Source organism: Salmo salar, chromosome 11, assembly GCF_965601325.2.
Source record: "Salmo salar chromosome 11, fSalSal1, whole genome shotgun sequence".
Lineage (NCBI taxonomy): Eukaryota > Metazoa > Chordata > Actinopteri > Salmoniformes > Salmonidae > Salmo > Salmo salar.
The window spans coordinates 103029627-103163012 of record NC_138301.1 but is presented as its reverse complement, the minus strand read 5'-3'; the positions used below and the strand labels follow the sequence as shown (position 1 = coordinate 103163012).

The window sequence follows — 133386 nt, the reverse complement described above, 5'->3', positions numbered from 1 at the left end:
AATCAGAGATACAATGTCTATTAGCCCGGAGCTGAGAAGAGCTCAGGGTTTAGAGGCCAACAAAGGAGGATGAAACTACAATTTCTGTATTTATGTTGAACACAGAGGAAATGGCTCTAACCCAGAATAATAAATTGGGTTATTTGGACTTAATACTGAATTGCCTTTTGGTCCCCTGTCATACAGAATATAAAAATCTGTCCTCAGTATCCCTGGCAGTAGGCAGCATTGTGAAGCTACAGATCCAGTGGGAATGGAGTGACATGTAGGTCAAAGGACGGCAGGTTAATGAAAGATGTAATGAGACACACTGCCTTCCTCCCTGTTCCAAATTTGGAGTGCTCCCTCTGCACAGTCAGAAATCTCAGACACTGAGGATACATGATCTCATTTGAGCTGTGTTAGTAAATGAGAGTGTAAGTGCAAGTGGGAGGTTGACTTTGTGGATGTGTGTACTGTAGGCCTATAGATGCAAAGAGAAGAAGCTCACTCAGGTGTGGCTAAGTCTTCATCTCTTAGCATTGGGGTCAACATGTGGTCAGCTGACATTATTGGAGTGAGAGTGGGGACAGATGTAAACTCCTAGTTTGCCACAGTGGGAGACCAGGGCAGAACAGTAGGGGCTCTAGAACACACAGCTACATAGACTACTAGATGTGTTGTGCTCTGTTGAATTACTGTTTAGGAATGCAGCTAGCGGTGCAGGAGGGTGGATCTCTGAGGCAGACCAGTACAGATGAACCAGATCAGTGGGAAGGGGAAATAAAGGATGGTCACCAATCTAAGCTAGCCTGATGTGGATAGGGGGCAGTATTTTCACGGCCGGATGAAAAAACGTACCCGATTTAAATTGGTTACTACTCTTGCCCAGAAACGACAATATGCATATTATTAGTAGATTTGGATGGAAAACACTCTGAAGTTTGTAAAACTGTTTGAATGGTGTCTGTGAGTATAACAGAACTCATATGGCAGGCAAAAACCTGAGAAAAAGTCAACCAGGAAGTGGAGGATCTGAGAATTGTAGTTCTTCTTTCTAGTCCCTTTCGAAACTACAGTATCTGTGGGGTTACGTTGCACTTTCTAAGCTTCCATTGGCTGTCTAAAGCCTTCAGAAAGTGGTTTGAGCCTTCTCCTGTCACTGGGCAGAGTATAGGAGCTCAGTTACTGAGTGGTCTGCCTGGCAACAAAGGGATTGGATATGCGCAGTCCCGCGAGCACGCTGTTTTTTCTTTTTCTCCTTGAATGAATACGCTATTGTCCAGTTGGAATATTATCGCAATTTTATGTTACAAATACCATAAAGATTGATTTTAAACAGCGTTTGACATGCTTCTAAGTACGGTAATGGAACATTTTGACTTTTTGTGTCTCGAATTGCGCTCGCCGTTAGCCTTTGGATAGTGACCTGAACGCACGAACAAAACAGAGGTATTTGGACATAACTATGGATTTTTTCGAACAAAAACAACATTTCTTGTGGAAGTAGCAGTCCTGGGAGTGCATTCTGACGAAGATCAGCAAAGGTAAGAGCATATTTCTAATACTAATTCTGAGTTTAGGTTGCCCCGAACTTGGCGGGTGTCTGTATAGCTTTCTGTGATGGCGAGCTATGTACTCAGAATATTGAAAAATGTGCTTTCTCCGTAAAGCTATTTTAAAATCTGACACAGCGGTTGCATAAAGGAATTCTGTATCTATAATTCTTAAAATAATTGTTATGTATTTTGTCAACGTTTATGATGAGTATTTTTGTAAATTCACCGGAAGTTTTGGTGGGAATACATTTTCTGAACATCACGCGCCAATGTAAAATGCTGTTTTTGGATATAAATATGAACTTGATCGAACAAAACAGACATGTATTGTGTAACATGATGTCCTAGGAGTGTCATCGGATGAAGATTGTCAAAGGTTAGTGCTTCATTTAGCTGTGTTTTGGGTTTTATTGACACATGTCCTTGCTTGGAAAATGGCTGTGTGGTTATTTTGGTCTATGTAGTCTCCTAACATAATCTAATGTTTTGTTTTCGCTGTAAAGACTTTTTGAAATCAGACAATGTGGTTGGATTAAGGAGAAGTGTATCTTTAAAATGGTGTAAAATAGTCGTATATTTGAGAAATTGAAATGATTGGATTTTTGAGGTTTTGTATTTCGCGCCACGCTGTTCCATTGGATATTGGCTAGGCGTTCCGCACGTCTGTCTTCAACAGGCTAGATTCCCTCAATCTCACACAAATGACCAAGGAACCTACCAGGAACAACCCTAAATCCATTGGCACCCTCATAGATATCATCCTGACCAACTTGCCCTCTAAATACACCTCGCTGTCTTCAGCCAGGATCTCAGCGATCACTGCCTCATTGCCTGCGTGCGTAATGGGTCCACGGTCAAACAACCACACCTCATCACTGTCAAACGCTCCCTAAAACACTTCAGCGAGCAAGCCTTTCTAATCGACCTGGCCCGGGTTTCCTGGAAGGATATTGACCTCATCCCATCAGTAGAGGATGCCTGGTTGCTCTTCAAAAGTGCTTTCCTCACAATCTTAAATAAGCATGCCCCATTAAAAAAATGTAGAACTAAGAACAGATATAGCCCTTGGTTCATCACAGACTTGACTGCCCTTGACCAGCACAAAAACATCCTGTGGCGTTCTGCATTAGCATCGAATAGCCCCCGCGACATGCAACTTTTCAGGGAAGTCAGGAACCAATATACTCAGTCAATTAGGAAAGCTAAGGCTAGCTTTTTCAAACAGAAATTTGTTTCCTGTAGCACTAATTCCCAAAAGTTTTGGAACACTGTAAAGTCCATGGAGAATAAGAGCACCTCCTTCCAGCTGCCGACTGCACTGAGGATAGGAAACACTGTCACCACCGATAAATCTACGATAATCAATAATTTCAATAAGCATTTTTCTACAGCTGGCCATGCTTTCCACCTGGCAACCCCTACCCTGGTCAACAGCCCTGCAACCCCCACAGCAACTTGCCCAAGTCCCCCCCGCTTCTCATTCACCCAAATCTAGACAGCTGACGTTTTGAAAGAGCTGCAAAATCTGGATCTCTACAAATCAGCTGGGCAAGACAATCTGGACCATCTCTAAAATTATCCGCCAAAATTGTTGCAACCCCTTTTACTAGCCTATTCAACCTCTCTTTCGTATCGTCTGAGATCCCCAAAGATTGGAAAGCTGCCGCGGTCATCCCCCTCTTCAAAGGGGGAGACACTCTAGAACCAAAATGTTATTGACCTATATCCATCCTGCCCTGCCTTTTCTAAAATCTTCGAAAGCCAAGTTAACAAACAGGTCAACAAACATTTCGAATCCCACCATATCTTCTCCACTATGCAATCTGGTTTCCGAACTGGTCATGGGTGCACCTCAGCCATGCTCAAGGTCCTAAATGATATCATAACCGCCATCGATAAAAGACAGTACTGTGCAGCCGTCTTCATCGACCTGGCCAAGGCTTTCGACTCTGTCAATCATCTCATTCTTAACGGCAGACTCAATAGCCTTGGCTTCTCAAATGACTGCCTCGCCTGGTTCACCAACTACTTCTAAGACAGAGTTCAGTGTGTCAAATCAGAGGGTCTGTTGTACGGACCTCTGGCAGTCTCTATGGGGGTGCCACAGGGTTAAATTCTCGGGCCGACTCTTTTCTCTGTATATATCAATGATGTTGCTCTTGCTGCTGGTGATTCTCTGATCCACCTCTACGCAGACAACACCATTCTGTATACATCTGGCCCTTCATTGGACACTGTGCTAACAAACCTCCAAATGAGCTTCAACGCCATACAACACTCCTTCCGCGGCCTCCAACTGCTTTTAAATGCAAGTAAAACTAAGTGCATGCTCTTCAATATGTGGACAACTACAAATATCTAGGTGTGTGGTTAGACTGTAAACTCTCCTTCCAGACTCACATCAAGCATCTCCAATCCAAAATTAAGTCTAGAATCAGCTTCCTATTTTGCAACAAAGCCTCCTTCACTCATGCTGCCAAACATACCCTCATAAAAGTGACTATCCTACTCATCCTTGACTTCGGCGATGTCGTTTACAAAATAGCCTCCAACACTCTACTCAGCAAACTGGATGTAGTCTATCACAGTGCCATCCGTTTTGTCACCAAAGCCCCATATACTACCCACCACTGCGACCTGTATGCTCTCATTGGCTGGTCCTCACTATACATTCTTCGCCAAACCCACTGGCTCCAGGTCATCTATAAGTCTTTGCTAGGTAAAGCCCCGCCTTATCTCAGCTCACTGGTCACCATAGCAACACCCACCCCTGTAGGTATATTTCACTGGTCATCCCCTTTGGCCTCCTTTCCTTCCAGTTCTCTGCTGCCAATGACTGGAACAAATTGCAAAAATCACTGAAGCTGGAGTCTTATATTGCCCTCTCTAACTTTAAGCATCAGCTGTCAGAGCAGCTTACCGATCACTGTACCTGTACACAGCCAATCTGTAAATAGCACACCCAACTACCTCAATCCCATATTATTACTTACCCTCTTGCTCTTTTGCACCCCAGTGTCTCTACTTTTACATCATCATCTGCAACTCTATCACTCTAGTGTTAATGCTAAATTGTAATTTATTTCGCCTCTATGGCCTATTTATTGCCTACCTCCCTACTTTTCTACATTTGCACACACTGTACATAGATTTTTCTATTGTGTTATTGACTGTACGTTTGTTTATGTGTAACTCTGTATTGTTGTTTTTGTCACACTGCTTTGCTTTGTCTTGGCCAGGTCACAGTTGTAAATGAGAACTTGTTCTCAACTGGCCTACTTGGTTAAATAAAGGTGAAATAAAATAAAAATAAAATCGATGATCAGGAGTCATATGATGGTAAATATGTATGTAGCTAGCATGATGTTACCTTGTCATTACTTCATCATCCAAAGTAATCCCTGATCTTGTCATGAAAGGGATGGAAAGTGGCAGAAGAAAACGGTAGCCTCCTCTCACTGTGACTGGACACAAAGGAGGAAAGTTATAAATAATGCTCTAAGTTTGTGCTTCAACAGACTTGCAATCGCTGCTGGATAGCCTTAAAGTTCAGAGCTGTGGGGAGAACACAGAGAGGGAAGGTTGGTGCTGTAGAACCTTCCCTCATTGGCTAGCTCATAAATTCACAACATAGTCATCAATATTAATATTTACATATGCTCTATACACACACTGAAAACAAAGTATCTAGATTCAAGACTATAAATGGACCATGGCACTGTAGCTTAGCACAATAAATAGACCATGGCACAGTAGTTAAGCATAGCAAAACAAGACGTTTGAAAAACAAGCTGTGCATGTACAGTATGTGAATGCGTTTTGAAGTCCCTTCATCAGCAGCACCTTACATTTCTCTGTTCCTTGTTCGTCCTCCACACAGCCCCTGCCTCTTCTCTCCGTCTCCTCCTCCCTTCCTCCCTTCCTCCCTTCCTCCCACCTTCCACCAGCCTTCCTCACACCTGGAGGCCTGAGTTTAATTGGAGAGGGTGAGCAAAGAAACTCTGACTCTCTCCTGTCTGCTGAATAGATTCATTAAAAAATAAAATAAAACACTCCAGGCTGCACATATCCATGAAACTGACAAGAAATTAACAAGGTTGCAAACACGGTGGGTGGCAGTGGATAGTAGGTAAGAGGGAGAACAGATAATTCTGAAAACCTGCATGGAAAGTACAGTGTTTTCCCCCATTTTAATGGCTATGCAAGTTGCCACCCAGGGTTTCTGCAGGTTACCTGCAGACCCTGCGATGAGGCACTCACAGACAGACTGTAGTGAGAACAGAAACTACAGTAAAGCTTCACTCTGGTATTTTTCCACCAGTTTAATCAGATCTGGGTTCTGGACCCTTTCTGATATGAATCAGCGCTGCTTTTCTCCTGTTCATGCAGCTGGGGCTTTGCTCTAGCTTTAAGTTCTTCTAGACCCCAAACACACTGTTCAAACATGGATGGACTATGATCATGACAACCGTCAGAGGATGGAAGCCAGCAATGGGTTGTTTTTGGTTTGATTGGTGGATTATTCATTCCCTTGATGTTTCTTGCGATCATTCTTGCCTCTCACAAACAGGAATACAAGTCTGTTTTCATTGTCTTAAGTGCAGGAGTCATACTGTAGATAAAATACTGTTAGCATCTACTGTACTGTTTCCAGTGGTGTAAAGTACTTAAGTAAAAATACTTTAAACTACTACTTAAGTACTACTACTAAATTTGTTTTTGGGTTATCTGAACCTTACTTCACTATTTATATTTTTGACAACTTTTACTTCACTACATTCCTAAAGAAAATACTTTACTTTTTACTCCATACATTTTTCCTGACCACCAAAAGTACTCGTTACATTTTGAATGCTTAGCAGAACAGGAAAATTGTCGAATTCAAGCATTTACAAGGGAACACGTGGTCATCGCTACTGCCTCTGGCCTGGCAGACTCACTAAATACAAATGCATCGTTTGTAAATAATGTCTGAGTGGCTATCCATACATTTTTAAAACAAGAAAATGGTGCCTTCTGCTTTGCTTAATAAAAATAATTTTAAATTAGTTATACTTTTACTTTTGATACTAAAGTATATTTTAGCAATAACATTTACTTTGATACTTAAGTATATTTACAGCAAAATATACTGCTCAAAAAATAAAGGGAACACTTAAACAACACATCCTAGATCTGAATTAAATAAATAATCTTGTTAAATAATTTTTTCTTTACATAGTTGAATGTGCTGACAACAAAATCACACAAAAATAATCAATGGAAATCCAATTTATCAACCCATGGAGGTCTGGATTTGGAGTCACACTCAAAATGAAAGTGGAAAACCACACTACAGGCTGATCCAACTTTGATGTAATGTCCTTAAAACAAGTCAAAATGAGGCTCAGTAGTGTGTGTGGCCTCCACGTGCCTGTATGACCTCCCTACAACGCCTGGGCATGCTCCTGATGAGGTGGCGGATGGTCTCCTGAGGGATCTCCTCCCAGACCTGGACTAAAGCATCCGCCAACTCCTGGACAGTCTGTGGTGCAACGTGGCATTGGTGGATGGAGCGAGACATGATGTCCCAGATGTGCTCAATTGGATTCAGGTCTGGGGAACGGGCGGGCCAGTCCATAGCATCAATGCCTTCCTCTTGCAGGAACTGCTGACACACTCCAGCCACATGAGGTCTAGCATTGTCTTGCATTAGGAGGAACCCAGGGCCAACCGCACCAGCATATGGTCTCACAAGGGGTCTGAGGATCTCATCTCGGTACCTAATGGCAGTCAGGCTACCTCTGGCGAGCACATGGAGGGCTGTGCGGCCCCCCAAAGAAATGCCACCCCACACACATGCACATTTGTGGCCTGCTGGAGGTCATTTTGCAGGGCTCTGGCAGTGCTCCTCCTGCTCCTCCTTGCACAAAGGCGGAGGTAGCGGTCCTGCTGCTGGGTTGTTGCCCTCCTACGGCCTCCTCCACGTCTCCTGATGTACTGGCCTGTCTCCTGGTAGCGCCTCCATGCTCTGGACACTACGCTGACAGACACAGCAAACCTTCTTGCCACAGCTCGCATTAATGTGCCATTCTGGATGAGCTGCACTACCTGAGCCACTTGTGTGGGTTGTAGACTCCGTCTCATGCTACCACTAGAGTGAAAGCACCGCCAGCATTCAAAAGTGACCAAAACATCAGCCAGGAATCATAGGAACTGAGAAGTGGTCTGTGGTCCCCACCTGCAGAACCACTCCTGTATTGGGGGTGTCTTGCTAATTGCCTATAATTTCCACCTGTTGTCTATTCCATTTGCACAACAACATGTGAAATTTATTGTCAATCAGTGTTGCTTCCTAAGTGGACAGTTTGATTTCACAGAAGTGTGATTGACTTGGAGTTACATTGTGTTGTTTAAGTGTTCCCTTTATTTTTTTGAGCAGTGTACTTTTAGGCTTTTACTAAAGTAGGATTTTACTGGCTGACTTTCACTTTTACTTGAGTAACTTTCTATTAAGGTATCTATACTTTTACTCAAGTATGAGATTTGGGTTCTTTTTCCACCACTGACTGTTTCTGCATTCTCTCTCCTCAGATCCTTTCTCCTCTGCCATGTCTCCCTCATCTCATAATTATGCTCAGATAGTGGTGGAAAAAGTACCCAATTGTCATACTTGAGCAAAAGTTAAATATACCTTAATAGAAAACGGCTCAAGTAAAAGTGAAAGTCACCCAGAAATACTCCTTGAGTAAAAGTCTAAAGATATTTTGTTTTAAATATTCTTAAGTATCAAATGTAAAAGTAAATGCTATATATACTTTCAAATGTAAACCAGACAGCACATTCTTTATTTTTTTAATTTACAGATAGCCAGGGGCACACTCCAACAAGCAGGCATAATTTACAAACACAACATTTGTGTTTAGTGAGTCCACCAGATCAGAGGCAGTAGTGATGACCACGCATCCGCTTAGTAAGTGCATGAATTGGACCAGTTTCCTGTCCTGCTAAGCATTTGAAATGTAACAAGTACTTTTGGGTGTTTATGAAAAATGTATGGTAGTTAAAGGTAAAGATTTTCTTTAGGAATGTAGTGGAGTAAAAGTAAAAATTGTCTAAAATATAAATAGTAAAGTACAGATACCCCAAAACACGACTTAAGTATTACTTCAAAGTATTTTACTTAGTTACTTTACACCACTGCTAATAGATTAGGCATATATGAACTACACATTGACACATCCAGCCCAAAGGAGAGGTTTAAAAATTATATTTTTAGTCGCCAAAGTACCGGAGAATGTCTTTAAAGATAGTCCCTTTGTAACTCTTCCCCAAAACATAAGACTAATGCATCACACCTCAGTGGTTCAGTTTATGTCCAAGTGAAACAGCCCACTAAGTCTAGCATTACAGTGAAATCTTGACGTGTCCTAAGCACATCTACAGTATAACCCTCTATGATAACTCTCTATTCTCATCTGTTCCTTGTTCCACCACCTCTGCATCCTCTCATACATATCTCCAGTGTAATATCGTGTCCATCTTTACCCTTCCTAGTAAACCTTTCTGGACTGCTCTATTCCTTCTCCTATCGCTCACATTTCAAATTCTTCCTTGCTTCTAAAAACCTTGAAAAATATAACCTCAAGAGATCTCCTGGTAAAATAAAGGTAAAAATTATTGAATCTTTCCTTTCCCTTCACCTGCCATCCATTACCTTCACTCTTTTCATCATTCCTGTTCTCCTTTCAAGTAGCCCAGGGTTGCTAAAATGAACTTATTAAGGCAGGGATGCTTTAGTGGGTTTTTGTTTTCCATTTAGTAGGGTGTCAAAAACACATATTTTGACCAATGTAAGATAATATGTTAATTGTGTAGATAGTTCTCTAAGAAAACCAATGCCTCTATCATAATCCGTTCCAAAGTTATTGGAGGTTTCACCCTTGTAGAATGGCCAGAATTAGGGTAACTAAATCCATGGAGGCCAGAGAAAAAGTGGTCAACCTGACAGGCTCACTTTCCTGTTAACCTCGCCATCTTTCTTCTCGAATCTGCAGGACATATCGATTCTGAGACATTTTTATTATACGCTTTCATATTATTTCGAAATTCCTGTTCTTTTCTGAAGATCTCTCACAAAAACATGGTAATAACAAGCTTTTTATTTTCAAAGCATATTACAATTAAATCAGTTCGTGTCATGCAAAATGTAGCTTTTTACGACATGCGGAAACAACTTTGAAGACGATGGCCAGAAAATGTAAAATCCTCAAAAGTTGTTACGAGAAATCTGCTCCACTATGTCAACAGAGCTCAGTGCTTATTATCGGATGTATTAGGTTACGAAATCTGACTTTTGGGATATAATATTAATTATATGTTACAGAAAGATCTGAATGATTCAGAGTGGGTGGACACATTACATTTAGTGAAGAAATTTGGGAGCAGTCTTTTTGAATTTGTATTATTATTATTTAATCCACAATCCCCCGACCTCAACCAAATTGAGATGGTTTGGGATGAGTCGGACCGCAGAGTGAAGGAAAAGCAGCCAACAAGTGCTCAGCATATGTGGGAACTCCTTCAAGACTTTTGGAAAAGCATTCCAGGTGAAGCTGGTTGAGAAATTGCCGAGAGTGTGCAAAGCTGTCATCAAGGCAAAGGGTGGTGTCACGTCCTGACCCTAGTAAGATGTCATTTTCTATAGTAGAGTAGGTCAGGGCATGACAGGGGGTGTTTTGGGTTGTTCTATGTTTTCTATTTCTATGTTTAAGTTCTAGTTTTTCTATTTCTATGTTGGGATTGTTTGGGTTGATCTCTAATTGGAGGCAGCTGATCCTCGTTGCCTCTGATTAGAGATCATATTTAAGTAGGATTTTTTCTTCCTGGGTTTTGTGGGTAGTTGTTTTCTGTTTAGTGTATGTCACCTGACGGAACTGTTTTCGGTCATTTTGTTAAAGTATATTCATTAAAAGTAAATATGAGCACTATACACACTGCGCCTTGGTCCCCTTTCTACGACCCACGTTACAGGTGGCTATTTGACGAATCTCAAATATAAAATATATTTAGATTTGTTTAACACTTTCTTGGTTACTACATGATTCCATATGTGTTATTTCATAGTTTTGTCTTCACTATTATTCTACAATGTAGAAAATAGTAAAAATAAAGACAAACCCTTGAATGAGTCGGTGTTCTAAAACTTTTGACCGGTAGTGTATTTTTAAATGTCTGCTTTTTAAATGGAGCTGAATCTTTATGGAGCAACTGTGCTTTTTACCTCTGCCTTTCCCCTGTGTTCCCCAAAGGAATCACCATAATGGAGTATTGCAGCTTTGGCAGAACACTCATTCACACAAGCACGCCAACACCCACATACACCCACTTCCAAAAACACACACCCACATCCACACACATGCACACGCACAAACACTTACTCCCAATGCATAAACAAAATTACGTAAACACAAATTCAACACACGCATGTACCAACAGATATACATAATCTATACATGAAAAGAGGCAAAAATGTACGGTTTCTTAACATTTCCATCTATATAACCAAATGAGGACAGACACCAGGCAAAGAAACTGCAATCTGTGGAGGCCATCCACTTAACCAACTGGATCAAGAACCGTAACAACTTCTTAGTTTGACAATAGCAAGGTAAGGGCTTTGCACTACATAATGTGCTGTATAGATTATATCCTTTGTGCTATGTATATTAGACTTGGGGTCCTGTGTTTTCAGCTGTTTCCACTGGATGAGAGAAGAATATTCCTCTGTTATCTAGAAGGTAGTCTAGGGACCTACAGCAGACTGTGATGCTGATGGACTGCGTAGCGCGCTTGAAATGTATAATGCCCTGATCATACGGTTCATTCGTAAAGTATTCAGACCCCTTAATTTTTTCCACATTTTGTTACAATACAGCCTCATTCTAAAATGTATTAAATAATTTTTTCCCTCATCAATTTCAACATAATACCCTATAATGACAAAGGAAAAACTGGTTTTTAGAAATTATTGCAAAGTATGACATTTACATAAGTATTCAGACCCTTTACTCAGCACTTTGTTGAAGCACCTTGGGCAGCGATTATAGCCTTGAGTCTTCTTGGGTATGACACAACAAGCTTGGTACGCCTGTATTTGGGGAGTTTCTCCCATTCTTCTCTGAAGATCATCTCAAGCTCTACTCAGGCGTCACTGCACAGCTATTTTCGGGTCTCTACAGAGATGTTCGATCGGGTTCAAGTCCAGGCTTTGGCTCTGCAACTCAGGGACATTCAGAGACTTGTCCCGAAGCCACTCCTGCGTTGTCTTGGCTGTGTGCTTATGATCGTTTTCCTGTTGAAAGGTGAACCTTCGCCCCAGCCTGAGGTCCTGAATGCTCTGGAGCATGTTTTCAAGGATCTCTCTATACTTTGCTCCATTCACCTTTCCCTTGATCCTGACTAGTCTCCCATTCTCTGCCGCTGAAAAACATCCCCACAGCATGATGCCGCCACTACCATGCTTCACCGTAGGGATGGTGCCAGGTTTCCGCCAAACGTGACACTTGGGATTTCAGGCCAAAGAGTTCAATCTTGGTTTCATCAGACCAGAGAATCTTGTTTCTCATGGTCTGAGAGTCCTTTAGGTGCATTTTGGCATTCTCCAAGCAAACTGTCATCTGCCTTTTACTGAGGAGTGGCTTCCGCCTGGCCACTCTACCATGACGCCCTGATTGGTGGAGTGCTGCAGAGATGGTTTTCCTTCTGGAAGTTTCTCCCATCTCCACAGAGGAACTCTGGATCTCTGTCAGAGTGACCATCGGGTTGTTGGTCACCTCCCTGATCAAGGCCATTCTCCCCCGGTTGCTCAGTCAGCTCTAGGAAGAGTATTGGTGATTCCAAACGTCTTCCATTTAAGAACGATGGAGGACACTGTGTTCTTGGAGACCTTCAATGCTGCAGAATTGTTTTGGTACCCTTCCCCAGATCTGTGCCTCGAGACAATCCTGTCTCAGTGGGAAATTATATAGACAGGTGTGTGCCTTTGCAAATCATGCCCAATCAGTTGAATTTACCACAGGTGTCACGTCCTGACCATAGTAAGATGTTATTTGCTATGGCAGAGTTGGTCAGGGCGTGACAGGGGGTGTTTTGTGTTTTTCTATGTTTTCTATATATATATGTTTAATTCTAGTTTTCTATCTCTATGTTTTTTTGGGGGGGATGATCTCCAATTAGAGGCAGCTGGTCCTCGTTGTCTCTAATTGGAGATCATAGTTAGGAAGGGTTTTTTTCCACCTGTGTTTGTTGGTAGTTGTATTCTGTTTAGTCTATGTACCTGACAGAACTGTGCGCTTTCGTTTTCTGTTTGTTATTTTGTCTTTAGTGTTTTTGAGTTATAATAAATTTCATCATGAGCACTCAACACGCTGCGCTTTGGTCCCCTCTCTACGACAGCCGTTACAACAGGTGGACTCAATTTAGAGTCTCATAGCAAAGGGTCTGAATACTTATGTAAATAAGGTATTTCTGTTTATTTTTAATACATTTGCAAAAATCTCAAAAAACCTGTTTTCGCTTTCTCATTATTGGGTATTGTGTGTAGATGGATGAGGATTTGTATTTATTTAACATCTATTGGGTAGGGGGCAGTATTTTCAAGTCTGGATGAAAAGCGTGCCCAAAGTAAACTGCCTGTTACTCAGGCCCAGAACCTAGGATATGCATATAATTGGTCGATTTTGATAGAAAACACTCTACAGTATGTCTGTGAGTATAACAGAACTGATATGGCAGGCAAAACCCCGAGGACAAAGCATCCCAAAAAAAAAAATTCAGCCTACCACTGTTTTCAATAACTGTCACTTTTATTATAAGGCGAAATCCTCCCAGATTGCAGTTCCTAGGACTTCCACTAGATGTCAACAGTCTTTAGAAAGAGTTTCAGGCTGGGTTTTGGAAAAATGAGCAAGAAATTGTAGTTTTTCTAGGTAGCTCCCATTTTGGCTGTACTGTTTCCAAGCGCGTGGAAGAGAACGCGTTCTTTGGTATTTTTCTCCGGTAAAGACAATAACGATTCTCCGTCTTAACCTGTTATGGCTAGGGGGCAGTATTTTCACGGCTGGATAAAAAACGTACCCGATTTAATCTGGTTACTACTCCTGCCCAGTAACTAGAATATGCATATAATTATTGGCTTTGGATAGAAAACACTCCAAAGTTTCTAAAACTGTTTGAATGGTGTCTGTGAGTATAACAGAACTCAAATGGCAGGTCAAAACCTGAGAGATTCCTTTACAGGAAGTGGCCTGTCTGACCATTTCTTGAACTTCTTTGCCATCTCTATCTTTTACAAAGGATCTCTGCTCTAAACGTGACACTTCCTACGTCTTCCATGGGCGCTCAGAGCCCAGAAAAAACCTGAATGTCGTCATCCCAGCCCCAGGCTGAAACACATTATCGCCTTTCTCAAGTGGCCGATCAAGGGACTGTGGGCTTAGGCGCGTGCCCTGGCCTTTGTGATTTTTCCTTTGTTTGCCGAAAAGGAGATTCCCGGTCGGAATATTATCGCTTTTTTACGAGATAAATTGCATAAAAATTGATTTTAAACAGCGGTTGACATGCTTCGAAGTACGGTAATGGAATATTTAGAATTTTTTTGTCACGAATTGCGCCATGCGCGCGACCCTGATTTACCATTTCGGATAGTGTCTGAGACGCACGAACAAAACGCCGCTATTCGGATATAACGATGGATTATTTTGGACCAAACCAACATTTGTTATTGAAGTAGCAGTCCTGGGAGTGCATTCTGACGAAGACAACAAAAGGTAATCAAACTTTTATAATAGTAAATCTGATTTTGGTGAAGGCTAAACTTGCCGGGTGTCTAAATGGCTAACCCGTTATGGCTGGGCTATGTACTTAGAATATTGCAAAATGTGCTTTCACCAAAAAGCTATTTTAAAATCGGACATATCGAGTGCATAGAGGAGTTCTGTATCTATAATTCTTAAAATAATTGTTATGCTTTTTGTGAACGTTTATCGTGAGTAATTTAGTAAATTGTTAGCGGATTCCCAGGAAGTTTGCGGGGGGTATGCTAGTTCTGAACGTCACATTTTTTTTATATAAATATGAACTTGATTGAACAAAACATGCATGTATTGTATAACATAATGTCCTAGGGTTGTCATCTGATGAAGATCATCAAAGGTTAGTGCTGCATTTAGCTTTCTTCTGGGTTTTTGTGACATTATATGCTAGCTTGAAAAATGGGTGTCTGATTATTTCTGGCTTGGTACTCTGCTGACATAATCTAATGTTTTGCTTTCGCTGTAAAGCCTTTTTGAAATCGGACAGTGTGGTTAGATAAAGGAGAGTCTTGTCTTTAAAATGCTGTGAAATAGTCATATGTTTGAAAAATTGAAGTTTTTGTATTTTTGAGGAATTTGTAATTCGCGCCACGCCTATCATTGGATATTGGAGCAGGTGTTCCGCTAGCGGAACGTCTAGATGTAAGAGGTTAAATTTGATTGTTTATTTACGTGTTAGGGTACCTAAGGTTTGATTATAAACGTTGTTTGACTTGTTTGGAAAAGTTTATTAGTAATGTTTGAGATTCATTTTGTGTGCATTTTGATGGAGGGAAACTGGGTGAATTATTGATTGAAGCGCGCCAGCTAAACTGAGTTTTTATGGATATAAAGAAGGACATTATCGAACAAAAGGACCATTTGTGATGTATCTGGGACCTTTTGGAGTGCCAACAGAAGAAGATCATCAAAGGTAATGCATTTATTATATCGCTATTTCTGACTTTTGTGGCGCACCTGCCTGGTTGAAATATGTTTTTCATGCTTTTGTATGCAGGGCGCTGTCCTCAGATAATCGCATGATGTGCTTTCACCGTAAAGCCTTTTTGAAATCTGACACAGCGGCTGGATTAACAAGAAGTTAAGCTTTATTTTGATGTATTACACTTGTGATTTTATGAAAGTTAAATATTTATAATTCTGTAGTTTGAATTTCGCGCTCTGCAATTTCACCGGATGTTGGCCAGGTGGGACGCTACCGTCCCACCATAAGAAGTTAATACATTTTAGAATAAGGCTGTAACGTAACAAAATGTGGGAAAAGTCAAGGGGTCTGAATACTTTCCGAATGCACTGTCTATCACACTACTCTCTGGAAGATATATTCTCTCCACATCAAGGTAAACAAAAAAAGCACATCAAATACAACTGACACAATTCTCCGTTGCATACTATGCTGTAATGACGAGCACCCCAAAAATCTTAGTGGGTACAAAGTACGTGAGGATGGCTGAGGGGTGGTCCTGAGGGGGGCCTCCCTGACCTGAAACAGTGTTTTCCTGCAATCTAGAGCCTTAATCATACTTAATTCAATGTAAAAAATATGTATGTACTTTTCTGCATATGTAATCATCCCTCTTGAGCTGTCTGTATCCTGCTGACTGGTGGTTCTTATTTATAGAAACTAAATATGCTTCAACGCATCTTTGCTAAAATCTGGGTAAAAGATTGGGTAAAAGTTTATCAACCTTGCCAGCAGGCATACCAGCTAAGATAATTGTTAGACTAGCTAGCTACTCTAACTTGATTGATAGCCTGAAATGGCTTCATGGTAGCTAGTTATGAGGTTGGGAAATTAGGTATCTTTCTGGGCTAGCAAAACCAACTTCTGTCACACACTGATCTGTTTCACCTGTCTTTGTGTTTGTCTCCACCCCCCCATCAGGTGTGTCAAATCTTCCCCCATTATCCCCTGTGTATTTATACCTGCGTTTTCTGTTTGTCTGTTGCCAGTTCGTCTTGTCCCATCAAGTCCTACCAGTGTGTTCCCGTGTTTCCTGTGCTCTAGTTTTTGTTTTTCTTAGTCTTCCCAGTTCTGACCTTTCTGCCTGTCCTGATCCCGCCTGCCGTCCTGTACCTGCCTGACTCTCATTTGGATTATGACTATTTGCCTGCCTTGACTTCCCTTTTTGCCTGCCACTTGTACTATAATAAACTCTGAGACTCGTACTATCCGCCTCTTGTGTCTGCATCTCGGTCTTAGCCTTAGCCGTTATAACATGATATGATTGCTAGGTGGCTAGTAGTATTACAGAGAAACAACAACAAATTACAAGAAATATATCTATATATATTTTTTATCCTTTCACACGTACCATCACACGGGTGTGATCGTTCTACAGTTGTCCCTGAAGTGTACGATCACACCCGTGTGATTAGAACGCTTATTTAGAATGCCAGTTTCGAATGACGCAACAATCACCATTTGAGCTGGCCACACTTTTTTTCAGAAACTATTTACACAAACACAGTCCTTACAAAGTTATGTCCAGAATGTGAGCAGTTTATTTTTGGATGCAATGTTCAGATATTCACAGAAGTATCTATAGCATAACACAATCATCCTAACCGGGAAAATGTAGGCTACATTTGTCCTAGCGATAACTGAGGAAAGATTGACACAACACAAGCGGTCATATTTTCTTACTCTCGGCTGACATAAACTACAATATCAATTAGCTAATAGCAATTACTATGTATAATTAATCACATCACAGGTGAGCTCACGATTGAGCTCACCACAGCCACTGCTAGCTAGCCAACTTTACCAACTAGCAGCACTGTAGAAACTAAATACATTACAACGGAACGATTTGATTAGTGTAACGTTAGCTAGCTACATAGTTGTCTTTGTGTCAAAGATAAAGGTAAACGCAGCCACTGCTAGCTAGCCAACTCTACCAGCTAGCGGTACTGTATCATTTTAGTCAATAAGATTTTTGCAACGTAAGCTTTCGAGTTGTGTAGTCCACTTGTGTAGCTAGCAGGACTGACTTTGTGTTAGCTAGCCAACGTTTAATTACTTCTGCGTTATGAAAGGAACTAGACACGGACACGAATGATCCATTGGTAGTTTGTTGTAACCAAGTATTGGTGCTAACCATGTGTTATTGGATGCTAGCATGCTAGTTAGCTACGGCGTCATAGGACACGGTGCACTGGGTGGGTTTCACGGAAGAATACTGTACCAAGTTATCTAGCTGAATAAACTAAGTTTGAGCCTATTCCAGGAAAAATTGAACCACTGTAGTTTACATCAATTATAATTTCTAAGTGGAAGTTGGAAAAGTTATCCTGTTGGGGATAGGGGGCAGTATTGACACGCTGGATAAAAAACGTACCCGATTTAATCTGGTTACTACTCCTGCCCAGTAACTAGAATATGCATATAATTATTGGCTTTGGATAGAAAACACCCTAAAGTTTCTAAAACTGTTTGAATGGTGTCTGTGAGTATAACAGAACTCATATGGCAGGCAAAAACCTGAGAAGATTTCATGCAGGAAGTGGCCTGTCTGACAAGGTGTCGTTCTTCTTGTCTCTGTTTATTGAAGAGTGAGGATCTTAGCTGTCCCGTGACACTTCCTACGGCTGCCATAGGTTCTCAGAAGGCGGCAAAACGCTGAATCGTGGCTTTGCAGGCTCTGGCTGAAAAAAAGTAGCGCGTTTGGGTAGTGGCTGGTTACAGTACTGTGAGACTCAGGCTCGTGCCCGCGTCGACCGAAAGCTGTGTTTTCTTTCCTCTGTTTAGCTAAATGGACATTCCCGGTCGGAATATTATCGCTTTTTTTACGAGAAAAATGGCATAAAAATGGATTTTAAACAGCGGTTGACATGCTTCGAAGTACGGTAATGGAATATTTAGATTTTTTTGTCAGGAATTGCGCCATGCGCGCAACCCTGATTTACCATTTCAGATAGTGTCTGGGACGCACGAACAAAACGCCGCTATTCGGATATAACGATGGATTATTTTGGACCAAACCAGCATTTGTTATTGAAGTAGCAGTCCTGGGAGTGCATTCTGACGAAGACAACAAAAGGTAATCAAACTTTTATAATAGTAAATCTGATATTGGTGAGTGCTAAACTTGCCGGGTGTCTAAATAGCTAGCCCGTGATGGCTGGGCTATGTACTTAGAATATTGCAAAATGTGCTTTCACCAAAAAGCTATTTTAAAATCGGACATATCGAGTGCATAGAGGAGTTCTGTATCTATAATTCTTAAAATAATTGTTATGCTTTTTGTGAACGTTTATCGTGAGTAATTTAGTAAATTGTTAGCGAATTCCCCGGAAGTTTGCGGGGGGTATGCTAGTTCTGAACGTCACATGCTAATGTAAAAAGCTGGTTTTTGATATAAATATGAACTTGATTGAACAAAACATGCATGTATTGTATAACATAATGTCCTAGGGTTGTCATCTGATGAAGATCATCAAAGGTTAGTGCTGCATTTAGCTGTCTTCTGGGTTTTTGTGACATTATATGCTAGCTTGAAAAATGGGTGTCTGATTATTTCTGGCTTGGTACTCTGCTGACATAATCTAATGTTTTGCTTTCGTTGTAAAGCCTTTTTGAAATCGGACAGTGTGGTTAGATTAACGAGAGTCTTGTCTTTAAATAGCTGTAAAATAGTCATATGTTTGAGAAATTGAAGTAATAGCATTTCAAAGGTTTTGAAAATCGCGCCACAGGATTCAACTGGCTGTTGCGTAGGTGGGACGATTTTGTCCCGCCTAGCCCAGAGAGGTTATATTTGATTGTTTCAGTGAATGGTTAATGAGGGAGGCCCTCGGCTCTCTCGCTTCCCCAGTTGTTTAGTTAATTTTCATTCCAATCTCCTTTACATTAGCGTAGCCTCTCCTGTAGCCTGTCAACTATGTGTCTGTCTATCCCTGTTCTCTCCTCTCTGCACAGGCCACACAAACGCTTCACACCGCATGCCACTCTAACCTGGTGGTCCCAGCGAGCACGACCCAAGTGGAGTTCCAGGTCTCCGGCAGCCTCTGGAACTGCCGGTCTGCGACCAACAAGGCAGAGTTCATCTCAGCCTATGCTACCCTCCAGTCCCTCGACTTCTTGGCGCTGACGGAAACATGCATTACCACAGAAAACACTGCTACTCCTACTGCTCTCTCCTCGTCTGACCACGTGTTCTCGCATACCCCGAGAGCATCTGGTCAGCGGGGTGGTGGCACTGGAATCCTCATCTCTCCCAAGTGGACATTCTCTCTTTCTCCCCTGACCCATCTGTCTATCTCCTCCTTTGAATTCCATGCTGTCACAGTCACTAGCCCATTGAAGTTTAACATCCTTATCATTTATCGCCCTCCAGGTTCCCTTGGAGAGTTCATCAATGAGCTTGACGCCTTGATAAGTTCCTTTCCTGAGGATGGCTCACCCCTCACAGTTCTGGGTGACTTTAACCTCCCTACGTCTACCTTTGACTAATTTCTCTCTGCCTCCTTCTTTCCACTCCTCTCCTCTTTTGGCCTCACCCTCTCACCGTCCCCCCCTACTCACAAGGCAGGCAATACGCTTGACCTCATCTTTACTAGATGCTGTTCTTCTACTAATCTCACTGCAACTCCCCTCCAAGTCTCCGACCACTACCTTGTATCCTTTTCCCTCTCGCTCTCCTCCAACACTACTCACTCTGCCCCTACTCAGATGGTATTGCGCCGTCGCAACCTTCGCTCTCTCTCTCCTGCTACTCTCTCCTCTTCCATCCTATCTTCACTTCCCTCTGCTCACCTTCTCCAACCAATCTCCTGATTCTGCCTCCTCAACCCTCCTCTCCTCCCTTTCTGCATCCTTTGACTCTCTATGTCCCCTATCCTCCCGGCCGGCTCGGTCCTCCCCTCCTGCTCCGTGGCTTGACGACTCATTGCGAGCTCACAGAACAGGGCTCTGGGCAGCCGAGCGGAAATGGAGGAAAACTAGCCTCCCTGTGGACCTGGCATCTTTTCACTCCCTCCTCGCCACATTTTCTTCCTCTGTTTCTGCTGGTAAAGCCACTTTCTACCACTCTAAATTCCAAGCATCTGCCTCTAACCCTAGGAAGCTCTTTGCCACCTTCTCCTCCCTCCTGAATCCTCCTCCCCCTCCCCCCTCCTCCGTCTCTGCGGATTACTTTGTCAACCATTTTGAAAAGAAGGTTGACGACATCCGATCCTCGTTTGTTAAGTCAAACGACACTGCTGGTCCTGCTCACATTGCCCTACCCTATGCTTTGACCTCTTTCTCCCCTCTCTCTCCAGATGAAATCTTGCGACTTGTGATGGCCGGCCGCCCATCAACCTGCCCGCATGACCCTATCCCCTCCTCTCTTCTCCAGACCATTTCCGGAGACCTTCTCCCTTACCTCACCTCGCTCATCAAATCATCCTTGACCGCTGGCTATGTCCCTTCCGTCTTCAAGAGAGTGAGGGTTGCACCCCTTCTCAAAAAACCAACACTCGATCCCTCCGATGTCAACAACTACAGACCAGTATCCCTTCTTTCTTTCCTCTCCAAAACTCTTGAGCGTGCCGTCCTTGGCCAGCTCTCTTGCTATCTCTCTCAGAATGACCTTCTTGATCCAAATCAGTCACGTTTCAAGACTGGTCATTCAACTGAGACTGCTCTTCTCTGTGTCACGGAGGCTCTCCGCACTGCTAAAGTTAACTCTCTCTCCTCTGCTCTCATCCTTCTAGACCTATCTGCTGCCTTTGATACTGTGAACCATCAGATCCTCCTCTCCACCCTCTCTGAGTTGGGCATCTCCGGCACGGCTCACTCTTGGATTGCATCCTACCTGACAGGTCGCTCCTACCAGGTGGCGTGGCGAGAATCCGTCTCCGCACCACGTGCTCTCACCACTGGTGTCCCCCAGGGCTCAGTTCTAGGCCCTCTCCTATTCTCGCTATACACCAAATCACTTGGCTCTGTCATATCCTCACATGGTCTCTCCTATCATTGCTACGCAGACGACACACAACTAATCTTCTCCTTTCCCCCTTCTGATAACCAGGTGGCAAATCGCATCTCTGCATGTCTGGCAGACATATCAGTGTGGATGACGGATCACCATCTCAAGCTGAACCTCGGCAAGATGGAGCTGCTCTTCCTCCCGGGGAAGGACTGCCCGTTCCATGATCTCGCCATCACGGTTGACAACTCCATTGTGTCCTCCTCCCAGAGTGCTAAGAGCCTTGGCGTGACCCTGGACAACACCCTGTCGTTCTCCGCTAACATTAAGGCAGTGACCCGATCCTGTAGGTTCACAACATTCGCAGAGTACGACCCTGCCTCACACAGGAAGCGGCGCAGGTCCTAATCCAGGCACTTGTCATCTCCAGTCTGGATTACTGCAACTCGCTGTTGGCGGGGCTCCCTGCCTGCTCCATTAAACCCCTACAACTCATCCAGAACACCGCAGCCCGTCTGGTGTTCAACCTTCCCAAGTTCTCTCACGTCACCCCGCTCCTCCGCACACTCCACTGGCTTCCAGTTGAAGCTAGCATCTGCTACAAGACCATGGTGCTTGCCTACGGAGCTGTGAGGGGAACGGCACCTCCGTACCTTCAGGCTCTGATCAGGCCCTACACCCAAACAAGGGCACTGCGTTCATCCACCTCTGGCCTGCTGGCCCCCCTACCTCTGCGGAAGCACAGTTCCCGCTCAGCCCAGTCAAAACTGTTTGCTGTTCTGGCACCCCAATGGTGGAACAAGCTCCCTCATGACGCCAGGACAGCGGAGTCAATCACCACCTTCCGGAGACAGCTGAAACCCCACCTCTTTAAGGAATACCTGGGATAGGATTAAGTAATCCTTCTAACCCCCCCCCCCCCCCCCACCCTCCCCCCCAAAAAAGATATAGATTTACTATTGTAAAGTGGTTGTTCCACTCGATATCATAGGTGAATGCACCAATTTGTAAGTCGCTCTGGATAAGAGCGTCTGCTAAATGACGTAAATGTAAATGTAATGTAAATGTAAACAGACGATTACATGAAACCCAGAATGCATTGTATGTCAACAAACATGGCTACACAGCTGGAATTAGCTTAGCTCATCATAATCAGTACAACCTTCAAAAAAGTTTTTTACACACATATGTGCCCATTACAATCTATGAAAGAATCGGAATGCGTGATTTGTCACCTGTAATTGAAAACATGTGAATAAAACAGTAAATGTATAAATAATTACCACACAAAACATTTTCTGATAGAGATTTATTAATACAAGTGGCGGGTGACGGCAGTCAACCACGTACCTCTCACTCCCACTCTGAGCCATTCAGTATTGTTGTTTTTGTATGTAGCTAGTGAGCTAAGCTGTAGCATTAGCAATATCTTTTCAAAGGAGACAACTCACAAATGTGGAAATTCTGGAGATTTTCTACAATTCTGACAATGACTCTTTGTATGTAAGTCAGGAATCAGATTCTGACAGTGACAGTCAGGAGCTGCCCCCCAACCTTGAAGCCATTGAGAACCATGAATCTGAGGTTTCCTTGTCCACTGACGAAGTCCCAGGTCCCTTTGAAGATGCTGGTGGTGATGGAGGCAGACCGACAGTGGATGCAGTAGAGGAGTTCTGTGGTAGCTGGAAGGCCGCCAGCCATTTCACCCCTCCTGGCCCTGCTGTTTGCTTTGATGAGTCCCAGTCTGGAGTGCAACGCCCCTTGCCATTTCCATCTGAGGCAGAGTGCTTCAAGTTGTTTCTGACAGAGGAGCTGGTGGGAAACATAGTAGAGGAGACCAATCGCTATGCCTTGGAGCTACAGGAGAAGAGAGAGCCAGGAGTGAGGGGGAAACTCGCTAAATGGGTGACAACCACAATTAGTGAAATGTATACCTTCCTGGTGACAGTCCTTATCATGGGGATAGTAAAGAAGAACTCCCTAGGAGAATACTGGAGCACAGATCCTATGTTTGCAACTCCCTTCTTTGCCACCCTCTTTTCCCAAGACCGCTTCCTAGTTCTGCTTCGATGCCTGCATTTCGTCAACAATGCTACTGCCATCCTAAGTGACCCGTTATACAAAATAAGAAATGTTCTTATCAGCCTGACATCAGCATTTGGTTGGGTCGTTGTGCCATGCAAGTATCTATGCATTGATAAGTCCCTGATGTTACGGAAAGGTACGCTGGCGTTCCGTCAATATATTCCCTCCAATAGGCACAGGTTTGGGGTCAAGTTCTTTGTCATGTGCAACATGAAGACCAGATTTGTCCAGGACATTATAGTTCACACAGGGTCCACCACTGACATCCAACATTATGAGGGGCTCGGGGTGTCTGGGTCCATGGTGATTTACATTTTAGTCATTTAGCAGATGCTCTTATCCAGAGCATTTTTTTTTTTAAATACTGGCCCCCCGTGGGAATTGAACCCACAACCCTGGCATTGCAAGCGCCATGCTCTACCAACTGAGCTACAGTGGGACTCGTGATGACCATGCTGGCTCCATAAAACAATATGACCATGCTGGCTCCTCATCTTGGCAAGGGACACACTTTGTACGTGGACAATTGGTACAGCAGTCCCACACTCTTCCAGCATCTGCTCTCCAACAGCACAGGTGCCTGTGGCAGTCAGGTCGAACAGGAAGGGGATGCCGGCATTCGGATGCAGGAAGATGCAGAGAGGGGAGGTGGAGTTCAAGGAGAACGGTCAACAGCTGGCAGTAAAGTGGCATGACAAACGAGACGTCCATGTCCTCTCCACTGTCCATACAGCAACCATGTCGGCCACAGGGAAGGTGGACCACCTGACGGGAGAGAGAAAAATCAAACCAGACTGTGTGCTTGACTATAACCTCAAAATGGGGGCAGTGGATAAGGCGGACATGATAAACAGCTTTGTGGAATGCACTCGGAAAACGACCAAGTTGTATAAGAAGATATTTTTTCCATCTGTTCGACACTGCTGCTCTCAACGGCAACATAGTTCACCGCCAACTAACAGGTGAGATGATTACTGAACAAGGTATTTTTGTAATTGGATGTACAGTTCACATACAAATCCATTATGCAATTATAGTGACAATATCTCACCCACCTACCCACTGCCTCATCATCCTCTCCCTTTCCTCATCCTTCCCACTCCCTCATAGGTAAAGTAATTACCTACCAAAAGTATAGAGAAATCCTCATGAGAGAGCTGCTGGAGGAGCCCCACACCTCTCGGGGCCCATCCACTGTGGGTCGCCCTGCTGCGGATAATCCCTTACGCCTCACTACATTGCATTTTCCCTGCAAAGTCCCTCAAACTGCTGCTCAAGGTAGTCACACACAGAGGCACTGCGAAGTCTGCCTGTCTGGTACCAGGAGAAGTAAGCAGAGGAAGTTGACAAAATACATGTTTAGCTTGTGATACACCTCTATGTATTTCACCATGCTTTGAGGAGTATCATATGCTCAAGCACTATTGAGCACATCTGCAGCAATAAGTGACTGACTGACCTGACAAGTGACCTGCCATGATACTATGCCTTTAGAGGTGGGGGTGGAAATGCAGTTGTTGTTCAGTCACTGCATGAATATTAAATATGGGTTATGCATATTCCGTTTTTTTTCCTCTAGTAAAATAAGTTGTTGTTGAACCAACCACCAATACTGCAATAAAATAGACGACTATTACATATTGGCCTATCTGTTTTCTTGCTGTGTTTTCATCCAGTAAAACTGTTAAGGAGTCTACACTAGCATACAAAAGCTGGCCTCAACCTTCAGCTCCAAAGATGTCCAGCTCCAGTTCTAGTTATGATATTGGCAAATACTGATTGTGGTTTCTGAAAGTACAGAATAAAGAGGAATTATTAATTAGAATACAATATAAGGATAAAGCAATAAAACAATATTACAAAGAAGTAACATAATAAACACTGCTAAAAAAATAGTATATTGCATTGACAAAATCCCAAATTTGAGTTATAACAGTAAGGGGGCAAGACAGGGCAGAACAGAGCTATGCTGAATAGACCAAATAAACAAACCATGGTCATATTTTTTTATTTATTTAACTAAGTCATTTAATAACAAATTATTATTTACAATGATGGCCTACACCGGCCAAGCTCAGACAACACTGGGCCAAATGTACACCGCCCTATGGGACTCCCAATCACAGCCGGTTGTGATACAGCCTGGATTCGAACAAGGGTGTCTGTAGTGATGCCTCTAGCACTGAGATGCAGTGCCATAGACTGCTGCGCCACTTGGGAGTCATAAGGCCAGGGTAGCTTCAAAATACAACACAAGCTAATACTTCTCTGACGCAATTAGCATTGTTTTACAGAGCTGATAGAAGAATGTAGCTAGCTACATAAGCATTATTGAATATAACACCATAAAGGTTATGAAATGAGTAATGTTACCTCACGTGTCCGTGGTTATAAGGAATATACACAAAACTATTATGCTCCATAATACAGTAAGGTACAATAGAAACGACATACAGAAACTATTACAACGTAATAAGGCACTTACTTTGATAGAAACGCACACATTTCCAAAGTTATTATTAGTAACGAAAACAACAATGACTGCGATGCGGGCAACAGATGGAAAATGTGAACATGTGTGCCGATCCTGTTCTGACGAGAGATGCGCAAATGTCTGCAGACTTGAACTGCACAAACAATTGGGAAGTGCTTGGGGAATTTTGTCCGAGTCAGAAATGTCCCAAAAATGAAATTGTCAGCAAAATTTAAAATGACTATTTTTATGTGAATGAATGAGGAGGCGGAACACACCTCAATTCAAACTGTTCTTAGAAAACAAAAACTTGTTAGAAAATCATTTGAAATTGAAGTTGAAACAGCCTATAAATAAAAACAGGCTTAATTCCTTGGTTTGAGAGCAGCACGGATGAAATGTACTGTTGCGTAACAATCACATTCTGGAATGGAGAGAACGTTCTAACATCACGTGCATAAAAAAACTCACGCTGGGGTGATCGTTAGAGATATTTGGAACTCATGCATGAAAGGGTTAACAGGACAAATCTGAGGGGGCACGTGGCTCTGTGCCCCCTATGGGCGTGATGCCTCTGATGACGCGTCCAATATGACTGCAGGATTGAACTGTTTCTCAGTAAAGACACAGAGGACATTTGTGATGTAATGTGTTAAATTGTCAGTGGAAGCTGAGCCCTTGACCAGAAAGGGGACTTTGCATGAAGAAAAGTTTGCCTCCTAAACAGCAGCGCAATGAGTTTTACCATCATTAATAATGCAAACTTTCACAAATACAGTGAATCTACAGAATGCAGTCATACAGGCTGCAGCAGGAAGCTGCTGGGGACACAGAGGACACACACGCATGCCTGCGGTCACACGCACACACCAAGAGATTCATTCACTCAGGCATACAAATATACATTCACAATACACCCAGAGAGACATACACACACTGGATTGGGACCCATTATGTAAGCTAGCTCTGTATGGAGACACAGAGCTTTTAGACCACATTCTGTTTCTCACTCCACTGAACTGGGGAAGTGCTTAGTCAGTCAATGCAGGAGGCTGCTCTCTCACTCCGTCTAATTCTATCTCCACCTTTAACTGTCTAGAAATGGACAATTATTGCTCAGACAATTTTACCCCCACAATTACCTTTTCTCGTCACTGACAAATACCAACAGTTCATTGAAATATATGAAGTGTTTATATTCTATTTATAAACCCACACAAACACACACACACTTCTTTCATGACCTGAGGTGGTTCACACAACCCTGTCTCCCAGGAGAGGAGCACTTTACCAAGAGAGTCAGGGTAAAAATAGCACTCCATAAATAGCCACCCACATTGTCAGAACCAGTAGCAGCATATCATACAGCATATCACTAATCCAGTCAAACCTCCTCTTTGAAGGTTTGCTTTAAGCAGCTTTTGTAAAGTGTGTAGCTATTATGAAAGGTAGATACAACTGAAATGAGTGTTAATTGGATCAGTTAGAGGAAATTAAATGAATGGTGAGCAAGAAGAAAGAAATATGAAGACATGAATATGTTAGATGGGAGGATGAGTCTTTGCATAAAGGAGTGAGAGAAATAGAAAAGTCTTGAGGGTTGTGTAGAGTAAAACCATAGTTGTATTATTAAACACATTTCAAATGAGAGGAAGCTCATATACATGACTGAGTCGATTTGGCAAACAGCCAACAGCCAACAGCCAACCCTTCCCTCCAGTATCCATCAACTGCACTAACTGCCACTGCCAGCTCAACTGGACGCACGGGGTCTGGGGGGCCCACTGGAGAATTAGGAATTAGAATACTAGAATGGATATGAACCTTATTATGATGGGATAAAGGTCAGACATTTTGGTCTGGGAGTTGGTCAACTATGGTTTGCCAGTGCAGTGATAAGATATTGTGCAAAATAATTAATTTAAAGAATTGATCTGCACTGTACAGTTGAAGTCAGAAGTTTACATACATTTAGGTTGCAGTCATTAAAACTTGTATTTCAACCACTCCACACATTTTTTGTTAACAAACTATAGTTTTGGCAAGTCAGTTAGGACATCTACTTTGTGCATGACACAAATTTTTCCAATAATTGTTTACAGACAGATTATTTCACTTAGAATTCACTGTATCACAATTCCAGTGGGTCAGAAGTTTACATACACTAAGTTGACTGTGCCTTTTAAACAGCTTGAAAAATCCAGAAAATGCTGTCATGGCTGTAGAAGCTTCTGATAGGCTAATTGACATCATTTGAGTCAATTGGAGGTGTACCTGTGGATGTATTTCAAGGCCTACCTTCAAACTCAGTGCCTCTTTGCTTGACATCATGGGAAAATCAAAAGATATCAGCCAAGACCTCCACAAGTCTGGTTCATCCTTGGGAAGAATTTCCAAACTTCTGAAGGTACCACGTTCATCTCTACAAACAATAGTACGCAAGTATAAACACCATGGGACCGCACAGCGGTCATACCGCTCAGGAAGAAGACGGGTTCTGTCTCCTAGAGATGAACATATTTTGGTGCGAAAAGTGCAAATCAATCCCAGAACAACAGTAAAGGACCTTGTGAAGATGCTAGAGGAAACAGGTTCAAAAGTATCTATATCCACAGTAAAAAGAGTTTTATAGCGACATAACCTTAAAGGCCGCTCAGCAAGGAAGAAGCCACTGCTCCAAAACCGCCATAAAAAAAGCCAGACTATGGTTTGCAACTGCACATGGGGACAAAGATCGTATTTTTTTGAGAAATGTCCTCTGCTCTAATGAAACAAAAATAGAACTGTTTTGGCCATAATGACCATCGTTATGTTTGGAGGAAAAAGGGGGAGGCTTGCAAGCTGAAGAACAATCAAATGTATTTATTTATAAAGCCCTTCTTACATCAGCCGATGGCACAAAGTGCTGTACAGAAACCCAGCCTAAAACCCCAAACAGCAAGCGATGCAGGTGTAGAAACACGGTGGCTAGAAAAAACTCCCTAGAAAGGCCAGAACCTAGGAAGAAACCTAGAGAGAAACCAGGCTATGAGGGGTGGCCAGCCCTCTTCTGGCTGTGTCAGGTGGAGATTATAGCAGAACATGGCCAAGATGTTCAAATGTTCATAGATGACCAGCAGGGTCAAATAATAATAATCACAGTGGTTGTCGAGGGTGCAACAGGTCAGCACCTCAGGAGTAAATGTCAGTTGGCTTTTCATAGCCAATCATTCAGAGTATCTCTACCGCTCCTGCTGTCTCTAGAGAGTTGAAAACAGCAGGTCTGGGACAGGTAGCATGTCCGGTGAACAGGTCAGGGTTCCATAGCCACAGGCAGAACAGTTGAAACTGGAGCAGCAGCACGGCCAGGTGGACTGGGGACAGCAAGGAGTCATCAGGCCAGGTAGTCCTGAGGCATGGTCCAAGGGCTCAGGTCCTCCGAGAGAGAGAGAGAAAGAAAGAAAGAATTAGAGAGAGCATACTTAAATTCACACAGGACACCGGATAAGACAGGAGAAATACTCCAGATATAACAGACTGAGCCTAGCCTCCGACACATAAACTACTGCTGCATATATACTGGAGGCTGAGACAGGAGGGGTCAGGAGACACCGTGGCCCCGTCCAACGATACCCCTGGTACCCCCCATCCGAGAACACCATCCCAACCGTGAAGCATGGGAGTGGCAGCATCTTGTTGTGGGGTGCTTTGCTGCAGGAAGGACTGGTGCACTTCACAAAATAGATGGCATCATGAGGTAGGAAAATGATGTGGATATATTGAAGCAACATCTCAAGACATCAGTCAGGAAGTTAAAGCATGGTCGCAAATGGGTCTTCCAAATGGACAATGACCCCAAGCATACTTCCAAAGTTGTGGCAATATGGCCTAAAAACCTGTTTGGGAAAGGCGTGCCGCTAGCGGGACACCTCGACAACATCCGGTGAAATTGCAGAGCGCCAAATTCAAATTACAGTATTATAAATATTTAACTTTCATAAAATCACAAGTGTAATACATCAAAATAAAGCTTGACTTCTTGTTAATGCAGCCGCTGTGTCAGATTTCAAAAAGGCTTTACGGCGAAAGCAAACCATGCGATTATCTGAGGACAGCGCCCAGCACAAAAAAACATACAAACATTTTCCAGTCAAGTAGATTAGTCACAAAAGTCAGAAATAGCAATAAAATGAATCACTTACCTTTGATTATCTTCATATGGTTGCACTCACAGGACTCCATGTTACACAATAAATGTTTGTTTTGTTCGATAAAGTCCCTCTTTATGTCCAAAAACCTCAATTTTGTTGGCGCGTTTTGTTCAGTAATCCATTGGCTCAAAGGCGGTCACAACAGGCAGACGAAAAATCCAAATAGTACCAGTAAAGTTCGTAGAAACATGTCAAACGATGTATATAATCAATCCTCAGGTTGTTTTTTGTGTAAATAATCAATAATATTTCAACCGAACAATAGCGTCGTCAATATAAAGGAAAAACAACGAAAGGCGCGTGCTCACCAAACAGCTCTGGGACTTTCCACTGTCCATTCATTCAAAGTAGTCATTCTCCCTAATTTTTCAGAATAAAAGCCTGAAACAATTTCTAAAGACTGTTCACATCTAGTGGAAGCCACAGGGAACGCAATCTGGGTCATATCCCTTTCAATGGAAAAACACCCATTTCAAAATAATGGCACTTCCTGGATGATTTTCCTCAGGGTTTCACCTGCCATATCAGTTCTGTTATACTCACAGACATTATTTTAACATCAGTACATAGCATCTCAATGTATTATAAAAGCTTTATCCTTATTAATACATTCTATACAACCATTATGATGCAAGTCTCAAGCTGAGGCTATTATATAAACAGTTTTATGGTAATATGGCTATATTGTCTCTTCTGAGTATCACACAATTGTACCAAGCGTACCAGTTCGTAGCTGGATTCTTCACCAATCTTCCATACCTTCTCCAGAACACAAATGTCGCTTGGCTCCCCAATTCTGTGAGTTGGAAGAATTTCCTGTGTCTCTCTATGGGCCATGTGGCCAGAGACTCTCCTGGAATTTTAGAGTTTTTACAACCCTTTCACACAGGGCCTGGGTTGGGGGGAAGGTAGGTTGGGTGGTGGTGCAAAAGGGAGGGGGTCAACTGTCCTCCCTGTACCAAAAGAGGCCAACGTCATGACACTGCAGAGTCATGATTCAACATTCTGGCGCCTTCTGAGAGCCTATGGGAGCCTTAGAAAATGTCACGTTACAGCAGAGATCCTTTGTTTTGGATAGAGATAACAAAGAAGGCCAAGAAATGGTCAGAGAGGGCGCTTCCTGTTTGGAATCTTCTCAGGTTTTGGCCTGCCAAATGAGTTCTGTTATACTCACAGACACCATTCAAACAGTTTTAGAAACTTTAGGGTGTTTTCTATCCAAATCAAACAATTGTATGCATATTCTAGTTACTGGGCAAGAGTAGTAACCAGATTAAATCGGGTACGTTTTTTATCCGGCCGTGCAAATACTGCCCCCTATCCCTAACAGGTTAATGTGATAGAATTGTATTTCTGTAACCAAGTCTAACTCAGTCATAGGCACGCCCCCAGGGACACATACAGGACCAGGCGTCATTTGACAAGCCTGTTCAAGGGTCACTATAAAACACACCCTGATTTACATTTCTTTAGACCAGGCCTCCACTCCATGGCCAATAGTTTAATTTGGGCACGCCTTTCATCCGGACGTCAAAATACTACCCTAGAGAAGTTAATAGAAAATGACTCAAGTAAAAATGAAAGTCACCTAGTAAAATACTACTTGAGTAAAAGGCTAACATATTTGGTTTTAAATATACTTAACTATCAAAAGTAAAAGTATGAATCATTTCAAATTCTTCACATTAAGCAAACCAGACAGCACAGCTTTTTTATTTTTTTATTTACGGATAGCCAGAGGCACACCAACACTTAGACATAATTTACAAAAGAAGCATATGTGTTTAGTGAGTCCACCAGATCAGAGGCAGTAGGCATGACCGGGGATGTTCTCTTTATACAGTAAGTGTGTGAATTGGAAAATGTAACGAGTACTTTTGGGTGTCAGGGAAAATGTATGGAGTAAATAGATGGGGAGACCAGGGATGGCTGTAACACTTCTCACCTTTCCGTCAGTTTCTCAGAGATTGTTTATGGTAGTGTACTCAAAACTTGATACAAACAACCTACATTTGTCCTTTACAAATTGGTGTGGTTATTATGTAAATCAAACTGCAAATGCATGGTGTGGTCATAAATACAAGGAGTGGTCTGGGTTAGTTCTAACAGTGCTTGGGGTGAATTGTAACAGATTGAAAAAGTGCATAAATCATAACAATTATTTATTGAATGCCTATATTGAGATCATTAGAGCAGGTAGAGACGCAGATGTATCGTCTGGACAAAACACAGTAGAGAGTTTGGCATTTAGGTGTCAATTCATTCCGCAATAAGTATTGTCATTAAAAAGACTCAATCATTCACAACTTTACATGCATATTGATGACATACTCAGTTCCATGACATGTGCTGCAGCAGTAGGCCTAACCGCGGAAAAACATCGCTAGAACGACACATTCCTCTCTTGCTCAATAAAGGTGAATTAAACCAAAAAATCTAAAATGTTTTTTTGTACTTATTTTTTTACCTAAAAAAATTGTCTTCTGATGTGAGGTAAACATTGACCTGCACTCAGAAAATTAATTTTAGTTGTTTATCTATGAATAATTGCAATATTGAGAGTAAAAAATAGACAAAAATAGTTAAAACAGAGAAAACAGAATTATGGAAAATACAAGAGAATTGTATGAGGCCTGTCATGTCAAATAGTGCTTATTAACCATTATTTTACCAGGTATATTGACAGACGAGTTGTAGGGTAGAGGATAAGAGAAGAATGTGCCTATATTAAAGCTATAAAGTAGCTATTGCGAATTAAAAAGGTTGGAGACCCCTGATATACTGTATGCATCCACAAAATTACACAAAAAATGTGTTCTTAAAAAAAACACATTCTTTTATATTTAATATCACCGTTCTCCATAATTTCATATTAATGCAGTCTAGACAGATGAGGATTTATTATGGATGGACCCACCTTTCAGGTCTTTTCTCAGTAACTCAATTTCTCTTTTTCCCCCAATCTTGACAGCTCTCTTGTGGGCTACATTTGCCTCATAATCCTTATTGTTGATCTTGATTGTCACTTTGCTGTTGTCTCTCACAGCCTCCTCCAGGTTGTAGTTGGTGAACATGTCAAAAGACACCATTGTCCCACTGTAGTCTTGGTACTGCCACTCCACCAGGCTGCTCACCAGGAAAGCTGCCTGTCTGCGGTACTCTGCCCTCTCCTTGTCCAGGACCATGTCCCTGATGAGGCCGTCTGCTGTAAGCACATCGCGGCTCAGGCCCGCCAGGCGGATCAGGGAGTCAGGGCCCTTCTTCTCCAGGCATATCCTGACCGTCAGCTCCCTCTGCATGGCCTGCAACTTCTCCACATCCCCCTGGCTCAGCTGGCTGATGTACATGTTCTTGATGGTTTTCTCAGTTTGCTCCTTCACTATGAGGTTTTTAACCCAGTCTCGGGCATGGCTCACAGCCTGGGGGCTCTCTGCACACAGCTGGAACACGGTCGGGGCAAACTCCTCTCCCTGCATGACAAAGTTCTCACGGGCAGAGCGCTCATCACTGGGTCCCATAAAGTAGGTTGTCACTGTATCTATGAAGAAAGAGCACACACAACATAAACTCCTTGACAAAATGTCACTTATGATTATAATAACTCTATTGTATTAGTACACATTAAGCTCATATTGTCTTCTACCTCGCACACTTCCATTCTCACTGACCTTTTAACCTGGTTAAAATGCCCTTTTCTTCCACTATCTCTCCCACTCTCCTCTTCATGCTCTTGTGGAACTCAGTCACCATGGCAGTCTGGAATATCAGGATGTTCACACTTCTCACAATCTTTCCCTTTTTCTTCTTCACAAACTCCACCACTGCGTCAATCATAGCGTCCGCAACAGCAGAGGGACTCGCCCCACCCTGGCCTGACAGACAGACAGACAGACAGACAGATGGAGGCAGACAGACAATGACATGGCTATGGAGGCAAACAGAAAGACATAAATGCAGACAGAAGTACAGATAGACAATGACATGATGGAAGCAAATCTGTCCCTGAAAGTGACTAATCAAAAAAAATATGGAAGGGAAGGAGACAAGAAAAATATGGAAGGGAAGGAGACAAGAAAAATATGAAAGGGCAGGAGACAAGAAAAAGATGAAAGGGAAGGAGACAAGAAAAAGATGAAAGGAAGGGAAGGTGACAAGAAAAATACATAAGGGAAGTAGACAAGAATAAGATGAAAGGAAGGGAAGGTGACAAGAAAAATACATAAGGGAAGTAGACAAGAATATGATGGAAGGAAGGGAAGGTGACAAGAAAAATATGGAAGGGAAGAAGACAAGAAAAATATGGAAGGGGAGGAGACAAGGAAAATATGAAAGGAAGGGAAGGAGACAAGAAAAAGATGCAAGGAAGAGAACAAATCAAGTAAAAGAGTGAGGCAAAGTATGTTTGGGGGGGAGCAGAATGATGAAGAAAGAACAAGATTTATTGAAAATTAGGCTAAGAAAAGTAGCAGGTAGTCATTATGAGTAGCAGGTAGTCATTATGAGTAGCAGGAAGTCATTACGAGTAGCAGGTAGTCATTATGAGTAGCAGGTAGTCATTATGAGTAGCAGGTAGTCCCTTTCAGAGCACATGGAAGCAAAGCATATGGCCACTTTACAACCTCACAATAGAAACAAAGAACACAACAGAACAGGCAACAAGTACAAGAAAAACATGCAACTACACAAGACAGTGTAGTCCAATAAAGACCATTACAGCAGAGTACCTGTTCCAAGCGCTGGGAAGGACACTGAGGTGGACTTTTGTTCCTCACACTTCTTGAGAACATTGTACACAGTCTCTTTAATGATCTCAGGGTCATTCTGTCCCACAATGTGCATGATGTATTTGCATGGGAGAGATCCTGCTGATGTCACGATCATACTGCATGGTTGGAAGCTTGGGGATTTGACTGTAGAGGCATAAAAGGAAAGGTTTAGAGGTCAAGAATCTATTCCTAAAATGTAAAATCAATGCACACCAGTGTTGTAGGACCCATGGACTGGAAACTGACTAGACTTTTACCAGACAGTATCAAACAGTACTGAAAAGTCATCTCATTCATATCCAACATGACTACCAGTATCCTTGACCAGTAACATGACTACAGTATATGTTGACTCAAGGACATGGAAACACACCAATCTCTGAGCACTCCAACTCCACCTTCAATCCAGCTCCTTCTAAAATGGATTTGCATACACCTGAAGAAACAAAGACATTAGTACAATATGGCTCTTTATTCTAAGTCAACAATTTTACCATTAAATAAGTTGTGTGTCTGTGGGGTTGTATGGGATTTAGCTTGCTTCCTGATTGTGTAGCTGTAAACACTGTTCATTTGGATTTCTAACATTTCAGCTGTGTACATGTTAAACATCCTTATAAGGTGTTCCTTAGCATTTGTCTTAGTAGCCTCATGAACATGAAACAGTGGTTACTACACCTATGCTATTGTCAGAGGTACAAGTCACCTGATTTGAGGTTAAAGTCCTTATTGGAGGAGTTGACAATGACGTCACTGGACTCCTTGGTGATGTCTCCTGATGACACTTCAAAAGTAATGTGACCAATCTGCATGCTGTACACACCCAGAGAAGGGGATGTCACCTGTCCAAAGAAGCCTGCGCCAAATGAAAATAACATGTTTAGACAAGAGGTTTCTGTGGAAACAGACACGCTCTAGAGGCAGCAGGGTCTCAATGGTAGAATATTTTTGGGGAGACTTTGAAGGCTGTGAATTAAGCTTACCAGATGGCTGCTGTGATTCGCCAACATAGGATTTGGGATGTTGTGATTGGCCAACATAAGATTTGGAATGTTGTGATTGGCCGGAACCTTGTGAACTCTGCCAAGTATACCCTTGTGTCTGACCTTTGAATTCCCTGACAAAGCACTGTAAACAGGAGATATAAAAGTGTGGAGCATTTATCAAACATATCTAAGAGCACAATACACACGGACAAAGGTGAGGTTATGCAACAATATTATCTCTGTGTGATGATAAGCACTGAATCTCCCTTTAAACCATTTTCCATCTTCAAACTTACATCCACAGTTTGGGTGTCACTGGGGTGGACCACGATGGCCACCTCTTTAAGGTGTGTGGAGTTTCTTCTCTGGCTGAAGTCTTTGACCTCCTGCAGAAGAAGCTTGGACACCAGGCCCTTAGGGAATCCCATGTTCCCAGTTCCAATGGCAGGGAAAGACAGGGATGCCAGCCTATGCTTCTCTGTCTTACTCAGGCAAACTCTGATCATCGTTATGAATATCTTAAATCACAAACACATGGACAATTTTAGAAATGTTTTACTAAAACCTTTCGATGCACTCCCACTCTCAATAATCAGTGCTTAATTTGAGCTGGAACCTGTTCCGGCACCTCTCAGATTTGACCTCGTTTGTTCCGGCACCTATTTGGACAGATCCAGTACCTCTCACGACATGATTTTTTAATTGTTTCACTGTTTGCACCGGATACATTCTAATAAAAGTTATCAGCGTTAAATCAAGTTGCCTCCTCGTTATTTCGCCTGCCCAACAGAAAGGCCATCATGTAAAGGTGTGGGGATCCTTTATCCTTTCCTGCCACTCTGATTCCAGACCTGCTCTCTTATTTGTACATAAAGGTTATGGGGAGGGAGGGTGGGGTAAGTAACTGATCTCGACACAGGTCTTGGTAGAGGTGGTCAGCTAGTGAAGAGGTCCCTACGTAATCACATTATGTAGTCTAGGCTAGTCGTCTCCCTACTGAATTTGAATCATGGGAAAGCCAAATAAAAAATGGATAAGAAAAGGCAATCGAGTGAAATTTTTCAAGTCCAAAAATCTAGAGAAAGATGGTGAATTGAACCCAGAACAAACCAGAGAACTGTCAGTGCAGGAGGAGAGGTGCAAACCGATGGCAATGCCTAAGCAAGCAGCGCTGCTAATCCCAACAGTTCAGCATCACCTCCGGCACCTCCACTAGCTAGTAGGCCTACTAGAGAGTCAGACTCAGAGGGAGAGGCAGACGGAGAGCTGGGGGGAGGGGGGCAGTGCATTCACAGACTAAGTGCTCGGAGTAGGTGCAATATGCAGTTCAAGCAAACACATAACCCCTGGCTTGTCACGCATAATTCCAATTTGGGCTGTACAACATGCAAAAAGGTAGAGAGCTTGGGTCTAGAAACGACTGGAGGGATTAAACTAGCAAAAGAGTGGGCGGAATGTATAGTAAGTTAACATCCTATGCCTCAGACGTAAAACAAGGTTTTTAAACATGCCCGAACCAGGGCACATTTGGTGGCAGCAAGCCTTGTAGATGAGGCTAAAGAGGACACCCAAGTTGTTAACACTCAAAATAAAAAAATAGCCAGTCTTCAGAACAGCCTTAGAAGGAGGCTAAAGGTCACAGCCACAGGCCCGCTCATTGCTTTGAGCAAGAAATTGACTCTCAGGAGTTAAATGGACTTGACATGGGGAGAGTCATTGTGGGAGGTTTGGAAAACTAAGGTAGGACATTTCTTTCCCTTTACAAACTTGTTCTGTACTGTGAAAGTAATCTGAATATGTGCTTCATATTATCACAATGGCAGGAGGCCTATATATTCTCATATGTGTGTTCTGCTGTAGCCTACAGAGATTTATTTTATTTGAAGTTATATTCTGATATTGTGATATTTGTTCTACTGCTACATTGATGTCTTGAAAATGATATTAAATTGGGGTCTTGTAAGCCCCACAGCTGAGTTTGTGTGCATATGATGGGTGTTCTGCAGTGTTGTCTAAAAATTTAGCTGTACATCGATGTCTAGAAAATTAGGCTATAAGAAACTCGGACTTGTGTAAGCCCTGCAGCTATACTCAAGTATGTGGGCATACTGCAGTGAAGTTTAAAATGCTTTCAATTAATCAGCACCTTGGAGAGAGCAGCACCTTGGAGAGTGCTGTCCGTTTCACCAACATAGACAGTAGGCCACTTGGCTGTTTACTCTGTCTGCTGTGCTGCTACGTTGTGTTTGAAACTTTTTTTCTCAATGTGTTCCAGCACCTCAGAACCCTCCGGATACCCTCACCCCTCGCACTCACTATGTGTTCCGGGACCTCCCAATTTACAAATTAAACACTGTCAATAACTCATAGTTTACCTTCTCTGCTGAGCCAGCTCCCTGGTCCCAATGGGGGCAGACAGTATGGATCACCCTCTGACATCGCAGGTTGTAACCGTCGGTGACCACAACGTCACCATAGGCTAATCTGTTGGAGCGAGCTTCATCTGTGGCTGCTGATTGGAGCCCAGGACCGGCTGCCTTTAGGATAGCATTGGACACAGCACCTTTGCTCAGGTCCAAATCCTCAGAGATGGTGTTGACGATGCCCTCAGACTAGAGGTGTCAAAACAAATGACCAAACATTCATGAAGCGAGAAGGGAACAGCTATGTATTTCTATTTAAACATAAAATATGACTTCTACAAGACAGCTGTCATTCCAGATAAAGAAGAGTAGAATGAAAGGTAAACAAATTATACATCTTATACTCTGGGTTATCTGATGTACTACTTACAATACATGTATTATACAACAATCATTTACGTGGTGCTCTGATAACTACGGTATGTGTACTTACATATTCCTCCTGGATATTTCCCTTCCTTAGAATGATCTTCAGACCCCCTTGTGTGTAATTGGTCTGTAGGATTTCCCCACTGCCTGCCCCCTCAAACTTCCTCTCTTGGCCATACTCTCTCCTCTGCTCCTTTTGGTTTTCATGATAATTTCTTTGAGTTATGCTTTCTCTAACTCCTCCTCCCCTATCTCCATGTCCTCCTTTACCTCTACCTCCTCCTCTACCTCCACCTCCTCCTCTACCTTCTCCTCCCCCTCTACCTCTACTTCTACCTTCTCCTCCCCCTCTACCTCCTCCTCCCCCTCTACCTTCTCCTCCCCATCTACCTCTACCTTCTGCTCCCCCTCTACCTTCTCCTCCCCCTCTACCTCCACCTCTTCTGCCATGTTCCCATTGCCCATGTCCCCATGGTGAATGTCCCTGATATCCAGGTCCTTGATGTCCGTAACTATGTTGTCCTCTTCCCCGTCGTCCACTTCCCTGTTGTCCACTTCCCCGTTGTGCACCCTGCAGAGGCCTGGTCATTTTTGGGTGCAGGTCATTGAACGTTTTCTGGACAGCGCTGGCCAGGGCTCTCACAGTGTTGTCATTGTTGTCCACCAGGTGAATCTCAGTCAGAGAGGTCTGACCTCTTAGGTTCTCACAGTAGTCACGCACTGCCACAGCAATAGTCTCAGTGCACAGGTCCAGAGGAAAGCCGAATATCCCAGAGCTGACGGCCGGGACGGCAACAGTTGAGCAGTTAACCTTCGCAGCCTCCCTCAGGCTCTCATTCACAGCTTGTTTCAGACGCTGTATGGCTGTTCTCTGGTCAAAGTCTGTGAACCGTGGACCAACCGCATGAACCACATACTTACAGGGCAGATTGCCTGCATCTGTCACAATGGCGTCTCCTGGCTGCAGTCGGCGGTTATTACGGACATGTTGATCACTGAGCTCCTGCAGCCGTGGACCAGCAGCCTTGAGTAGTGCTGAAGCCAGGCCTCCAATATGCTGCAGGTCTTCATTGGCTGCGTTGACTACTGCATCCACTTTGAACTTGCAGATGTCAGCCTTACTGACGGAGACCAGGATTCCATTGGGTGTCCTCACCTCACAGCAGGATGACGGACCAAACCCTTCCTCCTCATCTTCATCCTCGCCCTCTTCTTCCTCGAGCATGTAGTCTTCCTGCAGCAGCACCACACAGCCGTGCTCCTTCATCGCCATTGAAAAAACCATGCTTCCCTTCTCTTGGAAGTACTTCCTTGCTCCAGGCTTCATGATGGTGAGCTCATCAGTGCAGAAGGCTGCTACCATCTTCTGAAATGACCCCTTGGCCTTCTTGACGTAGAGACGGGCTCCAGAAAGGACAATTTTGGGCCTTCTGAGGTCAAAGTGGATATTCACCTCATCACGCTTGGCAAAATGTTTCCAGTCCTTAGATTTGTACTCCTGGATGAATTTAACAACGGCACAGGACTTGAGATGGACAGCCTCTTTGACTCGTGAGTAGTTTTCAACAAAGTCCCGTAGACTGTTGCTGACCTCTCTGACCGGGTCCAGGAAGCCAGACACAATGATTCTGTCTCTGCTCTCTGGGTGATGCTTTATTACCACCGTTCTTTTCTTTAAGGAGTTGTAGGCATCCACCAGCTGGTTGTTCAGATCCTTCCACTCAGGCTTTCTCAGCACCTCCTGGTCCTCCACCTTCAGGCTCTGCAGGGACAGGGCAGTCTTTACCCTCTGCTCTGCATCAGCCAATGCTTTGTCTGAGCTACCAGTCAGAAGTACCTCTCCACCCTCCACGCTGTACTCAGCACTGATGCCCCGGGACGTGAACAGGTCCTGGGACATCTCCATACTGTCCACTGACCGCAGGAAGTCCAGGAGTTGGGTGTCCAGCTTCAGCTGCTTCTTATCCATCTTGAGCTTCCTCTCCAGGATCCAGTTCTGCACCTTGTACACCTCTGCGACAAGCCCTGAGAGAACCAACTTCTTGGTGTCGTCTCTGTAAGAAAAACACATCTCTGGGGCTTCGTCTGCTGCGTGCTTCAGAAGCCCTTTCTGCTGCAGGATGTAGAACATGGCAGGGGACACGTCCATCTCCTCCGAGATGCCGTCCCTCTGCCTCTCTATCTGACTCATGGCCCTCTGCATGAGGTCTTCCACCAGCCCCCTGAGTCGATTCGTGTCTTCGGCCAGACCTGCAACTGTCAGAGACCCTTTAGAGGCATCCATAGCTAGGACAGCATCCTCTTTCACCACCGAGCGGACTTCTTTCTCCACTGCCTTCCATGCTGGGGCACTTACAAAACACTCAAACACAGCATATTTGGCCATTATGTCACAGAAGACGATCAAGGCATTCTGCTTCCATCCATCTACGTGTTTGCTTGTTAGTCCTTTCTGCCTTAGCAGGGTTGGCAAAGGACTGAGTTTTACCTCAGGAGTATCCATGTCTACTTGACAGAAGTGGGCCTTCATCTGGTCAGTGATGCGGGAAAACTGTCTCTTCATGGAGAGGAATTTCCATACAGCAGAATGCACACACTCTATGAAGGGGTCAGGCATCTTCCACATTGGCCTTTCCTTTCCATACAAGGCAGTTCCTAAGGACTCGTAGTATGGATACACGTTGACTGGGACTTTGCCAATTACAAGACGTTTATTTAGAGTGGTTTGCACAACTGAAATGACATAGATAACGAACTGTCTGTTATAGCATGAACTGAGGGCAGAAACTAAATATTTCTGTAGAGGCCAAGAGACTGCTGCAGCAACAGAATAGCAATGCTACATTCAATTATTCTTATAATAGAAAGAAAAAGATTACCAAATAAACAAATTGATTAACATTTATTTAATAAAACCGCTCATTCAAACAGCAGGTTTTACCTTCTGGTGCATGGAAGGTGACAATGGCTGCCTGTTCCTCATGGAATACAGTGATGTCCTTTGCTGGGCCAGCCCAATTCTCAATGTAGAGCTCCAGCATATCTTGAAGTATGTTGGAGGGCAGGTTCTCCACTCTCACACTCTGGCACCTCTCTAGCAACCGGCCAATCATACCCTGCTTCTGGAAACTCTTGTTGCTCTTGCTCTCAGTGAGGAAACGCTCCACATCTAACGACAGACAGCAATCATATCCTTAATATCATGCACAACAGTTTTTGAAAATATAATCCCTTCGTGTGAGGGAGAGATCTGTTTTATAATACTTCAGAAGTTAAATTCATTGTTTATTTTTTGTCGTTTAAAAAATAGATAATTTGAAATAGTGACCAACCTTTGGGATTATTGAAGGTCACAACAGCTCTGTTTGTCTCACTGATGACCTCCAGGGAGAAGTTGTCGACCTCCATGGAGAAGTTGTCTTCCTCCAGGCCAGAGATGGTCTCCACCAGCAACGTCAGCAAGTCTCTCGGCATGCTCTCAGGAACCCTCTCCAGCACCACAGCAGAGCTCTGAGGGAACACCTCAGCTCCACCCTCCTCTCCAGGCCCACTCTCAGAGTTGGGAGCTTCCTGTGCTTCACTTGACACATCTGGGATTAAACACACTAGATATTCATATCCAATAATGTCATTCATATTTTCACATTTCTCTGACTTCATTGGCACATTTCTGCCTACGACAAATTTACAAGGAGATATGGCCTGATAAGGCTGCATTTTGCAACACTGTCTAATGATATGCCAATAGCGATTATTATGAAATGTATTAGGCAAAACATTCAATATAATAATATTAGGTCAAGGGAATGCATCAACAAGTCTGATCTGTTCTGTCTAATCACCACAGAAGCAAGGAAAGGATGTTACCTGACAATTCATTGCTTGTAGCACCAAGCTGGAAAACAAGCAAAACAAACAAAATGTATATGTCAAATAGTTAACCAATGGGAAACATTACAAGTATGCTCTTTAAAATTAGCCATACAAAGAATGTATTATCCATCAGTTTGAAGCCCTGGCTAGCCTGTCGAGCCAAGACAGCACTAATTTAGCCTACAGTTAAACTGTTAAGCCAAAATTCAAATCTTGCAAAATTTGGACAGCTGCATGCTTAGATTTTTGTTTTTGGTCCGAAAAGAGTGTAAAATCACGAGAATTTCATTGAGGGAAAAAAGTATTTGATCCCCTGCTGATTTTGTACGTTTGCCCACTGACAAAGAAATGATCAGTCTATAATTTTAATGCTAGGTTTATTTGAACAGTGAGAGACAGAATAACAACAACAAAATCCAGAAAAACGCATGTCAAAAATGTTATAAAATGATTTGCATTTTAATGAGGGAAATAAGTATTTGACCCCTCTGCAAAACATGACTTAGTACTTGGTGGCAAAACACTTGTTGGCAATCACAGAGGTCAGACGTTTCTTGTAGTTGGCCACCAGGTTTACACACATCTCAGGAGGGATTTTGTCCCACTGCTCTTTGCAGATCTTCTCCAAGTCATTAAGGTTTCGAGGCTGATGTTTGGCAACTCGAACCTTCAGCTCCCTCCACAGATTTTCTATGGGATTAAGGTCTGGAGACTGGCTTGGCCACTCCAGGACCTTAATGTGCTTCTTCTTAAGCCACTACTTTGTTGCCTTGGCCGTGTGTTTTGGGTCATTGTCATGCTGGAATACCCATCCACGACCCATTTTCAATGCCCTGGCTGAGGGAAGGAGGTTCTCCCCCAAGATTTGATGGTACATTGCCCCGTCCATCGCCCCTTTATGCGGTGAAGTTGTCCTGTCTCCTTAGCAGAAAAACACCCTCAAAGCATAATGTTTCCACCTCCATGTTTGACGGTGGGGATGGTGTTCTTGGGGTCATAGGCAGCATTCCTCCTCCTCCAAACACGGCGAGTTGAGTTGATGCCAAAGAGCTCCATTTTGGTCTCATCTGACCACAACACTTTCACCCAGTTGTCCTCTGGATCAGTCAGATGTTCATTGGCAAACTTCAGACGGCATGTATATGTGCTTTCTTGAGCAGGGGGACCTTGCGGGCGCTGCAGGATTTTAGTCCTTTACAGCGTAGTGTGTTACCAATTGTTTTCTTGGTGACTATGGTCCCAGCTGCCTTGAGATCATTGACAAGATCCTCCCATGTAGTTCTGGGCTGATTCCTCATCGTTCTCATGATCATTGCAACTCCACGAAGTGAGATCTTGCATGGAGCCCCAGGCCAAGGGAGATTGACAGATCTTTTGTGTTTCTTCCATTTGCAAATAATCACACCAACTGTTGTCACCTTCTCACCAAGCTGCTTGGCGATGGTCTTGTAGCCCATTCCAGCCTTGTGTAGGTCTACAATCTTGTCCCTGACATCCTTGGAGAGCACTTTGGTCTTGGCCATGGTGGAGAGTTTGGAATCTGATTGATTGATTGCTTCTGTGGACAGGTGTCTTTTATACAGGTAACAAGCTGGGTTTGGGGCACTCCCTTTAAGAGTGTGCTCCTAATCTCAGCTCGTTACCTGTATAAAAGACACCTGGCAGCCAGAAATCTTTCTGATTGAGAGGGGGTCAAATACTTATTTCCCTCATTAAAATGCAAATCAATTTATAATATTTTTGACATGCGTTTTTCTGGATTTTTTTGTTTGTTATTCTGTCTCTCACTGTTCAAATAAACCTACCATTAAAATTATAGACTGATCATTTCTTTGTCAGTGGGCAAACGTACAAAATCAGCAGGGGATTAAATACTTTTTTCTCTCACTGTAGATATACAGTGCCAGTCAAAAGTTTGGACACACCAAACTATTTTCTACATTGTAGAATAATAATGAAGACATCAAAACTATGAAATAACAAAAAGTGTTAAACAACTCAAAATATATTTATTATTTTGAGATATTTTATATATGAGATTCTTCAAAGTAGCCACCCTTTGACTTGATGACAGCTTTGCACACTTGGCAGTCTCTAAACCCGCTTCATGAGGTAGTCACATGGAACGCATTTCAATTAACAGGTGTGCCTTGTTAAAGTTAATTTGTGAAATTTCTTTCCTTCTTAATGCGTTTGAGCCAATCAGTTGTGTGGTGGTGGTACAGAAGATATATAGCCATAATTGGTAAAAGACCAAGTACATATTATGGTAGGAACAGCTCAAATAAGCAAAGAGAAAGGACAGTCCATCCTTATTTTAAGACATGAGGTCAGTCAATCCGGAAAATTTCAAGAACTCTGAAAGTATCTTCAAGTGCAGTCGCAAAATCCATCATGTGCTGTGATGAAACGTGCTCTCATGAGGACCGTCACAGGAAAGGATGACTCAGAGTTACCTCTGCTGCAGAGGATAAGTTACCAGCCTTAGAAATTGCAGCACAAATAAATGATTCACAGAGTTCAAGTAACAGACACATCTCAACATCAACTGTTCAGAGTGGACTTCGTGAATCAGGCCTTCATGGTAGAATTGCTGCAAAGAAACAACTAAAGGACACCAATAAGAAGAAGAGACTTGCTTGGGCCAAGAAACACAAGCAATGGACAAACCAGTGGAAATCTGTCCTTTTGTCTGATGAGTCCAAATTTGAGATTCTTGGTTCCAACCACCATGTCTTTGTGAGACGCAGAGTCGGTGAACGGATGATCTCCGCATATGTGGTTCCCACCGTGAAGCACGGAGGAGGAGATGTGATGGTGCTTTGCTGGTGACACTGTCTGTGATGTATTTAGAATTCAAGGCACACTTAACCAGCATAGCTACCACAGCATTCTGCAGCGATACGCCATCCCATCTAGTTCTCTCTTAGTCCCACTATCATTTGTTTTTCAACAGGACAATGACCCAAAACACACCTCCAGGTTGTGTAAGGGCTATTTGACCAAGATGGAGAGTGGTGGAGTGCTGCATCAGATGGCCTGGCCTCCACAATCACCTGACCTCAACCCAATTGATTTGATTTGATTTTGAGATGGTTTGGGATGAGTTGGACCACAGAGTGAAGGAAAAGCAGCCAACAAGTGTTCAGCATATGTGGGAACTCCAAGACTGTTGGAAAAGCATTCCAGGTGAAGCTGGTTGAGAAAATGGCAAGAGTGTGCTAAGCTGTCATCAAGGCAAAGGGTGGCTACTTTGAAGAATCTAAAATCTAAAATATGTTTTGATTTGTTTTACACTTTTTGGTTACAATGTAGAAAATAGTAAAAATATCGAAAAACCCTTGAATGAGTAGCTGGTCGAAACTTTTGACTGGTACTGTATATAAAAAAAAACACTCACTACCAAGTTCCAAACTGCCTCTTGAAGTAATGTCAGCACAAGAACTGTTGGTCTGGAGATTCATGAAATGGGTTCCCATGGCCAAGCAGCCATGCACAATGCCAAGCATCGGCTGGAGTAGTGTAAAGCTCGCCTCCGTTGGACTCTTGAGCAGCGGAAACGCGTTCTCTGGAGTGATGTATCATGCTTCACCATCTGGCAGTGCAACGGAAAAATCTGGGTTTGGCGGATGCCAGGAGAACGCTATCTGCTCCAATGCATAGTGCCAACTGTAAAGTTTGGTGGAGGAGGAATAACAGTCTGGGGCTGTTTTTCACGGTTCGGGCTATGCCCCTTACTTCCAGTGATGGGAGATCTTAACGCTACAGCATACAATGACATTCTAGACAATTCTGTGCTTCCAACTTTGTGGCAACAGTTTGGGGAAGGCCCTTTCCTGTTTCAGCATGACAATTCCCCAGTGCAAAAGAAAGGTCCATACAGAAATGGTTTGTCGAGATCGGTGTGGAACAACTTGACTGGCCTGCACAGAGCCCTGACCTCAACCCCATCAATTGGAACGCCGACAGCGAGCCAGGATTAATCGCCCAACATCGGTGCCCGACCTCACTAATGATTTTGTGGCTGAACAGATGCAAGTCCCCGCAGCAATGCTCCAACATCTAGTGGAAAGCCTTCAGAGAAGAATAGAGGCTGTTCTAGCAGCTTTGGTCATGTAGTGTATAGATACAGTTGAAGTCAGAAGTCAGAAGTTTACATACACTTAGGTTGGAGTCATTAACCTGTTGGGTCTAGGGGGCAGCATTTGCACGTCTGGATAAAAAAAATGTACCCGATTTAATCTGGTTACTAATCCTACCCAGTAACTAGAATATGCATATACTTATTATATATGGATAGAAAACACTCTAAAGTTTCCAAAACTGTTTGAATGGTGTCTGTGAGTATAACAGAACTCATTTGGCAGGCAAAACCCTGAGACATTTTCTGACAGGAAGTGGATACCTGATGTGTTGTATTGACTTTAAACCTATCCCATTGAAAAACACAGGGGTTTAGGAATATTTTGGCACTTCCTATTGCTTCCACTAGATGTCACCAGCCTTTACAAAGTGTTTTGAGTCTTCTGGAGGGAGATCTGACCGAACAAGAGCCATGGAACGGTGATGTCCCATTAGACACCTGGCGCGCTACTTCATGTTGGGTACCCTCGTTCCAATACGTTATAAAAGACTATGCATTCGTCCACCTTGAATATTATTCATGTTCTGGTTAAAAAAGGCCCTAATGATTTATGCTATACAACGTTTGACATGTTTGAACGAACGGAAATATATTTTTTCCCCTCGTTCATGACGAGAAGTCCGGCTGGCTTACATCATGTGCTAACGAGACGGAGATTTTTGGACATAAATGATGAGCTTTTTTGAACAAAACTACATTCGTTATGGACCTGTGATACCTGGAAGTGACATCTGATGAAGAGAATCAAAGGTAATGGATTATTTACATAGTATTTTCGATTTTAGATCTCCCCAACATGACGTCTAGTCTGTATCGCAACGCGTATTTTTCTGGGCACAGTGCTCAGATTATTGCAAAGTGTGATTTCCCAGTAAGGTTATTTTTAAATCTGGCAAGTTGATTGCGTTCAAAAGATGTAAATCTATAATTCTTTAAATGACAATATAATATTTTACCAATGTTTTCTAATTTTAATTATTTAATTTGTGACGCTGACTTGACTGCCGGTTATTGGAGGGAAACGATTTCCTCAACATCAATGCCATAGTAAAACGCTGTTTTTGGATATAAATATCAACTTGATAGAACTAAAAATGCATGCATTGTCTAACATAATGTCCTAGGAGTGTCATCTGATGGAGATTGTAAAAGGTTAGTGTATCATTTTAGCTGGTTTTATGGTTTTGGTGACCCTGTCTTTGACTTGACAAAACATTACACACAACTCTTGTAAATGTACTGTCCTAACATACTCTAAATTTATGCTTTCGCCGTAAAACCTTTTTGAAATCGTAAAACGTGGTTAGATTAAGGAGATGTTTATCTTTCAAATGGTGTAACATAGTTGTATTTTTGAAAAATTTGAATTTTGACATTTATTTGGATTCAAATTTGCCGCTCTTGAAATGCACCTGCTGTTGATGGAGTGCACCACGGGTGGCACGCTAGCGTCCCACCTAGCCCCAAGAGGTTAAATCTCGTTTTTCAAGCACTCCACAAATTTCGTGTTAACAAACTATAGTTTTGGCAAGTCAGTTAGGACATCTACTTTGTGCATGACACAAGTAATTTTTCCAACAATTGTTTACAGACAGATTATTTCACTTATAATTCCCTGTATCACAATTCCAGTGGGTCAGAAGTTTACATACACTAAGTTGACTGTGCCTTTAAACAGCTTGAAAATTCCAGAAAAGGATGTCATGGCTGTAGAAGCTTCTGATAGGCTAATTGACATAATTTGAGTCAATTGGAGGTATACCTGTGGATGTATTTCAAGGCCTACCTTCAAACTCAATGCCTCTTTGCTTGACATCATGGGAAAATCAAAAGATATCAGCCAAGACCTCAGAAAAAAATTGTAGACCACAAGACTATTTCATCCTTGGGAGCAATTTCCAAACGCCTGAAGGTACCACGTTCATCTGTACAGTACGCAAGTATAAACACCATGGGACAACGCAGCTGTCATACCGCTCAGGAAGGAGACGCGTTCTGTCTCCAAGAGATAAATGTACTTTGGTGCGAAAAGTGCAAATCAGTCCCAGAACAACAACAAAGGACCTTGTGAAGATGCTGGAAGATACAAAAGTATCTTTATCCACAGTAAAACGAGTCCTATATCGACATAACCTGAAAGGCTGCTTAGCAATGAAGAAGCCACTGTTCCAAAACTGCCGTAAAAGAAAGCCAGACTACGGTTTGCAACTACACATGGGGACAAAGATTGTACTTTTTGGAGAAATGTCCTCTTGTCTGATTAAACAAAAATAGAACTGTTTGACCATAATGACCATCGTTATGTTTGGAGGAAAAAGGGGGAGGCTTGCAAGCTGAAGAACACAATCCCACCGTGAAGCACGGGTGTGGCAGCATCATGTTGTGGGGGTGCTTTGCTGAAGGAGGGACTTCCCAAAATAGATGGCATCATGAGGTAGGAAAATTATGTAGCTCTATTGAAGCAACATCTCAAGACATCAGTAAGGAAGTTAATCTCTGGGCTAGGCGGGACGAATTCGTCCCAACCTGTTTAGAGCAGAGATCCTTTGTAAAAGATAGAGATGGCAAAGAAGTTCAAGAAATGGTCAGACAGGCCACTTCCTGTAAAGGAATCTCTCAGGTTTTGACCTGCCATTTGAGTTCTGTTATACTCACAGACACCATTCAAACAGTTTTAGAAACTTTGGAGTGTTTTCTATCCAAAGCCAATAATTATATGCATATTCTAGTTACTGGGCAGGAGTAGTAACCAGATTAAATCGAGTACGTTTTTTATCCAGCCGTGAAAATACTGCCCCCTAGCCATAAGAGGTTAACGAGAGTCTTGTCTTTAAAATGCTGTAAAATAGTCATATGTTTGAAAAATTGAAGTTTTCGGATTTTAGAGGAGTTTGTATTTCGCGCCACGCCCATCATTGGATATTGGAGCAGGTGTTCCGCTAGCGGAACGTCTAGATGTAAGAGGTCATGCACTATGTATAGCTAATAAACAATGTACTACATTTCAATAACATTTCAACAATATTTATTGCACATTTTCAATGTAGACACATTAAACATGAGGTAAAATAAATATATAGCCTAATCATAAATAAAAGTAGTCCAATCACAAATGTTCTCATTTTAAGCAAAACAAGACTGCATCTTCACAAAAATAACAAACGTTCTTGAGCCTGAAAAAAGTGCTTTGATTTTTGAACAAATAAGAAACCACAGATTTAATATTTATCTTTCCTACTCTCTCCCACTTCACTTCTCCATCTCTCTTCTTTAGTGAGAGAAACGGGCTTTTGCTTGCCCTGCCAGTAATTTGAACCTAGGCTAGAATGGATTCAGTGTCATTCTAATGCACTTATTCAGGTGCTCATTGGTGAGTCTAGAACGGTACTTTTTTTTAATGATGTTCATAGTGGAGAAAGAAGACTCAACTCTATGTGGAGCCAAACATGGTCAAGGTGTGTAGTGCTATTTTGGTTAGACCAGGGAACACAGTCTCAGACACAGCCTGCAGCCAGAAAGTGTCATGATCATTTAGTTGAAAGTGCTCTCTTAGTGCAACATTTGCTTGCAGATCAATCAGTTCCATCTGTAGAGATCCAGCATGTGCCCACTTGAAGGTCTGTGTCACCTCCTTTCAAAATCCCCTGACATCTGTGATGAGGAATGGATTCTCAATTAGAAGAAGGAGCTGCTGTCCAAGGCTGAAGCTGTCAAAAAGATTTCTGAAGTTTCCAGTCAGCTTATCTATGAAGTCAGCATGAGGAGAAAAATCTCTCTCACCCAGAATCTGTTCCTGCACTTTTGGGAAGTGTGCACAGTCTCCTTGAAGATCTTCCTTGAACACTTTCAGTTTCCTCTGGAAGGAGCAGACAGATGTCATCAAATCACAAACTGAATTGTTCTTGCCATGTAGTTTCATGTTGAGCTCATTAAGGTGTGATGTCTACCAAAAAAGCAACAACATCCATTTTGCTTGCATCTTACAAAAAAAAGTTAAAACTGTGTTGCCTTCTGACTCTTGAGCTGTACTAGAAAAGCTGTTATTTCCTTTCGAATGGACCAAAAGCGTTCCAACACCCTGTCTTTACTGACCCATCTTACGTTGTTGTGCAGCAGTAGGTTATTTGCATTTGCCTCAACTTCTTTCAGGAATTCTCTCAGCAGGCAATGTTGATGATATGAGGATGCCCTGAGGAAGTTGATGAGTTTCATCATTGTATTCATCACTTCAGCATACTCTTCTGACAGATTGGCGCACAGGACGAATGAATGACGCGGTGGTAAGTTGTGAGATCAAGGTTGTCCTCTTTCAGCCGTGCCACAGCTCCTCTCTCTCTTCCCTTCATGGCAGGGGCCCCGTCTGAGGTGATAGAGACCACTTGTTTTAGATCTATCCCCCTCTTTCTCAGTGTCTCCTTTATGACCGTGTACATGTCCTTTCCTCTTGTATGTGTCTCGAGTGGTGTTACACCTAACATGTCTTCACAGAATTCCTTCTTCTCTGTGTGGTAAAATCTAACATACACCAGAAGCTGGGTGTATCACATCAGTAGATTCATCAACAGCTAATGTTATGCGTGGTGCACTCCGAATAGCTTCATCAAGCTGTGTTAATACTAGAGGTCGACCGATTATGATTTTTCGACGCCGGTACCGATTATTGGAGGACTAAAAAGCCGATACCGATTAATCAGACAATTTTTATTTATTTATTTGTAATAATGCCAATTACAACAATACTGAATAAACACTTATTTTAACTTAATATAATACTTAAATAATGAAACATGTTCAATTTGGTTTAAATAATGCAAAAACAAAGTGTTGGAGAAGAAAGTAAAATTGCAATATGTGCCATGTAAAAAAGCTAACGTTTAAGTTCCTTGCTCAGAACATGAGAACATATGAAAGCTGGTGGTCCCTTTTAACATGAGTCTTCAATATTCTCAGGTAAGAAGTTTTAGGTTGTAGTTATTATAGGAATTATAGGACTATTTCGCTCTATACAATTTGTATTTCATATACCTTTGACTATTGGATGTTCTGATAGGCTTTAGTATTGCCAGTGCAACAGTATAGCTTCCATCCCTCTCCTCGCTCCTACCTGGGCTCAAATCAGGAACACATTGACTACAGCCACCCTCGAAGCAGCGTTACCCATGCAGAGCAAGGGGAACAACTACTCCAAGTCTCAGAGCGAGTGACGTTTGAAACGCTATTAGCGCGTACCCCGCTAACTAGCTAGCCATTTCACATCGGTTACACCAGCCTAATCTTGGGAGATGATAGGCTTGAAGTCATAAACAGCGCAATGCTTGAAGAATTGCGAAGGGCTGCTGGCAAAACGCACGAAAGTGCTGTTTGAATGAATGCTTACGAGCCTGCTGGTGCCAACCATCGCTCAGTCAGACAGCTCTATCAAATATCAAATCATAGACTTAATTATAACATAATAACACACAGAAATACGAGCTTTAGGTCATTAATATGGTTGAATCCAGAAACTATCATCTCGAAAACAAAAAGTTTTTTTTTTCAGTGAAATACGGAACCGTTCCGTATTTTATCTAAGTCTAAATATTCCTGTTACATTGCACAACCTTCAATGTTATGTCATTATTACGTAAAATTCTGGCAAATTAGTTCGCAACGAGCCAGGCGGCCCAAACTGTTGCATATTCCCTAACTCTGCGTGCAATGAACGCAAGAGAACTGACACAATTTCACCTGGTTAATATTGCCTGCTATCTAGAAAAAAGAAACGCACACCTATAAAGGCGAGGTGCTGGCTAGCGTAGTAGAAAACTAGAAATAAGGGAAAGCCGCACACTCTAAGAGCTCAGATGCAAAAAATGTATAACCTAATAACCAACGTTTCGACAGCAAAGCAGATACCCTGATGAAGACAGCTTTGCTGTCGAAACGTTGGTTATTAGGTTATTACATTTTTGCATCTGAGCTCTTAGAGTGTGCGGCTTTCCCTTATTTTCTAATATTGCCTGCTAACCTGGATTTCTTTTAGCAAAATATGCAGGTTTAAAAATATATACCTCTGGGTATTGCTTTTAAGAAAGGCATTGATGTTTATGGTTAGGTACAGTCGTGCAACGATTGTGCTTTTTTCGCAAATGCGCTTTTGTTAAGTCATCCCCGTGTTTGGCGAAGTTGGCTGTCTTTGTTAGGAAGAAATAGTATTCACACAGTTCGCAACGAGCCAGGTGGCCCAAACTGCTGCATATACCCTGACTCTGTTGCAGAGGTGACACATTTTCCCAAGTTAAAAGAAATTCATGTTAGCAAGCAATATTAATTTAACTAAATATGCAGGTTTAAAAATATATACTTGTGTATTGATTATAAGAAATACATCGATGTTTATGGTTAGGTACACGTTGGAGCAACGACAGTCCTTTTTCACGAATGCGCACCGCATCAATTATATGCAACGCAGGACAGGCTAGATAAACTAGTAATATCATCAACCATGTGTAATTAACTAGTGATTATGATTGTTTTTTATAAGATAAGTTTAATGCTAGCTAGCAACTAACCTTCGCTTCTTACTGCATTCGCGTAACAGGCAGGCTCCTCATGGAGTGCAATGTAAAGCAGGTGGTTATAGCATTGGACTAGTTAACCGTAAGGTTGCAAGATTGAATCCCCAAGCTGACAGGGTAAAAATCTGTCGTTCTGCCCCTGAACAAGGCAGTTAACCCACCATTCCTAGGCCGTCATTGAAAATAAGAATGTGTTCTTAACTGAATTGCCTAGTTAAAAAATATTATACTTTGTTTTTTAATCGGCAAATCGGTGGCCAAAAATACCGATTGTTATGAAAACTTGAAATCGGCCCAAATTAATCGGCTATTCCGATTAATCGGTCGACCTCTAGTTAATACCTCCTGTCAGTATTTCACTCTTTCTTGCCGTTGTTGTACGTGACATTGGGATTTGCTTTATCTTTTCACACAGCTCGTCTTTTTGTTTACCATCAAGTAAAGTTTCAGCGACAGCATTCATACACTCCATCACCACTCCCCTGTCAGTAAATGGCTTTTGGTGTTGATCCAAAATCCAAGCTATTTTTAGTGAACATTCGTTTGCACGTTGTTGGGCAGTGAATGCATGGGAGAAGACTCTGGTGGATCTATCCAGAGTGAGCGATGTGAGCCATGACCAGCCTTTCAAAGCACTTCATGGCTACAGACGTGAGTGCTACGGGGCGGTAGTTATTTAGGCAGATTACGTTGGCGTTCTTGGGTCCAGAGACTATGGTAGTCTGCTTGAAACATGTAGGTATTACAGACTCGGTCAAGGAGAGGTCGAAGATTTCAGTGAAGACACTTGCCAGTTGGTCAGCGCATGCTTTGAGTGTACGTCCTGGTAATCCGTCTCACCCTGTGGCCTTGTGAATGTTGTCCTATTTAACATTGGCTATGAAGAGCGTGATCACACAGTCATCCGGAACAGCTAGTGCTCTCATGCATGGTTCAGTGTTGCTTGCCTTGAAGCGAGCATAGAAGGCATTTAGCTCACCTGGTAGGCTTGCGTCACTGGGCAGCTCGCAGCTGGGTTTCCCTTTGTAATCTGAAATAGTTTGCAAGCCCTGCTACATCCGACGAGCATCAGAGCCGGTGTAGTAGGATTCAGTCTTAGTCCTGTATTGACACTTTGCCTGTTTGATGGTTTGTTGGAGGGCATAGCGGGAATTGTTATAAGCGTCCAGATTAGTGTCCCTGTTCTAGCCTTCAGTTCAGTCCGGATGTTGCCTGTAATTCATGGCTTCTGGTTGGGATCTGTACGTATGGTCACTGTGGGGACGACGTCGTCAATGCACTTTTTGATTAAGTCGGTGACTGATGTAGTGTACTCCTCAATGCCATCGGATGAATCCCGGAACATTTTCCAGTCTGTGCTAGCAAAACAATCCTGTAGCTTAGCATCTGCGTCATCTGACCACTTCCGTATTGAGCGAGTCACTGGTACTTCCTGCTTGAGTTTTTGCTTGTAAGTAAGAATCAGGACGATATAAATATGGTCAGATTTGCCAAATGGAGGGCGAGGGAGAGCTTTGTGTGGAGTAAAGTTGGTCTAGAGTTTTTTTTCCTCTGGTTGCACATGTCACATGCTGGTAGAAATCAGGTAAAACAGATTGCATTAACGTCCCCGGCCACTAGGAGCTTCTGGGTGTGCATTTTCCCGGTTGCTCATGGCTCCATACAGCTCATTGAGTGTTGTCCCAGTGCCTGCATCGGTTTGTAGTGGTAAATAGACTACTCCAAAAAATATACTCGCTGGTGATGGCTGTAAAAAACTATATTTGGAAGTCTATGAAATATTTTAGTAGCCTACAGCAAACAGATTAAAGTCTACTCTTTCAGCAGAAGCCATTTGCTTTGCAACCTGTGTTTTACCGTTATTGTATTTGAAACATGGCGAAAGGCCTGTTTAGACTTCATCCTGTTATTTCACTGACAGATTTCCCGCGCGTTCCCGACTGTAGGCTATGCCTTGTTATTGGCCTACACTCCACAGCTGGGCTATTTTTAAATAAATAAACTATTGATCCTCTGTGGCTAACCTTCTCATGGTGTAGTAGGCTATTCTGAATTATTTCATTTATTTCTGAGCAGACAGCAGTAATTATATGACTTTGGCAAATTTATTTCAATTGATCAGGGGTGCTGCAGCTCCTCCAGAACCCTTTGCGATGCTATGATTCCATAAGGAAATAAAAAATGAAGTGCAACACTGGAGGAGATGAGAGTTGCAGGCTCATGTCTATCAGAGCAGAGAGATGGAGAGAGATCATAGAAAGTGTATCTCATTCTAGTTCTGTGATAGATACATGGGCACCTTTCACACAACCACGGTCACGCGTTGGTCTCAAACAATAACACTATGTTTACATGTTTACATGCACAGTAGTAATTCGATATTAAACTGATTATGGCAGTAGGCAGATTGTAATAGTTATGTAAACACCTTACTCTGCTTATCTTAAACGGCGTAGCTTATTTTAAACGGCGTAGCTTATCTTAACCGGCATAAGGTCAAAATCTAAGTAAGCACGTGTCGATTAAAACACCTTTTTTCATTGCAATCTTTTGAATTATTAGGAGATGTAAACACCTTAATCTGCATTCCAGCGGTATATTTGATTAATGGATGTGCTAGCAGCACAGGAGCGAGCCTACTGTAACTCTATAGCGCAAATTAAGTGAGTTCAGAACAACTGAATATATGCGTCTTAAAAGTAGTTTTCACATACAAACTTTATATGTTTGAACTCAGAATCATATATGTTTGCCAAAATTAACATGGTCAATGTGGTAGAACGTTTATTTTGATTGGCGATTTTCTACATTTATCAGAGTGCCATCAAGTCACCTGATTTCAGATGTAAACAGGATAATTAGGGTAATTGTTTTTCTTGCAAAACATGTAAACGTTTTATTCAAACTGTTATATTAATCTGATTATCTATAATAATCGCATTATTGTGTGCATGTAACCGTTGAGCAAACCATAAACTCAGGCCGGCCCAACCCGAAACAACTCTTGCAATGCGAGCGGTGTGGTCAGCATGTGTGTGCAAGCGTTGCAAAATAAATGTACACATACATGTTATTCAATCATTGCACCCACACTGCTTGCACATCAACGAGCGTCTGTGTAGCCAGGCGCTGAACTAAAACTTGGTTCTATTTGTGAAGCTTGACACATGGCAAGTCCTGCCTCTCCCATCTCCTCCTTGGTTTTGAGGAGCATATACCCACATTCCATCTCCTCATTGGCTTTTAGGAGCATATACCCACGTGGGTGATTGAGAGATGAACTGAGGTCCACACTTCAGTCCAGTTGGTAGTGGTAATGCACCTAAAAGTTGGTTGCCTACCGCCATATGAGGTCAGAAAAAGAAGAAGCCTGAAGGAGGAGATATTACTAAAAACAAACTCGGTTTACACTTTTATCTGCGGATGAATTGTCGGACTAGAGGACCTTGTGCATTTCAGGTAAAATAATAACCCAATGTTTATATCCAAGGACAAATGAGCTAGCAACAGGAAGCTTGCTAGCTAAATTGCCATAAATGTTTACTGCTTATCGACATGACCCCAAATTAATATAGTTACCAACAATGACGAGACAGCCTACAGGGAGGTGGTGAAGGCCTTGGGAGAGTGGTGCCAGGAAAATAAACTCTCACTCAACGTCAACAAAACAAAGGAGCTGATTGTGGACTTCAGAAAACAGCAGAGGGAGCATGCCTCTATCTACATTGATGCGTTGTATTGTATAACATAATGTCCTAGGAGTGTCATCTGATGAAGATTGTCAAAGGTTAGTGCATAATTTTAGCTGGTTTTCTGCTTTTGGTGACGCCTGTCTTTGAATTGACAAAACATTACACACAGCTATTTTCAATGTACTCTCCTAACATAACCTAACTTTTGCTTTCGCCGTAAAGCCTCTTTGAAATCGGACAATGTGGTTGGATTTAGGAGATGTTTATCTTTCAAATGGTGAAAAATAGTTGATTGTTTGAGAAATTGAAATTATTAGATTCTTGCAGTTTTGAATTTCCCGCCATGGTATCTTGTCAATAAATCACGTTAGCGGGATCAGAGCGGGAAGGGGTCCTCTAGAGGTTAAGGCCATCAGACTGTTAAATAGCCATTACTAGCCGGCTTCGGTTACGCAACCATGCACCTTGAAGGCTGCTGCCCTATATACAAAAACTTGGAATCACTGGCCACTTTAATGCAACACTAGTCACTTTAATAATGTTTAAATGAATGTTTCGCCCTAAAAGCTCATCAATAAGCTAAGGACCCTGGAACTAAACACCTCCCTCAGCAACTGGATCCTGGACTTCCTGACGGGCCGCCCCCCAGGTGGTAAGGGTAGGTAACGACACATCTGCCACGCTGATCCTCAACACAGGGGCCCTTCAGGGGTGCGTGCTCAGTCCCCTCCTGTACTCCCTGTTCACTCATGACTGCACGGCCAGGCACAACTTCAACACCATTAAATTTGCCGATGACACAACAGTGGTAGGTCTGATCACTGACAACGACGAGACAGCCTATAGGGAGGAGGTCAGAGACCTGGCCATGTGGTACCAGGACAAAAACCTCTCCCTCAACGTGATCAAGACAAAGGAGATGATTATGGACTACAGGAAAAAGAGGACCGAGCACACCCCCATTCTCATTGCTGCAGTGGAGCAGGTTGAGCGCTTCAAGTTCCTTGGTGTCCACATCACCAACAAACTAACATGGTCCAAGCACACCAAGACAGTCGTGAAGAGGGCACGACAAAACCTATTCCCCGTCAGGAGACTGAAAAGATTTGGCATGGGTCCTCAGATCCTCAAAAGGTTCTACAGCTGCACCATCGAGAGCATCCTGACTGGTTGCATCACCGCCTGGTATGGCAACTGCTCGGCCTCCGACCGCAAGGCACTACAGATGGTAGTGCGAACGGCCCAGTACATCACTGGGGCCAAGCTTCCTGCCACCCAGGACCTCTATACCAGGCAGTGTCAGAGGAAGGCCCTAAAAATGGTCAGAATCCAGCCACCCTAGTCATAGACTGTTTTCTCTGCTATCGCACGGCAAGCGGTACTGGAGCGCCAAGTCTAGGTCCAAGAGGCTTCTAAACATCTACCTCCAATAGTTAGTATATTACATTTACGCAAATCATGAATGCTTTTAAAAATATATTTATTACTTTCCAAATAAACTTTATATTTCCATGGAAATACATGGGTAGCCATGAGAAAGACCCCCCCCCCCCCCCAATAGCGATCAAGGATCGCTATGGGGCGCAATCGGGCGATGCAGGCTTGTACACAATCGCTCAACCTTAACACACACACACACACACACACACACACACACACACACACACACACACTGTGTGTGTGGTTACAGTATGCTAACATATGTCAATGGCTTTAGGAACAGCAGTAACATCAGGCAGGGTTTAGGCTACCAACTGCCTAGCCAGTTGTAGCTCAATCTTGGGTGCAATGATCACGTTCCCGTACTGACTGACTGTGTGGAGGCTCATTGATTTAACGTTACATTAGCCAACATGCTACACTGGCAAAGTTATGAATGATATAGCTGTTGGCTATATTAGCCATGACTTATCGTTCTTTGTGCAGCTTCAAATGTCGAACAAAGTTGGAAGTTGTTGCGCCTCAGTCTGTAATTTTCTTCCCGCATGTTTTGCAAGTTGCAATCCGTTTTTGTTGATACAGCGTAGTCTTTATATCCGAAAATAATAGTTTGGGGTATCATCTTTCCAAGGGCTCCATCTGAATTTACTCGCCGACGTTCCTGGGCTTGGGGAGGGTATCAAGTCAGTTTGAGTCAATAGGCTCAAGTCCAAGTTAAGTCACGAGTCATTGGTGTCAAAGTCGAGTTGCAAGTCATCATATTTGTGACTGGAGTCTGTCAGTATATACTGTATTTTATTCTACTGTATTTTAGTCAATGCCACTCCGACATTGCTCAAACTAATATTGATATATTTCTTAATTCCATTCTTTTACTTTTAGATTGACGTGTATTGCTGTGAATCATTTTCAGATACTACTACACTGTTGGAGCATTTCACTACACAGGGAAAATATATTATTTTTTGATTTGCTTTGATTTGGTTCAGAGTTCGTTTTGATATTTCAACCTACGTGTCCTGATCGCGTCTGGTGTGGGTGGACAAAATCAACATGTGCGCGATGGTGGACGAACGGTCTGGTTAGCATGTTACATGCTGACGACACCGCTCGAGTAGCGTGTGCGAGCTTTGCAAAATAAATGTACACATACATGTTATTCAAATGTCGAACAAAGTTGGAAGTTGTTGCGCCTCAGTCTGTAATTTTCTTCCCGCATGTTTTGCAAGTTGCAATCCGTTTTTGTTGATACAGCGTAGTCTTTATATCCGAAAATAATAGTTTGGGGTATCATCTTTCCAAGGGCTCCATCTGGTATCATCTTTTCCAGTGTCTCCTGATCCCTCCTGTCTCAGCCTCCAGTATTTATGCTGCAGTAGTTTATGTGTCGGGGGGCTAGGGTCAGTCTGTTACATCTGGAGTATTTCTCTTGTCTTATCCGGTGTCCTGTGTGAATTTAACCTGTTATGGCTAGGGGGCAGTATTTTCACGGCTGGATAAAAAACATACCCGATTTAATCTGGTTACCACTCCTACCCAGTAACTTGAATATGCATATACTTATTACATATGGATAGAAAACACTCCAAAGTTTCTAAAACTGTTTGAATGGTGTCTGTGAGTATAACAGAACTCATTTGGCAGGCAAAAACCTGACAAGGTTTCAGGCAGGAAGTGGCCTGTCTGACAAGGTGTCATTCTTCTTGTCTCTGTTTATTGAAGAGTGAGGATCTTAGCTGTCCCGTGACACTTCCTACGGCTGCCATAGGGTCTCAGAAGGCGGCAAAAAGCTGAATCGTGGCTTTGCAGGCTCTGGCTGAAAAAAAGTAGCGCGTTTGGGTAGTGGCTGGTTACAGTACTGTGAGACTCAGGCTCGTGCCCGCGTCGACCAAAAGCTTTGTTTACTTTCCTCAGTTTAGCTAAAAGGAGATTCCCGGTCGGAATATTATCGCTTTTTTACGAGAAAAATGGCATAAAAATGGATTTTAAACAGCGGTTGACATGCTTCGAAGTACGGTAATGGAATATTTAGATTTTTTTTGTCACGAATTGCGCCATGCGCACGACCCTGATTTACCATTTCAGATAGTGTCTGGGACGCACGAACAAAACGCCGCTATTCGGATATAACGATGGATTATTTTGGACCAAACCAACATTTGTTATTGAAGTAGCAGTCCTGGGAGTGCATTCTGACGAAGACAACAAAAGGTAATGAAAGTTTTATAATAGTAAAGCTGATATTGGTGAGTGCTAAACTTGCCGGGTGTCTAAATAGCTAGCCCGTGATGCCTGGGCTATGTACTTAGAATATTGCAAAATGTGCTTTCACCAAAAAGCTATTTTAAAATCGGACATATCGAGTGCATAGAGGAGGTCTGTATCTATAATTCTTAAAATAATTGTTATGCTTTTTGTGAACGTTTATCGTGAGTAATTTAGTAAAATGTTAGCGAATTCCCCGGAAGTTTGCGGGGGTATGCTAGTTCTGAACGTCACATGCTAATGTAAAAAGCTGGTTTTTGATATAAATATGAACTTGATTGAACAAAACATGCATGTATTGTATAACATAATGTCCTAGAGTTGTCATCTGATGAAGATCATCAAAGGTTAGTGTTGCATTTAGCTGTCTTCTGGGTTTTTGTGACATTATATGCTAGCTTGAAAAATGGGTGTCTGATTATTTCTGGCTTGGTACTCTGCTGACATAATCTAATGTTTTGCTTTCGTTGTAAAGCCTTTTTGAAATCGGACAGTGTGGTTAGATAAAGGAGAGTCTTATCTTTAAAATGCTGTGAAATAGTCATATGTTTGAAAAATTGACGTTTTTGTATTTTAGAGGAGTTTGTATTTCGCGCCACGCCCATCATTGGATATTGGAGCAGGTGTTCCACTAGCGGAACGTCTAGATGTAAGAGGTTAAATATGCTCTCTCTAATTCTCTCTCTCTTTCTTTCTCTCGGAGGACCTGAGCCCTAGGACCATGCCTCAGGACTACCTGGCATGATGACTCCTTGCTGTCCCCAGTCCACCTGGCCGTGCTGCTGCTCCAGTTTCAACTGTTCTGCCTGCGGCTATGGAACCCTGACCTGTTCACCGGACGTGCTTGTTGCACCCTCGACAACTACTATGATTATTATTATTAGACCAAGCTGGTCATTTATGAACATTTTAACATCTTGACCATGTTCTGTTATAATATCCACCCGGCACAGCCAGAAGAGGACTGGCCACCCCTCATAGCCTGGTTCCTCTCTAGGTTTCTTCCTAGATTTTTGGCCTTTCTAGGGAGTTTTTCCTAGGGAGTTTTTCCTAGCCACCGTGCTTCTTTCACATGCATTGCTTGCTGTTTGGGGTTTTAGGCTGGGTTTCTGTACAGCACTTTGAGATATCAGCTGATGTACGAAGGGCTATATAAATAGATTTGATTTGATTTTGATTTGATGATTTATTCAATCATTGCACCCACACTACTCACAAGCGGCTGTGTAGTCAGGCGCTAAAATATAACTTGGTTCTATTTGTGACTCTTGATGTGCTGGAAGTCCCGCCTCTCCCATCTCCTTATTGATTTTTAGGAGCATATTCCCACGTGGGTGATTGAAAGATGAACTGTGGTCCAGATTCCAGTCCAGTTGGTGGTGGTAATGCACTTTATCCTCTACGGGATCGCTATCCTTAAACCTTTATTTTCAAATGTAGGAACTGGTTCTACAGTTTGACCCCACTAGTGTCTCTGGCTCCTCATCCCCCGCACAGCCATCTAGATGTGGGAAGCTTAGTGTATTTTCTGTAGGGAAGCTAATGATCCATGTATGACATTCCTGGGATGTATGACATTCCTGGGAGTGTGTAAACTTTTTTATTACGATAGCATTTTTGCATGTTCTCTATAGTCATGTACTTGAAAATGAATAAATGTACCAATTCGGCACATTTGGGCAAACTACTGGCAGACTTTATACAAAATGTTTTGAAGTAATGTAATTCTTCACTGGATCAGTCTGAAACTTTGCACACACACTGCTGCCATCTTGTGGACAACATCTATGTTACACCTAAAATTCTATCTGAATGTATGACCTTTCTCTTGCATTTCAAAGATGATGGGGAAAGTATTTTTAAAACGCATGTTTTTTGTTTGTATTATCTTTTACCAGGTCCAATGTGTTATATTCTCCTACATTAAAGTAAAATAACAACCCAATGTTTAAATCCCAGGACAAAAAAGCTAAATTGCCATAAATGTTTAATGCTTTTCGACCTGTCCCCAAATTGACATTGTTGGTTCAGAGTTCGTTTTGATATTTCAACCTGCATGTCCTAATCGTGTCTGGTGTGGGTGGACAAAATCAACATGCGGACGGGCAGTCAGACTGGTCAGCATGTTAGAATATCAGGCCCGGGCTGAAAATCATTTTTTTTACATTATGTTTTTTTATGAAGGGGGAAGGGGGGGCAGATGAATTAACGAAGAGACAACTCAAATTAATATATATGCTCACATCCTTTTTTAATTAAATTTTAATTTGATATTTTTTACTTTTTTTCACATTTTATAACAGTCCATTTATATTTTCCAACGGGGCTATACATTTGGGTGAGGTTTTTTTCTCGCCTAAGTAGCCTCGTTTCACTGCCAAAAATAAAATTAAACCATCTAGTGTTCAGCGAAATAACAACACAATGTCAAATACAGGTAGCCTAGTCAAATAATTAACATTCAATCACATTAACCGTTACTCTCTCACGGGAATTCCACTCACGGTCCGTATGGAGCCAAACGTAGCTGCTGCTCACGTTGGTATCTGTACTGATGGCGCAAAAGCCATGACAGGGAGACATAGTGGAGTGGTAACGCGCATGCAAGCAGTTGCTCCCGACGCCACTTGGGACGCCACTTGGGTACGCTGCAGCATCCACCGAGAAGGGAATGCTTGACAGCTTGAAACGTTTTGGACACTACAGTGAAAATGGTTAACTTTGTTAAAGCAAGGCCCCTGAACTCTCGTCTATTTTCTGCATTACACAATGATATGGGCAACGACCATGTAACGCTTTTACAACATACAGAAGTGCGCTGGTTATCAAGAGGCAAAGTATTGACAAGTTTTTTTTAATTGAGAGACGAGCTTAAAATGTTCTTTACTGACCAGAATTTTCACTTGTCTGACCGCTTGCTTGATGATGAATTTCTCACACGACTGGCCTATCTGGGTGGCTCGACGACTCACTGCGAGCTCACAGAACAGGGCTCCGGGCAGCCGAGCGGAAATGGAGGAAAACTCGCCTCCCTGCGGACCTGGCATCCTTTCACTCCCTCCTCTCTACATTTTCCTCTTCTGTCTCTGCTGCTAAAGCCACTTTCTACCACTCTAAACTCCAAGCATCTGCCTCTAACCCTAGGAAGCTCTTTGCTACCTTCTCCTCCCTCCTGAATCCTCCTCCCCCTCCCCCCCCCCTGCTCCCTCTCTGCGGATGACTTCGTCAACCATTTTGAAAAGAAGGTTGACGACATCCGATCCTCGTTTGCTAAGTCAAACGACACTGCTGGTCCTGCTCACACTGCCCTACCCTGTGCTTTGACCTCTTTCTCCCCTCTCTCTCCAGATGAAATCTCGCGTCTTGTGACGGCCGGCCGCCCAACAACCTGCCCACTTGACCCTATCCCCTCCTCTCTTCTCCAGACCATTTCCGGAGACCTTCTCCCCTACCTCACCTCGCTCATCAACTCATCCTTGACCGCTGGCTACGTCCCTTCCGTCTTCAAGAGAGCGAGAGTTGCACCCCTTCTGAAAAAACCTACACTCGATCCCTCCGATGTCAACAACTACAGACCAGTATCCCTTCTTTCCTTTCTCTCCAAAACTCTTGAACGCGCCGTCCTTGGCCAGCTCTCTTGCTATCTCTCTCAGAATGACCTTCTTGATCCTAATCAGTCAGGTTTCAAGACTGGGCATTCAACTGAGACTGCTCTTCTCTGTGTCACGGAGGCTCTCCGCACTGCTAAAGCTAACTCTCTCTCCTCTGCTCTCATCCTTCTAGACCTATCTGCTGCCTTTGATACCGTGAACCATCAGATCCTCCTCTCCACCCTCTCCGAGCTGGGCATCTCGTTGCGCCGCCCACGCTTGGATTGCGTCCTACCTGACAGGTCGCTCCTACCAGGTGGCGTGGCGAGAATCTGTCTCCGCACCACGTGCTCTCACCACTGGTGTCCCCCAGGGCTCTGTTCTTGGCCCACTCCTATGCTCGCTATACACCAAGTCACTTGGCTCTGTCATATCCTCACATGGTCTCTCATATCATTGCTATGCAGATGACACACAATTAATCTTCTCCTTTCCCCCTTCTGACAACCAGGTGGCGAATCGCATCTCTGCATGTCTGGCAGACATATCAGTGTGGATGACGGATCACCACCTCAAGCTGAACCTCGGCAAGACGGAGCTGCTCTTCCTCCCGGGGAAGGACTGCCCGTTCCATGATCTCGCCATCACGGTTGACAACTCCCTTGTGTCCTCCTCCCAGAGTGCTAAGAGCCTTGGCGTGACCCTGGACAACACCCTGTCGTTCTCCACCAACATCAAGGCGGTGACCCGATCCTGTAGGTTCATGCTCTACAACATTCGCAGAGTACGACCCTGCCTCACACAGGAAGCGGCGCAGGTCCTAATCCAGGCACTTGTCATCTCCCGTCTGGATTATTGCAACTCGCTGTTGGCTGGGCTCCCTGCCTGTGCCATTAAACCCCTACAACTCATCCAGAACGGCGCAGCCCGTCTGGTGTTCAACCTTCCCAAGTTCTCTCACGTCACCCCGCTCCTCCGCTCTCTCCACTGGCTTCCAGTCGAAGCTCGCATCCGCTACAAGACCATGGTGCTTGCCTACGGAGCTGTGAGGGGAACGGCACCTCCGTACCTTCAGGCTCTGATCAGGCCCTACACCCAAACAAGGGCACTCCGTTCATCCACCTCTGGCCTGCTCGCCTCCCTACCTCTGAGGAAGCACAGTTCCCGCTCAGCCCAGTCAAAACTGTTCGCTGCTCTGGCACCCCAATGGTGGAACAAGCTCCCTCACGACGCCAGGACAGCGGTGTCAATCACCACCTTCCGGAGACACCTGAAACCCCACCTCTTCAAGGAATACCTGGGATAGGATAAAGTAATCCTTCTAACCCCCCCCTTAAAAGATTTAGATGCACTATTGTAAAGTGGTTGTTCCACTGGATATTATAAGGTGAATGCACCAATTTGTAAGTCGCTCTGGATAAGAGCGTCTGCTAAATGACTTAAATGTAAATGTAAATGTTTGTTCTCACCTGAATGATCTGAATCTAGGATTACAGGGACTCTCCGCAACTATATTCAATGTGCGGGACAAAATTGAGGCTATGATTAAGAAGTTGGAGCTCTTCTCTGTCTGCATTAACAAGGACAACACACAGGTCTTCTCTGTCTGCATTAACAAGGACAACACACAGGTCCATCATTGTATGACTTTTTGTGTGCAAATGAACTCAAGCTTAATGTCAAATATGATATAGCGAAGCAACTGAGTGAGTTGGGTGAGTAATTACACAGGTACTTTCCTGAAATGGATGACACAAACAACTGAGAGCCTCATCGAAATTGCAATAAGCAGTTCTGTGAAAATTTAATTTAATCAGAAGCCACTGCCAGATTTCTGGATTGGGCTGCTCTCAGAGTATCCTGCCTTGGCAAATCGTGCTGTTATGACACTGATGCCCTTTGCAACCATGTACCTATGTGAGAGTTGATTCTCAGCCCTCACTAGCATGAATATTAAATACAGGCACAGGCTGTGTGGAAAATTCTTTTAGACTGAGACTCTCTCCAATACAACCCAACATTGCAGAGTTATGTGCATCTTTTCAAGCACACCCTTCTCATTAACCTATGGTGAGTTATTCACAATTTTCAATGAACAAATAAGGTTTTAAGATGGTTAAATAAAGAGCAAAATTATTGATTATTTTATTATTATTTGTGCCCTGGTCCTTTAAGAGCTCTTTGTCACTTCCCACGAGCCAGGTGGTGACAAAAACTCACACCTTATTCTTATGTTAAATAAATGTATCATATAGTGTGCGTGCAGTAGGCTTACAAAAAAACAACATTTGAGATTGCGCTGACCCTGGTGCTAGAGGGGATCCTCAGCTGGAGGTTGAATGTTTGAAGGGGTACGGGACTATAAAAGGTTTGGGAACCACTGACATGAACTACTCACCGACGGAGAGCAAGCCTCTTTCAGATTTTCCCCCGATGATGATGACAAGCGCAACTTCACAGTTTCATTGTCTACAGTTATTTCGTGGTTATCCCTCGATAGAACCCTTTCCCTGACTGTGGAGACAAATGCGACATCATGCACACGTCACTTTACTGGAAGTCACTTGTACATATTTACATTTTTATGGTTAACATTATTTCACTATTATGATATCCTACAGTAGGCGTGAAAATGACAACTATACGATACAAATCTTCATCCGTGGTGATCTGCTTACCATCCTCAGATTTGAAATAAACAGTTGCTCTAGTGGAACGTTGATCCTCGTAGAGCACCAAGCAGTCCCCTCCACTCGACTTCTTTTTACTTTGAAAATAAATCTGAAGCTTGTTCTGTATCCCTTTAGAGACAGACTTTGTCCAACTGACGTCTACAGTGATGGGATAAGGATATTCATCCATCGTTTCTCCCCTCTCATGCGAATACTGTTTGGGTATGAAACGCGTCGTCCTATTTCACTGCATCCACTGTTTCACTTTCGTTTCAGGCTCGGTTGAGGAGGAAATCGTGTGTACAATGGACCTACTGATCCTATAACCACGCCTTATATGAGGAAGGTACACATGTTCACCAGCAGATAACACTATGCCTCAGATAATAACTTTGCTAGAATTGTCTGAGAGCTGGAGCAATGAAGGAATCCTCTTTCTGTCTCTCTGCATAAATCATTCTCTTTCCATGGCTCTTCACACAGAAAAACAGATTGACAGTCGCTGGATCCAGGTTTGAGTCCTGGTCGGGGGTAGCCCCCAAATTTGCTACACTAGTTAACTGCTGCGCTGCACTCATTTTCCTGGCAGTAAACCCTCAGTAGTCTATTGAGTCACAGGTGTAGGACTACCCGATGACGTACAGAGGGAAATATGGCACAGTGGAGGGAGGGAAAGCATGGGCTAAGGTTGAGGTGGGGCATTTGCTGCTCAGGACACTGACAGGTACTGTATGCTGACAGACTGCATTCTCCTGGCGTTAACAGTATGTAGTCTATTGAGTCAACGGTGTAGGACTACCCGATGACGCACAGAGGGAAATATGGCACAGTGGATGGAGGGACAGCATGGACAAAGGCTGGGGTGGGGCTGTTGAGAGAGAATATATATATATTTGGGGTTTTAGAATGTACATTTAAATATCTGTCTGTATCTCTCTCTCTACACAAGAGAAATTGGTTAGTTGGGGTGTGTGTGGCTTTGAAAACGTTCACACCCACGTGGGTGTATATGTACAGTGAGGAAAAAAAGTATTTCATCCCCTGCTGATTTTGTACGTTTGCCCACTGATAAAGAAATGATCCGTCTATAATTTTAATGGTATGTTTATTTGAACAGTGAGAGACAGAATAACAATGAAAAACGAAAGTCAAAAATGTTACAAGGCACACCTGTTAATTGAAATGCATTCCAGGTGACTACCTCATGAAGCGGGTTTAGAGAATGCCAAGTGTGCAAAGCTGTCATCAAGTGAAAGGGTGGCTACTTTGAAGAATCTCTTATATAAAATATCTCCAAATAATAAATATATTTTGAGTTGTTTAACACTTTTTGTTATTTCATAGTTTTGATGTCTTCATTATTATTCGACAATGTAGAAAACAGTTTGGTGTGTCCAAACTTTTGACTGGCACTGTATATCTACAGTGAGGGGAAAAAAGTATTTGATCCCCTGCTGATTTTGTACGTTTGCCCACTGACAAAGAAATGATCAGTCTATAATTTTAATGCTAGGTTTATTTGAACAGTGAGAGACAGAATAACAACAAAAAAATCCAGAAAAACGCATGTCAAAAATGTTATAAATTGATTTGCATTTTAATGAGGGAAATAAGTATTTGACCCCCTCTCAATCAGAAAGATTTCTGGCTCCCAGGTTTATTTTATACAGGTAACGAGCTGAGATTAGGAGCACACTCTTAAAGGGAGTGCTCCTAACCGCAGCTTGTTACCTGTAAAAAAGACACCTGTCCACAGAAGCAATCAATCAATCAGATTCCAAACTCCCCACCATGGCCAAGACCAAAGAGCTCTCCAAGGATGTCAGGAACAAGATTGTAGACCTACACAAGGCTGGAATGGGCTACAAGACCATCGCCAAGCAGCTTGGTGAGAAGGTGACAACAGTTGGGTGCGATTATTCGCAAATGGAAGAAACACAAAAGAACTGTCAATCTCCCTCGGCCTGGGGTTCCATACAAGATCTCACCTCGTGGAGTTGCAATGTTTCACGTCCTGACCATAGTAAGATGTTATTTTCAGGGCGTGACAGGGGTTAGAGAGAATAAAGTAGACGGCATCGGTCAAAATCGTGATTTATGACCCTATGTCCGGATGACTCGTACATGCCCAAATAAGGGCATCCAGTCAGGACATCCACGTGGTTAGGGCCATATAGTTGCATCCTGTTCTGTCACGTGTTAGAGTGTGTGTTATTTTATATCTATATTGCATCTTTTCCTTTGAAGTTGTCATGATGATTGATGTGTAGGGACCTCGTTGAACTGGGGGGGTTGTGTTTGAACATTTCAAAGAGGATGGCCCCCACACCCCACCCAGGAATGTCGGGGGGGATTGTGTTGGCTGCAGACGCCTTATAAATAAGACCCAGAACAACACATGCGGCCCCAGAACACTAAACAAGATTTAAAAAATAAAACCCTGAACATTAAACAGAAAAATATGTCTCCTAGGCCAATTCTCGGGGTACTATGCGCCTCTTGTTTCGAGCCCAATGATAAAAGCATCGAGGACCTATTGGGTGAGGCACCGGAATGTTTTAAAGGAGTCTTGGATACGAGTGATGGCCATATGACTTACATATTCCAACCGGAGGATTCAACTGTGAAGATTTTCACAGACAGCGGTCCCAACCCCCTTTACCATGCAAAGCCCGGGAGTTTTTCACCTGCGCTGCGTATGCGAGAATGGCTTAAGATACGGCTAGTACTCTGTAAAATTGAACAGGCCCTGAGTGGTACAACCGTGCCAGGCTATGCATTGGAAGAGCTTGTGGGTGGGCGCAAATATTTGAAAGCCATAAGGATCTCTTCAATGGCTTATAGCCCCGACTCCAAAGTGACAATTTTAGCATGTGAACAATTTGACAGTACAAATGCGACGAAGTCTGTCAGTTCATATGTATTTTCCAAAGCCTGCAAGGATGTGAACTTTTTTATGCCTGTGTTTAGCTTTACATGGATTGATTACCCTATATTCATAACCCTGATGAATAAGCTGGACAGTCTTTTCCAAAATCGTGAACAATTACGTCGCTGGCTGCTTCTGTCCTTAAGACATACCCAGAGTCTACATGCAAGACGTATGATCTATCCATGGAGTGAAAACTTACGGAGCCTTGACGGAGCGAGTGTGGGTTATCCTGCGAGCAAGAGAGCCTGTTATGACGAGGGGGAATTGGAAACTGAGGGGGGGGGGGGGGGGGGGTCAGGGACAACCCTATAACCGGGGCCCTTTATCTGTAAGAAAGGCACAGTAAAAAAATGTTTTGTATTAATTATGAGATGTTTTTAAAAGGTCTGTACTAAAGATTTAGAATTAAATAATGGGTATTAATGCTATATCTCACCCCTTAACGAACGGGAATCTGTCATTTCTCTCTCGCCCCGGTCTGTCGCGGAGAAATGCAATGTCTTATTTTATACAAATAGTCTTTCCTACAACAACATGTCTTTCCTACATTACATGTGCCAGGTAATGGTGGCTGACCTGCGGTACAAACATTGTTTATACATAAAAAACATTATTGCATGTTTCAATATTGCACAGTAAAAATGTTTAAGTAATTATTGCATGTTTAAAAAGGTCTGTACAAAATATTATGAATTAAATAAATGGTGTTAAAGCTGTATCTCACCTTTTTAACGAAGGGGCTGTGCATTTTCGAGCCATCCACAAGCCTGTCCCGGGAGAAAAAAGGATTCCGGAAAGATGTGTGCGTGCGCGGGGGGTGTGTGCGGGAATGTAGGTGTGTGTGTTTCAAAACAAATAGGGGGTGGGGGTGTGTGTCTCTGCATGGGTGGCTTTTGAAACCAGAAAAGGTGTGTGAGCCTGTTTAGGATTGTGTGCGTCTCTTCAATTGAGCTTGGGCATGTATTCTTATATTTTAAACATGTATATATAGTATAAATATATGTTAATATTAGTTTAACGTTTGTAGGGTCTCAATCCTTTACACAGATGCTGAAGGGAATAGATGATTTGGAACAGCCTTCGTTAGAGGGGGTTTCAGTGGAGCAAAACGCATGCAGCCAGTTCCCATCACACCATTGTCGATGTAAGTCCAATAATAAAATCCATAAGAATATTTATACATTAAAAACAAAAAAGTGTGAACCCTATATTAAAAGCTATTTTTTGTGTTTACAGCTGACAGACCACAAAAAAAGGATCCCTGCTGCATTATGTACTCTGAATGCTGACATAGTTGCTATTCTCCCGTTCTGTACGAACGTTTTTTCAAACGCACCGAGAATCGTCACATCAACTCCCCCGGGAACCATCACTCTCCAGACTCCCGAGTCCCGACCCAAACAAGCAATGCACAACATGTGCGCAAGTGCATTGCGCAGAATCACCCCAGCCCGAAAGGTGTTACTGGTCCAGAAACTTACTGCTTCAAGTAACGGCACTACATGGACAAGGTATGAAGCCATTATATATGTTATTAGTTATACATATTTTATTATAATTTATACATTTTTATGATTGAATATGTTAAAACAATGACAAATAATGTTTTTTCAGACTCCAACAAGACATGCCCTGCAGAATCTGGAAGGCCTGGTGAAAAAAGTCTAGAGCCCACGATTTCCGCGATTCGTCAGAACAGCACGCGTCAAAAAAGCCGAGGTAATTTAATTATGTATTGTTAATATATAGTATTATGTCTGAAATGGATTTTACATTTTTTACCTAAGATATTTCTATATTTAATCATCTATTTTGTATATATTATTTTCTTTCAGACTCCTCCCCGGTGTATAACGGCACAGAAGACCATACACACCGAGAGCACGCGGAGGATTTCGTCGCGCCGGACATTCCCAAATAAACAACGAAACCGGATGATTTCACCGTTTTAAATGACATTCCCGAGGTAGACGACTTGCTCCTCTGCGAATTTGCCAACCTTCTTGATTCCTCCAATTCTTATGTAGAAACACCCAAACCTGAAATAGAACAAGCTAGGTTTATTACTGCCTTTTCCAGGGCTCTAAAATCCAGAAATGTCTTGCTACACAAACGAATGGGGGCTTTACTTGGGGGCTTTACGGCAATACAGTCAGGATCTATCCTTCTGGCGTAGAACAATGCCCCGCGTGTAAACTTGGAATCAATCACACGCTTGGTCGAGGGGTTTATAAACGACCGGAATAGTGACTTGGAGATTTTGAGCTCCTACAAAAAAATTGTTAGGGATAAAAAGGGCTTCCATCTAAAGAATGCACCACTTACTAAAAGATTCAGGGTAGTCTATGACAAGAGACTGCTTTTACCTGACGGGACCACATTGCCCTTTGGCTACTGACTTATGCTACAAGCCCCAGTGTGTCTTAAAGCTTAAGATATAATGGCTGCTGTAGAAGGTTTTGACCCCCGGTTGCAACTACCATTTTCGGCCTTAATCGCAGGCCCCTCCAACAGTGGTAAAACTTGTTTTGTAAAAAGTATTTTAGAGAATTCTGGACATGTGCTATCTCAGAAGCCTGACAATATTGTGTGGTGTTATTCTTGTTATCAGCCTTTGTATGATGAACTGTTGAAGAAAATAAAAATCAAGTTTGTTGAAGGAATACCTGAATCCCTGTCTGATGATGAACCTTTACCTCATAAAAACAATCTGCTGGTTTTGCACGATATGCTATTTGCAGGTAGCGAACATCCTGAAATTGCACGAGCTTTTACCCAATATACTCATCATAGAAACCTGTCCGTGCTGTACTTGGTGCAGAATGTGTTTCACCAAGGTAAAAATAACCATACCATTAGTTTGAACGCCAATTACATGGTTTTGTTCAAAAACCCTAGAGACAAACTACAAATTAACACTCTAGCTCAGCAGATGTACCCGGGAAGGAAATCCTACTTTATAGGGAGATCTGAGGACGCTACCAAAGCGCCATTTTCTTATTTAATCGTGGATTTAAAAGCAAATACTCCAGAACACCTGAGGCTCCGAACCGGCCTGTTCCCGTGGGAGTGGCCGACTGCGTACATTCCTAAAAAGTAACCGCTATGTCGCTGCGTTTAAAAAGAAACCTGCCCCTCTTGAGAAGCCTAGTTGGGGCTACAGCTAAAGAACGGAAGGCCATCTTGGGTCACTGTTCTTCAGATCTCATATTATCCGTATGTGAGATTGCTTTGAATCTTCTCAAAGGGCGCATTCCACTCACCCTGACCCAATTAACAAAATGTAAGAGACAAAAGACCGTGATCAAACTCTTTGCAAATAAAACAACCAGTCTTCAAAAAAAAAGACAACCCCCAGACTGTTGTAGGCTTTCTTCTGCCGTTGTTAACTATAGCTGTGCCCTTCATCACCAGCCTTATTGCTGCCAGACGTGGGGGTTGAACACAGAGTGTGATGGTAAATAAAATGTACTTGGTGCCTCAACAAGAGTTGGATAGACTTAAAAAACAAATGCAGGGTCCTGAAAATATCAGACAAACAGTGGAAAATGATTTGGATATGGCCATGAAGGATATTTTGAACCGAAAAGGATTGAACCCCTATGATAAGGTTCATAAATACACAAACCTCGTGCAAAGGTATTTGGCCTTGGTAAAACAAGGTGAGAGAGACCAACCATTTAACGCTTTCCCTACCGGAACCTTTAAAAGATGACGCGCCTAGAGAGAGCCAAGCCCCTGTAATGCCTGTACCTGCGATCTTACCGGCTGAAGATCAAATGCGTGTTGAAGATAATGTTATGCATGACATGTTGACACATGTTCCGGCACGTAACAGGAAAAATGTTAGATACATTATGAACAAGATAAAAGACTCAAAGGGACCGCTACTTGGAATGACCAAGGAGAGTTTATCCTTCAGGGCGCTGTTGTCAAGGGTTCACATATGCTTGACTTGCTTAAAAGTACCACGGCAGCCCACAAGGTTGCTGATGACCGAAGACCTCCAGGGAGGCGTCAGTTTCTTAAAGCCCTGGCAATCCTCTACATTCCCCTCTGACTATAAGCTTCGTCAACAGATTCAAGCTTTAAAACAAAAACCTTCACCGAGCTACAGCACCCCTAAAGATGTCCCAACAACCCCTCCCCCCAATGAAGGGGATGATGATGACTCATTTACCCCCATGAATGCCTCCGGACCTTTTCCTAATCCCGATCTCTCGGGGTGGTTAGACTTTTGAATGACTTTTGAATGACTATGATTAAATTCAATACATTTTATTTGAAAAATTAAGCAATTTAACATTTGTGGCATTCTTGAAACATTTGACGTGAGCATACGCCTTGATTACATGGTCTTAAAGGACACCAATTTGAACACTTTTTTTATTTTCTAACAAAACAAGCTACAACAGTATCATTACTTCTTAAATCATCATTATAAAGAGACATAACATCTTCAAAAGAAACTCCATGGGCTCTTTGGCATAGGTAGAATACAAGTGTTGACCACATGTAGTGGAAAGGTTATCTTGCACTTGTTTGATGCTGTAGTAGATCTTTGATCCATTTTTGGTCATAAATTCTTTAATAGATTTGGGGAAAACCGGGGGGAAAGCCATAGGAATCATAAAAAGTTGAGATTTTTCTTCCTCCTTCATCTTCAAAGGTCACAGCTAGCCAATGTTCACCAGGCATGTGTTTAGGATGGGTATTGACAATAAACATGGCCGGCCGCTCAGGCCATTTCTCAATAGGCAATTCATCACAAGCCCACACTCCACAAAATAGTTTTCCAATCAAGCGGGTCATGAGCCCTTCCAACTTTTGGGTATTCATGTCTTTGCTCAACAGTCCTTAATAATAATCCACTAAGACCTGTCTTCGGGCATTCACTTCCAATATTGAATCAGAGCACGCATAAACAATCATGCTAACTGTACAGGCTAAAGGTGTATGGAAACGCATTTCCAGACTGAGGTTGCCTTGGGACACCACAGACAGATTTCCTGAGGTGTCATCATCAGGGGCTAAATTGAAAGCATACAATGTGTAACCCTGTGCAAAATCATTTCTGTCAATAGGTAAAGAGAGATCTTTTAGATGCCTCCCGGTAGCCAGGAATAGATTGTAAAATTCTCGCACAGATATGTTGTTATTAAATTGTGGTTGGAAAGCCTTAGCAAGGACCTGATGCCCATCCTGACAGAGAGCTATATACTCTGCATTGAAGTGTTGAAAATTAAATGGGTTTTTATGTAAGCTGCCCGTATTAGAGGCGTGATCAACCAAACCTATAACCATGTAGCGGGGTAAAGGGCCTAGAAAAAGGTTTTCTTGACTGCAGATTCTACTGCCCACAGGTATGCTAAAGGATTTCATGGTAATTTTTTGGAGAGGGTAAAGGGCATTTCCTTTCATCAAAGCCTGTGAGTGACCCAGACGAACTGCCGGAGATACAGACACTTTTTTAAATAAAAAGCGTTGCCACCAACACTTTTAAACTAAAGTCACCGTCTTGGGCAGACATCAAACAAAACTCATCCTTGGCCCTGGTTAATTTTAGTCTTAAATCAACCGAATTTAAGAGTAAACGTTCTTGAAAGAAAATGTCAGAGTGTATAGGCCCTAGCAGACGAAACTCTCGAGATTCGACACAGTAGCGAGCGCGTGCCTCCAGTCCTTTGTTTGCACCGGTGGAAGGGTCTATCGATTCCATAGAGACTCCTGCAGTATCCTTGCTAAACAGCCCGGGGGATCCATGATAGCCGAGTAACCCATTACCCACTTGATCAACATAGTATGAGACATAGCGGTTAGGGTCGAGATGGTGGTTCCATAACCATTTTAATTTATTTGTATTATGTTTATATAAAAAATATATACAAAATAAATAATAATAATAATAATATAAAATACTAATAATATATTATATATGTAGAGAGGCTTTGGAAGGCCTAAAGTGGAGTTTTTCAATCGTTTTACCATAAGTAAATTCTATGTTTTCGTTCTGATCTGTTTTAAGCTCAACCAGAATGTTTTCAATATATTTCTTGCTTACAGGTACGTAGTGTGGCTTGTCGTAGGTGACAGTCACTATCCCTCCATCCTTTCCCTCTATATGTAAGGGAACACCCCCCTGAAATGGACAAAATAACATGGCAACATATTGGCACCGCACAAATCATACAGCCTAATACCAATACCACCCAATTTGGTCCACATTCATCGAAATCATATTGCAATTTTCATATTGCAAATGCCAAGTGTAACACCCCAAAATTCCTATAGATGGCGAGCGCGCTCCACCGTGGATTTTCATATTGCAAATGTAACACAAGTCAACACCCAAGGGTCAAATTTTGATAAAATGAAAACATTTTTGAAAACTTATCACCCCCTTAAAAAAGTGCTTTCTGGACCGTTTTTTGAAAAATATTTGGTTGTTTTTGCTTAAGGCATATGTTTTGTGCATTTGGAATATGATTTCATAGGAAGTCAGAAGTTACTTTTTTTCTTTTTTTTGCCAAATGCCATTAGAAATGTCCAAATGAAATGTCCAATTCTTTTTTTGTTAATTATGAAAGTATTGAATGTGCCAAATCACAGCAAATATCCAATAGATGGCGAGCGCTCTCCACAGTGAATTTTCTTATTGCAAATGTAACACAAGTCAAGACCCAAGAGTCAAATTTTGGAAAAAAAATCTAAAACTTATCACCCCCTTAAAAAAGTGCTTTCTGGAGCGTTTTTCGAAATTATTTTGATTTTTTTTGTCAATTACACATGTATAAGAGTTGTATGAACATACTTTTGACATATTTTATTGACATCATTTTGTGGGTTGTTTTTGCTTGTGCATAAGGCATATGTTTTGTGCATTTGGAATATGATTTCATAGTAAGTCTAAAGTGACTTTTTTTCCCCTTTTTTTTGCCAAATGCCATTAGAAATGTCCAAATGAAATGTCCAATAATTTTTTGGTCAATTATACATGTATGAAAGTATTGAATGTGCCAAATCAGGATGTTTGTCCGTTTGCCATGTACGATCATAGGAAGTCGGTTTCCAAACCCAAAAGTCAGTGAACCATGTCCAAATGGCATTTATACTGCCCAAATAATATATAGCCCTATGTTAAGCCATGAATCAACCTAGATGGTCTATTTGTCATGTATGATGAGGGAGAAGTGGGACTCTGTTGTTTTTCAACGATTTTTTGAAAAACGTCCAAAATGACCATTACCATCACGAATTTGACATGCTCAAAAATACTGCAGAAATGCAAAATTGACTGGCCCGATGAACTTGGGATGGCTGGGCAGTGACTCTGGTTCCTCTCCATCGCTCGTCACCCAGCAAGTCAGCATCCATCAGTCAATTAGATGTCATTCTGACACCAAACTGATACCATCTGACACCAAATCCCCTTTTTCCAAATCGTTTAGAAGCCAACTATCACATATATCAGAGCAGGCCCATAATTCACAGTGCCTTCAGTTTAAACCATAAAAAAAACATGATGAAGGAAAAAAGGAAACTGCACACTGCTCTTGATAGTATCACTGATATTAAATAAGCTTACGTGTTGGCCTAAGGGCCTTCGTCAGAGCTTTTTTTCCTTCATCCTGTTTCAACTGTTGCCATGCACCTGCAACAAGATTGCTCAGATGTGCGAGTGCCTTTTGAATTTTGAACCATAAAAAAAACCATAAAAAACATAGTTACGTTCTAGCTGCGGGTCCAGCTCTGAAATGATGTGTAGGCCTATGTGAGGCGACCCTGAATCCCAAGTTTCGGCTCGATAGGTCATCCACTTTTTCAGGGCGTTGCTACGGGGTCCTTGAATGAGCTATCGGACAGAAACATTGGGGTCCGTCTCTATGGGCCGAGGCGGTTTGTATGCACCTAGTCTTGTGTCGTGTCTTTGGGGTACCATTAAACTGAAGACATGTTTATCAATTAACTCCCTGTAATTATTATCACGCGATTAAACTGATTAATCGTTTAATTGTAATTAACTAGGAGATCGGGGCACCAAGGAAAATATTCAGATTACAAAGTTATAATTTTCCTAATATAACTTTCCTACATTATAACATTATATATTATATTCTATTAAAATATAGGCCGATTATCTTCTGGTTTAAATGGTGTATTTTACCTCGCGTCCAGTCTCATTCCAAACGTCGTAAATTGTTGTATCTGCACGAACCCAGCCTTTACTAAGAGTCATCCATACATCAATTGTCTTAAAATCATTTATTTACTAAACTAAGTAATTCACAGAAAGTATACAAACAGTAATTATCATCACAAAGAATTGGTAGAGTAATGTGCCCTAGTGGCTAACAGGCATGGCTGGTGTCTTGTTGAACAATGGGTCATAAAGGGCAGCTGAGAAGACCCTACAGAGTTCATTAATATTAACAATTGATATGCTAATCCTTTGCACATGAACGCTCACTCATTCGAGAACAATTGCAATCAATATATATTTACGCTCAGTGTGTCGTCGGGATCCTTGTTGGAGCGTCGTTCTGTTGGAGAGTTCTCTCTCTCTCTCTCTCTCTCTCTCTCTCGGTTAGAATGGATCTTTCAAAGCGACATTCATTAATGTCGTCATATAATGGATGTTTCGTTGGTCTTCGCGTTCAATGATATCATTTCTAGCTGCAGACTATTAATTAATATCAAAGACTTGTTCTTATTCTGTCGGTATCAATAGTCTAAAAGTTAACGACGTGGTATAGTTCACTTTCAGTAGAGGAATTGGATGGTCAAACCTATTGGCCAACTCGCAATGGAGTGGAGGCCGGGACTGAAGAAAGTAGATCAGGGTATAGTTTTATAGTGAACACGTCACATGACGCCTGGTCCTGTCTGTGTCCCTGGGGGCGTGCCAATGACTGAGTTAAGCTTGGTACAGAAATACAATTTGATCACATTAACATCAGTACATAGCATCTCAATGTATTACAAAAGCTTTATCCTTATTAATACATTCTATACAACCATGTGGATGCAAGTCTCAAGGCTGAGGCTATTATATAAACCATTTTATGGTAATATGGCTATATTGTCTCTTCTGAGTATCACAAAATTGTACCAAGCGGACCAGTTCGTAGCTGGATTCTTCACCAATCTTTCATACCTTCTCCAGAACCTAAATGTCATTCGGTTCCCCAATTCTGTGAGTTGGAAGAATTTCCTGTGTCTCTCTATGGGACATGTGGCAAGAGATTCTCCTCTTAGAGTTTTACAACCCTTTCACACAGGGCCTGGGTGGGGGGAGGTAGGTTGGGGGATGGTGCAAGGGGGAGGGGGTCAACTGTCCTCCCTGTACTCAAAGAGGCCAACGTCATGACATACCCCCCCTGGTGGTTTGGATCTTGTTTATCCTGCAAGTTACAAATCAACATAAAATCATGACCACGTGATGTCCCATTGGTAGATCATCGTTGCAGTCCCCTCTGGTGGTTGAACTTGGTAGGCTCTCTGAAAGCGGAGCAGTCCACCACAAGGATGGGCAGTTGATGTCCGGTTGGTGATCGCCGTTGCGGTCTCCTCTAGTGGTGTACCTTGGTAGGTTCCCTGGAAGCTGCAAAGTACCCCAGGAAGGGCCAGGGATGTCCTGGTTGGTGATCGCCGTTGCGGTCCCCCCCTCTGGTGGTTTACCTGGGTAGTCTCTCTGACAGCGGGCATGCCGCCACAAGGATAGGCTGTGGGTGTCCGGATTTGGGGTCGCCGTTCCGGACCCGTCGTCCAGACTGGAAGATCTGGCAGTAACTTAGGTAGATGTTAACAACGCACACACACTCATGAAATATATATGATTACATTCATTCCCCAATGAGCGGCGTTGTGGCACTAAGTGATGGTTGTATGGGGACTTTATGGCTCTATCACTTCCTAAGTGTCAAAGGAACTGAACCGAAAAGAATGAAAGCATAAACAAAACAAAAAATATACAAAATATAGTTCTCACACAAAAAAAATCATCTAATTGGACTGTATTCTATATACGTCCAATGTTCTGGCAAAATGATTATCATGGCATTGTCTCTAATGCCATATCTAGGGTTTTTCCTACTTGGTGTGTTGCTTAGGCGCTATCCTAAGTTGATAACAATATGATAAGTCTACAGCTGTAATGCACTAGTTTTGGGCAGTCTACAGGGATGACCTATGGACTTCTGGGAAGAAAACTGGTGAGTGCTGTAGAGTCAAAGGCCTAGAAGTAAATGTTCAACTTTACTGAGGCTGGTATATTGCTTGAGCCCTTAAGTGGTCCTAGCATAAATCCTAATTGGATGTTCCGTTGTGCATGTGCGTTTATGCTTACACAATTGCGCATGTCAAGGGAAGAAAACCAAGTATCCAGGCAGATTACAACTTGTTCAGAATGAGTCTGACGTAGTCAGGTAATTTTCAGGTCAATGCCTGGAGGTCAGTCAGAATTGGTGTCAAGGGAGTCTGTAGTAGTTTTTCTACAAGTCACTGTGTCTTCCACTTTTGTAGTGGCGATAGGTATGAAGTCTATTTCATAGCTATGTTATCCACGGAGGAGCTAACCTCACGACGGAAGTACTCTTTAAGTATTGGACCAGTCATACGTGGTGTGATCATGGTTCATGACTTCTAATACTTTTCCTCCTGAATGGAGGGTCCTATTTATTAGTGACATGTGTGTTAACCATTGGAAGAGTGCACTCGAGATTCCCCTCCACGTGTTGCACTCTGAGTGACTCCTATGTCGCTGTTGTCAATGGTAATTTGATTGGTTAGGTCTCTAACCTTCTTACTGATTGTAGCGGGACTGACTGTTGCTAGTATTGGTACTGGTACTCAAGGGGACCAGTTATCCTACCGATTTATTCTGAAATATTATCTACCGGAACACATGATTGGAGCATTTTACTAGTTGTATTGTAGTTGAACCTACACATGGCAAAGAATGATTATTGATGCCATTTGTTTTGGAGGTGGACAAGTCCACTGGACTTCCTTTACGACCAGTGTGGTACACCTCAGTATTATCTTAGATGTGTTCTAAGATAATCCCCGTCTAGGGGGCTGTCTGCTCCTCACTGTTCTCATAGGGGAGTTTACAACTAGATTTGATTTATGCTCTGGTGGCCTCGTACGGTGTTGTCCGTAGTCTTGACCCCCCCCACCGGCCTCGATGAGGCTCATCATGGGTCTGGGCTACTATTCCCCCCCCTTGTGCCTCGGGACCCCCCCACCAGCGGGTGGTGTTGGTGTCCGATGCGCAAATGAAAAGGTCGGACCCTATGTACGAGTTGTCAGCGGCCGCGTTGTTATGAGAATGGCTGTAACCTTTCAACCAAATCTCCTGGTGTTTGTGCTTCAAAACGCTCAGTGGCTGTCGAGGCATGTCAGTCACCACCGCGTCCGCGTGTGGCAACCTCTTCATTACCTGCGAACTGAGACGAGGATATCGGTCTGTGATATCGCAAAGTGTTTCACCAGTGGGAGTCATCGGGTCAGTTGCTGGACTGATGCCATTAGTGTCATTGTAAGGGGTGACAGTCCCCAACAAATTGGAAGGTGTATCATCGGAAACAGAGTATACTCTGCGCATCAATGTTTTTCTTGCTGAGACGGCCGCAGTGCTTGCGGAAGTGTCTACAGGGCAAGAGAAGTTCATCTCAACTATCGTATTGCACGACTGCAAGGAGGAGGGAAGTTGCTTATTCACAGAGACAGCTGGCTCGAAATCATGAAAAGAATGGTCAATCAGGTTGGCTGATGGAATGTGTCGAGATATCGTAATATCTCCTTGGATCGGATTCTGTACCAAGAGGTTTCTAAACGTCTTTTTCCCAAGGGGTGCTTTCGACAGATACCCCTCGTGAATGACTGCGTTGCAGCTAGCGTTAGGGGGAGACAGTGTGGTCAGTGGAGAAGGCACCGTGGCCTGTGACCATACCTGGTTGGTTTTCCAATCCATCAATGGGAGTAACCGATCCATCAAGTCTGCTCCAAGTAGCAGGGGTATAGTTTCGAGGCTGGTAACATACACAGGGTGAACGAGCGATACGTCCTGGAAGTGTAGTTTCAGCATGACTCTCAATGTGAGAGACGAGGTAGTCTGAGTGACCCCTCGAAGTTTAGTGTCGCATCGTTCCACTTTTAACCAACGTTTAGTTGGCTTCAAAGCCCTTTTGAGATCATCAAACAATGTTTGAGAGATGAGTGATATTGTCGCACCCGAATCAATTAGCGCATGACAAGCTAAGCAGTCCTCCAGGACTGTTTCCAGGTATGGCCGTTTAGATTCGTGGTTAGTGGACATATTCCCCACAAAGTGGAGTGGTCGTTCGCAACGACGTGATGTGCCATGTCTGTTCAAGATGGAAGCAGATTGACTTTTCCGATTTTGAGTGGGCTTGGCTTTAACGAAGCGTTTGACCTTTTTCTTCGCAACTTTTGTATCAGAGTCTATAGACAGAGCCCGGGGGCTTGTTTCTTGATCAAGCGGGCCCTGGATAGGGTCTTGAATGAGAGCGGGAGAAATTTGAACTTTAACGTCCTTGCTATGGGTGTTAATTCCTGCGGACCTGGTGTCCGGTAATTCCCCGTCTAGTCCTTGTGACTTATCTTTTACCCTTTTCTCAAATTGTTCTCGCTTAACCTGTTAGGGCTAGGGGGCAGTATTGACACGGCTGGATAAAAAACATACCCGATTTAATCTGGTTACCACTCCTACCCAGTAACTAGAATATGCATATACTTATTACATATGGATAGAAAATACCCTAAAGTTTCTAAAACTGTTTGAATGGTGTCTGTGAGTATAACAGAACTCAAATGGCAGGTCAAAACCTGAGAGATTCCTTTACAGGAAGTGGCCTGTCTGACCATTTCTTGAACTTCTTTTCCATCTCTATCTTTTACTAAGGATCTCTGCTCTAACGTGACACTTCCTACGTCGTCCATAGGCGCTCAGAGCCCGGGAAAAACCTGAATGTCATCATCCCAGCCCCAGGCTGAAACACATTATCGCCTTTCTCAAGTGGCCGATCAAGGGACTCTGGGCTTAGGCGCGTGACCTGACCGCCCCCGTCTTTGTGATTTTTTCCTCTGTTTGCCGAAAAGGAGATTCCCTGTCGGAATATTATCGCTTCTCTACGAGAAAAATGGCATAAAAATGGATTTTAAACAGCGGTTGACATGCTTCGAAGTACGGTAATGGAATATTTAGAATTTTTTTGTCACGAATTGCGCCATGCGCGCGACCCTTCTTTACCATTTCGGATAGTGTCTGGAACGCACGAACAAAACTCCGCTATTCGGATATAACGATGGATTATTTTGGACCAAACCAACATTTGTTATTGAAGTAGCAGTCCTGGGAGTGCATTCTGACGAAGACAACAAAAGGTAATCAAACTTTTATAATAGTAAATATGATTATGGTGAGTGCTAAACTTGCCGGGTGTCTAAATAGCTAGCCCGTGATGCCTGGGCTATGTACTTAGAATATTGCAAAATGTGCTTTCACCAAAAAGCTATTTTAAAATCGGACATATCGAGTGCATAGAGGAGGTCTGTATCTATAATTCTTAATATAATTGTTATGCTTTTTGTGAACGTTTATCGTGAGTAATTTAGTAAAATTTTAGCGAATTCCCCGGAAGTTTGCGGGGGGTATGCAGGTTCTGAACGTCACATGCTAATGTAAAAAGCTGGTTTTTGATATAAATATGAACTTGATTGAACAAAACATGCATGTATTGTATAACATAATGTCCTAGGGTTGTCATCTGATGAAGATCATCAAAGGTTAGTGCTGCATTTAGCTGTCTTCTGGGTTTTTGTGACATTATATGCTAGCTTGAAAAATGGGTGTCTGATTATTTCTGGCTTGGTACTCTGCTGACATAATCTAATGTTTTGCTTTCGTTGTAAAGCCTTTTTGAAATCGGACAGTGTGGTTAGATTAACGAGAGTCTTGTCTTTAAATAGCTGTAAAATAGTCATATGTTTGAGAAATTGAAGTAATAGGATTTTTAAGGTTTTGAAAATCGCGCCACAGGCTTCAAGTGGCTGTTACGTAGGTGGGACAAATTCGTCCCGCCTAGCCCATAGAGGTTAAGTTCTTCCCGTAGTGGGACTTCTGGAGAACATTGGTCTATGTTTTGATCATCCTTCAACCCTTTGTTACCCTTGTGCTCTGACACTTTTTGTGAGTTGGGTGCAGGAACGTAGCGAACGGGTCGATTGTAGCGGTAGTCATGTTGATGGCTACGTACTTTACAGTTATTTCGACCGCGGAGGTTATTGGAACCATGGTTTCGTGGTAGAAACTGTTGTTGTGCGTCATCTCTCGACGCTCCAATACCTGATAATGCACCCTCTAACTGGAGTGAGTGCTCCTGGTCAAACTTCAAAACCGAGTGGTCAGGGCTCTTAGCGTTGTGAACTTTTGATGCCTCAAAAGCTGTGCTTGCAAGCTCTCTGAGTTGTAAGATAGGCAAGCCAACGTGGGCGGCAGGGCCCAAGTAGGTAATGAAGGTGGGATACATGTTCGACAGAAACATTTGTTTGAATGGTAACAGCTCTTCCATTCCTGTTTCAGTGAGTAGGCCAAAGTAAGCTGAACGAAGCCTATGATAGTAAGCTTGTGGGTGTTCGTTCCGAGCTTGTTTGATGGTGTTAGCCAGTGAGCTATCGTGTTTGCGAGTCGCAGAACCACTGAATTCTAATTTCAAAGCTGTGGCAAGTTTAGCGTAGTCATTTAGCACGTGTTGCTGTTGTAAACGAATGAACCTTGTCACGTGTCTATTCGACGTTCGCTTCAACAGGTAAACCCTGTCAGAACCCGTAGCGTTCGGGTAGCCATCCAACGCGTCCTCTATGTCAGCTAGGAACATCTCAGTATTGTTTGGCTGACCTGGAACGGGGTCAAAGGTGGGGAAATTCTTGACGAGTTTGTCAAGGTATTCCGCGCCAAGCGGGCAGAGAGGGTTGGCTTCATCCTGTGGAGAAATTGGGGCCGAAAGGCCAAGAGAAGAAGCCAAGCCTTGTTGTTGTTGACCAAGAGGCGCCATATTACTCAGTGCCGAAGGGCCAAGAGGAGAAGACTGAGGGACACATGAGGGAGGCAAGGTCTGAAACCTATTGTCTTCACTCCTGTGAGTACAGGGCTCCGGTTGCTTGGATGGGTAGTCGCGCTGTAGAGCGTGACCATTCTGGATTTCCTCCAGATGGTACCTAAGGGTGGAATTCTGCTGCATTGCAAAGTCCACTTGAGTGCTTAGAGTACTGATTTTGGACACGTGAGTGTCACACCTGCTCCTTTCGGTCTCAAACTTATCTGTCATGGTTTGCAGATAGAGGTCTTGAGTACGGAGCGAGAGATTCAGTGATGAGATTTCCTCTGCTTGCTTAGAAATCAATATTTCCATCCTCATCACCTGAATTCTCTCATCATTCATTTGATCAGCGACTTCAATAAGTTCTGCTGATTTATCATCCAACTTTGTCACTGTGTTCATTAACTGATCGTCTTTGGTCTGCAGCGCTTTGAGGAGAACCGTGTTATTTTGAGTAACATTCAACAAAACTGCATGCATGTTGTCAAGTTGAGCGCTCCTGTTTGTAGATAACTCTTCAGATTTATCTAGTTTGGCGTGGACATCATCGTATTTAGTTTTGGCTAAATCGAGTTGTTCCTGTAGCATATGATTTTGTTCCTGTAGAAAACTATTTTGTTGAAGAGCTTGTGCTTGTTCATCGTCATACGGATTTGCAATTACATTTAATTGTTCAGTTTTCGAACGCAGTTCCATAGCTAGCAGAATTTTTCCCTTGTCTGCATTGGTCATTGGTTTCCCGGTTCTCTCCACCTGTCCCTTTATGTCTACCGTTACCTGCTCGTGCTTCAGCTGTGCACTGCGGTATTGGACAGATGGCAATCTCGGATGGCAAGACATCAGAGCTAGACTGGAGAGAACCTTTACGAGGCCTGCGCCCGATGGTTGATTTTGGAAAATATTGTTGTCTGCTTTTCCACTAATGGCATAATTAGGGTTGTTATCGCTGCTGAGGTCAGAGATTAATCCATTTACGGGTGGAGGTTCACTAATTAGCGGGCGAGTGGGGACCACCCCCTCTGATAGCTTGCACATTATTAGAACATTTGAAAGGAAAAAATGTTTTTCCTAATTTTCCAAAATTTGGTTTTGGAATGTGGGGAGCTGCAAAGACGATTTTAATCTATTTATAGACGTTAATGAACCATCAGTACTGTACAGTACTGTGGAAGTTGGACGTGAATGAATTTGCAAAAGCAAATTGAATTAATCAATGCCAATGATTAGTCCTACCTGGGTAGGCTATCTGGGTATTAAACTTGAATTACCTGAGAGGTTGCTTCATCCAGGTTAATATGCAAAGTTTAAGTTGTCTAATTTAATTAGAAGAACCTAGAAAGGTATGTTCGACAATTTAACTTATTAAATTGAATGAGATGATAATCCATACAATCTCCATTGATTGGATATCATAAGTGTAAACCGTAGATCAAATGTTGGGACCCTTCACCACTAGGGTACGCTCCTCCCTGGGGCTGAAGCCACATGGGATTCACTCCCGTCAGTAATGGGTTTTACTGAATGTGTTTTGCTAAAGCAGATTTTACTGATTAATCTATTTATGATATATCAAACCTGTATAGGCTATCTGGGAATTAACTTTGAATTACCTGAGAGGTTGCTTCATCAAGGTTAATATGCAAAGTTTAAGTTGTCTCATTTAGTTGGAAGAACCTAGAAAGGTATGTTCGACAATTTAACTAAATAAATTGAATGAGGCAATGATACCCAAGCAATTCAGATTGCGGGATTATCATAACAGTAATGTAGTTTAAATGTTTAGGGTACATTCACCACTATACTTTCCCTTAAGGCCGAAGCCACATGGGATTCACTCCCGTCAGTAATGGGTTTTACTGAATGTGCTTTGCTAAAGCAGATTTTACTGATTCATCTATTTATGATAAATCAAACCCGTATAGGCTATCTGGGAATTAACTTTCAATTAACCTGAGAGCATTGCTTCATCTAAGTTAAGTTTGGAAAAAGTTAATCATGTCTCATTGTAGACGCCCAATCAATTTTGGATATTATTTAATAAAAGATCCACTTGAAAAGGTAAATCTGGCAATTTCACTTGTTAGTTCAATTGAATGAGACGTCATATCCAGTCAATTGCGATTGTCTGGATATCTTACCGTGATCCACGTTTGGATTTCCCCTAGAGATGTACTGGCAATTCTTCACCACCAGGGTATAGAATGCTGGAATTAAACGTAAGTACAAAGGTCGGGACTTCCGTCGCGCTAGCGGAGGAATTTTAAACGTGGTACGGAGAGGGTAAAATGTTCCCTCTGTTAGCTTGCAGTAATGCTAAGCTCTTCCTAACTTTGTTCAGGAGTATCCCTTCCAAGCACCAAAATAGGGTCCTTTCACTATGGAAAGGGTGGGTTTTCTAGTGACATCTCACCTTAACCCCATTCAGCATATTCTGCTAGCGTTTATGCTGACCGGAGCGACACGGTACTTATCCTCTCTGGGCTAGGCGGGACGAATTCGTCCCACCTACGTAACAGCCGTTGAATCCTGTGGCGCGATTTTTAAAACCTTTGAAATGCTATTACTTCAATTTCTGAAACATATGACTATTTTACAGCTATTTAAAGACAAGACTCTCGTTAATCTAACCACACTGTCCGATTTCAAAAAGGCTTTACAACGAAAGCAAAACATTAGATTATGTCAGCAGAGTACCAAGCCAGAAATAATCAGACACCCATTTTTCAAGCTAGCATATAATGTCACAAAAACCCAGAAGACAGCTAAATGCAGCACTAACCTTTGATGATCTTCATCAGATGACAACCCTAGGACATTATGTTATACAATACATGCATGTTTTGTTCAATCAAGTTCATATTTATATCAAAAACCAGCTTTTTACATTAGCATGTGACTAGCATGTGACTAGCATTCCCACCGAACACTGCCGGTGAATTTACTAAATTACTCACGATAAACGTTCACAAAAAGCATAACAATTATTTTAAGAATTATAGATACAGAACTCCTCTATGCACTCGATATGTCCGATTTTAAAATAGCTTTTTGGTGAAAGCACATTTTGCAATATTCTAAGTACATAGCCCAGGCATCACGGGCTAGCTATTTAGACACCCGGCAAGTTTAGCACTCACCAATATCATATTTACTATTATAAAAGTTTGATTACCTTTTGTTGTCTTCATCAGAATGCACTCCCAGGACTGCTACTTCAATAACAAATGTTGGTTTGGTCCAAAATAATCCATCGTTATATCCAAATAGCGGCGTTTTGTTCGTGCGTTCCAGACACTATCCGAAATGGTAAAGAAGGGTCGCGTGCAAGGCGCAATTCGTGACAAAAAAAATCTAAATATTCCATTATCGTACTTCGAAGCATGTCAACCGCTGTTTAAAATCAATTTTTACACCATTTTTCTCGTAGAGAAGCGATAATATTCCGACAGGGAATCTCCTTTTCAGCAAACAGAGGAAAAAATCACAAAGGCGGGGGCGGTCGGGTCACGCGCCTAAGCCCAGAGTCCCTTGATCGGCCACTTGAGAAAGGCGATAATGTGTTTCAGCCTGGGGCTGGGATGACGACATTCTGTTTTTTCCCGGGCTCTGAGCGCCTATGGACGACGTAGGAAGTGTCACGTTAGAGCAGAGATCCTTAGTAAAAGATAGAGATGGAAAAGAAGTTCAAGAAATGGTCAGACAGGCCACTTCCTGTAAAGGAATCTCTCAGGTTTTGACCTGCCATTTGAGTTCTGTTATACTCACAGACACCATTCAAACAGTTTTAGAAACTTTAGGGTGTTTTCTATCCATATGTAATAAGTATATGCATATTCTAGTTACTGGGTAGGAGTGGTAACCAGATTAAATCGGGTATGTTTTTTATCCAGCCGTGTCAATACTGCCCCCTAGCCCTAACAGGTTAACCTCTCTGGGCTAGGCGGGACGAATTCGTCCCACCTACGCAACAGCCAGTGTAATCCAGTGGCGCGATTTTCAAATACCTTAAAAATCCTATTACTTCAATTTCTCAAACATATGACTATTTTACAGCTATATAAAGACAAGACTCTCGTTAATCTAACCACACTGTCCGATTTCAAAAAGGCTTTACAACGAAAGCAAAACATTAGTTTATGTCAGCAGAGTACCCAGCCAGAAATAATCAGACACCCATTTTTCAAGCTAGCATATAATGTCACAAAAACCCAGAAGACAGCTAAATGCAGCACTAACCTTTGATGATCTTCATCAGATGACAACCCTAGGACATTATGTTATACAATACATGCATGTTTTGTTCAATCAAGTTCATATTTATATCAAAAACCAGCTTTTTACATTAGCATGTGACGTTCAGAACTAGCATACCCCCCGCAAACTTCTGGGGAATTTACTAAATTACTCACGATAAACGTTTACAAAAAGCATAACAATTATTTTAAGAATTATAGATACAGAACTCCTCTATGCACTCGATATGTGTCACGTCCTGGCCAGTATAAGGGTTAATTGGTATAGTAGTTTGGTCAGGCAGAGGGTATTTGTTTTATGTGGTTAGGGGTGGTGTTTTTCTAAAAAGGGTATTTGATTTAAGTATTCCGGGGTTTTTGGGCACTGTTTGATTTTCATGTATTCTATGTTGAGTCTAGTGTGTCTGTTTCTATGTTTGGGGTTCATTGGGGTTGGGACTCTCAATTGAAGGCAGGTGTTGTCTATTTGCCTTTGATTGAGAGTCCCATATATGAGGGTGGGTTTGTGTTTGTCTTTTGTGGGAGAATGTTTTTGCACTGCGTTAGGATAGCCTGCAAAACTGTTGCACTGTCATTGTTTATTGTTTTTGTATAGTGTTCACGTGAGCGATTAATTAAATTCAAAGATGAACACGACATCCGCTGCGTATTGGTCTACATTTTCAGACGACGATTTCGCTATATCGTCAGAAGACGAAGAGAGCCGTGACAATATGTCCGATTTTAAAATAGCTTTTCGGTGAAAGCACATTTTGCAATATTCTAAGTAGATAGCTCGGCATCACAGGGCTAGCTATTTAGACACCCAGCAAGTTTAGCACTCACCAAAGTCAGATTTACTATAAGAAAAATGTTATTACCTTTGGTGTTCTTCGTCAGAATGCACTCCCAGGACTTCTACTTCAGTAACAAATGTTGGTTTGGTCCCAAATAATCCATAGTTATATCCAAATAGCGGCATTTTGTTTGTGCGTTCAAGACACTATCCGAAAGGGTAAATAAGGGTTACGCGCACGACGCATTTCGTGACAAAACATTTCAAAATATTCCATTACCGTACTTCGAAGCATGTCAACCGCTGTTTAAAATCAATTTTTATGCCATTTTTCTCGTATAAAAGCGATAATATTCCGACCGGGAATCTGTGTTTAGGTTCAGAGACGAACGAAAATAAAAACATGGGGTCGACTCGTGCACGCGCCTAAGCCCATTGTCCTCTGATAGAGCACTTGCCAAAAGCGCTAATGTGTTTCAGCCTGGGGCTGGAATTACATCATTCAGCTTTTTCCCGCCTTCTAGGAGCCTATGGGAGCCGTAGGAAGTGTCACGTTACAGCAAAGATCCTCAGTCTTCAATAAACACAGTCAAGAAGCTCAAGGAATGGTCAGACAGGCCACTTCCTGTAAGGAATCTTCTCAGGTTTTTGCCTGCCATATGAGTTCTGTTATACTCACAGACACCATTCAAACAGTTTTAGAAACTTTAGGGTGTTTTCTATCCAAAGCCAATAATTATATGCATATTCTAGTTACTGGGCAGGAGTAGTAACCAGATTAAATCGGGTACGTTTTTTTATCCGGCTGTGTAAATACTGCCCCCTACCCCCAACAGGTTAAAATCAATTTTTATGCCATTTTTCTCGTAAAAAAGCGATACTATTCCGACCGGGAATCTGCATTTAGGTAAACAGATGAAAGAAAATAAAGCATGGGGTTGACTCGGGCACGCGCCTAAGCCCATAGTACTCTGATCAGCCACTTTCCAAAAGCGATAATGTGTTTCAGCCAGAGGCTGCCTCGATATCGTTCAGCTTTTTCCCGGGCTCTGAGAGCCTATGGGAGCCGTAGGAAGTGTCACGTTAGAGCAAAGATCCTCAGTCTTCAATAAAAAGAGCCCAGATGAACAACAACTTGTCAGACAGGCCACTTCCCATATAGAATTCTCTCAGGTTTTTGCCTGCCATATGAGTTCTGTTATACTCACAGACACCATTCAAACAGTTTTAGAAACTTTAGGGTGTTTTCTATCCAAAGCCAATAATTATATGCATATTCTAGTTACTGGGCAGGAGTAGTAACCAGATTAAATCGGGTACGTTTTTTATCCGGCCGTGTCAATACTGCCCCCTACCCCCAACAGGTTAATTAACAAAAATAACGAATGTTAGGTAATGCTCTCAGGGAGAGTGAACTTGACCACAGACAGAAATTAAGGTCCTAGATGTCCCAATGTACATGACCATCGGGACATGTATATCAAAAATGGTGCTATAACTTTTACACCTGTCTACAGAGCCTTTAGGGAACTGGATAGATCAACGGGGAAAGATCTATCAATCTCTGAGTAATTAGGAAATAACTAAAAGTGTTACTTTCATCCCGGGGTTGTGCGGAAAAGCTCCCCCTGAATCCCCCCCCCCCCCCCCCCCCTCCTCCATTCGCGTGAACGCGCACGTACTCAATTCTTAATTGCTGCGACTTGCATGCTATTTGAGATTTCTGATCACGTTTCATTATTTTTTTTTAGGACGGTTTAATCGCGGGGAGGCACTAGTAATGTATGCAGCTTTCGTTTTGGCTATTTGCTTCAAGTGTATTAGTCTATAAATAAATATCTTTGCCAAAATTCCTAATCTCTCCCATGTCTTATTCGACTAGTAGCAAGGCTATTTTCTTGCCTGCCGAAATCCCCCCCCCCCCTTCTATTTTGGGCCTGGCACACTTCTGAATCATTTCGCTAGCTCATGTTGACCAGTAGTGTATGCCACAGAAAGTATTTGACTCTAGCCACAAGATTAAGGAAATTAGAAGGGGGGAGGATTTCGGCAAGGCTATTTTCTAGAGTCAAATACTTTCTATAGAACAAACTTCACATCAGGATAGGCAACCGAAGTAAATCATTTATGTGTGTGTTATATTAAACAGAGGGAGTAAAATGTAGGCAAGCAATAAACATTTCAGAACAACTACTAGTCGAATAAGACATGGGAGAGATGACGAATTTTGGCAAAGAGATTTAATTATAGACTAATACACTTGAAACCAATAGCCAAACCGAAAACTGCCGAAACCAAAAACATTACTAGTGCCTCCCCACGATCAAACCGTCATAAAAATAAAATGAAACGCAGCCTAACGTGATCAGAAATCTCAACTAGCAAGCAAGTCGCACTCAATTCTGGCAGGGGGGAGCTTTTCGGCAAAACACCGGTTCACTACACTAAAGATATGGCCGACATGTTCAAACTATAAATTCCATGCCTCAAACGCGATTTTGTGTACTTTTTTCAGGAGGGGTGTTAGGCTACATGCTATCATGTTGTACACAAAATAAATGTGTATTTATTTTATTTCACCTTTATTTAACTAGATAGGCTACTTGAGAACAAGTCCTCATTTACAACTGCGACCATGCCAAGATAAAGCAAAGCAGTTCGACACAAACAACAACGCAGAGTCACACATGGAATAAACAAACATACAGTCAATAATACAGTAGAAAAAGTCTATATACAGTGTGTGCAAATGAGGGAGGTAAGGCAATAAATAGGCCATGGTGGCGAAGTAATTACAATATACCAATTAAACGCTGGAGTGATACATGTGCAGAAGATGAATGTTCAAATAGAGATACTGGGGTGCAAAGGAGCAAGATAAATAAATAAATACAGTATTGGGATGAGGTAGTTTGATGGGCTATTTACAGATGGGCTATGTACAGTGATTTTTGCTGTTCGTTACAGTCATTGGCAGCAGAGAACTGTAAGGAAAGGCGGCCAAAGGAGGAATTGGCTTTGGGGGTGACCGGTGAGATATACCTGCTGGACGGCGTGCTACGGGTGGGTGCTGCTATGGTGACCAGTGAGCTGAGATAAGGCGGGGCTTTACCTAGCAAAGACTTATAGATGACCTGGAGCCAGTGGGTTTGGCGACGAGTATGAAGCGAGGGCCAGCCAACCTGAGCGTACAGGTTGCAGTGGTGGGTGGTATATGGGGCTTTGGTGACAAAACAGATGGCACTGTGATAGACTGCATCCAGTTTGTTGAGTAGAGTGTTGGAGGCTATTTTGTAGATGACATCGCCAAAGTCGAGGATCGGTAGGATGGTAAGTTTTACGAGGGTATGTTTGGCAGCATGAGCGAAGGATGCTTTGTTGCGAAATAGGAAGCCGATTCCAGATTTAATTTTGGATTGGAGATGCTTTATGTGAGTCTGGAAGGAGAGTTTACAGTCTAGCCAGACATGATCAACCAGTGGCGAAAAAACTATTTTAGATGCATGCCAGCAAAGTCACAACACTAAACAATACATTAATTGCACTATAACGGTGACAAACCGTGCCCACAAACTGTTAGGACCTACATAAATCTGTCCCAACAGCAGAGCTTTCTTTTCAGCACCATGAAGTGAATCCTTACCACTGCTACACCTGGTTATCAGCGGAGCCTTGTCTGGCAGCGAAACAGTTCATTCAGCCTCATTTACTGCCTTCAAGAAAAACATAACTGATATGGCTGACTTGCTTGAACAAATGTGGTTTCTACTAACAATTGAGCTGTACAAACTATACCGAGGTAAAGACAGATTCATGGTTGGATATTCAACGGATATTCACCTGTAGTTTTCCTTACGTCCACCAACAGCAGTTAGGAACTGTCAACATAGTGACAAATCCAATTTTTTAAATTTCAATTGCTCTTTAACCATTACTCCTAAAACTTTCAAAACTGGTTCTAGCTAACCTGTTGGCATAGACACACATTGCACACATTCGCACAATTTTAAATTATTTATTGAAAGTTTAGAATTTTTTTGTCAAACGTTCAAATTTCAATAGCTCCTTGGTCATGTGACCTACTGACCTCAAACAAGGTTCAGAAAGTCCACTGACGACCCTTCTATATTGCACACCCTTTAGTTTGTCCAAATTTCATCTCACACGTTTTTACATGAATTGTTTCAACTTTCTAATTTCAATAGCTCTTTGGTCATGTGACCTACTGGACTCAAACAAGGTTCAGAATCTACTCCCTTGACGCGCGGCTCCAGCAGTGCGCCGACACCGGCCTCGGGGACGACCCGGAGGGCAAGGTGCAGGGCAATCCGGACGAAGACGGTGGAACTCCCACAGCATAGAAGGGTCCAAAACATCCTCCACCGGGACCCAGCATCTCTCCTCCGGACCGTACCCCTCCCAGTCCACGAGGTACTGAAGGCCCCACGCCTCGAATCCAGTATGGAGCGAACGGAGTACGCCGGGGTCCCCTCGATGTCCAAAGGGGACGGAGGAACCTCCCTCACCTCAAACTCCGGAAGCGAGCAAGCCACCACCGGCCTGAGGAGAGACACATGGAACGAGGGGTTAATACAGTAATCGGGGGGAAGATGTAACCTGTAACATACCTCGTTCAGTCTCCTCAGGACTTTGAATGGCCCACAAACTGCGGTCCCAGCTTCCGGCAGGGCAGGCGGAGGGGCAGGTTTCGGGTCGAGAGCCAGACCCGGTCCTCCGGTGCGAATACCGGAGCCTCATTGCGGTGACGGTCTGCGCTGGCTCCCCCCTCAGTACCCGAAGTAAGGCTGATCGAGACCCCCAGATGTTCCATGAATGCCCTCCATACCCTCAAAGTGAACTGGGGACCCCGATCAGACAATATCCTCAAGCACCCTGTAGTGCCGGATGATGTGTGTAAACAAGGCCTCCGCAGTCTGTAGGGCCGTAGGGAGACCGGGCAGAGGGAGGAGACGGCAGGACTTGGAAAAACGGTCCACAACGACCAGGATCGTGGTGAGGGAGGAAGATCGTTGAGGAAATCGACGGACAGGTGCGACCAAGGCCGTTGTGGAATGGGTAAGGGGTGTAGCTTACCTCTGGGCAGGTGCCTAGGAGCCTTACACTGGGCGCACACCGAGCAGGAGGAAACATAAACCCTCACGTCCTTAGCCAAGGTGGGCCACCAGTACTTCCCAGTCAGACAGCGCACCGTCTGACCGATGCCTGTATGACCAGAGGAGGGTGACGTGTGGGCCCAATAGATCAGCTGGTCACAGACAGCAGACGGAATGTACAGACACCCAGCGGGACACTGGAGGGGAGCGTGCTCTGCACGTAACGCCCGCTCAATGTCCATGTCTAGCTCCCATACTACCGGTGCCACCAGGCAGGAGGCCGGCAGAATGGGGGTAGGATCCATGGGCTGCTCCTCTGTGTTATACAGCCGGGACAGTGCATCTGCCTTAACATTCTGGGAACCTGGTCTGAAAGAAAGGGTGAAAACAAAACGGGTAAAAAACATGGCCCAACTTGCCTGAAGAGGATTCAGTCTCCTGCCCTGTTGTACTCCAGGTTGCGGTGGTCAGTCCAGATGAGAAAAGGGTGTTGAGCCCCCTCAAGCCAATGTCTCCACGCCTTCAACGCCTTGACCACAGCCAACAGCTCTCGGTCCCCCACATCATAGTTTCGCTCCGCCGGGCTGAGCTTCTTCGAGAAGAAGGCACAGGTGCGTTGCTTCGGTGGCGTTCCCGAGCGCTGAGAGAGCACGGCTCCTATCCCAGCCTCGGACGTGTCCACCTCCACCGTGAACGCCAAAGAGGGATCTGGATGCGTTAGCACGGGAGCCGAGATAAACAGAGCCCGTAGGTGACCAAAAGCCCTGTCCGCCTCAGCCGACCACTGCATACGCACCGGGCCCCCCTTCAGCAGTGAGGTAATGTGAGCCGCTACCTGACCAAAACCCCCGATAAACCTCTGGTAGTAATTGGAAAACCCTAAAAAACGCTGCACCTCCTTTACCGTGGTGGGAGTCAGCCAATTACGCACGGCTGAAATGCGGTCACTCTCCTGAGGTGGAAATGCGGTATCCTAGGAAGGAGACGGACTGCTGGAAGAACAGACATTTCTCAACCTTGGCATACAGGTCATGCTCCAACAGTCGACCAAGTACCTTGCGCACCAAGGACACATGCTCGGAGCGTGCAGCGGAGTATATCAGAATGTCATCGATATACACCACTACACCCTGCCCATGCAGGTCCCGAAAAATCTCATCCACAAAGGCTTGGAAGACTGACGGAGCATTCATCAACCCGTACGGCATGACGAGGTACTCATAATGCCCTGAGGTGGTACTTAATGCTGTCTTCCACTCGTCTCCTTCCCGGATACGGGAAATCGGACAGTGTGGTTAGATAAAGGAGAGTCTTGCCTTTAAAATGGTGTAAAATAGTCATATGTTTGAAAAATGGAAGTTTTTGGATTTTTGAGGAGTTTGTAATTCGCACCACGCCCTATCATTGGATATTGGAGCGGTGTTCCGCTAGCGGAACATCTAGATGTAAGAGGTCAATCTAACCACATTGTCCAATTTCAAAAAGGCTTTACAGCGAAAGCAAAACATTAGATTATGTCAGGAGAGTACCCAGCCAGACATAATCACACAGCCATTTTCAAAGCAAGCATATATGTCACAAAAAAACAAAAACACAGCTAAATGCAGCACTAACCTTTTGATGATCTTCATCAGATGACACTCCTAGGACATTATGTTATACAATACATGCATGTTTTGTTCAATCAAGTTCATATCTATATAAAAAAACTGCTTTTTATATTAGCATGTGATGTTCAGAACTAGCATACCCACTAGCATACCCACCAAAAACTTCCGGTGAATTTACTAAATTACTCATGATAAACGTTCACAAAATACATAACAATTATTTAAAGAATTATAGATACAGAACTCCTTTATGCAATCGCGGTGTCAGATTTTAAAATAGCTTTTCGGCAAAAGCACATTTTGCAATATTCTGAGTACATAGCTCGGCCATCACGGCTAGCTAAACAGACACACGCCAACGTCGAGGCTCAGTAAACTCAGAATTACTAGTAGAAAAATTGGATTACCTTTGCTGTTCTTCGTCAGAATGCACTCCCAGGACTTCTACTTCAACAACAAATGTTTTTTTGGTTCAAAATAATCCATAGTTATATTCAAATAGCTCCGTTTTGTTTGTGCGTTCAGGTCCCTATCCGAAGGGTGACGTGCCGGCGCATTTCGTGACAAAAAAAATCCAAATATTCCATTACCGTACTTACAAGCATGTCAAACGCTTTTAAAATCAATTTTTATGCAATTTTTTTCGTAAAATAGCGATAATATTCCAACCGGGCGACATTGTATTCATTCAAAGGCTGAAAGAAAATATTGAGAATTCTCATGAACGCGCATCTCTAGTGTCACTGTTCCCAGCCTGACCACTCACAAAATCTCCTGCTGTTCTTTGCCCAGAGATAGCAGACACCCCAATCCACTTTCTGGCACCTTCAGACAGCCAATGGAAGCCTTAGAAATTGTCACGTTACAGCAGAGATACTGTATTTTTGATAGAGAGGCAACAGAAGGACAAGAAATTGTCAGACAGGCCACTTCCTGTATGGAATCTTCTCAGGTTTTGGCCTGCCATATGAGTTCTGTTATACTCACAGACACCATTCAAACAGTTTTAGAAACTTTAGAGTGTTTTCTATCCAAATCTACGAATTATATGCATATTCTAGTTTCTGGGCAGGAGCAGTAACCAGATTAAATCGGGTACGTTTTTTATCCGGCCGTGAAAATACTGCCCACTATCCTAGACAGGTTAAGGGCTCGATAGTCAATACACAGGCGCAGACCTCACTCCTTCATCTTCACAAAAACAGGGTATACATGTGACTCCTGGGAAGTGCGGCGTCTACCTGGAGGTTCATCGCACAATCCCCCCGATGATGGGGTGGTAATTGAGTCGCCTTCTTCTTGGAGAAGACGAGAGACAAATCTGAATATTCGGGTGGAATGCGCACGGTGGAGACCTGGTCTGGACTTTCCACCGTAGTAGCACCAACTGAAACCCCTAAACACCTCCCCGAGCACTCTCGCGACCACCCCGTGAGAGCCCCCCCCGTTGCCATGAAACAATGGGGCCATGACAGGCTACTCAGGGAAGGCCTAGCACCACGGGAAACGCAGGAGAGTCAATGAGGAGGAGACTGATTCTCTCCTTGTGACCCCCCTGCGTCACCAACCCAGGAGAGCGGTGGCCTCCCTAATTAACTCTGACCCTATTGGTCGACTGTCTAAGGCGTGAACTGGGAAAGGCTTAGCCACTGGAACAATGAGGATCCCTAAACTATGGGCAAATGATCTGTCTATGAAATTCCCAGCCGCGCCTGAATCGACGAGCGCCTTATGCTGGGAATGTGGGGAAAACTCAGTAAAGTTGACTTGCAAAAACAGGTGGGCAACAGAGGGCCCCGGATGAGAATGGTGCAGGCTCACCTGGGGTGACGCCAGACTGCCCTGCCTGCTGCCTCGACCCCCAGAGGAACCAACCCGACACCGACCGGCAGTGTGCCCTCTGCGGCCACAGATGGTGCACGTGGAGGCCCCTCCTCCAGCCTCCCTGAGCGCAGTACCTCCCAGCTCCATAGGCACCAGAGCGGTGGTGCTGGGAGATGGAACCAACAGAGCTGCGTCTGAACGTCCGCGGGTGGCCAGCAGGTTATCCAGCCGTATGGACAGGTCCACCAGCTGATCAAACATGAGGGTGGTGTCCCTGCAGGCCAACTCCCGACGGACATCCTCATGCAGGCTGCAGCGATAGTGGTCAATCAGGGCCCTGTATTTCCATTCCGCTCCGGCGGCCAGGGTCCGTAGGTCCAAGGCAAACTCCTGGGCGCTCCTCATCCCCTGCCTCAGGTGGAAAAGATGTTCACCCGCTGCTCTACCCTCGGGCGGGTGGTCGAAGACTGCCCGGAAGCGGCGGGTGAACTCCTCAAAGTGGTCCAGCGCCGCATCTCCTTCTACCCACACGGCGTTGGCCCACTCCAGGGCTTTCCCCGAGAGGCACGAGATGAGGGCGGACACCCTCTCACGTCCCGAAGGAGCTGGGTAGACGGTCGCCAGATACAGCTCCAGCTGCAGCAGGAACCCCTGGCAGCGTGCCGCCATCCCATCAAACTCCCCGGGAAGGGCGAGATGAATCCCACTGGGACTGGGTGCAGCAGGGGCGAGTAGTGGAGACCCCTGTTGTGCTGGGGAGGGCGCTGGAGGGACTCCCTATCTCTCCCAGCGGTCCATTGTCTGGACGACGCGGCCCATGACGGCGCCGAGATGGTGGAGCATCGTCGTGTGCTCCCGGACGCGCTCCTCGACCCCTACAACAGGGGTACCTGCTCCTGGTGTGGAATTCTGTCACGATGTGCGCAACTAGTTAAAGGTAAGTCAGGTGCAGGAGAGCAGAGATGGGTGATAACAGGCACACTTTATTCATGCCAAAGGAAAACAGCGATCACGCCCGAAGTACACAAACGGTACAATAAACAGAACACACGGGTCAAACACATACCCGGCGCAAGCCAGCCTGATGCGAACCACACGTAACAAACAAACAATTCCACACACAGACATGAGGGGAACAGAGGGTAATATACATTTAGTCAGATGAGGGAATGTGAACCAGGTGTGTGGAAAACCAAGACAAAACAAATGGAAAATGAAAGGTGGAGCAGCGATGGCTAGAAGACCGGTGACGTCGACCGCCGAACGCCACCCGAACAAGGAGAGGGACCGACTTCGGCGCAAGTCGTGACAGCACCTCGGACTCAGTGACCGACTGCAGGGAGAAACTTTGTAGTGGGTGTCATGATGTTGGCCTGATGGGGAGGTTTATGACCCCCATAAACCTTTCCCCTTTTTCCTTTCTCTACTCTACCGATGTGACTATTGAAAATTCCATTGTTAACATGGAGAGTCTGGTAACATCAAAAGGTGGGAAACTGAACCATATTTCGGTAATCCAACCAGTTGAAAATATGCGTTGGTACTTAATGAATATGATGTCAGATCAGTTGGCGTCTGAGACATTATTACTGATGATAGGACGACATAAACTGTATCTTGGAAAGTTTACACATTCTAGTTATCAGATTCACATGGAATTGTTGTGCAATTTAAATGTTTAAATATGAAACTATTTGTGAAAAGATGAAATGTAATTTTAGCACCTAAATGAGAGAATTGGTTTTCATGAGTGAACTATGCTCAACTCAGTGGCCCCGCCCATGTGAACAGACACTGGTTGTAAACTATGAAACACGGCCCTCTCTCCCAACCCTATATAAGCCCCTTTACGTGGGGACTTGAGGTCCCCACGTTGAAAGGATTACAGAGAAATGATTTTATGGAATAGCATGTCATATCACTTAATCCGGCATGGCCAAAGATATGATACGGGGCAGGGTAAAAATAGGGAGGAGCATCGGGGCTAGTCGCATTAGAAGGGGTGGGAGATGAGGAAATGTTGGACGGGCAAGGAGGCATGGCTGAGTCAAATAGGAATCCTGACTTAATGAAGTGGTGATAAAAAGCTCAGTCATGTGCTTCTTGTCGGTAACAACCACATCATCAACTTTAAGGGACATGTGCAGCTGTGAGGAGGAGGGTCTTTAACCGTTTTCCAGAACTTCTAGGGGTTAGACCCACAGAGAGAGAACCGCTCCTTAAAGTTACTAACTTTGGCCTTCCGGAGAGCCTGAGTGCACTTATTTCTCATTGGCATGAATGAGAGCCAGTCAGCCTGAGTATGCGTGTGCCGAGCATTTTGCCAAATGGAATTATTGAGGTGGAGTAACTCTGCCAGATCACGGTCGAACCAGGGGCTGAACCTGTTTTTAATTCTAATTTTCTTTATGGGGCCGTGTTTGTTGACAATATCACTGAAGATATCAAACAAGAAGGTCCAAGCTTCTTCGACAGAGGGGATAAAGCTGATTCTATACCAATTTACAGAGGCCAGGTCATGAAGGAAGGCTTGCTCAGGAAAGTTTTTTAGCAAGCGTCTATGACAAATCAGGACAGGACGTTTCACTGATCAGTCATTACCAACACAGGCTGTAAAACAGTGATCACTAAGGTCATTACAGAAAACACCAGATTGGTACCTATCAGGATTATTTGTGAGGATAACATAGAAGAGAGTAGCCTTTTCTGGGTGTTTGGAGAAATATTTAGGGAGTCCCATTGCTTTAGGACTTGGTCAGGTGGTTAAAGCATGTGCCAGGTTAGGTCAGCTAGCAGGACAAATTCAGACTTAGTGTAAGGGGCCAAGAGAGAGATTATGGCAGGTAGAGTACAGGCCGGTGCTGATGGAGGATGATAACACCTCGCAAGAGAAGGCGAACAGCTATTAGAAAGTTTAATGCTTATAACCAGCTAATCAAATTGTATGGGGATAGACTTGGAAGAGACAACCAAGCACTGAAGGTGATCCTTGGTAAAGATTGCCACTCCCCCACCTTTGGAAGATCTGTCTTGCCGAGAAAGGTTATAGCCAGAAAGGTTAACATCAGTATTCAAAACACTCTTTCTTAACCACGTTTCAGTAATGACCAACACATCTGGATTGGAGCTGTGAACCCACACTTTCAATTTATCCATTTTAGGTAATAAGCTTCTAGTGTTAACGTGAAGAAAACCCAGGCTTTTACGAGAGCAGAAATCAGTGAAGCAGATATCAGAGTCAGAATTGGGGCTAGCAACAGTAGATGGGCCAGTGTGTACATGCACATTTCCAGATATCGTCAACAGTAATACAGTCAAGGCACGGCAGAGGACAGGGAGAGCTCTGCAGGGTTGATTTATGACATTTGAATGTGCATTAGATGGCAACAGGATCATATTATACAGCAATTTCATCAGGTAACATGAATACAAAGCCAGCAAGAGGTGGTTAGAATAGGATGGGGGGCCAAAAATCTGTGTAACCAATAGAGAGTCAGAGTCCCGAGTATGGGAACAAACATAGTCTGTCCCACGGTTGGGTAAAAGAGAAAGTTCATAGTCAACAAAGGAGGAGTAATGAGGAGTAATGAGGCAGGAGTAATGAGGCAAATAGTAAAATAGCAAAATGCACAAGAAAAAAAAATAACGACTTGGGGCTAGCCATTGTAAGTTCAGAGTCACTCGCCCCAACAGTGCTTGTGTGCTGGAGGCGAGCGAAAGATCAGTAGAGAGGGGGGATTGTGGTGGGGTACATGTACCAGACAGGGGAGACAAGCCAGGACAGACGGTGAACAGATCGCCAGGTGGAATCCAAGCAGCAGTGCAGCAGGAGTAGGGGGTGTCACACCCACTTGGGAGAAGCTTTATTTCTGGAGGCAGATTTCTTTTAGAAAATGCCAGTGGATGGCCCTGAACAGCAGGAGGGTGCTTCAAGGCCTCTGGATTTGGGAGAGGTAGCCTGTGAGACTCCTGCCAAGTGTTGGGCTCAAAGGCTTCGACACTTTTCACTTCACACCTCAGTGCTAATTGAAGTTGTATCTGGTCTGTCCAAAATTAGGTTGTAGGTTTGGAGTGAATGTTATGTTGTAGATGTTGTGTTATGTTGTGTCCCTGCCAAAAAATCCAACTTTATCAACTCTAAATCTATCTTTTTTTCTAAACATGCAGAAAAATGCAGGAGCTCATCTGCTCATGACCTCTCTCTCTCTGACCATCATTGTGCTAATGGAAAAATTTCATATTCATAAATGTAAATTCACTAATAAAAAAAACACTCTTCCGTGTTTTCTATAAGGAATTTGAGCAGTACATTAAGACCATTCTACATTATTCTAATAAGAAAGCTGTTAAAACAATCAATGTGTGCATATTTTAAGGTCTTTGTGTAATCTGTAATTTGTTGTACCCCCTGTTATCATTGTCTGTTTGTATACTTCCTGTATGTATACTGTTTTTTCCTGCAATAAAAAAAAGACAAAAAAAATGCTACAAAAATGGGAATAAAAGGAAAGAGGAAGGAGTTCCCTACTAGGAAACCCGAGTTGAATGTCTCATGCGTTTCAACCTGTCCCCAAGTTAATATAGGTGGTTCAGAGTTCGTTTTGATATTTCAACCTGCGTGTCCTGATTGCTTCTGATGTGGATGGACAAAATCAATAGCGCACAAGGACGCACGTGCGTGCCTGGTCTAGTCAGCATGTGAGCAGCAGCTACTTAGTGTGCGTAAAATAACACGTGGACAGAACGTGATCCGGATCCTAGCATTGAGAAAGAGGTTTCCGGAGGGGCGGGGTGAAAACTCTGTATTTGCAGCCACGGCATTGAAACAAAGACAGCAGTATAACGTACTGATCTATCCTTACATTAAAGACAGACATTGATGGCATATCGTCATTTCCAAACTCTTCGGCTCAAACATTAACAACAGTAATGAGAGCAGCATTAATAGTCCCAACCGATTACAGTACATCTCGCTCTCTCTCCCTCCCCTCTCACCATCACTTGAACAATTCTGAAAAGTTCTGAGACAGCCAGAAAGAGTGAGAGTACCATCTGGTGTGCATAGAGAGTACTTCTACTATGTCATGTAATAAGTGATACTATCCAGCAGATGGAATTCCCTAGACATGGTTGTATTTGGGGTTCCTTACAGGAGTAGAATGAGTTAAGGCAGGGCAGAAGTGTCACGGTTGTCGTAGGAAGGAGCGGACCAAAGTGCAGCGTGATTATCATTACACATTTTTATTGAACTGTGAAACTATGCAATACATATAAATAAACTGAATAACAAAACGGGACGCAGAGGTGAAACATACACTAACTCAAAGACAATCTCCCACAAACCAGGTGGGAAAAACACCTACTTAAGTATGATCTCCAATTAGAGACAACGAGGACCAGCTGCCTCTAATTGGAGATCATCCCAAACAAAGCCCAACATAGAAATACAAAACTAGAACATAACAACATAGAAAAACTAAATTAGAAAACCCCCCTGTCACACCCTGACCTACTCTACCATAGAAAATAACAGCTTTCTATGGTCAGGACGTGACAAGAAGGGCGACGAAGGGGTTAATTTGGTCGCGGGACGGGGGTTTGGGGGTAGAGAATGGGTAAGGGTCTCTTCGCTCTGGTGAGTGCACATGCACATGTTTGCCTCAGTCTGCACGCACAGAAGGGGAATCTCAATTATTTAGATAGGTAGAGAAAACGAGGGGTGTTGTTATAATGGGAATAAAGGAGGATGAAAACGAAAACCAGTCAACGGAGGAAAAAAATCAAGCTGTTCATGAAACGTAATCTCAAGATGATGGACAAACAGGTGGATCTTCTTTTCTTTCTTTTTTTAAGGTCTCACCATTTCGGTGGCCCTGTCCGATCATAGCTATGCGAACTCATTACAAAATGAAAGTTGCCTTGTTACAACAGGGTAGGGAACTGAAGAACACCTCGTTCTCTATTAATCAACAATTTCCCCATGAAATAGTGGAGGGACGACGTGCCCTGTACCCCACTTTCAAAAGGCTCCGAACAGAGAAGCAGAATGTTCGTCTAGTGGTCGAGAAATTGTATGTAAACAACCCAATGTTCATGGGGTTGAAGATAACAACGTGGCTGTGAGTGATAGCAACCTCCTGCTGAAGTAGTCCACGATACAACTTTTCACTGCATTACACAGTACAACTACGGATTCATTTGTATTTTACCACTTTTTTTAGCATGATGGACTCCTTTTATTGTATTTTTCTCTCTTTTTTTTATTCCTGCAGTATGGAACCGTGGACTATGTGGACTTAAAATAAGGTTGGTAATGCAAAATGGGTATGATGAACTTATCCTTTTTTATTTAGCCAATATGGAAATTTGTGCTATATGGACTTAAATTCAGGTTTAGATGTAGGGGAAAGCAAAGATGGGTAAGGCTGACATTTTTTATTATATATTTATTTATTTTGAAGATTGCACAGTAGTACATTAGAAATACCAAGGTTGTTTTTTTTGTTTGATATGTTATGGCCTTATTGTAGAAGTTGGGTATATTATGACTTTATTAAGCAATAAGGCCCGAGGTGGTGTCAGCCAATCAGCATTCAGGGCTCGAACCAACCAATTTATAAAAGCGGCGGAGGAGATGGCTGCCGTTTTACGGTCTCCTAACCAATTGTGTGTGTTTTTTCGCATTATTTGTAACTTATTTTGTACATAATGTTTCTGCCACCATCTCTTATGACCGAAAAGAGCTTCTAGATATCAGGACTGCGATTACTCAACTCGTACTGGACAAAGATTTCTTTCTTCAATGAGTCGGATGCAAAGGATTTACTTCAGACACCCAACAAGGCCCAAATCCATGTGATTCGCATGAGAAAGAAACAGCGATATCAGGGACGTTTGTTTTATCATTGGATAACAAAAATGATCACGAATATCATACCAACGGGACATTAAACTGCATTATCTTATGTTTCACAGAGTAGTGGCTGGACGACAACATACAACTGGGGGGGGTTTATGCTGCATCTGCAATATAGAACAGTCGCCTCAGGTAAGACAAGGGGTGGCGGTCTGTGTATATTTGTAAACAACAGCTGGTGTACAAAATATAATAGTAAGTAAGTCTCAAGGTTTTTCTCGCCTGAGGTAGAGTTCAGTATCTCATGATAAGCTGTAGACCACACAATTTACCAAAGAGAGTTGTCGTCTATATTTTTCGTAGCTGTCTATTTACCACCGCAAACTGATGCTGGCACTAAGTCTGCACTCAATGAGCTGTATAAGGCCATAAGCAAACAGGGAAACGCTCATCCAGAGGCAGTGCTCCTAGTGTCCGGGGACTTTAAGACATTGTGAAGCCATTTCGCCATTTTTTTTAAAGCAAAACGTTCGATAGTTAAACAATCTACTTAAAGTATAGGCCAATAGGTTTATATGCCCCAATACTGTTTTTAGAATCTTAGCCGGCCTACTCATATAAGGCGTGGTTATAGGATCAGTAGGTCCATTGTACACACGATTTCCTCCTCAACCGAGCCTGAAACGAAAGTGAAACAGTGGATGCAGTGAAATAGGACGACGCGTTTCATACCCAAACAGTATTCGCATGAGAGGGGAGAAACGATGGATGAATATCCTTATCCCATCACTGTAGACGTCAGTTGGACAAAGTCTGTCTCTAAAGGGATACAGAACAAACTTCAGATTTATTTTCAAAGTAAAAAGAAGTCGAGTGGAGGGGACTGCTTGGTGCTCTACGAGGATCAACGTTCCACTAGAGCAACTGTTTATTTCAAATCTGAGGATGGTAAGCAGATCACCACGGATGAAGATTTGTATCGTATAGTTGTCATTTTCATATCATAATAGTGAAATAATGTTAACCATAAAAATGTAAATATGGACAAGTGACTTCCAGTAAAGTGACGTGTACATGATGTCGCATTTGTCTCCACAGTCAGGGAAAGGGTTCTATCGAGGGATAACCACGAAATAACTGTAGACAATGAAACTGTGAAGTTGCGCTTGTCATCATCATCGGGGGAAAATCTGAAAGAGGCTTGCTCTCCGTCGGTGAGTAGTCTATATGAATAGCTGCAAGTGTTGGATTGTTGACTTTCTGTGAAATCAAATGTACGAACGTCTGCTATCAACGGTGTTGAGGCCTTCCCATTCCAGCTACAGTTGTCCGGATTCGACCTAGCTTGTTCTGTCATGCGCCACTTTTACTGCAGCCAATCAGAGATAAATGCGCGTATTCGTTGCCGTGCGCAGATTTGTCATGTATTTGTCTCATACAGTTTGTCTAAAGATAAGTAAGGATTGTTGTAACAGACTGCTATCTTTAGTTGTAAGCAGTGATTGTGGGGAAGTAACGTTTCCACATGAATGTCAACTAACATCATATTTAGGCCTACATGTCCTCAGTGGTGTTATAATGCTATTTTTTAGGTGCTGGAGCCAAACATTTTTAAATGATGTCGTCATTTCTCAATCAACGTTTCTACCGACAGATGTAGCCTATTGGATATCATTATAGAATTTGGATAAAATTCATCCTACTCTAAAATAATACCTAAAAGAATAATACCTAAAATAATACATTTCACTGCACCTATCCGGTGTATGTGACAGTAAAAACATCACTGTCAATAGTGAAGTCTAATTCTTCATGATCTATTGGTGAAATGTCCAAACTCCATCTGCCAACCATTTGATCTCAATCAGTTTAATTGGAATATGCACTTAGATTTTCATGAATTACTGTTTTTTGAGTGAATTAGAACATTTACATTGTAGTCCAGCAACTTAAAGGAGCAATTAGGGTTAAGTGCCTTGCTCAAGGGCACATCAGCAGATCTTTTCACCTAGTCGGTTCTGTGATTCAAACCAGCAACCTTTCAGTTACTGGTCCAACGATCTTAACCGCTAGGCTATCTGCCGATGGTGTTACAAACTATTAACCTTTCTTGTATTTTGTTTCAATCGAAGCATAGGCTATCCTACTTAGTGGCACAAGCTGTTGAGTTTTGACCGCATTAGAACAAAAAAATGTGATGCTTCAGTGAGCATCCTAAAACCTCATAAGATATGACCGAGGTGTTTTTTGTGTAACAGTAATTTAGGCCTACTACTGTGCTATATGCTATTATATTTGGTTCTGTTATGTAAAATAGAAATGATTCATTAGGCCTGTGTGATCTTTCAAGACAGGTTACAACTGCAGTTCTTAATTTGAGTCAGATCCTTCCATTCCGGAACCTATTTGGCTGAATCCGGTACCTTTGGTGGCATGAGAATAGTTTTTCACTTTTAGCAATGTAAAAATGTGAATAAAAGCAATTTACATTTTATTTGAGTTGCCTCTTTGTTAATTGGACTTTCCAAAAGTTTACTAAGGGTTGGTAACAGGCTGATTTGGTTGGCTGTTTGAGCCAGTAAAGGGTGCTTTGCTATTATTGGGTAGCGGAATGACTTGTGCTTCCCTCCAAGCCTGAGGACACACACTTTCATGTAGGCTTAGATTGAAGAGATGGCAAATAGTAGTGGCAATATCATCCTCGATCATCCTCAGTAATTTTCCATCCAAGTCATCAGACCAGGGTGGCTTGTCTTTGTTGATAAACAACAGTTTGTTCACCTTTTCCACACTCACTTTACAGAATTCATATCCTGGGATGAGTCGGTGAAACTGGAAAGCATTTTAGGACAATAATTTCTTCCTCATATTGTAGCCTACAATATGTGTCCCCACACACCTAGCCTAGGCTGTATCACAGGCTGTATTTTAATTTAATTTGACCTTTAGTTAACTAGGCAATTCGGTTAAGAACATATACTTATTTTCAATGACGGCCTTGGAACAGTGGGATAACTGCCTTGTTCAGGGGCAGAACGACAAATTTTTACCTTGTCAGCTCGGTGATTCGGTCTTGCAACCTTTCAGTTACTAGTCCAACGCTCTAACCACTAGGCTACCTGCCGTATCACAACCAGCCGTGATTGGGAGTGGTGCATAGGGCGGTGCACAATTGGCACAGCGTCGTCCTGGTTTGGCCGGTGTAGGCCGTCGTTGTAAATAAGAGTTTGTTCTTAACTTGCCTAGCTAAATAAAGGTTAAATTAAAAATAGGGTATTGCTGGATTCAAGACAAGGTCGTTTTTATTTATCTAAGATTCTCAGTGTGTTGGTGTCAAAGTAACCTGTCTGTTAGATCATTCCTGCGGTATTAGGTATGAAAAAATATTCGGCCAGTCTCCAATCATGTAAAATGACATAGAATTGCATGAAATGCATTTATAAAATGCCACATTTTTCCTAGAACCTATGCTACTAAAAATGTTCCCCATGTGTGCCACTTCTGTAAGTACCTCTACTCTACTGTGCTATGCCACTATGCAAATGTGATGATATGAATGCAATGCTTTATTATAAAGGTTATTTTCTCATGCGTTCTGGTACCTCAAAGCTCCCCAGGTCACCACCCTCTCTTGCTCAATTTTTGTTTCGGCACCTCCTGATTTACAAATTAAGCACTGCAGGCTACACTAGGATGGGGCAAGTTCATAGTGTGATGTTCATAGTGTGTTGTACATGAGCCTCAAGTCAAAAACAAGTGTTTTGAGGACAGCTGTTTTAGCAACCATCATAGAGTTTTCTGTATGTGTCTGTTCTTGTTACGTCAGATTTGGCCCACTCACTGAACGCATAGCGTGTTAGAAAAGGAAAGAGCTCGGCACCCAGCACATTCCCAATACTCGCCCTACTTTTTCCAATTGTTGCTGCAGTTTGGCAGTGCACTCAGCAAGTTGGTTACCTCTAGGCTGCTATACATATTTATTTGGTTTGTCAGTCTGTCGTTTTCCATTGAATTTTGGTGGTAATTAAATATAATTTATCCAAATTAATTTTCCAGATTTTTCTTTTACCAGCTCAATGTATTCCCAAATTTAAAAAAGTGATGGCGCTGAATTTCTGGTGATTTTATGGTCTTTTTTGACCAAAAATGTAAATTCAAGCAAGCAGCTGACCAAATTACAGTGCATTCGGAAAGTATTCAGACCTTTTTCCACATTACGTTACAGCCTTATTCTAATAATTTTTTTCCCTCTTCAATCTACACACAATACTCCATAATGACAAAGCGAAAAAAGGTTTTTAGAAATGTTTGCAAATGTATAAAAAAATATTCAAACCCTTTACTATGAGACTCGAAATTGACCTCAGGTGCATCCTGTTTCCATTGATCATCCTTGAGATGTTTTCTACAACTTGATTGGAGTTCACCTGTGGTAAGTTCAATTGATTTGACATGATTTGGAAAGGCACACACCTGTCTATATAAGGTCCCACCGTTTACAGTGCAGAGCAAAAACCAAGCCATAAGGTTGAAGGAATTGTCCGTAGAGCTCAGAGACAGGATTGTGTCGAGGTACAGCTCTCGGGAATGATACCAACACATTTCTGCAGCATTGAAAGTCCCCAAGAACACAGTGGCCTCCTTCATTCTTAAATGAAAAAAGTTTGGAACCACCAAGATTCTTCCTCGAGCTGGCCACCTGCCAAACAGAGTAATCGGGGGGGTAGGGCAACCTTATCTGCAACACTCCACCAACCAAGCCTTTATGGTAGAGTGGCCAGACGGAAGCCACTCCTCAGTAAAAGGCACATGACAGCCTGCTTGGAATTTGCCAAAAGGCACCTAAAGGACTCCCACACCATGACAAACAAGATTATCTGGTCTGATGAAACCAAAATTTAACTTTTTGGCGTGAATGCCAAATATCACATCTGGAGGAAACCTGGAACCATCCCTACGTTGAAGCACGGTGGTGGATGGATGAATGGAGCAAAGTACAGAGAGATCCTTGATGAAAACCTGCTCCAGAGCGCTCAGGACCTCAGACTGGGGCTAAGGTTCACCTTCCAACAGGACAACGACCCTTAACACAAAGCCAAGACAACGCAGGAATGGCTTCGGGACAAGTCTTTGAATGTCCTTGAGTTGCCCAGCCAGAGCCTAGACTTGAACTCGATCTAACATCTCTGGAAAGACCTGAAAATAGCTGTGCAGCGACAGTCCCCATCTAACCTGACAGAGCTTGAGAGGATCTGCAGAGAAGGTGTAGGTGTGCCAAGTTTGTAGCGTCATACCCAAGAAGACTCAAGGCTGTAATCACTGCCAAAGGTGCTTCAACAAAGTACTGAGTAAAGGGTCTGAATACTTATGTAAATGTGATATTTAAGTTTTTTATATTTTAATACATTTGCAAAACTTTCTAAAAACCTGTTTTTGCTTTGTCATTATGGGGTATTGTGTGTAGATTGATGAGGGGAAAAAATATTTAATCAATTTTAGAGTAAGGCTGTAACGTAACAAAATGTGGAAAAAGTCAAGAGGTCTGAATACTTTCCGAATGCTCTGTATGCAAGATTTTACTTCTGGTTTAACAGAGATTAACTGTGGGCTAAATTAGTGCTGTCTTGGCTCGACAGGCTAGCCAGGGCTTCAAACTGATGGATAATACATTCTTTGTATGGCTAATTTTAAAGAGCATACTTGTAAAGTTTCCCATTGGTTAACTATTTGACATATACATTTTGTTTGTTTTGCTTGTTTTCCAGCTTGGTGCTACAAGCAATGAATTGTCAGGTAACATCCTTTCCTTGCTTCTGTGGTGATTAGACAGAACAGATCAGACTTGTTGATGCATTCCCTTGACCTAATATTATTATATTGAATGTTTTGCCTAATACATTTCATAATAATCGCTATTGGCATATCATTAGACAGTGTTGCAAAATGCAGCCTTATCAGGCCATATCTCCTTGTAAATTTGTCGTAGGCAGAAATGTGCCAATGAAGTCAGAAATGTGAAAATATGAATGAGATTATTGGATATGAATATCTAGTGTGTTTAATCCCAGATGTGTCAAGTGAAGCACAGGAAGCTCCCAACTCTGAGAGTGGGCCTGGAGAGGAGGGTGGAGCTGAGGTTTTCCCTCAGAGTTCTGCTGTGGTGCTGGAGAGGGTTCCTGAGAGCATGCCGAGAGACTTGCTGTTGTTGCTGGTGGAGACCATCTCTGGCCTGGAGGAAGACAACTTCTCCCTGGAGGTCATCAGTGAGACAAACAGAGCTGTTGTGACCTTCAATAATCCCAAAGGTTGGTCACTATTTCAAATTATCTATTTTTTAAACGACAAAAAATAAACAATGAATTTAACTTCTGAAGTATTATAAAACAGATCTCTCCCTCACACGAAGGGATTATATTTTCAAAAACTGTTGTGCATGATATTAAGGATATGATTGCTGTCTGTCGTTAGATGTGGAGCGTTTCCTCACTGAGAGCAAGAGCAACAAGAGTTTCCAGAAGCAGGGTATGATTGGCCGGTTGCTAGAGAGGTGCCAGAGTGTGAGAGTGGAGAACCTGCCCTCCAACATACTTGAGGATATGCTGGAGCTCTACATTGAGAAGTGGGCTGGCCCAGCAAAGGACATCATTATGTTCCATGAGGAACAGGCAGCCATTGTCACCTTCCACGCAGCAGAAGGTAAAACCTGCTGTTTGAATGAGCTGTTTAATTAAATAAATGTTAATCAATTTGTTTATTTGGTCATCTATTACTCTATATTATAAGAAGAATTGAATGTAGCCTTGCTATTCTGTTGCTGCAGCAGTCTCTTGGCCTCTACAGCAATATTCTGTTTCGACCCCTCATTTCATGCTATGAAAGACAGTCCGTTATCTATGTCATTTCAGTTGTGGAAACCACTCTAAATAAACATCATGTAATTGGCAAAGTCCCAGTCAACGTGTATCCATACTACGAGTCCTTAGGGACTGCCTTGTATGGAAAGGAAAGGCCAATGTGGAAGATGCCTGACCCCTTCATAGAGTGTGTGCATTCTGCTGTATGGAAATTCCTCTCCATGAAGAAACAGTTGTCCCCGATCACTGACCAGATGAAGGCTCACTTCTGTCAAGTAAACATGGATACTCCTGAGGTTAAACTCAGTCCTCTGCCAACCCTGCTAAGGCAGAAAGGACTAACAAGCGAATATGTAGACGGATGGAAACAGAATACCTCAATTGTCTTCCGTGACATCATGACCCAATATGCTGTGTTTGAGTGTTTTGCAAGTGGCACAGCATGGAAGGCAGTGGAGAAAGAAGTCCGCTCGGTGGTGAAAGAGGATGCTGTCCTAGCTATGGATGCCTCCAAAGGGTCTCTGACAGTTGCAGGTCTGGCCGAAGACACGAAGCGACTCAGGGGGCTGGTGGAAGACCTCATGCAGAGGGCCATGAGTCGGATAGAGAGGCAGAGGGACGGCGTCTCGGAGGAGATGGACGTGTCCCCTGCCATGTTCTATATACTGCAGCAGGAAGGACTTCGGAAGCGTGCAGCAGACGAAGCCCCAGAGATGGGTTTTTCTTACAGAGACGACACCAAGAAGTTGGTTCTCTCAGGTCTTGTTGCAGAGGTGTACAAGGTGAAGAACTGGATCCTCGAGAGGGAGCTCAAGATGAATAAGAAGCAGCTGAAGCTGGACCCTTACCTCCTGGACTTCCTGCGGTCAGTGGACAGTATGGAGATGTCCCAGGACCTGTTCACGTCCCGGGGCATCAACGCTGTGTACAGAGTGGAGGGTGGAGAGGTACTTCTGACTGGCAGCTCAGACAGAGCCTTGGCTGATGCAGAGCAGAGGATGAAGACTGCCCTGTCCCTGCAGAGCCTTATGGTGGAGGACCAGGAGGTGCTGAGGAAGCCTGAGTGGAAGGATCTGAACAACCAGCTGGTGGATGCCTACAACTCCTTAAAGAAAAGAACGGTGGTAATAAAGCATCACCCAGAGAGCAGAGACAGAATCATTGTGTCTGGCTTCCTGGACCCGGTCAGAGAGGTCAGCAACAGTCTACGGGACTTTGTTGAAAACTACTCACGAGTCAAAGAGGCTGTCCGTGTCAAGTCCTGTGCCGTGGTTAAATTCATCCAGGAGAACAAATCCCAGGACTGGAAACATTTAGCCAAGCGTGATGAGGTGAATGTCCACTTTGACCCCAGAAGGCCCAAAATTGTCCTTTCTGGAGCCCGTCTCTATGTCAAGAAGGCCAAAGAGACCTTTCAGAAGATGGTAGCACCTTTATGCACTGATGAGCTCACCATCATGAAGCCTGGAGCAAGGAAGTACTTCCAAGAGAAGGGAAGAATGTTTGTTTCCATGGCAATGAAGGAGTACTGCTGTGTGGTGCTGCTGCAGGAAGACTACATGCTAGAGGAAGAAGAGGGCGATGATGAAGATGAGGAGGAAGGGTTTGGCCCGTTATCCTGCTGTGAGGTGAGGACAACCAATGGAATCCTGGTCTCTGTCAGTAAGGCTGACATCTGCAAGTTCAAAGTGGACGCAGTAGTCAACGCAGCCAATGAAGACCTGAAGCATATTGGAGGCCTGGCTTTAGCACTACTCAAGGCTGCTGGTCCACGGCTGCAGGAGCTCAGTGATCAACATGTCCGTAATAACCGCCGACTGCAGCCAGGAGACGCCATTGTGACAGATGCAGGCAATCTGCCCTGTAAGTATGTGGTCCATGCAGTTGGTCCACGGTTCACAGAATTTGACCAGAGAACAGCCATACAGCGTCTGAAACAAGCTGTGAATGAGAGCCTGAGGGAGGCTGCGAAGGTTAACTGCTCAACTGTTGCCGTCCCGGCCGTCAGCTCTGGGATATTCGGCTTTCCTCTGGACCTGTGCACTGAGACCATTGCTGTGGCAGTGCGTGACTACTGTGAGAACCTAAGGGGTCAGACCTCTCTGACTGAGATTCACTTGGTGGACAACAATGACAACACTGTGAGAGCCCTGGCCAGCGCTGTTCAGAAAACGTTCAATGACCTGCACCCGCAGGGTGCACATAGGGGAAGTGGACGACGGGGAAGAGGACAACATAGTTACGGACTTCAAGGACCTGCATATCAGGGAAAGTGGGGACATAGGCAATGGGAACATGGCGGTGGAGGTAGAGGGGGAGGAGGTGGAGGTAGAGAAGGTAGAGGAGGTGGAGGTAGAGGGGGAGGAGAAGGTAGAGGAGGTGGAGGTAGAGGGGGAGGAGAAGGTAGAGGAGGTGGAGGTAGAGCAAGACATGGAGATAGGGGAGGAGTTAGAGAAAGCGGAACTCATCATGAAAACCAAGAGGAGCAGAGGAGAGAGTATGGCCAAGAGAGGAAGTTTGAGGGGGCAGGCAGTGGGGAAATCCTACAGACCAATTACACACAAGGGGGTCTGAAGATCATTCTAAGGAAGGGAAATATCCAGGAGGAATATGTGAGTACATCTACTGTAGTTATCAGAGCACCACGTAAACCATTGTTGTATAATACATGTATTATAAGTAGTACATCAGATAACCCAGAGTATAAGATGTATAATTTGTTTACCTTTCATTCTACTCTTCTTTATCTGGAATGACAGCTGTCTTGTAGAAGTCATATTTTATGTTTGAATAGAAATACATAGCTGTTCCCTTCTCGCTTCATGAATGTTTGGTCATTTGTTTTGACACCTCTAGTCTGAGGGCATCGTCAACACCATCTCTGAGGATTTGGACCTGAGCAAAGGTGCTGTGTCCAATGCTATCCTAAAGGCAGCCGGTCCTGGGCTCCAATCAGCAGCCACAGATGAAGCTCGCTCCAACAGATTGGCCTATGGTGACGTTGTGGTCACCGACGGTTACAACCTGCGATGTCAGAGGGTGATCCATACTGTCTGCCCCCATTGGGACCAGGGAGCTGGCTCAGCAGAGAAGGTAAGCTATGAGTTATTGACAGTGTTTAATTTGTAAATCGGGAGGTCCCGTAACACGAGTAGTGAGTACACATAGTGAGTGAGAATGCTGTTCATTGACTACAGCTCAGCATTCAACACCATAGTGCCCACAAAGCTCATCATTAAGCTAAGGACCCTGGGACTAAACACCTCCCTCTGCAACTGGATCCAGGACTTCCTGACGGGCCACCCCCAGGTGGTAAGGGTAGGCAACAACACATCTGTTACGCTGATCCTCAATACTCAAACCCATTAGTGTTGTGTGCTTAGTCCCCTCCTGTACTCCATGTTCACCCACTGGGTGGCCAAGCACTACTCCAACACCATCATTAAGTTTGCTGACAACACAACAGTGGTAGGCCTAGTCCCTGACAATGATGAGACAGCCTATTGGGAGGAGGCAGGAGACCTGGCAGTGTGGTGCCAAGACAACAACCTCTCCCTCAATGTGAGCAAGACAAAGGAGCTGATCATGGATTATAGGAAAAGAAGGGCCGAATAGGCCCCCATTAACATTGACGGAGCTGAAAGTGGAGTGGGTCGAGAATTTGAAGTTCCTTGGTGTCCACATCACCAACAAACTATTATGGTCCAAACACACTAAGACAGTTGTGAAGAGGGCACAACAACACCTTTTCCCCCTCAGGAGACTGAAAAGATTTGGCAGATTCCATAAAGTTCTACAGCTGCACCATCGAGAGCGTCCTGACCGGTTGCATCAAAGCCTGGTATGGCAACTGCTCGGCCTCTGACCGCAAGGCACTACAGAGGGTAGTGCGTAGGGCCCAGTACATCACTGGGGCCAAGCTTCCTGCTATCCAGGACCTATAGACTAGGCGGTGTCAGAGGAAGGCCCAAAAAAGTGTCAAAGACTACAGTCACTACAAGTCAGACTGTTCTCTCTGCTACCACACGGCAAGCGGTTCTGGAGCGCCAAGTCTAGGACCAGAAGGCTCATTAACAGCTTCTACCCCCAAGCCCTAAGACTGCTGAACAATTAATGTTTTCACACTGCTGCTACTCGCGTTGTTTATTATCTACTCAGTCACTTTACAAATTACCTCGACTAACCTGTTTCCCTGCACATTGATTCAGTACCGGTACCCCCTGTATATAGCCTCGTTATTGTTATGTAATTTACTTGTGATACTTTTAGATTATTAGAATTTTTTTGTACCTTTTATTTAGTAGATATTTTCTTAACTCTATTTCTTAAACTGCATTGTTGGCTAAGGGCTTGTAAGTAAGCATTTTATGGTAAGGTCTACACCTGTTGTATTTGGCGCATGTGACAAATACAATTTCATTTGGGGGGGGCACTGAGGTGCCGGAGCACATTGAGAAAAAAAAGTGTCAAACACAACGTAGCAGTGCAGCAGACAGAGTAAACAGCCAAGTGGCCTACTGTCTATGTTGGTGAAACGGTCAGCACTCTCCAAGGTGCTGATTAATTCAAAGCATTTTAGACATTACTACAGTATGCCCACATACTCGAATATAGCTGCGGGGCTTACGCAAGTCCGGATTCCTTATAGCCTAATTTTCTAGACATCGATGTACAGCAACATTTTTAGACAACACTGCAGAACACCCGTCATATGCACACAAACTCAGCTGTGGGGCTTACAAGACCTCAATTTAATATCATTTTCAAGACATCAATGTAGCAGTAGAACAAGTATCACAATATCAGAATATAACTTCAAATAAAATAAATCTCTGTAGGCTACAGCAGAACACACATATGAGAATATATAGGCCTCCTGCCATTGTGATAATATGAAGCACATATTCAGATTACTTTCACAGTACAGAACAAGTTTGTAAAGGGAAAGAAATGTCCTACCTTAGTTTTCCAAACCTCCCACAATGACTCTCCCCATGTCAAGTCCATTTAACTCCTGAGAGTCAATTTCTTGCTCAAAGCAATGAGCGGGCCTGTGGCTGTGACCTTTAGCCTCCTTCTAAGGCTGTTCTGAAGACTCTGGCTGTCATGTCTATTTTTTCATTTTGAGTTAACTATAACCCTTAGCCATATTTTTACCTTGTCAGCTCGGGGATTCAATCCAGCAACCTTTCGATTACTGGCCCAGTGCTCTAACCACTAGGCTACCTGCTGTCCCATGTGTTTGCTTGTTCTTGAACTGCAAATTGCACCTGATCCGAGCACTTAGTCTGTGAATGGACTGCCCCCCTCCCCCCAGCTCTCCGTCTGCCTCTCCCTCGGAGTCTGACTCTCTAGTAGGCCTACTAGCTAGTGTAGGTGCCGGAGGTGATGCTGAACTGTTGGGATTAGCAGCGCTGCTAGTTTAGGCATTGCCATCAGGAACAGTCCTCCTGCACTGACAGTTCTCTGGCTTGTTATGGGTTCAATTCACCATCTTTCTCTAGATTTTTGGACTTGAAAAATGTCATCAAACTCGATTGCCTTTTCTTATCCATTTTTTTATTTGACTTTCCCGTGATTCAAATTCAGTAGGGAGACGACTAGCCTAGACTACATAATGTGATTACGTAGGGACCTCTTCACTAGCTGACCACCTCTACCAAGACCTGTGTCGAGATCAGTTACTTACCCCATCCTCCCTCCCCATAACCTTTATGTACAAATAAGAGAGCAGGTCTGGAATCAGTGTGGCAGGAAAGGATGAAGGATCCCCACGTTTTTACATGATGGCCTTTCTGTTGGGCAGAAGAAATAACGAGGAGGCAACTTGATTTAACGCTGATCGCTTTTATTAGAATGTATCCGGTGCGAACAGTGAAACAATTAATAAATTATGCAGTGAGAGGTACCGGATCCGTCCAAATAGGTGCCAGAACAAACGAGGTCAAATCTGAGCGGTGCAGGATCCAGCTCAAATGAAGCACTGGTTATTGAGAGTGGGAGTGCATAGAAAGGTTTTAGTAAAATGTTAGTAAAATGTTTCTAAAATTGTCCATGTGTTTGTGATTTAAGATATTGATAACGATGATCAAAGATTGCCTGAGTGAGGCAGAGAAGCATAGGCTGGCATCCCTGTCTTTCCCTGCCATTGGAACTGGGAACATGGGATTCCCTAAGGGCCTGGTGTCCAAGCTTCTTCTGCAGGAGGTCAAAGACTTCAGCCAGAGAAGAAACTCCACACACCTTAAAGAGGTGGCCATCGTGGTCCACCCCAGTGACACCCAAACTGTGGATGTAAGTTTGAAGATGGAAAATGGTTTAAAGGGAGATTCAGTGCTTATCACAAAGAGATAGTATTGTTGCATAACCTCACCTTTGTCAGTGTGTGTTGTGCTCTTAGATATGTTTGATAAATGCTCCACACTTTTATATCTCCTGTTTACAGTGCTTTGTCAGGGAATTCAAAGGTCAGACACAAGGGTATACTTGGCAGAGTTCACAAGGTTCCGGCCAATCACAACATTCCAAATCTTATGTTGGCCAATCACAACATCCCAAATCCTATGTTGGCCAATCACGGCTGCCCTCTGGTAAGCTTAATTCACAGCCTTCAAAGTATCCCCCAAAATATTCAACCATTGAGACCCTGCTGCCTCTAGAGCGTGTCTGTTTCCACAGAAACCTCTTGTCTAAACATGTTATTTTCATTAGGCGCAGGCTTCTTTGGACAGGTGACATCCCCTTCTCTGGGTGTGTACAGCATGCAGATGGGTCACATGACTTTTGAAGTGTCATCAGGAGACATCACCAAAGAGACCAGTGACGTCATTGTCAACTCCTCCAATAAGGACTTTAACCTCAAATCAGGTGACTTGTACCTCTGACAATAGCAAAGGTGTAGTAACCAATGTTTCATGTTTATGATGCTACTAAGACAAATGCTAAGGAACACCTTATAAGGATGTTTAACATGTACACAGCTGAAATGTTAGAAATCCAAATGAACAGTGTTTACAGCTACACAATCAGGAAGCAAGCTAAATCCCATACAACCCCACAGACGCACAACTTATTTAATGGTAAAATTGTTGACTTAGAATAAAGAGACATATTGTACTAATGTCTTTGTTTTTTCAGGTGTATCCAAATCCATTTTAGAAGGAGCTGGATTGAAGGTGGAGTTGGAGTGCTCAGAGATTGGTGTGTTTCCATGTCCTTGAGTCAACATATACTGTAGTCATGTTACTGGTCAAGGATACTGGTAGTCATGTTGGATATGAATGAGATGACATTTCAGTACTGTTTGATACTGTCTGGTAAAAGTCTAGTCAGTTTCCAGTCCATGGGTCCTACAACACTGGTGTGCATTGATTTTACATTTTAGGAATAGATTCTTGACATCTAAACCTTTCCTTTTATGCCTCTACAGTCAAATCCCCAAGCTTCCAACCATGCAGTATGATCGTGACATCAGCAGGATCTCTCCCATGCAAATACATCATGCACATTGTGGGACAGAATGACCCTGAGATCATTAAAGAGACTGTGTACAATGTTCTCAAGAAGTGTGAGGAGCAAAAGTTCACCTCGGTGTCCTTCCCAGCGCTTGGAACAGGTACTCTGCTGTAATGGTCTTTATTGGACTACACTGTCTTGTGTAGTTGCATGTTTTTATTGTACTTGTTGCCTGTTCTGTTGTGTTCTTTGTTTCTATTGTGAGGTTGTAAAGTGGCCATATGCTTTGCTTCCATGGGCTCTGAAAGGGACTACCTGCTACTCATAATGACTACCTGCTACTCATAATGACTACCCGCTACTCATAATGACTACCCGCTACTCATAATGACTACCCGCTACTCATAATGACTACCCGCTACTCATAATGACTACCTGCTTCTTTTCTTAGCCTAATTTTCAAATACTCTTGTTCTTTGTCTTTTTCCCCAAATATACTATGGCTCTTTTACTTGTTCCTTTCATATTTTCCTGGTCTCCTTCTCTTTCATATTTTCCTGGTCTCCTTCTCTTTCATATTTTCCTTGTCTCCTTCCCTTGCTTCCATATTTTTCTTGTGATTAGTCACTCTCAGGGACAGATTTGCTTCCATCATGTCATTGTCTATCTGTACTTTCTGTTTGCCTCCATAGCCATGTCATTGTCTGTCTGCCTCCATCTGTCTGTCTGTCAGGCCAGGGTGGAGCGAGTCCCTCTGCTGTTGCGGACGCCATGATTGACGCAGTGGTGGAGTTTGTGAAGAAGAAAAAGGGACAGTTAGTGAGAAGTGTTAAGATCCTGATATTCCAGACTGCCATGGTGACTGAGTTCCACAAGAGCATGAAGAGGAGAGTGGGAGAGGAAGTGGAGGAAAAGAGCATTTTTACCAGGATAAAAGGTCAGTGAGAATGGAAGTGTGTGAGGTAGAAGACAATATGAGCTTAATGTGTACTAATACAATATAGTTATTATAATCATAAGTGACATTTATGTTGTGTGTGTGTGCTCTTTCTTCATAGATACAATGACAACCTACTTTATGGGACCCAGTGATGAGCGCTCTGCCCGTGAGAACTTTGTCATGGAGGGAGAGGAGTTTGCCCCGACCGTGTTCCAGCTGTGTGCAGAGAGCCCCCAGGCTGTGAGCCATGCCCGAGACTGGGTTAAAAACCTCATAGTGAAGGAGCAAACTGAGAAAACCATCAAGAACATGTACATCAGCCAGCTGAGCCAGGGGGATGTGGAGAAGTTGCAGGCCATGCAGAGGGAGCTGACGGTCAGGATATGCCTGGAGAAGAAGGGCCCTGACTCCCTGATCCGCCTGGCGGGCCTGAGCCGCGATGTGCTTACAGCAGACGGCCTCATCAGGGACATGGTCCTGGACAAGGAGAGGGCAGAGTACCGCAGACAGGCAGCTTTCCTGGTGAGCAGCCTGGTGGAGTGGCAGTACCAAGACTACAGTGGGACAATGGTGTCTTTTGACATGTTCACCAACTACAACCTGGAGGAGGCTGTGAGAGACAACAGCAAAGTGACAATCAAGATCAACAATGAGGATTATGAGGCAAATGTAGCCCACAAGAGAGCTGCCAAGATTGGGGGCAAAAGAGAAATTGAGTTACTGAGAAAAGACCTGAAAGGTGGGTCCATCCATAATAAATCCTCATCTGTCTAGACTGCATTAAAATTAAATTATGTAGAACGGTGATATTAAATAAAAAAGAATGTGTTATTTTTGTCATTTTGTGGTTGCGTACAGTGCATCAGGGGTCTCCAACCTTTTCTAGAACAAGAGCTAATTTAAATATAGCTTTAAAATAGGCACATTCTTCTCGTATCCTCTACCCTGCAACTCGTCCCCGGGTTCTTGGTGTACAAGAGATGTTTTCTGTCAATATGCCTTGTAAAATAATGGTCAATAAGCAGTATTTGGCATGACAGGACCCATAAGATTCTCCATAAAATTCTCTTGTATTTTCCATAATTCAGTTTTCTCTTATTTTTTTACTCTCAATATTACAATGATTCATAGAGAAACAACGAAAAGTGATGTTCTGAGTGCAGGTCAATGCTTAACTCACATCAGAAGACAATTTTTAGTGTAAAAAAAATAGATGTTTGAGTGTAATTCACCTTTATTTGTGTATCTAGCAAGAGAGGAATGTGTCGTTCTAGTGATGTTTTTCTGCGGTTAGGCCTACTGCTGCAGCACATGTCATGGAACTGAGTATATCATCAATATGCATGTAAAGTTGTGAATGAGTCTTTTTAATGACAATAGTTATTGCGGAATTAATTGACACCTAAATGCCAAACTCTCTTCTGTGTTTTGTCCAGACGATACATCTGTGTCTCTACCTGCACACTGGGATGACATGAAGGGTTCCCTCTTAATGCTGGTCCCACTAACTCCAGGATCCACGGAATACAACTACGTGGAGAAGGAATTTCGGAAGACTTTGCTCAACAACACCATCCTTACAGTATGTTTGTAAAAATGTATACCTGAATTTCATTTGCATTCCACAATAGACTGATTTTCTATGTTGACGTTATATGAAAGCCTCACATTTTGCGACATTGATGTTAGAAATCCCTCAACTATCATTTAAATATTCTTTTTTACATTAAAGGCAACAAAGCTTTGTGGATTATTTTTTTTCAAGAATGGAACTGTAATTCCTGGAACCAGTGAAATGTGTAATTCCTATTCCTTTGTTGTTCGATAAATATTTAGCTAGGTGGGCTTGCACTTCAGTAATAAATAAATCACTGTCGATTTATACGTGTTTTGTTTGCTATTTGAAGATTGAACGAGTCCAGAACGATTCACTGTGGAAGAGCTACCAGATAAGAAAGAACCACCTGGAGGAGAAGAACAAGCACACAAACAACGAGAAACTGCTGTTCCATGGCACCAGTTCCGAATCCATCACCCAGATCAACAACCATGGCTTCAATCGCAGCTACGCTGGATCACATGGTATGAGAATGGTCTCATTGAAACATGTCTAATTACCAATATTCTTTACTGTTATATTGAGACCTCTTCCTAAGGGAGGAAGAGCTTGATGAAGAGACATAAATCAATCTGAACTAAGTATCATTGTTATACATTTTTTTTAAACTCTTTGTACAATATGTTCTTCGTCCAGGTGCGGCTATTGGCAATGGAACATACTTTGCTGTGGACTCCAGTTATTCAGCAAGAGGCTATTCTAAAGCTGATGCACAAGGGAACAAGCGCATGTACCTGGCCAGGGTTCTTGTTGGAGACTTCACTCGGGGACAAGCAGGCTTGATCGTTCCTCCTGCCAAAGCTTCAGGGAAGGATGCCGATTTGTACGACAGCGTCACAGACAACACCTCCAAACCAACCATGTTTGTGATCTTCAATGATGTGCAGGCTTATCCAGAGTTTCTCATCAAATTCCAGTAGATCATATTTAACTGTACCTTCATTAGTATATCAATACTTCACAACAAATTCCATATGTCTGTGTGAAGGGTTTTAATGGTATGTGGGCTAGTTTTTATAGCCATGTCTGAGGTTAGACATCCTTAGAAAACTACTCTTTATAGACATAAATGATATTGCTTAGGCCCTGGGCCCGGTTGCATAAAATATCTTAAATTAATTTTCACCTTATTTTCCCTTACATTTTCCTTAAGTTTAAGTCAGTTGCACAAACATTTTAAGGTGAATTTCCCCCATAAATTAAGTGGAAAAGTTAAGGGTGCCCATGAGGTCCCTTAATAAGTGCTTAATTCAGTATGGATATCAATGTAAACAGCATTTGCGGAGGTGGATGTTGCTTTCCTCTGCCCTGGTTTCAAAAGGAAAACCACCACCAGCTAGGTAGCTAGCTAGCTAGCTAAACAATAGAAGCTGCACATTCCATGGCGACACCGCTAGCTGGCTAGCTAGCTACCAACTCTGTGTTAGCTTGACGTGATAGAAACAAGTTGAGAAAAAAGATACTAAAAGAAACATGTTTTGTTATCTTCTGAATCAATTTGTTTCTCCAGTCTTGCATGTAGAAGTTCAATTTTGTGATCTCCCAAAATAAATGCAATCTCTTTGACAAGGTATTCTGTTAAGGCGTTTCCATGGTAACCAGAGACTCTTTCTGCATGCATGCCTTCAAACTACCATAAAACCCTTACATTTTGCCCTTACCTAAGGAAATGTTTGAGGGGCTCTGTGCAACACCCTTAAGTCCCTTCGGTAAGGGAAAGTTATTCCGTAAGGTAAACCCTTAATGCCTAGAGTCGATGTCCGTGCCCCCGCGGTGTCTAATTAACATTTTTTTTAAATCCCCATAAAAGTCTCTCAGTTTAAACAAGAGATACAGAATCTGCTTTTTCACCGCATGTGCCGATGTCGCACTTCCGCACCTAAGTGAAAGATGACAAGAGCTAGAGTGGTGTTTGTCAGACCATGAGACATCCTGAAAATCATCGGTCTTCTAACACAATCGTCTGTAGCGTCCGAACAGTTTGGCCTACAAACTATTATGATGCCTCTGTGGAAAGGTGAGATTCTCGCAAACAAGTACATGTCGATGAGACTCTCATGAACACGATGGTGTTCTCCATTTTGCTCTACGACCCACATACTAATATGACCCCTCTGTGGAACGAGACTCTCATGAACATGTCAGTTGTTCTGCTCTAGGACACCCACCGGCCTCACAAAACTCGTCTGAAGGTCCCCCCAGTTGAAAAATTTATGGAAGTATATATGGAGACGGTTTAGTTCCAAAAATACAGTGGGGGAAAAAAGTATTTGATCCCCTGCTGATTTTGTACGTTTGCCCACTTACAAAGAAATGATCAGTCTATAATTTTAATAGTAGGTTTATTTGAACAGTGAGAGACAGAATAACAAAAAAATCCAGAAAAACGCATGTCAAAAATGTTATAAATTGATTTGCATTTTAATGAGGGAAATGTACTGTGTCATGCCTGACAGTGCCTACACCTTAAATAAAAATACATTGGCAAGTGACTTTTAAATAACATTTTTAGATTGAATTGTATAGTAGAAACATATGATGTCATTAACATTGATATGCACAAACAGATAACAATCCATTCCATTAGTTTTGTGTCACCTCTGTTCTTGTGTAAACAACAGAATGTAACTCCAAGTCAATCACAATTCTGTGAAATCAAACTGTCCACTTAGGAAGCAACACTGATTGACAATAAATGTCACATGCTGTTGTGCAAATGGAATAGACAACAGGTGGAAATTATAGGCAATTAGCAAGACACCCCCAATAAAGGAGTGGTTCTGCAGGTGGGGACCACAGGCCACTTCTCAGTTCCTATGCTTCCTGGCTGAAGTTTTGGTCACTTTTGAATGCTGGCAGTGCTTTCACTCTTGTGGTAGCATGAGACGGAGTCTACAACCCACACGAGTGGCTCAGGTAGTGCAGCTCATCCAGGATGGCAAATCAATGCGAGCTGTGGCAAAAAGGTTTGCTGTGTCTGTCAGCGTAGTGTCCAGAGCATGGAGGCGCTACCAGAAGACAGGCCAGTACATCAGGAGACGTGGAGGAGGCCGTAGGAGGGCAACAACCCAGCAGCAGGACCGCTACCTCCGCCTTTGTGCAAGGAGGAGCAGAAGAAGCACTGCCAGAGCCCTGCATAATGACCTCCAGCAGGCCACAAATGTGCATGTGTCTGCTCAAACGGTCAGAAACAGACTCCATGAGGGTGGTATGAGGGCCCGACGTCCACAGGTGGGGGTTGTGCTTACAGCCCAACACCGTGCAGGACGTTTGGCATTTGCCAGAGAACACCAAGATTGGCAAATTCGCCACTGGCGCCCTGTGCTCTTCACAGATGAAAGCAGGTTCACACTGAGCACATGTGACAGACGTGACAGAGTCTGGAGATGCCGTGGAGAACGTTCTGCTGCCTGCAACATCCTCCAGCATGACCGGTTTGGCGGTGGGTCAGTCATGGTGTGGGGTGGCATTTCTTTGGGGGGCCGCACAGCCCTCCATGTGCTCGCCAGAGGTAGCCTGACTGCCATTAGGTACCGAGATGAGATCCTCAGACCCCTTGTGAGACCATATGCTGGTGCGGTTGGCCCTGGGTTCCTCCTAATGCAAGACAATGCTAGACCTCATGTGGCTGGAGTGTGTCAGCAGTTCCTGCAAGAGGAAGGCATTGATGCTACGGACTGGCCCGCCCGTTCCCCAGACCTGAATCCAATTGAGCACATCTGGGACATCATGTCTCGCTCCATCCACCAACGCCACGTTGCACCACAGACTGTCCAGGAGTTGGCGGATGCTTTAGTCCAGGTCTGGGAGAAGATCCCTCAGGAGACCGCCACCTCATCAGGAGCATGCCCAGGCGTTGTAGGGAGGTCATACAGGCACGTGGAGGCCACACACACTACTGAGCCTCATTTTGACTTGTTTTAAGGACATTACATCAAAGTTGGATCAGCCTGTAGTGTGGTTTTCCACTTTAATTTTGAGTGTGACTCCAAATCCAGACCTCCATGGGTTGATAAATTAGATTTCCATTAATTATTTTGGTGTGATTTTGTTGTCAGCACATTCAACTATGTAAAGAAAAAAGTATTTAATAAGATTATTTCTTTCATTCAGATCTAGGATGTGTTGTTTAAGTGTTCCCTTTATTCTTTTGAGCAGTATATTAAGCAAACCAGATGGCACCATTTTATTGTTTTTTTTAATTTACATAAAAGCCAGGGGCACACTCAGACATCATTTAGAGGCAGTAGGGATGACCAGGGATGTTTGTGAATTTGACTATTTTCCTGTCCTGCTAAGTATTCAAAAGGTAACGAGTACTTTTGGGTGTCAAGGCAAATGTATGGAGTAAAGTACAATATTTTTCTTCAGGAATGTAGTGAAGTAAAAGTAGTCAAAATATAAATAGTGAAGTAAAGTACAGATACCCCAAAAAACTACTTAAGTAGTACTTTATACCACTGCTTGCAACGTACGGAGTGCAAGTATCTATGTAAAAGAGAGTTTGTCTGGGGACTTCTTTAACAATTTCATTTATATTATTCACTATTTGATCTACAATGAGGTCACATGACAGAAGCAGTCTACAAATCCAGTGGACAAAATCAAATCAAATGTATTTATATAGCCCTTCGTACATCAGCTGATATCTCAAAGTGCTGTACAGAAACCCAGCCTAAAACCCCAAACAGCAAGCAATGCATGTGAAAGAAGCACGGTGGCTAGGAAAAACTCCCTAGGAAAAACTCCCTAGAAAGGCCAAAAATCTAGGAAGAAACCTAGAGAGGAACCAGGCTATGAGGGGTGGCCAGTCCTCTTCTGGCTGTGCAGGGTGGATATTATAACAGAACATGGTCAAGATGTTAAAATGTTCATAAATGACCAGCATGGTCAAATAATAATAATCATAGTAGTTGTCGAGGGTGCAACAAGCACGTCCGGTGAACAGGTCAGGGTTCCATAGCCGCAGGCAGAACAGTTGAGACTGGAGCAGCAGCACGGCCAGGTGGACTGGGGACAGCAAGGAGTCATCATACCAGGTAGTCCTGAGGCATGGTCCTAGGGCTCAGGTCCTCCGAGAGAAAGAGAGAATTAGAGAGAGCATATTTAAATTCACACAGGACACCGGATAAGACAAGAGAAATACTCCAGATGTAACAGACTGACCCTAGCCCCCCGACACATAAACTACTGCAGCATAAATACTGGAGGCTGAGACAGGAGGGATCAGAAGACACTGTGGCCCCATCCGATGATACCCCCGGACAGGGCCAAACAGGCAGGATATAACCCCACCCACTTTGCCAAAGCACAGCCCCCACACCACTAGAGGGATGTCTCCAACCACCAACTTACCGTCCTAAGACAAGGCCGAGTATAGCCCACAACGATCTCCGCCACGGCACAACCCAAGGGGGGGCGCCAACCCAGACAGGAAGACCACGTCAGTGACTCAACCCACTCAAGTGACGCACCCCTCCCATGGACGGCATGGAAGAACACCAGTAAGCCAGTGACTCAGCCCCTGTAAAAGGGTTAGAGGCAGAGAATCCCATCAGGAAAAGCCATCAGGAAATGACTCCACATTCTGATAAACAGCCAAACGTAAAGTGTCATATTGCAAATGTCACATGCTACATTATGGTAGAACGGGTGAGTGTATCTCGGCAACACGTGAATGTGGGGGTGGTTGGGTTGATGTGAGCCAGTACTTTCCAAATAGTGGGTCAGTTATTTCTGCCGGGTCTCAGATAGAGCTGTCGGCTGTGACAGGAAGATGTCACGACACAAAAGGGTTTGGGAACCACTGATGTGAGGGAACCTATTCCCAGTGGAACTCTCCAGCCTAGCTGTTGACGCAGGGGTACATTATTTACAGGATCTCTGGATGACACTTCTAGATGTCCTTCTTTCCCCTCCGCCAACCTCCTAGAATCCATCCAACATAGCTCTGAGTGGACATGCTGCACCTATTAGGGATGAACACACACATTCAAGTAAATCCAGCCAGGGTAGTCACTGATTCACCAAGTAAATCCAGCCAGGGTAGTAAATCCAGCCAAAGCAGTCACTGATTCACCAAGTAAATCCAGCCAGGGTAGTCACTGATTCACCAAGTAAATCCAGCCAGGGTAGTAAATCCAGCCAAAGCAGTCACTGATTCACCAAGTTAATCCAGCCAGGGTAGTCACTGATTCACCAAGTAAATCCAGCCAGGGTAGTCACTGATTCACCAAATTAATCCAGCCAGGGTAGTAAATCCAGCCAGGGCAGTCACTGATTCACCAAGTTAATCCAGCCAGGGCAGTCACTGATTCACCAAGTAAATCCAGCCAGGGTAGTCACTGATTCACCAAGTAAATCCAGCCAGGGCAGTCACTGATTCACCAAGTTAATCCAGCCAGGGTAGTCACTGATTCACCAAGTAAATCCAGCCAGGGCAGTTACTGATTCACCAAGTTAATCCAGCCAGGGTAGTCACTGATTCACCACCAGTGGGTTTGCAGCAGAGAGAATAGCACCACCCTCTAGAAACCTTTACATCTCTATCAGTTAGCTGGGAAAATGATCAGCCTGGACACTGAGCTATAGCAGTTAGCTGGGGAAATGATCAGCCGGGACACTGAGCTATTCAGATGGTTAAAGAAACATTTGACTCAGGTTATGTTCTCCTTATCTTCTTGGTTTTAGTTTGTTCCTTTTAACTTTCTTTGCTTTATAAGCAGGTGATAGATAACTTATCAGACATGTTATATCAGTCAAACATACTGTACTAGCTATTGCACAACTGCACTCTTTGTGTCTCTCCTTCACTTTCGTCCAGTGGAGATGTTTTCTATGTTACTTTTTTTTACCTCTGTATACATCAGTGTGACTGACCTGCACTGTCTGTTCGTCTCACCTGTGTTATGTGTCTGTCTGGCTCATCTGTGTCCAGGTAGTAGAAGGTGAGTTAGGACGTGAAACGGAGAGAGAGGGCCTCTTGTTGGTGACATAATAAGAACATAATACTCTATTGTCTGACATGTACCTTTATCATGTGTCCTGTATGTGTTACCTGGTCCCGATCCAGTATGTTACTACTGTGTAATGTACAGTACTGTGTGTTTTACCTGGTCTGGTCAGCGATGGTGCTGCTGTTTCTCTCCTGCAGTGTGAGGCTCTTCCCCTCTGGTTGATTGTCCTTGAGGAGGGTGTCTCTGTGGCCATTGGTCAGATGAGTGTCTCTGTGTGCATTAGAAAGATGGCACTCGTTTCTGCAGGGACACACAGATAGTTGTGGACGTGTGTCTCCACGCTAGCCCCCATCCAGCACAGCAGCTCCTCATAGGCCCTGCGGAAGTCCCTGTTCAGGGCCGGGTACAGGATGGGGTTGACAGTGGAGTTAAAGTAGCCCAGCCACAGCACCACAGAGAAGGCAGTAGCAGGGGGATTAGTCTCTGCCCCGATGCCCATGCAGGTAAAGGTACAATAGTGAGGTATAACCAGCAGATAACTAAGGGCCCCAGAACTGCTGCTAGTGTCACTGTGGCCGCCGCTGATGCTGTGCGTGCGAGCAGTGGCAGCTCGGATACGCCGTACCCGAATGGATGGATGAAGACAGGTTAGAGAAACAGGTCAGCAGATGGACGACTGAGCGGATTACATTAATAAATGGATGTAACTCTAAGAGCTACTACTAATTCTTCCAGTACTACTATTGATGCTCCAGACATAATTACTAGTATCACTTCTACCACTGGTAATGGTACTACTGCACAACAAATATGGATAAGAAATAAAACACTAACCTGTTCACGTGCTATCCAAAAGATTCAGTGGTACATATCGTACATGACCAGTAGTGGGAGGTAGAAGTTACCAAAGGCATCCAGAAGCACGTAGTTGTTGTGCCACTCAAAGCGGCAGGTGCGTCCCTCCACCTCGACCCGGTCCAGGTTCTGCACCCTGAAGTCACCCGTGTTCCAGCCCAGGTGGATGGGGAGGAAGGAAGTGGGGAAGAGACCCAGATGACAGTGATGGCCTGAGCTACCCGGGGAGGGGTGACCCTGCAGGGGCCGCATAGCGGAGTTGAGATGGCCAGGTAACGGTCCACACTGATGGCCAGCAGGGTCAGGATGGAGGCTGTACAGAGCATCACATCCAGAGAGATGTAGATGTTACAAAGGATGCCCCCCAGGGGCCAGTGTCCACTCAGCAGCTCCAGGGTGGCAGAGAGGATCAGCACCAGCAGACCCAGTAACAAATCCGTCACGGCTAGCAGAAAAAAGCCGTTAGAAATGCGGCACAGGTGGCGGCTGAGCCCCACGGCCAAACACACCAGCATGTTCCCGCAGATGGTCAGCACGATGAAGGACACTAGAAACAGCCAACGGAGAGCCGTGTAGATCATGGTGTCCCACCCCCACGCTAGGTCACAAGGACCAGCCTGCCTCCACATCAGTCCACTGCTACGGCAGCTTCTCTGCTCCTGCAGGCAGGACTACGGACAGGGCTACTGATAGAATCCAAGCCTCAACACTCTTCTTATCAAGTGTCATGACGTGGCCCTTTCTGGGTATAGATCGTGGCATCCCTCTCTCTCTCTCTCTTTCCTACACCCAGGTTCTGTTATCTCAGGTCTTAAATTCCTGGAGGAGACGCTCTCCTCCTGGCCATGCAGTATAGAGAGAGAGAGTTTCACAGTAGAACAAAATAACTTCTACTACATCACAGAACTTGAGAACAGAACAATATCCATGTTTTGGAGAATGTGTAAACGGTCGGTGGAGAAGCCAGCTACGACCTGGTCCGTTTTGTTTCACGTTTGTGTCCTCATGAAAGACAATCCAGGCACATTACCATAACTCTGTTTATACAGGTCCCTCTGTTATGAGGTTTGCGTCTAATTATTGTATAAAATGAATGAGTAAAGATGAAACTATTTGTGAAATGATGTAATGCTATGTTAAACTGTTAATGTGTGAGAATTGTATTCCCTTTAAAGATTAACTAAGTCATTGGCCCACCCCCATGAGCACAGACATTATCTGGCTCATGGGACAGCCCTTTTCTACTGTTACGAATAAAACCCCCACCTGAAGAAATCCTCTTCAGACCATGCATACCTCGGTCAGCTGAGGGGGCAGAGGTTTGAGTAGAGACCCCAAAAACCTCAGTTTAAGCTAAGGTTGTAATGGTTGTTGAATTCCTAACCATACCACGTGGAGCATTGGCTACATGGGTGGAAATGGTTAAACTCTGAGACTATCGATCCCGACAGAATAAGAGAAAATCTTAGATACTAATTACTAGTCTGCAGCTAGAAATTGTGTCAACCTGGGATGCGAAGACCGACAACCGCCGAAACATCTATTCTATAAGAACATTTCTGAATGGTACTCTGAAGTGTCCGTTCTAACCATGAAAGACTTCAGGGAAGCAGAGAGACGCTTGGATTAACTTTCCAACAGAAGGACTGACGATTCCAACACAGATCACGATGACACACTGGGCGTAAATATATATTGATTGCAATTATTCCCAAATTAGTGAGCGTTCATGTGCAAAGGATTAGCATTTCAATAAATATAATTATCAACTGTGTAGTGACTCCATTTTGTCTTTCCCGCCCTTCTCAGTCCACACCCACTTCCCTTTGTCCACCAAGCCGTTATATCGGCTTAGCCCACTACGGAACCTCCCCTATCATTTCCTTGTAACCATATCTACTGTTTGTTTATGCATTAATGTGATTATTTAGTTAGTTAGTAAATACATGATTAAGAGAATTGATGTATGGATGATTCATAGTAAAGGCTGGGTTCGTGCAGATAACCAACAATTTACGACGTTACGACATTTGGAATGAGACTAATGTGAGGTAAAGAATAATTAAGTAATTAGAAGACTAATTGATCAGATATAAAAATATCTGAAGAGTTATATTAGGAAAATTATAACTTTGTAATCTGAAGATTTTCCTTGGTGCCACAACTTCCTAGTTAATTACATTTACATGATTAGTTTTAGCAGCTTTCCAATCTTTAGGAATCTTGGATGATACGAAGGAGAGTTTGAACAGACTAGTAACAGTGGTTGCAAAAATGGCGGCGGATAATTTTAGAAAGAGAGGGTCCAGATTGTCTAGCCCAGCTGATTTGTACGGGTCCAGGTTTTGCAGCTCTTTCAGAACATCTGCTATCTGGATTTGGGTGAAGGAGAAGCTGGGGAGGCTAGGGCAAGCAGCTGCGGGGGGTGCGGAGCTGTTGGCCGGGGTTGGGGTAGCCAGGAGGTAAGCATGGCTAGCCGTAGAGAAATGCTTATTGAAATTCTCGATTATCATGGATTTATCAGTGGTGACAGTGTTTCCTAGCCTCAGTGCAGTGGGCAGCTGGGATGAGGTGCTCTTATTCTCCATGGACTTTACAGTGTCCCAGAACTTTTTGGAGTTAGAGCTGCAGGATGCAAATTTCTGTTTGAATAAGCTAGCCTTTGCTTTCCTAACTGACTGTGGACTATATCTGTTCTTAGTTCTACATTTTTTGAAAGGGGCATGCTTATTTAAGATGGTGAGGAAATTACTTATAAAGAACAACCAGGCATCCTCTACTGACGGGATGAGGGCAGTATCCTTCCAGGATACCCGGGCAAGGTCGATTAAAAAGGCCTGTTCGCAGAAGTGTTTTAGGGAGCATTTGACAGTGATGAGGGGTGGTCGTTTGACCGCGGACCCATAACGGATGCAGGCAATGAGGTAGTGATCACTGAGATCCTGATTGAAAACAGCAGAGGTGTATTTGGAGGGCAAGTTGGTCAGGATAAAATCTATGAGGGTGCCCATGTTTACGGATTTAGGGTTGTACCTGGTGGGTTCATTGATAATTTGTGTGAGATTGAGGGCATCTATCTTAGATTGTAGGATGGTCGGGGTGTTAAGCATATCTCAGTTTAGGTCACCTAACATTACGAACTCTGAAGATAGATGGGGGGCAATCAATTCGCATATGGTGTCCAGGGCACAGCTGGGAGCTGAGGGGGTTCTATAAAAGGCGGGTACAGTGAGAGACTTATTTCTGGAGAGATACATTTTTTTAATTAGAAGCTCGAACTGTTTGGGCATAGACCTGGAAAGTATGACAGAACTTTGCAGGCTATCTCTGCAGTAGATTAGGATGCCACCTTAGGATGTCACCTTTCCAACAAGTCAGTTCCTCAAATTTC

General features: G+C 43.3%; 2 protein-coding genes and 1 pseudogene across 5 annotated transcripts; 1 reads left to right on the top strand and 2 right to left on the bottom strand.

Annotated features, from left to right (window-relative positions):
* Nucleotides 1-32203: 32203 nt before the first annotated feature.
* On the bottom strand, nucleotides 32204-67185 carry LOC106563178 (protein mono-ADP-ribosyltransferase PARP14). 2 transcript variants are annotated; one of them, XM_014128485.3, is made up of 14 exons: nucleotides 66838-67179; nucleotides 66558-66673; nucleotides 42466-42493; nucleotides 41931-42188; nucleotides 41540-41767; nucleotides 38663-41331; nucleotides 38182-38418; nucleotides 36103-36324; nucleotides 35804-35948; nucleotides 35527-35676; nucleotides 35194-35256; nucleotides 34779-34964; nucleotides 33723-33926; nucleotides 32204-33592 (listed from the first exon to the last, which is right to left on the bottom strand). In XM_014128485.3, exons 1-14 carry the CDS (start codon nucleotides 67019-67021, stop codon nucleotides 32937-32939), a joined length of 5346 nt encoding a protein of 1781 aa, XP_013983960.2. In that variant the 5' UTR covers nucleotides 67022-67179; the 3' UTR covers nucleotides 32204-32936. The 2 variants fall into 2 exon arrangements, 1 of the variants encoding a protein (XP_013983960.2); XR_006757675.2 differs by having other exon boundaries at nucleotides 33309-33592; nucleotides 33723-33810; nucleotides 66838-67185.
* Nucleotides 67186-104631: 37446 nt separating this feature from the next.
* LOC106563179 (protein mono-ADP-ribosyltransferase PARP14) lies at nucleotides 104632-123755 on the top strand. 3 transcript variants are annotated; one of them, XM_045690018.2, is made up of 17 exons: nucleotides 104632-104767; nucleotides 105203-105509; nucleotides 111083-111110; nucleotides 111386-111622; nucleotides 111786-112013; nucleotides 112223-114783; nucleotides 115028-115264; nucleotides 118244-118465; nucleotides 118617-118761; nucleotides 118883-119038; nucleotides 119309-119371; nucleotides 119601-119786; nucleotides 120360-120563; nucleotides 120685-121305; nucleotides 122003-122148; nucleotides 122474-122648; nucleotides 122821-123755. In XM_045690018.2, the coding sequence occupies exons 2-17, from the start codon at nucleotides 105426-105428 to the stop codon at nucleotides 123102-123104; spliced, it is 5577 nt and encodes a 1858-aa protein (XP_045545974.2). In that variant the 5' UTR covers nucleotides 104632-104767; nucleotides 105203-105425; the 3' UTR covers nucleotides 123105-123755. The 3 variants fall into 3 exon arrangements, with proteins under 3 accessions (XP_045545974.2, XP_082814329.1, XP_045545973.2); XM_045690017.2 differs by lacking the exons at nucleotides 104632-104767; nucleotides 105203-105509 and adding exons at nucleotides 105531-106265; nucleotides 106416-106531; XM_082958203.1 differs by lacking the exon at nucleotides 104632-104767 and having other exon boundaries at nucleotides 105071-105509.
* A 6224-nt stretch (nucleotides 123756-129979) lies between these two features.
* LOC123725193 (histamine H2 receptor pseudogene) lies at nucleotides 129980-131039 on the bottom strand (annotated as a pseudogene).
* Nucleotides 131040-133386: the final 2347 nt, after the last annotated feature.

Coding starts and splice junctions, on each gene's coding strand:
- LOC106563178 (XM_014128485.3), bottom strand. CDS start 67,021: ATGGATGAATATCCTTATCCCATCACTGTAGACGTCAGTTGGACAAAG. Junction 42,189..42,465: donor TACAAGCAATGAATTGTCAG/GTAACATCCTTT, acceptor GTTTAATCCCAG/ATGTGTCAAGTGAAGCACAG. Junction 35,677..35,803: donor CGAATCACAGCAGCCATCTG/GTAAGCTTAATT, acceptor CATTTGGCGCAG/GCTTCTTTGGACAGGTGACA.
- LOC106563179 (XM_045690017.2), top strand. CDS start 106,082: ATGGATGAATATCCTTATCCCATCACTGTAGACGTCAGTTGGACAAAG. Junction 106,266..106,415: donor TTATTTCAAATCTGAGGATG/GTAAGCAGATCA, acceptor TTGTCTCCACAG/TCAGGGAAAGGGTTCTATCG. Junction 114,784..115,027: donor GAAATATCCAGGAGGAATAT/GTGAGTACATCT, acceptor TGACACCTCTAG/TCTGAGGGCATCGTCAACAC.